Consider the following 144,179-nt stretch of genomic DNA (forward strand, 5'->3'; position numbering starts at 1 on the left):
TTCATCATTCCTTTGCGGTGCTTTCTCTATAGCACCAAATATTATTCAAATTTCTATCTCCTATACTTTGGATATTTAAGTAAGTGTTTTATCTAATTTGGTTGTGCTAGTATCATGGGGAAAGGAGTGAGATAGATTTGGTGCACGGCATTCACAAATCATGGTGCTTTATTTAAGCTATGCTGTGATTTATCCAAGCACACTTTCTGGTATGTGACCTTGTTATGACTTGTTTCCTCTCACACAGTTAGCACTAACAAATAATTTTAAGTATTTTGTTACATTATTTGAGGGAGATGACAGGCGGTGTGTGTGTGCTTCATGGCCTTATTCAATTAAGCACTCTTATCACTAAATCCTCCTTTAGTTCTTAGAGTTCATAAGAATTTTCCTATAGAGAGCATATTCTTAAAATAGAAAATGTAGCCCATTTCTTTCCATCCCAGAGGTTACACCTTGACCTAATACTTCTATGGATAATGATAATGCTTACTTTTATTCCTTTCTAGGGTTTGTTGAAGAGGATGTTATATGTGGGTATATATATAGTAATATACACATTATATATTAATGTTTAACATATGCATTATATATTTAATATATTTAAATATATTTAACATATTTACATGTGTGTATTGTATTATTAATATATAATTAAATAATGCATAATATATAATATTATATATAAATATAGACTTCCTTGGTGGCTCAGATGGTAAAGAATCTGCCTGCAATGCAGGAGACCCAGTTCAATCCCTAGGTCGGGAAGATCCCCTGGAAAAGAGAAGGGAATGGCAACCCACTCCAGTATTCTTGCCTGGAAATCCCATGGACAGAAGAGCCTACAGTCCATGGGGTCACAAAGAGCGACTAACATCATCACCATCACATATACATGTATATATATATTATACATATACATAATCTAAAAAGGCACGGAATGCACTGTGCTACCCACATTATGTGGTGAGCATCTGATGCCAACTCAGGGTTGGATTTTTATTGCTTTTAATGAAACTCTTTCATCCTATTTTCAGATTTCTAGTTCCTTTCCCTTTTTGCTGAGAAGCAGATTTTGTGAAACCAAGCCAGGAATTGTGGAAGGGAACACGTGGAGTGTCCATTAGTAAAACCCAGATGATGCCAGGAACACCACTGAGCGGTACTCCCACACGACAACAGACAGACTCCACCTTCTGCCGTTGGATCAAGGGAACTAGGGATGAAGAATGTGATGAACTGCCCCTCAGTGACCCTCCTACTAGTCAGCCAGGTGACTCAGACACAGTTCTGTTCTGGGAATAAAGAAATACTACCCTCACCATTTCCTCCTTACATCTGAATGTGACATCACTGCAACCTCATCTGGCTTCCCAGGTGGTGCTAGTGGTAAAGAATCCACCTGCCAATGCAGAAGACACAGGAGACGTGGGTTTGATCCCTGGGTTGGGAAGATCCCTGAAGGAGGAAATGGCAACACACACCAGTGTTCTTGCCTGGGAAATTCCATGGACAGAGGAGCCTGGCAGGCTATAGCCCATGGGATTGCAAAGAGTCAGACACGACTGAATGAGCACAAGCTGTGCGAGTTTGTACTTGTCCAAGAGTTGGTCTATTTCATCCATGTTCTAATCTATGTAGAATCTTTTTGATGTTTGTGCATTCCCTGTTTCATTCCTAATCTTGATTATTCATGGCTTCTGTCATTTTGTAAGAAGTCTGAATTTCATATTTTCAAAGCCCTGTAGATAGCATAGTTGTGAAAGTGAAGTGAAAATCTGAGTTGCTCAGTCATGTCCAACTCTTTTCAACCCTATGGACTTGTAGCCCACCAGGCTCCTCTGTCCATGTAATTCTCCAGAGAATCTTCCCAACCCAGGTATCAAACCTGGGTCTCTTACCATCTGAGCTCACTTTCACATTTAAAAAAATTTTAAATTTATATTGTAGTTGACCCCACTCCAGTACTCTTGCCTGGAAAATCCCATGGACAGAGGAGGCTGGTAGGCTGCGGTCCATGGGGTCGCTAAGAGTCGGACACGACTGGGCGACTTCACTTTCACTTTTCACTTTCACACATTGGAGAAGGAAATGGCAACCCACTCCAGTGTTCTTGCCTGGAGAATCCCAGGGACGGGGGAGCCTGGTGGGCTGCCGTCTATGGGGTCGCACAGAGTCCGACACGATTGAAGTGACTTAGCAGCAGCAGCAGTTGATTAACAATATTGTTAGTTTCAGGTCTACAGCAAGGTGATTCTGTTGTACATATATATGTTTCTATTCTTTTTCAAATACTTTTGCCATTTAGTTTATTGCAGATTATTGAGCAAAGTTTCCTGTGCTATGCAGTAGGTCCTTGTTGTCTATTCTAAATATAGCAGTGTGTACATGTCCTTGGAAACCCCCAATCTATCCCTCCTGCCCACCATTTCCTCTTGGTAACTAAGTTTCTGTTTTGTAAATAATTTCATTTGTATCCTTTTTTTAAGTTCCCCATATAAGCAATAGTATATGATATTTGTCTTTAACTTGTTTCACTTAGCATGACAATCTAGGTCCATCCATATTGCTGCAGATGGCATTGTTTCATTCTTTTAATGGCTGAGGAGTATTCCCATGTATATTTGTACCACGTCTTCTTTATCCATTCCTCTGTTGATGAATATTTAGGGTGCTTCCATGTCTTGACTATTGTAAACAGTGCTGCAATGAACATAGGGTTGCATGTGTCCTTTTGAATCATGTTTTTCTCTGGGTATTTTCCCAGAAGTGGGATTTCCTGGGTGATATGGTAGCTCTATTTTTAATTTTTTAAGGAATCTCCTTACTGTTCTCCATAGTGGTTGCACCTATTTACATTACTAACAACAGTGTGGGAGGGTTCCCTTTTTCCCACATCCTCTCCATATTTATTATTTGTAGACTTTTTCTTTGTTCCAAACTTTAAATTTTTTATTTTGTATTGGGGTATAGCTGATTAACAGTGTTGTGATAGCTTCAGGCAAACAGCAAAGGGACTCAGCCATACACAGACATGTATCCATTCTTCTGCAAACTCCCCCCAATCCAGGCTGCCACATAACATTAAGCTGAGTTCCCTGTGCTGTACAGTAGATCCTTGTTGGTTATCCATTTTAAATACAGCAACGTGCACATGTCTATCTCAAACTCCCTATCACTTCCCCCTACCCTTCCCTCACAGCGACCATAAATTCCAAGTCTGTGAGTCTTTCTGTTTCGTAAATAAGTTCATTTGTATCATCTCTTTTTAGATTCCAAATATAAGAGATGTCATATAATATTCCTCCTTCTCTACTTACTTCACTCAGTAGGACTCTCTCTAGGTCCATCCATGTTGCTGCAAATAGCATTATTTTAATAGTCCATTGTATATATGTACCACATCTTTATCCATTCCTCTGTTGATGGATGATTAGGCTGCTTCCATGTCTTGGCTAATGTAAACAGTGCTGTAATGAACATTAGGGTGTGTGTATCCTTTCGGATCATGTTTTTATCTGGATATATCCCAGGAGTGGAATTGCAGGGTATGTTAGCTCTATTTTTAGTTTTCTACAGCACCGCCATACTATTCTCCATAGTGGCTGTACCAATTTGCATTCTCATCAACAGTGTAGGAGGGTTCCCTTCTTCTCCAGCATTTGTTTGTGGATTTTTTTTTTTTGATGATAGCACCTCACACCTGCCAGAATGGCTATCTTATTGCAGTTATATTTGCATTTCTCCAGTAATTAGCGATGTCAAACATCTTTTCTTGTGCTTCATGGCCATCTGTATGTCCTCTTTGGAGAAATGTCTCTTTTAGGTTTTCTGCCCATTTTTGAGTGGGTTGTTTTGATGATGTTAAGCATCATGAGCTGTTTGTAAATTCTGGAGACTAGTCTTTTTTCAGTCACATCATTTGAAAATATTTTCTCCCAATCTGTAGACTTTTTCTTTGCTGGGTAAAAGCATTTAAGAAGGTCCCATTTGTTTATTTTTCTAGGAGATGGATCGAAAAAGATGTTGCTGTGATTAATGTCAAGAGTGTTCTGCCTGTATTTTCCTCTAGAAGTTTTATAGTGTTTCGTCTCACATTTAGGTCTTTAATAATTTTGAGCTTATTTTTGTGTATGGAGTTCATATTATTTGCAGACTTTTTCATGACAGCCATTCTGACTGATGTGAGGTGACACATTATAGTTTTTATTCAGATTTCTCTAATAATTAGCAGTGTTGGGCATCTTTTCATGTTCCCCTTAGCCCTAAGTGTGTCTTCTTGGAAAAATGTCTCCTTAGGTCTTCTGCCTTTTTTGATGGGGCTTCTCTGGTGACACAGACAGTAAAGAATTCACCTACAGTGTGGGAGATCTAGGTTCAATCCCTGGGTTGGGAAGATCCCCTGGAGAAAGAAATGGCAACCCACTCCAATATTCTGACCTGGAGAATACCATAGGCAGAGGAGGCTGGTGGCTACAGTCCATGGGGTTGCAAAGAGTTGGACATGACTGAGCAACTTTCAAGTCTTTTGCCTAAATTTTTATTTTTTTGAGCCACATAAGCTGTTTGTACATTTTGGAGATTAATCCTTTGTCAGTTACATCATTTGCAAATAGTTTCTGGCATTCTGTTGGATATCTTTTCGTCTTGTTTATGGTTTCCTTTGCAGTGCAGAGCTTTTGAATTTAATTAGGTTCCATTTATTTAGTTTTGTTCTTATTTCCATTACTCTAGGAGAGGGATCAAAAAAGATACTGTTGCAATTTATGTCAGTGTTCTGCCTATGTTTTCCTCTAAGAGTTTCATCAATACCCAGTGTCACATTTAGATCTTTCGAGTTTTTGTGTTAAGAGTATTCTGGTTTCATTTTTTTACATATAACTGTCCAGTTTTTCCAGCAGCATTTATTGAAGAGACTCTTCATTATATATTCTTGCCTCATTTGTCATAGATTAATTGACTATAGATGCATGGGTTTATTTCTGGGCTTTTTATCCTGTTCCATTGATTTATATTTCTGCTTTTGTGCCAGTACCATACTGTTTTGATTGCTTTGTAGCTTTGTAGTATAGTGTGAAGTCAGAGTGCCTGGTTCCTCCAATTTCATTTTTCTTTCTCAAGATTCTTCTGGCTATTTGGGGTCTTTTGTGTCTCCATACATTGAAAACCACAAAACTGTTACAATTTTTGCTTCAGCCATCAAAGGTAACTCAGAAAACTTGAGAAGAGAAAGAAAACCTATTTCATTTACTCATGTTTTCCCTTTCCATGCTCCTCCTTTCTGATGGCTCAAGGTTCCCTCTTATTGTTTCCTTCTTGTTTAGAGAGCTTTTCTTTAGTCATACTTCTCAGGGAGGTCTGCTGGAGAAAACGTCTGTTTTACTTCTGAGAATGTCTCAATTTCTCCTCCCTTTCTGAAGGGTATTTTCACTAGAATTCTGGAAAGACAGTTCTTTCAGTCCACGAGAAATGTGCCACTCGCTTCCAGGCCCCCTGGTTTCTGAGGAACTTGTTGCTGCTCTGTGTTAATACATCACCACCTGGAGGAAACGAGTCATTTCTCTGGCCCATTTTTAGGTTCTTTTCCTGTGGCTCTAGTTTTGAGTCTTACTGTGAGGTCTTGGTGTGGACTCCTTTGGTTTTATCTTATGCTCATCGGCATTTTGAATCTGAGCCTTTACGTGGCTTTGCCAAAGTCAGGAAACGGTCAGCCCTTTTTCTTGGAATATTTTTTTCAGCTCCCCCTTTGTGTGCCTTGAACGTATTCCATGAAAACCATGGGGAAGAAAGTTGAAGGAATTAATCTCCCAGAAGAATTCTAGATATTAGCAATAAACAAGGTAAGAGAATTCTGGAGCCTGGGCTTTGGGGTTCTCCCAAACACACTACACAGCTGAGCACCATGGAGCTCCATGGCTGCATGCTTTCCTTGGTGACCCTGGGCACCACCAGCAGTTCCCCAAAAATGGTGTATCACTCAGTTCAGGCCAAAATAATGACAACTAAATAGAAGAAGCTAGCCTCAGTCCTCTCCCTCTCACACCGTAACACTCCTACTCTGCACAACAAATACAACAAAACCACAGCTTCCTTGGTGTGAGCCCAGAGATTCTGATTGGAAAAACAGGTCTGATTAAAAGATACATCCCCAGGAGATTCTGAAGGACAGACAAGCCTAGGTCACCCTGGTAAGAATGTAAACGAGCACAGTGCCCCCTGCATCATGCTTTGATCCCTTTGGTGTCCATGTGGGATATGTCACCACCACGCAGCACCAACTGACTCAAAAATGTGTCGCTTTAACTCCCTACATGTTCTTCCATTTGTTATAACAGGAACTTAGAAAAACCTAACACTAAACTTTGAAAGAATTCTTAGTGAAAGTGGAAGTTCTCAGTTCCTACAGCACAGGTCAGTAGTGGCACTTCCTTTTTCCATCTGGTCTATACTCCCAGAGAAGGATACACAATGATGCTAACCTTGGGTATACACAGCAGATAATAGTATGCATAGTTTCAGCCCACATCCATACATCAAGTAACATATTACACCAACCTGGATGTTTACAGAACTTTCTTTAAAATGAAATTCACCATTATTTTTTGTAGCCATTCAATCTTTAAAATTAAATTCTCTGATATTTTTCTTAACATTCAAAGATGCACCATGCAAAGTAGAAAGCCAATTGTTAAAGTGAGATTAAATTTCTTTTTTTTTTTTTTAGCCTTGCAAGAGCAAGGCCTCAAAAAATTGGGTACAAACTCAGAATTGCTCCTCTTAGAAAAATTAGTACAAGGCAGACGATTCATATGGTCTGAAGAGAAACCAGAGTATGAGTTTCAATATTTTATTAAAATAGCATATTTAACCACTGTTAACCAAGAATATTAATTTTGTCCCACCCACCCCAACCCCATATGCAGCACGACACAGTAGTGATTTCAAATATCCTTGATCGTGATAACCAACAGAAACATTTCAAAGTCAAGTTTGCAACTAAAAACTAGACCTTGGAAAAATTCTGCATTAGAAGAAACATCACAAAGCTCTCGAGCAGAATTCTTTTCTCTGCCTGAGAATTAATGCAGTATGCCACGCAGCTGACATTACTGCTTGTCTGTTCTTTCTCCTCTATGCATAGAATAACGTCTCGTTTATAAGTACCCACTTCATAAATAAATCGGCATTTTCACCTCATTTAATGTTCCTTTTTTTCAGCTTCACAAAGAAACCAGTAAATAAAACTGTCGACGACAGTCACGACATAGGCTCTCACAGCAAGATAAAAAACTTGAAAATATGCAGAGACGCATCAACGCTATTTTACATAAAAAGATTTTAAAAAGTGCAAGGCAAAATCTGCAGTTTTTTTTAGGGGAGTTTTTAGGCACATCCATTTCTTAAAGCAAGCTTCAGTATGAATTCCAGTTTTTTTCTTCATGACACCTGTTTTAGTTAGTCTTTCTTTAAAAAAAAAAAAAATACATCCTGTCAAGTGTGAAATAGGGCATCTACGGTCCCAAAAGGCGAGGTTTTCAGTTATGGCGTGTCCGTCCTTTTTTTATCCTTGCCGGCTTTGGTTTGGGGATGTACTGGTTATTTGCCTGGTACTCGAGTTCTTTCCGGAAGTAGTGGATGGCTTTGTTTAACCCTTCCTCCAGCGGGACCTGTTTAAAGAGAGGGTGAGAATGAGGGGCAGCCTCTGCCTGCATGGTGCACTTTAACACCAGGGGCCCCCTTCTCCTCCTCTCAGAAGTCTCCATGGAGGAAGATGCTCAGGAAGGCGGCCAGATAAGATCCACACACCTGACTCTTCCTGGAGACACTCACCCTCTGGACCTTCACCCCTGGGGACCTGACACCCTCTGCTCTATCACTCCCAGGGACTCGAAACCACCTGCACCTTCAACCCCGGGGACTCTTCACCCTCTGCACAGGGACCCGGGACAACGACTGAACAGCCTCATAATGTGGAGGCCACCAGAGCAAACACGGAGCGGAAATCACAGCAGGTGCCCATGCCGTGCAGACACAATGAAGGACAGGAAAGCAGCAGCCCGATGGCAGTCCACCTGGAGAAGCTGGAGGACACTCAGCCCGGGGAACGGGGGACCCTTGCCCCAGGAGGAGGGCAGTCTGCTCAAGGGACCCACCCCCAGGGAGGGGGGCAACCAACCCGGGGGGGACAGATGAACCCACACGTGGGGTTGAACCTCACAAGTGGGGGCAGTGAGCCTGGGAAGAACCCAGGCTCCAAGGAGAGTACCAGTCAGCCCAGGGAGGACTCACAACCCAAGAGGGGGGCAATCAACTGGGGGGACAGGGGATGGGGAGGGAGACTCAGGCCCAGAAAGGAGAGCAGTGAGCCCTGGTAAGACAGTCAGCCTTGGGGAGAAGGGGACCCACACCCCAGGGGGATTCAGTGAACCTGGGGAGATGAGTGGTCCATGTCCCAGGAGGGGGGCAGTCAGCGTGGGAGGACATAGGGACCTTCACCCGAGGAGGGAGGCAGTCAGCCTGGGGGACCCTTACCCCAGGGGGGTAGTCATTCTGGTTGAGGGGGCCCCATGCCCTGGGGAGTGGGAGTCAGCCTCTGGAACCTGGGGACACCAGGTCCAGGGGATAGCATTCCCGCCTTGGGGAGCCACACTGGGAGGCCAAAGGCCTTTAAGAGTGGGGGGAAGGCCGGGAGGTCTGCAGTTTGTAGGCTTTGGCTTCTCACTCGCCCACCCTGCTTGGCCTGAGTGGGGGCCAGTTTGGATGAGGTCACATAGGTAATGGACACCAAGGTTGGCCCTCCTCACCCATGACACCCTGGCTGAATGGACAGCCAGACCCAACAGGGCTACTCAGTTCTAAGCCTGCACTGTTGCCCCCTCAGTACGGCATTCCAAGTGAAGCCAGTGAAGGGAGACCCTCAACGGCAGATGCCCCAAGAGTCCAGGTTACAACCGTAACAGAGAAGAAAGGACGCAGGCCTGGAGAGGAGCGTGCCAGAGCTGCCCCACTCAGCAGTGCCTGTGAGGGATAAACACAGGGAAAGGCCTTCTCCAGCGGGTGGTGACAGCCCCGACCCCCTCTTACCACTGGCTCCCATCCCAGCATCAACTTTGCTTTCTTGATGTCTGGTTTCCTTTTCTGGGGGTCATCCTGGGCTTCAGAAAGAAACTGAATTTCACTCCCACTGCCTGAATTTACGAAAAACAAAAACAGAATCAGGAACCACTGAAGTGTGATTTTTATACGTGAATGTCAAGTCCCACCTGCACAGGAACACAGATGCAGCCGGCGTGATGTGTCCAAGTCCCCTCGCCCTGGCTCCACAGGCCTGAGCCACCCTGAGGTGGGTGAGTGGGCAGGCCCCACGCTGACCACCACTCTCAGCCAACATGGCCATGCGCCCACTGCCCACAACCCAGGCGAGGCATCCTCCAGGTATGAACACCCTACCAGAGCCCCTCGCCTACAGTCAGGCCGCCTAACAAGCAGCATGCAGGGGAGTGAATGTGGGCCAGGCCTGGTCAACACCTTACATGGGCCTGGTCACTGACACAAGAGCCACCCTGAGCCTACACAAAGATGTCCAGCCACCCTGGACAGACCACATGCAGAAAGAAGGACAGAAGCCTGGCCGGTCCAGCTTCCTTGCTGGGCCCACACCCTGCCGGCCAGTAGAATGAAGCCATCCCAGTGACCGTTGGCCAGGCCTGCAGAGGGAGTCCCCACCCCAGAATCTGGAGTGAATAAACAGCTGCTGTCTGAAGCCACTGGTGTTTCGGGCCATGTGTCACACAGCCGTCGTCCTGGGACTTAGACAAACTTCACTTCCACATGAGCATGACCCCAAGGATCTGGTCACATGCAGGCTCTGCTCCGGGACACGTGGGCAGGTCTGTGGGTCAGCATTTCTCACAAGACGGTGATGAAGCTGCTGGTGCCAGGGCCCGGGGTCCAAGGTGAGCCTCCCCACTGGGGAAGGGTGGACAGACCCCCAGGGGAGACACCAGGGAAGAATGTAAACAGAGGCTGCTGAGATTTCTGTCTTAGGAAGACTATCCCCTGTACTATCTGACTATTCCGGCTGGTAGCTGACAGCTCGGTGCCAGGACAGACCACCTCAGACACTGTAGCTGGCTAAAGTGGCGGTCTGGATGGGCCAACCTCTTGCTCATGCAGTCCAGCCAAACCCGTTCCAATCTGGCTGTGTCTGAACCTCTGACTTCTTGATCACCCGTGGGAAGCAGGCACTCCCTGAGCGAGGCTCCTGGGAGCCCCAGGACACCTGTGACAAAGGGCACAGCCCGTGGGCGCCAGCAGCCCACGGATAGCTAGAAACACACAAACTGCTTGTGGCTTAAGAGCACACCCTCTCTGGAGCCACTCCCAGTGTCCACACCACCTATCCCCTCGGCCAGGGCGGCCAGGACTGCACACGGAACCTAAAGCTGCCCACCAGACTCTGTCAGAAGCACACAGACCAGCGTTGCCCTCCTGCTCCCTGAAGCTCTGTGCACGTCATGGCCAGCATGTGGCACCAGACTGCTGTCACCTGTGGAGAACTGCTGACCAAGTCACGTCTCAGGCACCGGGGACAAACGGACGTTCCCGCTACACAAAGACCTGCTGTCACCACAGGGACCCAAGTCAGCCCCTTCCCCTTCATCTTTCCATTACTTAAAGCATCTCAAAACAGTGGGGCGCTCCTGACCCAGTTCTGCTTCCCATCCAGTTCAGTCAGCGAGTGTTAACCATGCACTGTCCAGATGAGGTGTTACTAACCGACAGGCCAGCTTCACTCAGGGAGGCCCCTGTTCTACTCACCAACGAGGTTTTTGATGAGCTGAGCAAATTCTAGGATGGTGTGTTCTTCCGGGTTCCCCTGAGGAGGAGAGGGTCTCTGGTTAGCAGTGTCAACACAACAGGACACCACCACCCACGTCCTCCAGGGTGCTTGCAGGCTCATGAAGTCACCGGACTCCCACCTCCATGAAGGTTCCGCAGGAGGCACAGCACGGCTGGGGGCTACACTATGCCTATTCCCGCCTTGGCCTTGGTTGGGGGCATCTAACGGGGACACGTCCCCTGGCCCAGGTACAGGATGGTGTCCAGGTGCAAAGGTTCTGTAACCGCAGTGTTGCTGGGCAGGAAAGCCTGGTTCTGCCAGCGAGCTCCCCTAGGACATGCGATACCCCGATGGGGCACTACGCTCATCACCTCAGTAGTGAAGACCCCTGAGCTCAGACACAAAGCCTGACAGAAATGAAATGTATTCAGAGATGTGGGCTCTGGGCAGCTGGCAGGAGAGACAGGAACTGGTTGAAGGAGAGCTGACTTCTGGAGGGTTTGAGGAAAACCATTCTCTCCTTCTCTTCCTCCCCTCACACCTTCTAGCAGCTTCAGCCCCTTCCTTTCCCAGTCCTGCTGATCCCATCATGAGAGACCACCACGAAGTCTGGCAACTAAATGTCCTAAGTACTCTTTGTTCTCAATCTCCTAGTTTCCTCTGAATCAAGATGACAGAGGCAGGCAGGGTTGTTGTTGTTTAACTGCTAACTCACGTCTAACTCTTTGCGACCCCTGGACTGCACCCCGCCAGGCTCCTCTGTCCATGGGATTCTGCAGGCAAGAATACTGGAATGGGTTGTCATTTGCTTCTCGAGGGGACCTTCCTGAACCAGGGATTGAACCCTGCATTAGCAGGCAGGTTCTTTACCACTGAGCTACCAGGGAAGCCCAAGGTTTTACCATAAATATACGGAAAGTTTTCTGCCAACAAGAACCAAAGACAACAAGCTGCTCTGCAGAGAAGCATGTCCTCCAGCACGAGGGGCGAAAGGCTGGATGAGACAGCAGGCTAAACTACCTCCCAACCCTGCCAGGAGTGGCTGGAGCTACAGGAAGCCAGACACAAAGCTGCCTCAGGCAGCCCTGGGTAATCCGCAGCCCTGGCAAGGCAGGGAAAACGTCCTAATCCTTCACTTTTTATGTCCCTGAAAAGTGAGCTTTATAAAGACTAACTGCAGGAGGAGAAGGGGACGACAGAGGAGGAGATGGTTGGATGACATCACCAACTCAATGGACGTGAGTTTGAGCAAACTCTGGGAGACAGTGAACAACAGGGAAGCCTGATGTGCACAGCCCATGGGGTAACAGAGTCGGACATGACTAAGCAACTGGACACCAACAAAACTGCACAAGACATGATGGGGAAAAGACATACACACAGCCCCACAACGAGCAGAGGCTTTTCGAGCTCTGAGACCTGGCCTCCAGGTGCTCGGAGTCAGGTTAGTGTCTATTATGCGGTTCATCTATCCGTTGCAGATGCCCTACATCTTGGCAGACTCCTGTTTCATTCTGTTCTGTGATTTTTCCTCTAGTGCTGGTTAAGTGGCAAACAGGCGCATGCGCTAAGCTTGCTGACAGCAAGTGAACCAGGAACCAGACTGCTAAGCAGGCAGTGGGCGGCAGGGATGGACTCACCAGGTTGACGGGGCTGCTGACGTTGCTGTTCATGAGTGCCACAAGGCCATTCACCAGGTCGCTGGAAAAGAGGGGAGGCCGCTCAGGTGCCTGCTGACGCCCACAGGTGTGGTGCATCAGACATGAGCCACCTCCTGGGAGGAGAGATGGGACGTCAGAATAAAATCCTACATGTTAGAGGGCGTGGAGGATGCTCAAGTATTCTAGGAGAAAGGGTGGTGTCAGGGAGCTGCCTTCTGTGCACAAGTGTAGGCAGACGACTGGACAGGATGGGAGCTGAGAAATGGGGCTGAGTTCGCTACATTGTGTATTTCTGAAATTGTTTAACAATTAAAAAGTAAAAGTAGACACATATCCAAAAGAGATGGTGTTTATGCAAGTTTCTGAGGAAAGACGATATTTAACACAAACCCAGGTAGTTGGCCCAGGACGGAAAAGCGGATGGTTTTTTTAAAAAAATAAGCTCCCCTGCAAAAAAAAAAAAAACTCCAGTATGTGAGTCCTATACTGACAATTCAGATAAAGCAGACAACCCTGAGCATTAAAATGAGTTCCCTGGCCCTCCAGGCCTCACCTCCCACCGGAGCCCCTAGCTCCCAGAAGGAACAGTTGGGGTGTCTAGATGCTGCCAATGGACCGTGAGCAACTGGGTCATGATGGTGATGGTGAGGAGGCAAATTTCTGCTTACCAAGGTTTGGTTCTTATTTATAGAACCATTAGAGGGTGGTTCTGTCAAAAAAAGAAACAAAACAAAGTGACTTTGTAAAAATGACACCTCAGTGCTACATAAACACGGGCTAAGGCACTTCCCCCAGCTATGTTTCTGAGGAGGTTGTGGGGGACTCTGCACATGTGGCCCTCTGGAACCTCTCCTTCCTCCTCCATCACAACCAGCAAGGAGCAGGTTACTGTGCTCACCTCCAAAAAAAGACCTTAGTTTTTCCTCTCCTTTTCATTGAGGGGGGAAAAAAATGAGGGGGGTTTGCTACTTAGCAAACACAATTTTCTAGGATCTTGTTTACAACCAATGGGTGTTTTGGGAACATGCCTTGCTCTCGCAGATCAAGCACAAGTGCAGATAAACACTCGCTGACCCAGGATGTTTCCTCTCTCCTAGAAATGAACACAGGCCCCTCCATCACTATGGCGGTAATGACCACATCCCAACTCCCTCTCTGATGACACATGTCTCTGCCTGTTTGGAAAGACATTGAAAGCTGCCGTTCTGTAGCATCCATGAGTTTTTAATACTGAAATGGGGGGGGGGGGTCCCCATACTAAGCTGGAAGGTGATGGAATCATGTAATATCATTCAGTGGAGGTGGAGATGGGGCATGCATCTTTTATGCAACAAACCATCCACTTCTAAGGTCAGAGTTGCATAGATCATACCCATTTAACCTGAAGTTCTTTTAAAGTGTCATTTTGACAAAGCTACTTTTTAAGACAACACTGCATTGCCTCTGTGATGGGGTGAGGATGCAATCTGCCTATGAGAGAACCAGGCACAGACAGGACAAGACATCAGTGCACAGGCCACCCTGAGACCCCAACAATCACCCAGAGACTGCGCCATGCTGCTTCAGGGCAAGCATGGATTTTGGAAATGGGTAACTTAGTTCAGCAACGCAAGGTCCCGACATTGTGCATTTTTATTAGTAACAGTGAAGTAGAAGAGTCTCAGTTTCTATAAACTAGCTTATTTAAAACAGCCTGGCCCTGGTGAGCTGACCATCTTGGCCGAGTCTTGAACAAGGTAGAGTGGAGGCCAGGAAAGCTCGTTCCTCCAAGTTTGGGGAGGTCAGGGGAGCCTCGTGTGTCAGGGCCCAGTGACCCCAGGAGCAAGACCAGCAGACAGCACAGCCCCATGAAGAGACATTCTGCCCAGAGAGTCCCCAGCAACACTCCAGTGACCGCATCAAGGTCTCTCAGGCTGCACGCTGGTGTCTGGTCAGTGAGGGGCACACGGAATGTGCAGGGCAGGCAGCAAGGCGCATCCTGTCCTGGCTGGGATAGAATGCAACCCGTGCATCACATGATGCTTAAAAGACTTTTAACCATCAGCAAAAAAAAAAAAAACACCTGAGAGGCTACTTTAAATGATTTCATATCTGATGCCTTTGAAATAAGAGTGTGTTCTGACTGATGTCTTGTTTACTGCACAGACTCTGGAATATTCCACAAGGTGGTATGGCTGGAGGAGTCTGGGGACCTTAATGAGGCTGTTAGAGGAGATTCAATGTGACTAAGATGCCAAGATCCCTGAGAAGTGTGAAGACGGGCCGGGGGAGTGGGATGGAGATGTGTCACTAAAGCAGGAGGTACCTGATGCAGACACGCCCCTCCCCCCAGCACAGTCCCCATACTGACACAGACCTTGCCCATCCCCTCATGGCTCTGGGGTCAAGTGCCTTGACCTGGAAACAGGCTGCTAGGTTGTGCTCAAATCCCTTCTTAGAATATTTGGGCAACAAAGTGGGCCAGTGACAAGATGGTCTCAGGCACTTTGCCCTCCTGGTCAACATACGAACAGCTGTGAGAAAAAAACACTGCTCATTATCTACATTTACTCACAACTTTCCTCTGGACTAAATGTGAAAATTCACAAACACTTGCAGGAAAAAAAAAAATCTACAGTAGTTACATGTTTAATTTTTTCTTTCTTTTAAGCCAGGCAAAAGTTAGGGTGACTGCCTGGGTCAGGGTGGGGCTGGGGGCCACCTGCCACCACTTCCCCTGACAGCACCCCTGGGGTGGCCACCAGGAGCACCAGGAATTCGCGTTTCCTAGTGGACAAGGTACCAAAACACACAACTAGCGTGTGCCCAGTGATTCAGGACACCACAGAACGATGCAGGATTCACCACCTCCTGGCACGTGGGAGAACAGGCTGGTAGATGTAACTGTTCACACAATAGCTCTTAGAACCTAGACTGCACTGTAAAACTTGTCACCAACCAAACTGGTGACAAGCAGTTTGTCAACCAAACTGGCTGACAAAAAAGTTAGATTTAGGAGGATGACTGAGAAAATGGTAAATATTACCTGTGAGATAATTCAACAAAGTTATTAAAAATGCTTTTAACTGTGTGTAGTTTTGACACCGCATTCCCTGACAATACGACACTCGGCCTTATCTTTCCCTCAATGAGGACGATCTTGTCCACCCAGGAGACCATGTCCATAGGGTCTGATTCCAGCATCTCCAAGTCTGCTGGATGCAGAGGCCAGCACCTCACCAGCCTGACCTGGAGCCCCTGGGTGACCGTCAGGGCCGGTGGGTCTGCCGACCAGACACTAGGTGGCAGCAAGGGACCAGCATGTCTGACCTCTGCTCACAGATCCAAGGCACCCGAGAGGAGCAGAGCGGTCAGTCCCACCCGAGGCTGACCAACTCAGATGGGAGCTGCGGCCAGCCCGGGGTCTTACCTGACATACTGGAAGGCCCTCGTCTGCGATCCGGATCCATACACCTGTGGGGAGACAACAGTGAGGGTGCTGAAACCACACACCGGGACCTCAACCCTGATGCCCTCGGGATCCAGAGGCTGCGGCTCCAGGCCCTGCCAGGTCACGTGGGTGAGGTTCCAGCTCACATGAATGACACCTCAGGGCCCTGCTGCAGGAGGGCCTTCACCAGACCTGCAGCTTCCCCCAGAGGCACCTTGAGGGGCCCTGAGTATGGAGACACCTCCTCAGGGCCCCTCCCTCTGGGAGGGAGACGCCCCAGGGCCAAGAGCACGTAAAGAGAGGTCTTCACAGGTAGACCCTGCGCCCAAGGCACCAGGGTGTCTGTGGCTGGGGAGAGGGTGACCTGACTCCGTCCTCAGTCACAGCTCCCATGAGCTCCCTCCCTCCCTCCCTCCGAGGGCAGCGGGGACGTGGGATTTAGGGCCAGCTCCCCCGGATGGGATGCCCTTACCCTGAGTCCCCTGGACGACATCCCTACACCCGCCTGCTGGCCACGCACCGTGAGCGGCTCCCCCTGCAGCGCCTGCAGGATGAAGTTGCTGACCACCCGGCCATCGTTCATGTGCATTCGGGGACCAAAGGTGTTGAAGATCCTGGCCACGCGCACCTCCACACCCTCCTGCAACAGAGAGAAGTTGAGCCCCATGCCCACAGCCGCAGGATTCACCATTGCCGTGCCTCGTGGCTCCTCCTTCCAGACACCTTGCCCTGCACACATGGGATGTGTGTGCTCTGTAATCAAGCCTTGAGTCTGCAGAGTCACCCCAAACTCACAGGAGCCCCAGATCCCACTGCTAGGAGGCCCTGGCGTGAATACACTGCAGAAACCCAAGAGGCAGTTAATCGGGGCAAGAGGAAATGATGGGTGTACATTTTTTGCCCCAGTAAATAAGTATCTATTTTTCTCAACAAGCATCATGCTACGCATCTCTTTCCCAATCTCTTTCACATAATGTTTTGTGTAAATTGATCACTCAATAGAGATTTAAATGTCAGTGAATGCTTAACAGCTGATTTGAAGGAGGTAAGACAGCACTTTTTCCTGGGGAAGGACCACACTGTACCTACATCCCCTTCTGTTCTGCTGAAAAACTCATCTATTTAGTGAAAAACCAGACCACCTAGCACCTGATACAGGCGATTGGCTCAATGCCTGAGAAGATACACACATAACACTGATCACAGCAATGGGAGTCCCACGTGGTGAGATCGCAGACCTTCACTCTCTTCTGCACGTTGTTTCCAATGTTTCTATTTTCATTACAATAAACATCTATTACTTCTGTAACTGGGGAAAACATACTTTCAAACACGTAATCAGGAAAGTATGTATTTTTTAAACCCCAAAAGCCTTCTGCAACCTATTAATTTCACAGGCTGCTTTGTCAGTGATAACTGTTTCTATCACCTACTCTGAATCAGTGAACTCTTAGCGCAATCCATCATCCATCAGACAACAGACATGTGTCTCCTGGACCGAAGGGCCCCCCACCAGGAGCAGGTGAAGGCTGTGGAGAGTGGGGACCCACACATGCCCCCAAGCCCACAGTGCAGGCCTTGCGGGGGGACATTTCCAGACAGCCGGGACGCACTGCTCACCTGGGCAGACACGAGTTCTGGGGCAGGTGTGCTGACAAGAACCCACAGGTTACTTGGCACTGTTGGCCCATACCCCAGGGTCACAAAAATTGCTGAGCCTGTGTCCACGGGCAACTCCTAGACTGGACACCATGACAGGGATCAGTCTGTTCACTGTCCTCAGGGGGATGCCCACTGTCACCCTGACCACCACGTGACTTCTGCACACAGGCAACATCATCTGCTGGGATCCCCAGTGGGCAGCCCCGGCAGGCAGCACCTGCAGCAGACGCGTTGGGCAGTGAGTGACACCTCCTGAGGGCCACCACCCAAAGGACTCCCAGTGGGTACATTACAGATTTTCGAGAGAGTGTGACTCTCTCAAGACCTATGCGTGGGCCACAGGTCCTGGCATACAGTCAGTGCTCAATAAATGCTGGCTATGCTGCTACTAAATACCCTTAGTTATCATGAGCTCATACCTTAATATGTACACTTATGACATTAAGTTATACTCCTAGTTTTTTTAACAGAAACTGAAAGTTCAACAAAAATGTCCTGTTTGTGTACCATCTTTATTTAGCTTCGTAAAAGCCAAGAAATACGAGCACAAAAGAAGACAGCCTACAGTCTACAAACTTATCACACAATAAAGTGTAGTTATGACCCTCACGCGCTCGAGTTAGTGTTCTCAGGGACCAACATACACGGAGGCTGTTCCTGGGAGACCATTTTAACTTTTGCTGTCAAAATATTCTGGGCTCAAAAATGATACAGGTAGCACTGACATAACTAACCACACTCCCACGTGTAAAACAGACGGCTGGGGGGAAGCCCCCGAGCAGCCCAGGGAGCTTAGCCTGGTGCTCTGTGATGACCTGGAGGGGTGGGGCGGGGCGGTGAGGTGAGAGAGAGGCTCAAGAGGGAGGGGAGATGTGTATACATACGGCCGATTCACGTTACCGTTAGTTACAGCAGAAACTAACACAACATTGTAAAGCAATTATACTCCCGTTTTAAAAAAGGATGACATAGGTATGTCTTTTCTAAAACTGATTAAAATAAATGAATAATAAAGTCAATTGGCCTAGATAAACTTTGAAAGCGATTAGTTCTGCCAAGAAGTATGAAATATGCAGAAAAATGTAAATACCTACATCAGCATAACGTTGTTCTGTGGGTCTTCAACACTTGTAAACGTTAAATATATAAGGAAAAAAAGTCTCTGGTAATTGCACCCCTCCCCCAAAAAGAAACAAAGCGTTCAGGGCCTCCCAGCCCAGCCCTGCGTTCTTGGCACTGGGTACCCAGGCAGGGCCCACCCCACCTTGCACAAAGCCCATGGCCAACTGAGGCTCCAACTGGGCCTCAATCCAAGGCTGCTCCCAGGATGGACACCTGCTAGCCTCTCAGTCTCAGAGATCTCATCTCTCAGTCCGAGAGAGAGAAGCCTCTGTCACAGAGGCCTGCCCAGAAAACACCTGGCCACAGTCATCTACCTACATGTCCCTCCAGTAAAGAGTATGTCAGTGAGGACCCCAGAACTAATCAAGAACAACAGATGGCCTAGCTGGGGCCCCACCTGGACATCTCACTGGTGTCTGCACAGCCTTTAGGCGGACGGGACAGGGCCTGTGAGCAATAGCTCACAGCCCACAGCAGACAGCGGGAAGCCAGGTGGGAACCCAGACCCCCACCCCTCAGCTGGGAATGAGCAAATCCATAACACGGAAAGATCCATGGGCAGGCCGCAGCATGGGATGACTAAGGAGGCAGGGACTCAGAGGGTGAATAACAATCCCTGAAGACGCCCATCTGAAAGCAAAAATGAAGTATACCCACTAGATCACAGAAAGAGAAGTTAAAAAAAAAAAGTGTCCACCCACCCAGAGGCTTTGAGAAAACAGAAGCACTTATTATTAACTGCTGGTGGGCGGTTAGTCATAAAGCTGATCCAGCCACGCCAGGGTCTTCAAAACCCAAGGCTTCATCCCCAGAAATCATTTTTTAAAAATGAGACATGGGAATGGCTGTTGACAGCACTGTTAATTTATGACAGTGGGGAACCAGGGAACCCGTCCCTGGACAGGGTCAACCATGGTCAACTGTACTCAATCCAGCACAGTGACCTGTCTACACTGCCAGCCCCTGATACCTGCTTCATGTAGGCATAGCACATGGTCTCGGCGACTCGCTTCCCTTCGTCATAGCAGGCTCGGGGTCCTATGGGATTCACGTGGCCCCAGTAATCCTCGGTTTGTGGGTGGACTTCAGGGTCTGCAGGAGGGAGGGGGGTGGTGGTGGAAGAGGAAGCGCTTTCAGAACCTCCCTTTGTTCAAGTTCACATATTTCACAGACAATGGATAACGATGATGCAAAAGGGAGTTTGGGAAAGACCAGGATCAGCATCTCACCTGGAGAGACACCTATCAGAGGGGATTTGGGATTTCTGCTAAGGGCGGGGTAGGCTGGACACCCACAGAGAGGCCCTGAATGCCGCAGAGGACCAACAGAAAAGGGGGGGCATAGACACCTGCTCCTCAGCTGGCACCAGTTGGGTGGAAATGCCAGAGGTTCACGACCCAGCTTCACCCCCTCACAAAGCCACTTTGTTACTACAGCAGTGAGGATGCAGGGGACACATCATCTCAAACCCGTCCCCTCTTCAGCATCGGGGGGGCCGGCACACCAGATGGGGGTGCCTGCAGGCACCACTGTTGGAGCAGACCTGGGGACCTCTGAGAATCGCCCCAACATCACTCACAAGCTGACATCAGAGGCGAGATGCTAAGTGAGGGTAGTAGGGGGTCGTGGAAAAGACATCCGGGGCAGGATAGGGACCATCAGGACACCGAGACAGGAACAAGGACACGGCCTCACTGCTTCTGGGACACATGATACAAAGGGCCTCCTTGTACCGCGTGGGGACCTGCCAAGCTCTGCAGAGTCTGGAGATGGGAAGCACCTCTCAATATCCCTTCCTGGAGCTGGTGGGAGGCTGGGCGCTGCCTGGACTTCAGAGTTGTGGGGGTGCTCTGCCTTGCCAGCGGAGGCAAAGAGCAGAGCCGCGTCATCAGAACTGCAGCTTCTATGATTTTTTTCACTTGGTTCCCTTATTTATTTTTTTAAAAGGCATCTCTTCCCACACTGCCCTCTCACTTCCCGGCCGTGACAGCAACGCCTGGAGAAAATCACACTGCATTAGCATCTGGCTTCCGCTGCATCCACTAAGTGGTTCTCCAGCACCCTGCGTCTGCAGGCAGGGCTGGGCAGGAGCCCCTGAGTAGACCGGGCCCTTGGCTCCCTCTGAACGCTCACATCCTCAAGGTTTGGGGCGGGCAGGGCAAAGCAGGCGCCAGGGTTTTCTAGCTCCACCTACTTAAGGCTCTCTCAGAACCTACCCTAAAACAGAGGAGGCAACCAGCACACATTTGTCTCCCCACCATCTGTCTCCTGACCCCTGAGCTTCTGGGATTTGGAGAGCGGAGGGGATGGGGGTGCTGGTTTCACTAAAGAGCAAACCCTCTGGCTAAACCAGTGAAGCCTCCATGATCTGACTCCTGAGGTGCCTCTGGAGCAAAGACACTTCTGTGAATTTTTAAGTGGCCGCTGCTCGTTGGCAAGGTGACATAACCCAGTCCTAGTTAGGGGAGGTCCTTCAGCAGGAGAAAAAGGCTCATCCCATCCAGAGGAGGGAACCCCTTGGCCGCTGCCTGCTGCAGAGAAACAGCCAGGCGGACCTTCTGGAAACGAGTCTAGACTCACTGGTCCTTCTCCCCCTGCTGCTGTGACAGGAGCCAGCTGTCCAGGGGGCTGGAGTGATACCCACTCACCTCCGTACACCTCTGAGGTGGAGGCCAGGAGTAGACGGGCCCCAACTCGCTTTGCCAGCCCTGCGGAAACATGACAGGACACTGTCAGCTTCAAGGAACAAGGAAAACAAGCGTACAGCCAATTTAAGGATTGTTTTGGTATAAATGTTATCTGGCCATCCGGGCACTGTAAGTTATCCACTCTTACTGCATCTACTTTGGAATCTAAATTTAAACTGTAAGAAAAGCACAAATGAACTCCCAGAAACACGGCAGTTAGCTGGACATGTGTGACTGTGAACAGGGCCAAACGCACAGCCTGTGGACTTTATTATAAGGCATGACGTGGGGAATTTTATAAAGATCCCTTTACCTGAACGTGGCAACCAGCACCCCATCAGGTAACTACCCTCACCCTCGCAGGCAGAGAGCAAGGTCCTTCGAACCCTGACACTCTCTCCATTGATGGTCAGCCTTCTCTCCTCTGCTCCCCACATGCCCCAGGCACCTCCAACTGTGCCCAAGACCGTCTCCTGTTCAGGTACCTCTGCCCCACTCCCTCTTTCCTTTGAGGTCCAGCTTCCGCAGTATCTTCTCCAAAGTAACTGGCCATGTCTGTGTCCAGCTCTGACCCCTTCTCAGCAAAAATGGACTAGAGTATTGTCACCTGCCAAGCTCAGGTCAATCTCTAAGACAGCAGCCCCCAACCTTTTGGGCACCAGGGGCCGGTTTAATGGAAGACAATTATTCCAAAGACGCGGCAGGGGTAGGAGGATGGTTTGGGGACAGTTCGAGCACATTACATTTATTGTGCACTTTATTTCTATTATTATTACACTGTGACATATAGTAAAATAATTACACACTTTGCCAGATGCAGCTTAGCTGTCACTTGCCACTCACTGGCAGGGTTCGGACATGAGTCTACAGCTGATTTATTCTGGTCTCTGCAGTCAGACCTCTCTGCCAGTGATACTCTGTAACTGCAGCTGCTCCCCAGCACTAGCATTATCGCCTCAGCTCCACCTGAGATCAACAGGCAGTGGAGTCTTATAAGGGGCTCTCAACCTAGGTTCCTTGCATGTGCAGTTCACAGTGGGGTCTGTGCTCCTATGAGAATCTAATGCTGCCCCTGACCTGATAGGAGGCAGAGCTCAGGCGGAAATGTGAGTGATGGGGAGTGGCTGTAAATACAGATGAAGCTTCACTCGCTGCTCACCTCCTGCTGTGCGGCCCAGTTCCTAACAGGTCATGGACCGGTACCTGGGGCCCCTGCTCTAAGGGCATTTCAGGGCATCAGCTGTGGGAACCTCTCCATCCCCCATGGTCACCAAGTACCCGAGTGTAACCTCATCTGACCTACCCCCTGTCAGTGGACAGGAGGGAGCATCATGTAACAGGTGGGAGGAAGGTCCTCTTTCTAAATATTGTGAGCATGGTAGCTGTTTCTGCACTGCCTCCAGCCCCACGTGGAGGTGGGGTGGGGGGCTGGAGAGAGCTGGGGGCAGGTGCATGCAGTGCTAAGAACAGGGTGTCTCCACCACATGCACCTGATGGTCAGGACACCAGTGCCCTCTGAGTTAGAGAAAGCGTCCTTCACTTCCTGTAGAGCCTGCTGCCCCGAAGGTTTTCTCTAAGAGACCGTGCTCCCCTCCCCGCTGCCCCTTTCTCAAATTGAAATGCAGGGCTGTTTCCCAAACCCAGTTACAAAATCTGCTTTAAATATTCCATAATTAAATCCACTTTTCACTTGACATTTAAAGAAGCGGTTCCTCTCTTCACTTCAAACCTAATCAAAACCCTTGGTCTTTAAACCCATGGGAACGGAAGCGCCTCTGACCTCAACCACCCAGTGCACGTGGTCCACGCTCTGGATTTGTCTGTGGGCTCAAACACGGCCACCCGGGGCGGTGCTCATGCTCACCTTCCACTTCCAGGATGAGGCCTGTGGTCAGTCTGGAGCTTAGTTCCCTCAACCCCACGAGGAGGCTCTCCCATCCCCAACCCTGTGGGCCCAGCCCACACCCCACCTCACATCAGAGCCTACAGTGCCCCTTCCAGCCCCAAGGCACGCATGCCACAAGTAGGGGAAGTGCAGGAGGGGCAGGCGGCCACTTGGAAGGCTTGGGATGTCACTGAGGCAATGCAGACCGATTCCCACAGCGATGGACACCCATGATGAGTTGTGACGGCAAATCCAGTCACCCTGAGAGCATGCATGGGGAAGGGGGGCTGAAGAACAGAACTGACAGGATCCAGTGCCTGGTCCCGACACCCTGACGGCCTGCAGGATGAGGGACTGACTCACCCAGCATGTTTAGTGTTCCGATGGTGTTGGTCTTCAATGTCTTGATGGGATTGTACATGTAGTTGGGAGGCGAGGCAGGAGACGCCAGGTGGTAGATCTGGTCCACTGTGAGGGGTGGTGGGAGGCAAAACACACCTGTTACTTTCAGGGAAAACACTGGAAAATGAGGACCTCCCAGAATTGGACCGCGTGCAAACAGTGCTCATGTATCTTTCACCGAAATTCTACTCATCACCTTTCATTCTTCTTAGAAACTAGTTCACATATATGAGACTGGAAGAACTTTAGACAGAAACAAAGTCTGATCATCCGGAACAAGAGCATGCCGGGGCCCCTCATGTGGCCTGTTCCCCTCTACCTAGAATCGGTCTGATCGCCAAGTGGACTGCTCCCTGAGAAGATCTATCTGGATGAAGTGCTCAGACTGGAAGGCAGACTGAGTTCTCAGACACGGAGAGAAGCATGAATATCAAAATGAGCAATATTTTAAGTTTATAAAAACAAATCTGACACAAAGGGAGGAAAGTGTGGGAGATGAGAGAGCTTTTGCTCTGTTTCTACTTATCCTGCAGTATAAACACCAGATCTAGAGGTGGTTTTAGAGCCATGAATAGCGAAAACGTCTGGATCCCACATGACTCCCCTGGCACAGAGGTAATGCTTTAATATCTGTGCCCTCGACCCCAGAAATGAATGAATAAATAAAAATTGAAAACAACATTCATATGGAAACTCTCAAGAGTGTCCAAATAGCCAAGATAACTTTGAAAAAGTGCAAAGTTGAAGGACTCACATTTTCTGATTTCAAAACACAATACAAAGCTACAGTAACAAAAGGGTGTGTTACTGGTATAAAGACATAGAGACCAAAGGATTGCAGTAGACAGCTCACAAATAAACCCTCTGTGTACAGTCACAAGATCTCTGACAAGGGTGCTGAGCCACACAGTGGAGAAAGGATAGTCTCTTTGACAAATGGTGTTGGGAAAACTGCACATCCACGTGCAAAAGAATGAGACTGGACCCTGATCTTACACCACACACAAAAACCAACTCGAAACAGACTAAGAGCCTAAATACAAGACTTAAAGGAATAAAACTCCCAGAAGAAAACACACGGGGAAAGCTGCATGACACTGAATTTAGGAAAGATTTCTTGAATTTGACACCAAAAGTAAAGGAAACAGAGCAAAAATAGACAAATGAGACTAGGTCAAACATTCTGCCAGGATCAAAAGACACCATCAACAAAGTAAAGACAGCCTACAGAATGGGAGAAAATACTTGCAAATTATATGTGATAAGCTAATATTCAGAATACATAAAGAACTCTTAAAATGAACAACACAAAATCAACCAACTTAAAAGATGCAAACATTGAATATATTGATACATCTCCAAAGATGATACACAAATGGCTAATAAGCGTATGAAAAAATGCTCAATGTCACTTAACAGAAACACGAAAATCAAGACCACACTGAGGTATTGCCTCACATGGATCAGGATGTCTACTACCAAAAACCCCCCCAAAGAGTAACAAAAGCTGTCTTCAAGGATGTGGAGAAACTGGAGCCCTTGTGCACTGCTGGTGGGAAGGCAAACGCTGCAGCCACCATGGTAACAGTGGGGCCTTCCCTCAGAATATTAGAAATGGAATCAACATAGGACGACATTTCACTCCTGGGACTACAGCCAAGGGAATGAAAGAGCAGAGTCTCAAAGAGACACTCGCGCTCGCACGTGCCCAGCAGCATTGCTTACAGTAGCCAAGAGGTGAGAGCCACGCAGGGTCCCCGCACAGACGGCCCAAGAGGCGAGACGCACGCAGGGTCCCTGCACAGACGGCCCAGTGAGCAAAGGACTGCCCCCCCGCCCCTCCTGGGAGGGCTAAGGCACGCTCTGTAACACGAGACCTCACGTGGCCTTAAGCAGTGTCTCCTTCCATAGGGGACACATCCTGCCTGTAACAGTAAGGCCCCAGTGCCCTCACCAGTCACTGACAGTCTCCCAGAAGGAATTACGGGCAGGACAGTGGGGGAAACTTCAGAACAAGCATAAAAAATCAGTCATGAGAGGTGCTAGGAAGACACCATGAAGCATTAATAACCAAGGTGAACTCTCACCACCCAGGAAAAAATGCTCAGAGCCTGCCCACTGCATGGCACACTGCACCCAAACAAGCATGATGTTCAAATCCCTGAGCCGGGGGAGGGCGACCAGCGTAGCAATCCGTCTGTGCTGGCTGCCAGCCACCAAGCGACTCTCCCGCCACACTGTCCCATGAACAAGCCGGCATGCCGTAACGGCAGCTGGGAAAACAGGAGCCTTGAGAAATGAGCCCGAAAGAGCTCAAGTTAAAGCGTGATTAAAACAGTAAAACCAACTTGAGTTCTCCTTTCTCGCATAATTTCCTTAAATAGGTTCAAAGTAGTGTTCTTGGCAGGCTGTGGGCATGTTATTTTTATGCTGGGAGGAAGACGGGCCCAGGGTGGGGTGGCCACAGCACACTGGTCCTCCTGTGAATTCTGAAAACTCAGTCTAACCCCAAATGAATGAATTCGGCACATGTGAGACATAGATACAGAAAGAAAAAAGCACTCAAAACTAACAGCTCTTGAGATAATTCAAAATTACTTCTCAGAATCCATACCAAAAAAAAAAATCAGGTGCTATCTCCTACCAAAGGGGAAATCCACAGAGAGACAGAATATTTACATCTTCCTGCAGTATTTTTCTTTTTACCATGTTTTTTTAACCAAGTTCTCTGCGTGACCTGTGTCAAACCTCTGCCGTGTCATGGCCACTCATGGCCACATGGCACACACAGCCTGACCACTGCTCCCCGACACCAGCATCTGTGGTGGAAAACAGGGCTTAAGAAGATACACAACTTTTCAAAGTGTAAAGACCAAATTTCTCTTGGCATGGAAAATTAAGAGTGGGATTGTGCCTTGACTTCGTATCAAATAATACTGACTTAATGCCAAGGGGAGGCTGCCTGCTTGAGGTCTGGCCCAGCCCCGGATCAGCCACCAGCTGGCATGCCCCCCGCCCCCCACAATGATAAAAGGCGGCACCCAACGTGCTGGCTTCCCTGGAGGAATTCCATGTTACACAGAGGGTCTCTGAGCTCCACAGCCTCTGCGTTCAATGCTTACACTTGCACCATCACTGTAAGTGGGAAAATTTCTAAACTACTGAATATAATTCTACAGAAACATTCTAATCTGAGGGGCACTCTTCAAATGCCCACAGAAACACGGACCCAAAGCTCTCAGCAAATGCCGTTTTCAGTCCCACCTCTTACCATCACCTGGCAGAGTTGCGGGTCTTGGATTCTTCCGCCTGGTACAAGGAACTAACAGAAAGGGCTCAGCACCCAGGGCTAACACCCCACCCGACACACATGTTCAGAGAACTAGCAGTGTCCACCACAAAGACATGCCAACAGTGCCAGGACACAGCAGTGCACATCGGGGTCACTAAGGTCACTACCGTCATCTGCCTGTGGCTCTGGGCCCCTGGATGTCCTCCCAGGGCGCCGTCAGGGCCAGGACCCAGCTCCCCAGCCACCAGGGCCTCTCTGCCTGCTGCCTTCTCTGCAGACACGCTGCCCATGAAGCGGGGGGACAAGCTCTCAGGGAAGCTCTGGGGAGTCACAGGCTACACACATCCCAGGTGATAACAGCAGTGACCTCACATCCGTACCGGGCACTTCCCGAGCCACGTCCACTTCCTGGACGGCCAGGTGCGGCAAACAAGCCCCGCCCCCAGCCACATGGGGTGACGAAGCTGTGCTATGTTCACGCCGTGGGCAGATGCTAACAGCACAGAGTAGGGGGGAGACAAGTCTCTGTAAAAAGACCTGGTGCAGCCGCACAGCAGAACACGACTAAGTGCCAAAAAAATGAAAATAATAATAAACAAAATAATAATGAAGTAGCACTGCGTGAATGATACAGAAAGATCACCAGGATACAAAAAGCAAGGGGGAAAAAATTCAGAGCAACACAAAAAATGCTACTTTCTCTACCGTGGGGAAGAATCATGAATACCTGCTTGTGTTAACTGGGTCACAGAAGGAAACTGCAGATGAGCGAATATTAAGAGCAGTCTCCTGGAGTGAGGTGGCAGGCAGAGGCAAGAGGAAGACTTTTTAAGGAATTTCTTTTTAATTTTTTTTAAAAAAATTGAACCATATAATTTATATTGCCTATTAACCATACATTTAATCTAAAAAGATCACATTTAAAGAAAAACTGATTAGATGTTAATAAGAACAGAGAGAGCATTTTTGGATAAGAGGATTAATTTTCTATTTTCTTTTTTATACTTTTCCAAATGTTCTGTAGCATCTGTGTATTACTTTTATCACTAGGAAAGAATCATCTTTTGAAAGGGGAGAAAAAATTAAGATTCTCTTCTATGTAACTTTTAAAATTTTTGTTTATTTTTAATTATTTCTTGCCTTTTAGTTATTTAATTATTTCTGGTCTTTGCGGATGCTCAGACTTAGCTGCTCTGCAGCATGTGGGAGCTCCCCAGGTCAGGTATCAAACCTGTGTCCCCTGTATAGAAGGCCAGACTCTTAACCCCTTGACCATGACATTCTATCTCTCAGCCCCTGTGACCCTCCCATCTCTGCCGACTCCACTTTACCTATCCGTGTCCTCTGCACATGGATCAGAGGTATTTAAACAGTCATTCTGGTAACTTCATGTCCCTGCTACGTCTGCTCCAGGTCTGATGCTGGCTTTGCCTCTTCAGACCGAGTCTGTACCTTGGACGTGCACCATGCACCAGGAACAGTGGGGATAAACAGGCTGGACACAAGCTGCGCTTGCTGCCCTGCAGCCCTTGGGGTCAGAGGCTAACCCCCTGGGACCTTGGTGTGGTCTCCCTGGTTGTCCCTGGGTTTCCCTAGAGACTCTTCCTTACCTAGGCCTGGGGCCCTGGGATTCCTCTGGTGCACCTGTTGTCCTTGGGGTCTCCACTGAGGGGCGTGGGGAGTGAGGCAGGGGGAGGGGGTCCCAGGATGGGGTCTCCTCGTCGTGAGCCTGGGCTGGGGGCATCCATCCATGTTGGTCAGGCTATGGGGGGAGGTCTCCCCTGAGGAGCCTTCAGGGGAGAACTGGGTTCTCTGGGTGGATTTTTAGGAGGGCTCGTCCCCCCGGCCCCCTCGCTGGAAACCTGTCACTGAGAACCCCCCTCATGGGGCTCCTGGAGGGGAAACTTAACACAAGGGCCCCCGACCCCCAGAGTTGAGGCTGGGACTTACAGCCCGTCCACACTGTCCCAGCCCCGGGGCAGCTCCCACTCACTTCCACCCAGTCGGGGTTCTGTGTCCAGCACCATCTTGGGATCCTAGGGCAGGGCTCTCTGTCCCCTGCAGGAGCGGAAAAGGCTGCCGGCCATCAATCTGCTCATCTCCCAGCTGTGAGGACAGGAGGGGCTACTCCAGGCTCCCAATCGGTCAGATCAGAAACCTAAAGACCACCCGCCCACGAAGATAGTTCCTTCCTTTTCCAACTCATCTTCCGAGGGGCTCCCCCTCCTTTCAGGATCACCGCCCGCTGTCCTGTCCCTAGGGCCCTCTCCTGGAACAGACACCTGCCTGCGTCCAAGGTGACGTCACGTTCCCCAGCCACAGCTCAGCGACCACCGTCCCGACGGCCTGGTGTCCACCCCACAAACCGCACACACCCTCCACTGGGCCTGGCTTTTCAGAAACCTCCCACGTCCTGAATGGGTTGGGGGGTGGGGTAGGGGGGAGAATAATTCACTTTACTGCTTCCAGAGCCAGTCTGCAGGGTAGATTCAACATCAAAAACTTAAACGCTGTGGTGGGTAAAATCCAGAATTCTTTTAAGGCCATAAACAATCTGATTAAGTTATTTCAGTGATTACAATTTCTTCCAAAGCAACAACTTTCTTTCCTAATCCTCTAACCCTGACAATGCAGAGGCCTCTGTCGCAACCCCTGTGACAATAAGGCTTCCTGTTTGACCATTTCATAACTCATCACCACAAGGGGGCCCAGAGGCTACTGCGCCCGCCCAGACTCGAGCCACCCCAGTTATAAGCTCCTCCTCCACATGGACCACCCCGTCCTGAGTCCAGACAAAAGCTACTTTCCCACTGGAAATAGGAAATCAGAATAAACCACAGTGGTCACACTTGAAAATAACAAGATGTGTGCTGAGAAGAAGCTGGTAGACCTCTGTTGGGGAGATGAAGATCAAGTGGTACCCCTGGGACCCTGTAAAAACCCACACAGCATGCCAGCCCAGGAGACAAACAGACCAAAACAGTCTCACAGAATGCTTGCCCACAGAAGAACATTCCTGCCCTGCTGTAAATATCAGATCGACAGCCATGTAACAGGGAATCCAGACCGCTCCCCAATCCAGTCTCCATCACAGAGGCCAGGGTAGTGCCCGAGATGTGGTGAGACTTTCCAAAACCAGACAGGGACTCCACATGATCGAGTCAGCCACCCATCCGGGGGCCCCATCGAGCCCGCCCACCCACCAGGCACCAACCAGCACAGTAGCCCTCGCTCACCTTCAATGTACAGTGGCTCCACCACGTCGTGGTTGATCAGCTCAAAGTTCTCGTGGCCGATCCAGTGCTCCACGTTCCTCTTCCTGCCGGTGAAGAAGTTGTCCACCACGGTCACTTCGTGACCGTCCATCATGAGTTTGTCTGTGAGGTGGGAACCCACAAAGCCTGCGCCCCCAGTTACCTGCGTGGGGACAGGAGAGGAGAGGACGGTGATCACTCTGTACAAGGGATGTGTACCAGTGTAGCCCCTACTGAGCAGGGGAGGGTGTGTGCGGGCAGGGGAGGGTGTGTGTGCGGGCAGAGGGGTGTTTGCGGGCAGGGGAGAGTGTGTGTGTGGGCAGGGGGGTGTGTGCGCGCAGGGGAGAGTGTGTGTGGGGGCAGGGGGGTGTGTGTGGCTAGGTGAGGGTGTGTGCGGGGAGGGGGTTGTGTGTGCGGGCAGGGGAGGGTGTGTGCAGGCAGGCTGTGGACCTGTGGGTCCACAGGTGTGGGTCCTGTGACTCCAGAGCAGGGAGTTGGACCTGTATACGTCTAGGCAGTCTGGAAATCCAAACTGCCACCAGTAAGTGATATGGAAAGTAGCAGTTATGAGTTCAAAGTGCACTCTTCGATGGAGAACCTTTCATTACTAAAAGGTCCTTGTTTTATATGGGTGGGACGCTTAGCATCACTGCTACTGCTAAGTCGATTCAGTCATGTCCGACTCTGTGCAACCCTATAGACGGCAGCCCACCAGGCTCCTCTGTCTGTGGGATTCTCTGGGCAAGAATACTGGAGTGGGTTGCCATTTCCTTCTCCAATGAATGAAACTGAAAAGAGAAAGTGAAGTTGCTCAGTCGTATCCAACTCTTAGGGACCCCGTGGACTGCAGCCCACCAGGCTCCTCTGTCCATGGGATTTTCCAGGCAAGAGTACTGGAGTGGGGTGCCATTGCCTTCTCCGTTAGCATCACTGATGGGATGCTAATTCTTCTAGAATCACTTTTGTAAAAAGTGACCAGAATATGCGTCTATTTGGTGAACTACCAAAAAGAAGGATGTCATGTTTAAACTGGACTCAGAAACCTAATAAAAAGTTAACGCTCTTTCAAGCTGTTCACAAGAACAAAATAAGCAGCAGTAGATACTGTGTGCAGACCAAGGCCCTACGTGAGTAAGTTGCACTCTTTGGTTATGCACTGTCAGAGACCCAGCCAAACAGAAGTGGGGCAGCTTTGAATGACCACTGGAGGCCACAGATCACCAGGAATGCGCTTCTAAAACAGACACCCAGCAAATGGGAAAAGGCAATTATGACTGAAAAAAAAATTTAACTAATAAAAAGACTTGATCCAGATAATGTAAGCAGAGGGGGCTAGATAAAGTGCATTTTGTTTTTGGAGGGTAGGAGCAAAAATAATAAACTGATGGAAAATACATTCTCTACTCATCCTGGTGACCCATCTCACCTTCTCTTCCTCCAAAATTCACATTCCTGTCACCCTCCTGTTTCCAAAGTGAAAGAATTAACAGTAGAGAGAACACACACTTTTTACCTAAGGAGAAATCATCTTAACCTCTAGGTCTGTGGTTGTAAAACATTTACTCTGCATGAAATCCTCTGTTCATAGAAAACCTGATGTGTCTTTCCAGTGTTTATCCCAGGTGTGAGCAAAGTTGCCTGGGGAACAGGGGAGAAGGCTGACTGTGGTGGGGGTGAGGGGCGGGGAACAACACACCAGCCCAAGAAGAACCACCTGCCCACCACCGGAGGATGTGCTCAGATGAAAATACAAATGTGAAGGTTTAGAACATGCACAACCAAGAAGGCCCTCAGTCTCCCATCAGCTGCACCTGTTCTCTGTCGGGAACCCTGTATTCTACTCCCCTTTGCTTCAGGAAGAGAACCGACATCTGGGGGCTGGGGTTTTGGGCCAGGATCCCTGGATCCCTGAGAAAGACAACATCAACCTGTCCTCCTGATTCCATAGTCTGTCCACTTGTCTGGGGTGCGTTTTACCTTCAATGCTCCTACATTTTCATCTATACACCTGCACGGTGATTTGTAAGCACAATTTTCTGGAAAAATTACTAACTTCCAATCTGGCTCACCCCTAGTGCTTGACTCAGGTGAGATTTCATTGTGTCTTACCTCTGTTTAATTGCATTTTCCCACAGTTTCTACATTAGTAAAATTACAACTTTTCAGAAGAAATTTAACCCCTCTTAATGTAACTCTGTATCGATATGCAAACACTTCCTAAAATAAGATGTCCCATGGCATGCCAACTTTATCTCTGCACCTAAAGTAACCAGGTGAGACCTGGGAGCCAGCAGAAAAGCAGGGTGTTAAGTCACACAGGACAGCCGCCAACATCTCACTAGGCTCAGTGGCGAAGAAAAACTGTGTGAAGCACCTTTGTTATTGTTCAGTTGCTAAGTCATGTCTGACTCTTTGCAACCATATAGACTGTGGCCCACCAGACTCCTTTGTGCATGGGATTTCCCAGGTAAGAATACAGTTACAGTTCAGTTGCTCAGTCCCATCTGACTCTTTGCGATCCCATGGATTGAAGCAAGCCAGCAACCCTGTCCATCACCAACTCCAGGAGCCTGCTCAAACTCACATCCATCGGGTCAGGGACGCCATCCAACCATCTCATACTCTGTCATCCCCTTCTCCTCCTGCCTTCAATCTTTCCCAGCATCAAGGTCTTTTCCAGCGAGTCAGTTCTTCACATCAGGTAGCCAAAGTATTGGAGCTTCAGTTTCAGTCCTTCCAATGACTATTTAGGACTGATTTCCTTTAGGACTGACTGGTTTGACTTCCTTGCTGTCCAAGGGACTCTCAAGAGTCTTCTCCAACACCACAGGTCAAAACAATTCTTTGGTGCTCAGCCTTCTTTATGGTCCAGCTCTCACATACATACATGACTACCGGAAAAGCCATAGCTTTGACTAGACGGACCTTTGCTGGTAATGTCTCTGCTTTTTAATGTGCTGTCTAGGTTGGTCATAGCTTTTCTTCCAAGGAGCAAGCGATTTTAATTTCATGGCTTCAGAAGTGGTAAAGAAAACACCTGCCAAAGCAGGAGATATGGGTTCAATCCCTGGATCAGGAAGATCCCCTAGAGAAGGAAGTACCTTAGCATTTCTTAAAATAGATTAAAGATTTTTTCCGGAATAATTCCTTTCTATCTCAAGTACTTAGGTTTATGTAACACAGCTACATGTGTGTGTGCTAGGTTGCTTCAGTCATGTCTGACACTTTGTGACTCCATGGACTGTAGCCTGTCATGCTCCTCTGTCCATGGGATTCTCCAGGCAAGAATACTGTAGTGGGTTGCCATTTTGTTCTCCAGGGGATCTTCCCAACCCAGGGGCTAAGCCCACATCTCTTACATCTCCTGAGCTGGCAGGCAGATTCTTTACCACTAGTGCCACCATGTAACACAGCTGGGTGGTTATAAAATGTTTCTTCATCTCCTCAGGCAAGCATTTCAAATGGAAACAGAATGGGCAGAAGCTTGGCACTCAGACGGCTTCCTCAGGCCTCGCACATGGAACGGATCAGGCCCTGCACAGCTCCACTTGCCTCTGCGGTCCGTGATCTCAGCCCCACACGCTCCTGTGGGAGCCAGCAGGGTCCGGCTCAGGTCAGCACCCAAACTCAGGCCTCACAATTCATCAGCAAAAAGAAAACAAAATCTGTTGGAGCAAATCTCTTCTTTGTGCTGAGGCTTCAACAATTACTGAGAAGGCTTTAAGTTTCAGTGGCCATATGCCAGCCTTGGGCACCAAATGACTGAAATGTGGCTTAACCAATGAGGTGGTGAAGAGTGAAAAACACTAAGCCTATTGACTGTAATTATACGGAAAGTGAAATTAACTCCACAGGGCTCAGCATTGACAGGAAAACCATCCTCCCTGGCAGTGACAGGAACCCACGAGAGGCTATGCAGGGCTCATATATCAGCACAGAGTGTCAGATTTTCTGATCACTCTGACGGGTGGTAGCAGGAAGATTAGGAAAATCAGCTTTTCACTGATGTGTGTGTGGCTAAGTCACTTCTGTTATGTCCGACTCTTTGCGACCCCATGGACTGTAGCCCACCAGGCTCCTCTGTCCATGGGATTCTCCAGGCAAGAATACTGGAGTGGGTCGCCATGCCCTCCTCCAAGGGATCTTCCCCACCCAGGGACTGGACCCTCTTATTGTCTTAGATTGAACATCTCTTATGTCTAACCTGCATTGGCAGGTGAGTTCTTTACCACTAGCACCACCTGGGAAGCCCTCTTCACTGATGTCTCTCCCAAACTGTGCCTAAAGGCTTGCACGTTTTTGATATGATAGAAAATACCCAGAACACAAGTATACACAGGCTTCAGAGTCTGCTTGCAGTGAGATTTATGGAGCCACTTGAACAGGCAGGGACCTTCTGTAACTTCTAAAAAAAAAAAGGAGGTTGTGTGGGGGAAGCAGTTTAACTCTGAGTCACAAGTGTCAACTCTGGTGTCCGGGACACATGGTCCCTCAACAGAGATGTTGGCTATGAACAGACACCCCTGCATCCTAACCTTTCATACATCAAGGTCACAGGTCAATCAGGTGCTCCACATACCTGGTCAAACTAGACAACCACAACTGGTGAAAACTAACTCCAGAACCCAATATTTAAGTCTTTGGATTTTGTCCCAAGGTAAATGGCAGATGAAGAAACCATTATCCAAGAAAATCCACTAAAGTTCAGTCTGGACACAGGAGCCCCAGCCCACTCACTGCCTCACCATCCACCCCCACCCCCCATACCCCCACCCCGCCTCCACCAGTTCAGAGCAGGTGAGAAGGTGAGATTCTCAGGGATGGTCAAAAACAGGGGCTCCCAGTGACAAGATTCGGCATCTCACTGGGGAGGGCAAACCCTGCCTCCAGCATTTCTCATTTCTGGTCCCCTCTGGTCTGGATTGCTGACCCCTGAGCCTGGTGGTCAAGTGCCCCTTTCCCTACCCAGCTCCCACCTGTGCCCTACAGCAGAAGCTCCTCCCCACCCCCACAAAAGGCTGTGGCTCTGGGGCCCTGGTCACCCCTGCTCAGCCCCTATGTGGCCTAGGGGCGAGGCAAGAAGATCAGGGGCTACTCCTCCTGCCCCACTCCCCGCCTGCAAGCTGGGTTCACTCCCTCCTCCAGCTCCAGAGGTTTCCCATCAGGTGGCTCAGAGACTGTTCCCTGGGGACAGAAGGAGTCAATAAAAAAAGAGAACAAAGCTGTCCCTTAAGGAGCTGACTTTATTTGGAATAAAGGGGGAAAAGTTTAAGCGTAAGGGGGACTGGGATGGAGAGCAGCGAGAGGGGCTGGAGCCCCACAAGGACAGCTGGTTCAGCAGGCAGACCCGGGAGAGACCCTGGAGCCCCCAGAGTCAGGACAAACCTCCACAGCTTGGCTCAAAGCGCCAAAGGGGCGAGAATTTAGCTGAGTAGGACCAAGGGACAATTTATTACGTAAGGTCCTGCTGAAAGGACAGACCACAGCACAGGCCAGCCAGAGGAGCCTAACAGTTGCTGTGACCCCGCACAAGGAGAACGGCTCAACAGGGCCATCAGGGAAAGAAACAGTGACAAAGCCCGTGCTGGGACCACCTTCCAGGGTGACCGTGTCCATGCCCGAGGTTGCAGCTCTGATGAGCAGCCACCAGACTCTCACACTCCAGGGGAAACATGGCAGCAACGTAGACCAGCCAGGCCACTGAACAAAGACACCAACAAATCAAAATACAACAGGCCTGGTGGGGAGGGGTGACAGGATCCAGAGCTGCCACAGCTCCTACCCAAAGTGGCCAGTTTTCTACCAAAAATGTCGAGATGCACAAAGAAACAGCCGTGTGGGACTCACGCACAGGACAGCAACCAGACAACACACCTGCCGTGGGACCCAGCCGTCAGATTCAGTGGTCGCCAAGGTAGCCACCACTAGTATACGCAAAGAACTGGAGGGAGCCAGCTGAGGAAGTGGAGAGAGACTAAAGAGAAGAAAGTCGGAAGACAGAAATGGATGGAGATTCTGTCATCAAGTGCAGTAACCAAAGAGGAAAAGGCACCAGAGAGTCAACAATCTGGATCCAGAAGAAGAACAAACATGCAAATGGGAAGCCAGAACCAGAGGTGGTTTATGCAATATGCAGAACAGACAGAACTTGTACGGGAATGTGAGCAGAGCCTGTGACAAACATGAGGTGCCGATGACCACCCCAACATGCAGGTAATGGGAAAATACTAAGGAAAGAATAGCTGAAACTCCCCAAAACTGATGAAACACGGTAACCCACACGTTCAAGAGGTTCCACAAGCTCCAAGCAGGAAAACGTAAACATGGTAGACATGTCACACTAAAAATGACGACAACCAGAGACAAAGCTGAAGTCTGAGAGCAGCTGCGTTGGGCTGAATACTGTCCGGCAAAGTGTACGTCCTGTGAGCCTCAGAATGTGACATGATTTGGAAACGGGGTCACTGCAGGTGTGACTGGTTAAGGTGAGGTCACTGTGGAGCAGGGTGGACCACGAGTCCAGCATGAGACACAGAGAGAGCAACACATGGCGGTGGAGGCCGAGACTGGGGTGAAGCCCCACAGAGCAGGGGGCTCAGGGACTCCTAGCCAAAGTACACGGCAGACGAAGGCCTGGGACAATCCCCCCCAGAGCCACCAGAGAGGACAGCCCTGCCAACAATGTGGGTGTAGACATCCAGCTTCCAGAACTGGGAGTCTCTGCTGGTATAAGTTACAGAGTCGGTGGAATTGTTACTGCGGCCACAGGAAACTGAACAGGAGGCAAAAGAAAATGACCCCCGAAGTGCAGGGAACCCCGTGACTCACTGCTGACATTTCCTAACAAATGACAGAGGAAGCAGCAGAGAGAAACTGCAGCCAAGAATTACAAACACCAAAGATAACTTCTAGAGATAAAAAACAAAAATAAGATAAGAAATGAGTGAATTTATTGCTAGCAGACCGGCCATACAAGAAACACTAAATTCTTCAGGCTTAAGGCAAATGATTCTAGAAGGCAGGGGGAGAACAAAATAATTGAGTAACTAACTGTAAAAGGCAAACAACAATCACATTTTTTTCTTCTGTTCTGAAATGCTTTCAATTTAAAGACCAAACTACTTAGCACAGCATTGTGGACACACTTAAAGCCAAAAAACTATATACTTACTGATTAAAATAAAAATTTTATGTTATATGTATGTTTCAGCACTACAACAAAAAAGAAAAAGGCAGTTGAAAACAATATGTATATAACTGTATTATGTATCCCTATAAAAATGTATTATCCTTAAAAAACGGTGTTATTTATCCTTATAAAATGTAGAAACATATCTGACAACAATAAAACAAAGAAGGCAGGTGAAAGCAAAGTTGTTTGCAGTAAAGAAATGACACCAAAGTTAATTCAAATCCACAGGAACAAAAAAAAGAAAGTGGACTTGGTGATAAAAAGATTAACAAAGAAATGGCAACCCATGCCAGTATTCTTGCCTGGGAAATCCCAGGGACAGAGAGGCCTGGAGGACTCCAGTCCGTGGGATCACAAAGAGTGGGATACAGCTAGCAGCTGAGCAGCTGCGGCACACATGGTCTAAAGGGGTCACTGTCGACTCAAAGGTGCAACGCACTGAAAGTGAGAATCTAAAACACGGTGTCACAGAACTAGCTAGAAAGATGGAGTGGCTGTAATGCTACCAGACAAAACAAAGTTCAAACAAAAAATGTTCACAGACAAAGAGGGGGCCTTTTGTAAGGATAAGAGAGTCAATCTATCAACATTTACACATCTAACAACAGAGATACAAAATATGTAAAGCAAAGCTGAAAGAACTGGAGAGAGAAACAGAGAATTTACCAAGAATAACCGGAAACATCAACATCTCATTCTCAACACTGCACAGAACTGCGCAGCAGAAATAAAGGAAATAAACACTCGAAAAGCACAACAAGCCAGCTGGACCTACCAGATACCCCTGGAACACTCCATTCAACAGCAGTATAATACACAGTTCTTCTAACACATTATTGACCAGGGGATCTTTGTAGAAACCACCTGTGTCAGGTAATTTGTTATATAAGTGAATATTGATACACCTCAGATCAATACCATTTGGGTAACAAAAGACATATTAATACATTTCTGGTCAATAAGTTGTTAAGAGAACAGGAAATATTCTCCAGGACAGACCATATTCTAGGCCACTAAACAAGCCTCAAATTTAAAGGGATTCAAATCATACAAAGCATGTTCTCTGAGTAAACGGGAATGAAGTTAGACCTCAGTGACAAATCTGAGAAATCCGCAAGTGTTTAGGCTAATGGATCAAACAGTAAATTATAAGGTAAATTAGAAAATACTTTGACATGAATGACAAAGAAGAAACAGCACTGCCAAAACTTAAGAGTATGCAGCCAAAGCAGTGAATTCCTAGAAAGATAGAAACTACCAAAACTAACTCAAGAAGGAACAGAAAACTGTGTAGATTTATAACAAGAGACTGAATTAAGCCCAAGTGCAGATGGCTTCTCTGGTGAACTTCACCAAACATTTAAAGAAGAATTACATTTGACCCTCAAACAACTGAACAGTCAGGGGTGCCAAACCACCACACACTGGAAAATCCAAGGTAATTTTACAGTGGGCCATCCACATCTGTGGTTCCACATCTGCAGATTCAACTAACCACAGACCGTGTAGTAAGTACTGTTGTTGTTGTTCAGTCACTAAGTCAAGTCCAACTCTGTGACCCCCACAGACAGCAGCCTGTAGACTGCAGCTTGTAGAAGGAAATGGCAACCCACTCCTGTACAATGGCTACAGTCTTGTATCTGTTGTTTAGTCACTACGTTGTGTCCAACTCTTTTGCAACCCCATGGACTGTAGCCCACCAGGCTCCTCTGTCCATGGGATTTCCCAGGCAAGAATACTGAAGTGGGTTGCCATTTCCTTCTCCAAGGGATCTTCCCAACTCAGGAATCAAACCCACATCTCCTGCATTGGCTGACGGATTCTTTACCCCTGAGTCACCTGTAAATCAAGTACTGTAGTGCATATACACTGAAAAGAAATCCACCAGTGCAGCTCAAACCCATGTTGTTCAAAGGTCAATTTAACATCAAATCTACACAAAGTCTTCCCAAAAAGTAGAAGAGGAAGAAACACTACCCCACTTATCATACAAGGCCATTATACCTCTGACACAAAAACTAGGAAGAGACATCACAAGAAAGGAAAGCTACAGACCAATAGCTCTTATAAACACAGACATAGGAATTATCAAAATACTAGCAAATCAAATCCAGCAAGATATGAAAAAGGATTATACATGGTAATCAGCTGAGATTTATCCTGGGTATGCAAGATGGGTTGCAAAATGAATAAACTAGGAAGAGAAGGGAAATTCCTTAGCCTGATAAAGGCACCTCTAAAAACCCACAGTAACACCATAATCAATGGTGAAAGGCTGAAACCTCTCCCCTGAGATCAGGAACAAGACAAGGAGGTCTGCTCCTCTCACTTCTATTCAGCATCAAGTGTTAGAGATTCCAGCAAGGACAATTCGGCAAGAAAGTGAAATACAATGCATCTATATTTAAAAGGTGGAGGCTAAACCACCCGTATTTACAGGTAACATGACCTGCATGAAAATACTAAGGAATCTACTTAAAACTATTAGAACTTATCAGTGAATTCAGCATGGCTGCAAGACATTAAGAAAATACAAAAATCAACTGTGTTTCTATTTACCAAGAGAATTTCTATTTTGGTTTCTTTAGTCACTAAATTGTGTCTGACTCTTTGTAAACCAATGGACTGTAGCCCACCAGGCTCCTCTGTCCATGGGCTTTCCCATGCAAAAATACTGGAGTGAATTGCCATTTCTTTACCCAGGGGATTTTTCTGACCCAGGAATGGAAACCACGTCCCCTGCATGACAGGTGGATTTTTCACCACTGAGCCACCAGGAAAGCAACAAGAGAATACACAATATAAAAATGAAACTGACAATTCAATTCAGACTAGCATCAAAAAGGATAAGACACTGTAGAATAAATTCAACGAAGGAAGTACAAAACTTATATTCTGAAAACTACAAAAGAAAAAATTAAAAGAAGGTAATGAAGATCTAAATAAATATAAAGACACTCCATGTTCAAGAACTGGAATACCATTAACATGGCTATATGTCCCAAACTGACCTACAGATTCAATTCATCTCTATCAGAATCTCAGCCAGCTTCTTTGTCGAAACTGACAGGCTGATCTAAGAATTCACAAGGAACTGTAAGGGGTCCAGAACAGTCAAAACTATCTTGAAAAAGAAGAACAAAGTTGAAGAACTCACAATTCCCAGTTTTAAAACTTACTACAAAGCTACAATAATCAAGACAGTGTGGTCCTGGCACAAAGACAGACATCAGTCAATGTATAGAATTGAGAGTTCAGAAATAAACATTTGGGTTTATGGTCAGTTCATTTTTTATAAGGGTGGCAAGACAATTTGATGGGCACTGGACCACTGGGCGGTCAGATGCAAAAGGATGGGAGATCCTTATCTAAATCCACATATAAAATGAACACAAAATATCTAAATGTAAGAAATAAACCTATAAAACTCTTAGGAAAAAACATGGCAAAACAGTGACCTTGGATTAGACTATATCTGCTTCAATGTGACACCAAAGCACAAGGAACAAAAGAAAAATTAAACTTCATCAATATTTAAATCTTTTGAGCTTAGAAGAATACCATCAACAAAAGACAACAAACAGAATGGTAAAAAAAAAGATATCTGCATATCGTGTATCTGATAAGAAACTTGTATCTAGGATAAATAACTCTTATAACACAAAAATGAAAAGAAAAAGAACCCAATTTTAAAATGGGCTAAGGGTCTGAAAAGACATTTCTCCATGGAAATAAAAGAAATGGCCAACAGGCCCATTAAAAGATGCTCAACGTCATCAGCCACCGAGAAACTCAAATCAAAACCACAATGAGAGGGACATCCCTAGTGGTGTGGTGGCTAAGACTGCGCTCCCAATGCAGGGGCCCCGGTTTGATTCCTGGGTGGGGAACAGAGAGCCAATATAAATAAATGAAGAGACATTATCTGAAACAGACACACAATTAGACACCACCTGACACCACGAGGAGGGCTACCGATAGAGACATATAATGGCAAATGCTGGCAGGGACAAGGAAAAATCAGACCCTGCAACACACTGAAGTTTGTAATGGGATGTGAAACGCAGTCACTTCAGGAAAAGGTCTGGCAGTTCCTCGGAAGGTTAAACAGAACTGCCAAGTGACTCATAGGATAAATGGATAAAGTGTGGCCTATCCATACAATGAAATATTACTTGTAATAAAAAGATATGAGGTACAGATAAATACTGCAACGTGGGCATGTGCTCAGTCGTGTCTGACTCTGTGGCCCCATGGACTGTAGCCCACCAGGCTCCCCTGTCCATGGGATTTCTGAGACAAGAATACTGGAGTGGGTTGCCATTTCCTTCTCCAGGGGATCTTTGCAATCAACCCAAGGATTGAACCTATGTCTCCTGCATTGGCAGGTGGAGTCTTTAAAACTGAGCCACCTCGGAAGCCCACTGCAACATGAATAAATCTTAAAAACACTAAGTGAAAGCAGTCAGTCACAAAAGGCCAAATTATGCATTATTCCATCTATAGAAGCACCCAGAGTTGACAAATGTCCACAGACAGAAAGTACCCCACGGTTGCCTCGGGGTGGCAGGGCTGGGGGAATGGAGAATGACTGCTCATGGGCTTGGGGTGTCTTTGGGGACAAGAAGTTCTGAAGCCAGTAATGGCTGCACAATTGTGGACATGCTAGAACTACTGAAATATACACCTCAGGGTGTATCACATCTCAACACAGCTGGCACTGGCTCAAACACAAAGCTGCCAGTCTCCTGGGACACACTTTCCTACACGATACCCACACTGGGGCTCTTTCACTGGTGAATTTGTGTTCATGTTTAACAAGGCAACCACTAGCCGAGAAAGCCCCCGGCATATTCATCAAGGTCGTCTGTGAACCTGAAAAGGTTTTTTAAGACCACTGTTCTGGGAACCGTTTCACATTTCTTCAAAAAGTTAAACACAGGGTCACCACACAACCCGGTAAGTCCTCTCCCAAGTGTATATATGCCTAGAGGAACAAGAAAGCTATGTCCACAGAGCCTTATAACTTATGTTCACAGTAACCTCAAAGTAAATGCCCATCAAATGATGTCTGGATAACCAAAACATGACCCAGCCTCACAACAGAATACTATTCAGCCAGAAAAATGGATGGAGACTGGATGTGTCTATAGCATGGATGAACCCCAGAAACATTACTCAGCTTAGGAAAAAGACCACATGTTGCAACATTTGAAATACACAAAACAGGCAAATCCACAGAGACAGAAAGTCATTCCCATGGTTGCTAGGAGCTCGGGGGACAGGGGGATAGGTTGGGAGGTGATTGCTGATTGGCGTGGGGTTTCTCTGGAATCAGGATGTGAACAAACCATAAACCACTGAACTGTACACACTGTACCGGCAACTTTTACAGGTTGCAAATTACACTTCCATTTAAAAAGCAAATTACTTGATACCACAAACATGAATCAGATGTGTAAACTTACCAAAATTCTTTTACGGTCCTTTTCTGATAAAAATTTTACTGGCGGGTATTTCTGGGTGAAGCTGTAGAGCATAAAGAGATTATAAAAGAAAAAGTCAAAACATCTGTGTATTTTCTCTACTTGGCCCCAAAACAAATGCGGATGTGAGAACTGCTACTGTCGACTCCCCCTCCTCTCTAAATGAGCGCTGTAGGAACCAAGCCCTCACTGGCTAACTTGAGTTCAAGATGAACCTGCTTCTTGGCTAGGATCAAACAGGTGTGACAAGAGATGTTATCCCTGGGCAGGGAAAATCGAAGGATGACCCAACCACCGGCAGCCAGAGCTAAACACAAACCAGAGATCACGGCATTGAGATGCTGGGCCCGGGCCGGGGAGGGAGACCCAGCCCAGCGGACTGTGCCACTGAGAGTAAGAGAGGAAGGTGCTGACCACAACTCCCCCTGCCTATCCCCTGACTGGGCAGCTTCACGAATCCAGCCTCCCCTGCCCAGAGGCCCCGGGACAAAGTGACTGGCAATCAGCCCTTCCTACCCACCAGGGCCCATCTGATCCTGTCTTGAGTCTCATCTTAGCTTTCAATGTCTCCCACCCCTATGAAGGCACCACCAGTCCCCCAACCCATACGGATGTCCCAGGACCTGTGCAGCGCAAAGAGCACAGAAAGTATCAAATGAGAATCGATAAACGCAGATCTGAAATATCCCCTTAAAATGACTTGGTCAGAAACAAAAGTGAGTTAAAGAAACGTGGAGAGAACAGCTCTGGAATCATTATTTTAATTGGAGAGATGTTGGGCGGGGGCCCAGCCTCCATCGCCTCCACCTCCCCAGCACACCCAAGATATGGAACACATCTTCTTTGTGCTAGTGGAACTGGACAGAGCAGGACAGGTCCTCGGACAGACACCAGGGCCGGGAGCTGGACATGGAGGGGTGGGGGGACCTCTGACAGGGCACGTGATTTCCCCCACAAGCACTTCCAGACTCTCAAGACGTGAGTTCCCTTTGCAGACACCAAACACAGGCAGGCAGGTGGGAGATGCCCAGGGGGTGGATAATTCCACACTCACAGTTAGTTCTGTGACCCCCACTCTCACCCCTGGAGAAAGACCCCCCAGGTGCTCCAGGCACATGGCAGCTTCCTGCTCCATGAAGCCAAGGGCAACCCACAGGCCACCTGAGCTCTGGCTGCCATGCAAGTGCCTGATGCAGTGGAGTCGGGGAGGACAGCAAAGCAAAGCCCAGCACTGGCCAGGGCACCCTCACACCTGCCCGGCCCCCTTCTCCGAGGACCCCATACCCCTTGCTCCAGTCCCGGTCTGAGCTCCCAGCAGCTTCAGGCACAGCTGACCCGGCTCTGTCCCACCTCCCAGGCCTGCCAGTCTGCGCCTTCTCCAGGTCCTCCTGACGCCTCCCTTCCCTCACCCATTGAGGTTCATCCCCTGCAGCGTTTATAGACAGTGTCACTGGGAGCGGACCAGGGCTGCCCTTGGGACAGAAGGGGCGGGAGGAACAGAGGGTAAGACAGGGGTGGGGGTGGGGTGCCAAATGTGGACACTGAAATCAACGTTCATCCAAGTGATGAGCTTAGAACAGTACCTGAGTGAAAACTTAACATGAAATTAGATACGCTATGTGTACATGGGGCTTCCTTGGTGGCTCAGTGGTAAACAGATTTCAAATCCTGCCAATGAAGGACACACAGAAGACGTGGGTTCGATCCCTGGACTTGGAAGATCCCCTAGAGGAGGAAACAGCAACCCACTCCAGTATTCTTGCCTGAGAATCCCATGGACAGATAAGCCTGGCGGGCTACAGTCCATGGGGTTACGAAGAGTCAGACACAACTGAGCAACAATAATTTACACCAGGCAGAAACAGCAAACATTTTTCTGCAGGAAATATACTTAAAAGAAAACTGCTTCAAAGAGTGTGTGCTAAGCCTCTGGTTTACCAAACACGAAAACACGGCACTGGCTGGGTTTCGTGCCTTGTTTCTCTTCCATGTGTAGCGACTGAGTTTCAGACTCCACATGTGTGACTGCTACTAAACTTTGAAAAAATGATCTCACAGCCCTCATTTCTTGCTTTGAGGACCCAGGGCAGAGCTCCAGGAGCAAAGCAATGGCCCGCCCAGGCCACAGTGACAGAGCTGGGTGACCAAGGCGGCCAGGCCTGGAGTCCCGTGCTGGGTGGGCCGGGCAAGGGCAAGGCATGGGCTTCTTCTAAGCCTGGAGCCCCTTTAAAACTCTGCTCAGGTGCTGGCTCAGCCACGCATCTGTGTATTCAAGCACCTTCTCCTGGGCACCTATTCTAGGTCACGCCCTGTCCTGGGGACACAGTGGCAACATGGCAGACGTGGGAGGCCGCCCACCATAGCCTACGTTTCTGAGTGACAAGCAGTGAGAAGACAGGAGGAGTTGTGAATTCAGTAATAATGGACCGTCCCTCAACCCCAAATCAATCCTGCTGTCATTATTAACCCCATTTCAGACTTGAACCTTCCTGTTTATTAGCACAGCCTCAGTACTTAAGAATTTTTTTTTTTTTTAAATCAAAGGTTTTATTTTTTTGGCCGTGCTGCCCAGCATGTGGGATCTTAGTTCTCCAACCAGGGATCAAACCCATGCCTCCTGCAGCGGAAGCTCAGAGTCTTAACCACCGGACCACCAGGCAAGTTCCTAGAATTTTAATTAGCATTGAAAGTGTTAGTTGCTCCGCCTTTGTTTGACTCTTTACAACCTCACAGACTGTAGCCCACCAGGCTCCTCTGGCCATGGGATTTCCCAGGCAAGAATATTGGAGTGGGTTGCCATTTCCTTCCCCAGGGTACCTTACCGACCCAGGGATTGAACCCAGGTCTTCTGCACTGTAGATGGATTCTTTATCATTTGAGCTACCAGGGAAGTCTTAAGTAGCTTTAATATCTGCTATCTATCCAAAGAATATTTAAAGATGGGGAGATGGAATCAAGCACATAATCAAGTTATTAGGGTGTGTGATCAGGAAGACAGAAAGACTGCAGAGTCACAACACTGTGGACCAACTATACTTCAGTAAAATTTAAAAAAGAAATCAAACTTGCCTGCACATGAGAACGACTTGGGGAAATTTGCAAACCCCCAAAGCCCAGCGTGCATGCCCAGTTACATCATAATTTCAGGGAGTAGGGGCCAGGGGGTCAGTACTCTTTTCTTTAAAAAAAAAAAAAAGGTCCATAGAGTCCACAACGCAGGCTTCTGAGACAGCACTGATCCCTGAGTCTCCCTGTGTAAACTGGCCCTGACCTCTCAAATGTATCCTTTCTTCTCGTGGGCCCAGTGCCCCCACGTAATGAGCTCATGTTCCGTCCGGGGACGTTCTTATGCTGCCATGCAGCAGGATGGCTGCGTGGACATTCCTAACACCAAGTCAGAAAACATGAAACTAGACAGAGCTCTGCCGGTTTCCACCACAAGGTCACATCCACATCTGACTTTCTAACTCCAACAGTAACCTGGTCAGTCAGACGCCACCTGCCTGGCTCAACTACCTGGGGGACAGAGCCCTTCAGGATGAATCAGCAGGGAAGCAGCCCCAAGTCACAGGGGACTCTCATGTTTGACAGGAACGAGTCACCAGAAAATTCGTTAGGATGACGGTCATACGTGTGGTACCGAAAGGAGTCATGCAATTCTCATATTTCAAGAGATCCTGTGTGCAAAGCCACTGCCTTAGAAAAGTTACCCAAATGATTCACTTTCTTTTCAAAAAAATTAATGTGAAAATGATCACTGCTGGGCAGATTTTTTTTCCTCTTTCCGCCAACCTAAAACTTGTGGTGGGTTTCTTCTTAAACTATTTATTTCAAAGCTTCAATTAAAATTGCTCAAACTATGGCAGTCCTGTCAAAGGCAGAATTTCTGGATCCCACCCACTGAAATGTTATAGGCAGTATAACTTTAGCACAAAATGGTGGCAAGAAAGATTAAATCACAAATAACAGGTACACATACCTCTTTTCCAAATCTCTGATTTTCTCCCTTAGTGGTTCAATGATCTGAAACAAAAATAACCAGGATCAGTTCTGAAGCAGAAACACAGTCCTCCAGCACTTCCACCCACTCTTGACGTTCCAGGAGGATGGGACATGACACAAAACGGATTTCCAATTACTTCTACGATCCACCTCCAGCTTGAAATGAAGTCAGAGCCCCCAAGTCACAATTCCAGAGCCAAGATGCTGAACCGCATGCTGGGATCTCTGACTCCAAAGACACCTGAACCCTGAGGAAGTTCACCTTCCAGACCACACGGGCATCGTTCGAGGTGGTGCGGGCTCACAAAAGCAGGTGAATCTCCACCCCTGCCTCTCTTCACATGAGACAGAGAACCGCCAGGAGCTGCCTGTGTGCCACCTGCTGTCAGCCCAGCACACACGTCCACTGTACCCATATGTCAGGGCCGGGGCTGCCCAGAACAACCAGCACGTGGCTCCAAATCCCAGTGAGCGACCCCCCCACCAAATCCGTGTTACAACAGTCTGTCCTCACACACACTGGACTAAAACACAAGCAACTGTTCTAAACAGAAGGTGTGGAGCAGGCCAGACACCCCGGCTCTCGTCGAGGCGCCCCCTCCACCCGTGTGTCCCCGCTGCCCTGTGAGCTCCCAGGGTCCTGGCATCTGAGTCCAGCCGTGTTCCCATCTACACCAGCTCAGGTGAGCTGAGGCGGACCCCTGTCTCCATCCAGGTAAAGATCCTCACTGCCCCTTCTCTTCGGAAGCCTGGGAAGGCTCCCCTGAAAAGTCACATAAAAGCGTGAACCCATCTTGCCTGTGGGGCAGAATTTAACATGTCGCACCATTATAAACGGGCAAAGCTGACGCAGAGGTGCATCCACAGCCTCACAGACAGCAAATCTCCTCTTAAATAAGGTAGTGGATCACGGTTGGCATGATATGGCCACAATAAGGCACCAGCACAGACAAAGGCACTAAGTGGAGAGACAGCAGACAGGTGGGAACAAAACAGAGAGAAGACTCACCTCTTCAATCCTGCTCTCAATTCTCAGCTCCCCGTTTTCCTGGATAGACCTGTTGAGTAGAACACTGCAAGACTGAGATAGACTGAAAGGCTCTGTGACCGCGAGGTCTACTTCTGAACAAATCACCCCAACATGCAGCACCAGTGCAGACCATTGCCTACTCCCAAGCAATCAGCCCAGCCCCACCCCCTGAGGGGAGGCCAGGGGACCAGACAACTGCGGGGTGGGTCTCCAGGGATCACAACCACCTCTGGGGTGTTTCTGCTAAACTAAGATCACATCACTTTCCCGTGATGCCCAATGTGCGATTTTAAATCAGAGGCAGGAAGTGTGTCTACAGGAGCACAAGTTCCTGCTGGGCTGTCCTGGGATTTAAGGCAAAGTGGAATTTTTCCAACTGAAAAGACTGAGCTCCTTTAATGGGACCTGAGCAGCCCTCCAGCCACACACAGAGGCCTCTGTTGGCAGACACACACCAGCCAAGGGGGAGGAGTCGGTCCCCGCGGCCCCACCCGCCCTGCAAACCCCACTGGGCAAGCCGCGCGGGTGGGGCAGAGCTCCCCTCCCCACAGCCCTGCGGCCCCCGGTATCACCACAATGTGACCGCTGTTCTCGACCGTCAAACAAGAAGTAGGAGGTGGAGAGGGCTGTTCTTTAAATGTGAAATCGTACTCATGGCACCAAATCTGGTTTTACAGTGAACGCCTATTACTTTGACTGATCTTTTTTAAGAAGCAACAGTTGACACAGGATTCGACTTTTACAAGGGCCCCTCGTTCTCTGTTGAGCAGCACAAACAATGCCCACCCAGAGTGGAAGGTCCTTGGGCCTCCCCTCCCCTGTGACAGAAGGTGGTCTCAGCATCCACTGGTCTGCTCCTGGGGCGGTGGGCAGTCTCGGTTTCCCTAACAGGCTTAGGAAAGGCACCCCAGCACTCGCTCTAACCACCCAGAAATGCCGTTTACATCTCAGGAGCCTGAAAGGCAGGAAGGCGGGTGCAGACAACACCAAGGAGGCACCACTGCTGCCCAGAGACCCCTCTTCTCATCTGGGCTGACCTGGGGCAGCCTGAACACTAGCTGCACCCTCCGGAGCATCCAGGAGAGAGATGCACACGGGTGTGTGAGCAGTTCCACTTTTACACTGTCCTCAAATTGGCCTGTGCCACCAAGGTATGTGTGTAACTGGTGTGTCATTTCAGCCCAAAAGTAACAGCCAAGTTATTAAAAATCAATTACCTCATGTTAACCAAGTTGCCCCAAACAGCTGTAAGAGAAAGAAAAAGGAAAAGTCAATATTTAAGTTTGCAACATTCAAGGACTCCAACTAGTACAACATTAATTTTTAACCTATATTTTAAAGCACAGTAAGAACACTATAGCTCACGAAGACAGTAAAATGCACTTTTAAAATAATAAGTCCTACTAAACTTAAGTGGGAAGATGATCCTATATATCGCCTAATTTAGAGTAACATTTTGGAACCTGGAGTGCAATGGTGCACGTGCCTTTTGTTTTTTTTTTAAGGTTCTTTTCGGGGGTGGGGGCAGGGGGTATCTGGACCATTTTTAAAGTCTTTATTGAAATTTGAATGTTATAATACTGCTTCTGCTTTGTTTTTTTTGGCCACAAGGCAAAAAAAAAAGCCTAGCTCCCTGACCAGGGATCGAACCCACACCCCCTGCATTGGAAGGCAAAGTCCCAACCACTGGACCACCAGGGAAGTCCCGGGGCAGGCGTTGTGATACCAGTATGTCTAGCCTTTGGGGATGAGCCAGTCACAGAAATCAAAGAACCACGTGAACAAAAGAGATGCCAGGGCTCAGTCCCACTGCTTCCATCAAACGGCAATGAGACCCAGAGAAACTACAGGCGGCCTGACTCTGTGGTCGGCCCTCACTCATCTCCCCTACATCAGCTTCCCCTGCGGGGGTACCTCCTGGGTGACAGACACTTGATTAACTGTGAACCACTTATAATTATTTCACCAGGGGTGATCACTGACACAGGAGACCCTGACACCCACTTGAAGCTCCCGATCAGAGAGTTACTTCACAAAGAAACCTTCACAGAGAATGGTGTGTCCACATCCCAACGCGGGCCCCACGTGGCCGCTCCCCCAATACTCTCACCTTCAGGGACCAGGTGCCCCTAGGTGCCGCGAGAGACAGAGAGCAAACACACACACCCTGGAGTCCAGGGCTGGAGAGTCTGTGAGCTTGGGGCGGGGGGGGGTTGGAGGGGGGGGCGGCGGTGTGTGAGGCAGGTGGCGAGGTGAGGGGTGACCCCAGACACGTTCTCACTGCATCCTCAGGTACACAGCACAGATAACAAATGTTCACTGGATAACTCTCAGGGTCCAAAATCACACCCCCCAGATCACACCCCCCCCCCCAGAGGAAATTCCCATTGTTAACAAAGGGGTGTTGAAAGCATAAAAGCACAGCCCTTGTTCAAACACAAGAAACTATGATAGTAAAAGATAAGCAATAAATAACTAAAAAGTGGCAAGTAAGCAAGAAATGGGAGAATTTTAAAATAGAGCTGAACTATTCACTATTTGGGCTTCCCTGGTGGCTCAGATCTGGTAAAAATCCACCTGCAGTGCGGGAGACCTGGGTTTGATCCCTGAGTAAGGAAGATTCCCCTGGAAGAGGGCACGGCAACCCACTCCAGCATATTCTTGCCTGGAATATTCAATGGACAGAGAAGCCTACAGCCCATGGTGTCACAAAGAGTCAGAGATGACTGAGCGACTGAGCACACAGCATATATTCACTATTCACTAAAAATATATGTTTTTATACTTTTGGACCATGTGACCTTACTTTTGAGTATTATCCTCAGGAAATAATTATACACACAAGAAAGCTATCTTCACAAATGACTGCCTTATTTATAATTTAAAAAATGGTATAAATCAAAGTATCTTACAATTGGAGAACTATCATATAAAGTACGATATCAGTTCATCTCAGTTCATTCACTCGGTCATGTACAACTCTTGTGACCTCATGACTGCAGCACGCCAGGATTCCCTGTCCACCACCAACTCCCGGAGCTTGCTCAGACTCAAGTCCATTGAGTCAGTGATGCCATCCAACCATCTCATTCTCTGTCGTTCCCCTTCTCCTCCCACCTTCAATCTTTCCCAGCATCAAGGTCTTTTCAAATAAGTCAGTTCTTCACATCAGGTGGCCAAAGTATTGGAACTTCAGCTTCAGCATCAGTCCTTCCAAAGAATATCCAGGACTGATTTCATTTAGGACAGTCTGGTTGGATCTCCTTGCAGTCCAAGGGACTCTCAAGAGTCCTCTCCAGCACGACAGTTCAAAAGCATCAATTCTTCGGCACTAAGCTTTCTTTATAGTCCAACTCTCATATTCATACATGACTACTGGAAAAACCACACCTTTGACTAGACAGACCTTTGCTGGCAAAGTAATGTCTCTGCTTTTTAATATGCCATCTAGGTTGGTCTTCCAAGGAGCGTTTTCTAATTTCATGGCTGCAGTCACCATCTGCAGTGATTTTGGAACCCCAAAAAATAAAGTCTGTCACTGTTTCCATTGTTTCCCCATCTATTTGCCATGAAGTGATGGGACCAAATGCCATGATCTTAAGTTTTCTGAATGTGGAGTTTTAAGCCAACTTTTTCATTCTTTTCTTTCACTTTAATCAAGAGGCTCTTTAGTTCTTCTATGCTTTCTGCCATAAGGGTGGTGTCATCTGCATATTGAGGTTATTGATATTTCTCCCAGCAATCTTGATTCCAGCTTGTGCTTTATCCAGTCCAGCATTTCACATGATGTACTCTGCATAGAAGTTAAATAAGCACAGTGACAACATACAGCCTTGATGTACTCCTTTTTCTATTTGGAACCAGTCTGTTGTTCCACGTCCAGTTCTAACTGTTGCTTTTTGACCTGTACACAGATTTCTCAGGAGGCAGGTAAGGTGGTCTGGTATTCCCATCTCTTTCAGAATTTTCCATGGTTTGTGGTGATCCACACAGTCAAAGGCTTTGGCATAGTCAATAAAGCAGAAGTACATGCTTTTCTGGAACTCTCTTGCTTTTTTGATGATCCACCAGATGTTGGCAATTTGATCTCTGGTTCCTCTGCCTTTTCTAAATCCAGCTTGAACATCTGGAAGTTCACAGTTCACATACTGTTAAAGCCTGGCTTGGAGGATTTTGAGCATTACTTTGTTCGCGTGTGAGATGAGTGCAATTGTGCGGTAGTTTGAACATCCTTTGGCATTGCCTTTCTTTGGGATTGGGATGCAAGCTGATCTTTTCCAGTCCTGTGGCCACTGCCGAGTTTTCCAAAGTTGCTAGCATATTGAGTGCAGCACTTTCACAGCATCATCTTTTAGGATTTAAAATAATTCAACTGGAATTCCATCACCTCCACTAGCTTTGTTCATAGTGATGCTTCCTAAGGCCCACTTGACTTTGCATTCCAGGATGTCGGGCTCTAGGTGAGTGATGACACCATTGTGGTTATCTGGGTCATGAAGATCTTTTTTGTATAGTTCTTCTGTGTATTCTTGCCACCTCTTCTTAATATCTTTTGCTTCTGTTAGGTCCATACAATTTCTGTCCCTTATTGTGCTCATCTTTGCATGAAATGTTCCCTTGGTATTTCAGAATGAAATGAAGAGTACGGAATAAAGCAGGACAAAGGCTAACAGAGTTTTGCCAAGAGAATGCACTGGTCATAGCAAACACCCTATTCCAACAACACAAGACAAGACTCTACACATGGACATCACGAGATGGTCAATACTGAAATCAGACTGATTATATTCTTTGTAGCCAAAGATGGAGAAGCTCTATACTGTCAACAAAAACAAGACCAGGAGCTGACTGTGGCTCAGATCATGAACTCCTTATTGCCAAATTGAGCCTGAAATCGAAGAAAGTAGGGAAAATCACTAGACCATTCAGGTATGACCTAAATCAAATCCCTTATGATTATACAGTGGAAGTGACTAATAGATTCAAGTCATTAGATCTGATAGATAGAGTGCCTGAACAACTATGGACAGAGGTTCATGACCCTGTACAGGAGGCAGTGATTAAGACTATCACCAAGAAAAAGAAACGCAAAAAGGCGAAATGGTTGTCTGAGGAGACCTTAGAAATAGCTGAGAATATGATATAGCCATTCATTTAATGAAATCATAAAGTCATTAAGTATGACTATAACTATTATCAAAAAGATAAGAGATAATAAGTGTTGGCAAGGATATAGAGAAAAGGGAACCCTAGTTCACTCACCATGGATGGGAATACAAAGTGGTGTACTATGGAAAATAGTATGGAGGTTCCTCAAAAAATTAAATACAGAACTACCATATGACCCAGTAATTCCAATTCTGGGCATTTATCCAAAGGCAATGAAAACACTAATTCAAAAGGATACATGCACCTCCGTGCTCTTAGCAGCACTATCCAACAGCCAGGACATGGAAGCAACCTAAGTGTTTAAGAAATAAGGGTGGATAAAGAAGATGTGGTGAATATATGCAATGGAATAGGTTTCAGCTGTAACAAGAAGGAAATCCTGACAACTGCAGTAACATGGATGGATCTTCAGGACACCGTAAGTCAGGGAAAGACAAACGTACAATCTCACTTATGTGCGTGCATACTAAGTCGCACAGTCGTGTGCAACTCTTTGCAACCCCGTGGACTGTGGCCTGCCAGGCTCCTCTGTTCCTGGGATTCTCCAGGCAATCATATTGGAGAGGGCTGCCATGCCCTCCTTCAGGGGGTCTCACTTACATGCAGAATCTAAAGACAAACAACAAAAACCCAAGCTCACAGATACAGAGAACAGACTACCAGTTGCCAGGGGTGGAGGTGGGTGAAGTGGGTGAAATGGGTGAATGCAGTTAAAATAAATTCTAGGAACTGACACACACACACTACTGTATTCAAAACAGAAAACTACTAAGGACTTAGGCAGCACAGGGAAGTCTACTCAATACTTTGTAACGACCTGTGTGGGAAGAGAAGGTCAGGGCAGACCTGCTCGCACAGCCTCTGGAAGTGGACCCTCCGGTCCCACTGAGTCCCAGCCATCATCCCAGATAACACCATAAAGAGAACAGACTCTTCACACTCCCACCCCACAGAGCCGTGAGCATGGTGAGCCACTGCTGCTCCGTCCCACCCGGTCCTGAGATCGTCACTTACGCAGCACAACCACCAGAACCAGAGCACGGACGGGAACCTGGCCTTTAATTCCCTGTCGACCCTGGATCTGGGCTACACTCCTCCCAGGGCCCAGCGCCCACGTCGCAGGCCCAGGATGCCCACCTGGGCAGAACACCTGGCTCCAGACTGAAGTTCTGGGGGACCCTGCACCCCAACCCCGCAGGCTGCCTGCCTTGTGTGATCAAAGCATTAAACACACCCAGGACGGTGGTGCCCGGCTCACCCTGTGAGCCCCGACAGCCCCGGCCAGAGAAGCAGACACCCGCCTGCCCTGGATAAACTCCACGGTGGCGCGAAGCACCATCAGTGTAACAAGAGAAGCATCGGAAGAGCTGTTTAAATAGAGCGGAAGGTTCAAATCGAAGATACTCTTCTGCTAAAGTTCTCCAAATACGAAATGAGGTTATCAGAGGACGGAGCCTCCCCCTCAGCTCCCCTGAAAGAATCAGGCGCTCAGGTTCAGACAGCATCCCACACAGGAGAGCGGGGAGCCTTTCTGCTCCTCGACCTGGAGAGAGCTGGCCCCAAACCCCACACCTGTGCCCAGCTGGCCAGGCCTGCGTTCACTCGTGTGGTTACACAAGAGGAAGCTGCCCAGGTGAGAAGGTGACCTGGGGAGCCCAGCAGGCTGCCAGCTGGCATCCTTCACAGGCCACATGTGGGGGCACTGTGGGACCCTGTGCCAGCCCTGCACTATCCCTGCCCCCAGGCTGGCCTCCAGGATGAGCCCCAGAACAGGCTCCCCAGTTCTCTGCTCCGTAGCCCCAGCAGTCCCCACTGGCAGGCCCAAGCTCCAGCGATAAAACACCTTTGAGTGACTCACAGACTTTCCTAAGAAAACCACACTAACATTCCCATGGGAAAATTTTTTTTGCCCCAAGATGTTCCCTTTTTTTTTTTTAAAAAACAAAATGGTTAAAAAATGCAAGAAGCCGTGGGCTTTGTAGATGACATTTGTTCCTTTAAAAAGTCTTCACGTGTAAAAATGTCACTAAGTGAGATGGGAAACCCAGAAGGGAAACCTCCTAGAAGCCATTTCTGCTGTCACATGAGACAGCCGAGTGGGTATAGCTGCTCAGAGAAGGAGCTGGGGAACACAAGGAAGAACTTTCTGGGCTCTGGCATTACTGCAATTCCCACAGCTCGCAGTGAGAGAGCTTGAAGGATGGTCCCTTGAGGTCTGCTGAGGAGCCGAGGGCTTCTGTCCATCCAGGTAGGGGACTGCCTCGCTTGCAAAGTACAGGGTGACCAATAAAACCCCCCAACTGGCCAGTTAGCAAAGAAACCCTAAACCCAACGGTCACTTTGAGGAATCCCACTGGACACCTGGACCCGTTTCTTAAGAACCATGTGGGAAAATAGGAAAACTGTGCTAAGGTCTGTTTCCACTCCCAGAACATAGCTGACTCCCGGAGTATGGGTTGTCCACACTACCGACCAGCCCTCCAGCCCTTTGGACACTAATGACCTGCCCTGAGTGCAGACCCCGTAGGCAAGGGGCCCAGGCCCACAGGACACCCCACTTCAGATGCCTGCTTCCAGGCCCAGGGCCACCTGTGCTTCTGACTAACCAACCACCTCTAAGTCAGGGCACCCACAACCACCTTCTTGGGTTTGATCGTTTGCTAGAAAGGACTCAGAGAAACAGCTTCCTTACAACGACCAGTTCATCGTGAAGGCTATAGCTCAGGAACAGAAGGTCTCAGACAGAACCCGAGCCTCACTTACTGGGAAGCCATCAGATCTCATTGTTGAGGAGTTTCTTTTATTTTCCACAAAGCTCTACCTCCAGCTCCAACCCCTTCCTGGAGGTGGGTGGGTAACGCTGACAGTGAGCTGCTTCCATCCCAGGCCAACCTAGGGACCACGCTGAGTCACCCCCTAGGCAAAAATTCAGAGTGATCATAGGGGGCTTCTTAAGAACAACAGAAGATGCCCCTACAGCTTGGGAAACCCTGAGGGTTCTGGGAGCTCTGTGCCACGAAGGGACCGAGACCACAGACATTTTTCCTCTGTTCCACCCAAGGCGTGAGAAAACAGTTGCAATTCACTTCACAGAGGCCAGCTAACATCCCCAGTAGATGAAGAGTTCTTAAAAAATGAGGGGAAAGGTGACCCAAAGTCCAACAGAAAAGTGGGCAAAAATGGAACAGTTTTCAGAAAAAGAGGTGTTAACAGCCCTTTAATACTTTGCAAAGATGCTCAACATCACTCGTATGAAGAAAGAGGCCCCTTGAAGCAGGAGGGACCATTTCTGCCTGGTATGCCATCCACAAGCTCTGATGATGTGTGTGGCTGGGGGCGGTGGGGGGAACAACAGCTGTTCTGGGACATGGCTGGGGGACAGCGGGCACAAGCTTGCTCACGGTGGTGGTTATTTCTAACAGCAGGGAATCTGAAATAAGGAAAGTGTCCTGCACAGGAGGTCATCAGGAGAGCTCAGGGCACATACACACGAGTGACAGACAGAGCAAAGGTGCGCTCATACACTGATGCCAGAGCTTTCCAGGAAATACAATGCAAGGAAGAAAGAGAACAAAATGGTCCAGGTGGTGCGATACCTTCCGGGAATGATGAATAGCATGTGCTTGTACACACGCGGATGAATGCCTGCATTTGCAAAGAGAAACCTAAGATGCAAAAAACGGACTAGTAACAATGGGAAAGAGGGTGGGGGCCAGCAATTGCAGCAAGACATGTCTGCACAGAACTGTTCATTCAGTTTGACTTTTGAACCATGTAACTGGCTTATACATTTTAACAATTGGAAAGAAGAAAGCAAATCCTAAAATAAACGGAACACAAACAAACAAACAAAAAGGAACATGACTTGTATCAGGCACAGAAAACACATTTCACAGAGCCTTTGCGACACAGTAACGGCACACCCTGAGTGAGACAGAGTCTAAGGACAAAAGGAATGACAGAGGAATTCTGAATTTTCTTGGTACTGGTAACGATGCAGTAATTCTGAAACTGTTTTGCCTGGTGGTACGCATCAAATGAGTTTGGACTGATGTCAGAAACAAGATTTTCACTGTGGGAAGAAGGAACTAGCAAGATGGGAAGGAGGAGGAAGAAGCTTGTCATAACTTAAATTGGGGGTAGCAGCATAAACTCATGGTGGGAAAAAATCTGCACCTGGCTCCATCCACTAAGGGCACCTCAGCCAGTGCAGAGACCCTGAGTTCCAGTCCACACTCTCCAATGAAAGGAAGCATGCACCTTGGAGGAGTGGCTGATTGCAGGTCTGGGCACAGAAAACACAGGTGAGCGCGGAGCATCTGGAGATCAGGGACGTGCTCAAAGATTGGGAGAACCTTTGAGTCCTCAGTGATTTAAAAAAAAACAAGAGCGGTGTAAATTGATGGTGTCCTCAAAACATGTCCACAACCTAATTCCTAGAACCTGGGGATCTAATTTGGAAAAAGGGTCTTAGCAGGTGTAATGAAGCATCTTGAGACCAAAAGATAACCCTAAATTATCCTGTTGGGCCCTCCATCCCCTGTCCTTATAAGGGACAGGGGAGACAGACAGGCAAAAGGGGAGGAGCCCTGGGGCCAGCACAGAAGAGTGAAGCGCCTGCAGCCTGTGGAGGGTGAGGAAGGAGCCTGCCTGGTACACCTGGACATGGGGCATCTGCCAGCTGCAGCCCTGCCCAGTCCCATCTCTGCAGAGGGTAGGATGGAGGGTCTGCAGCAGGTGAGCCCCTGTCAGCTGGAGAGATGACTAGGGTACCACTCAGCCCCACAGCTCTCCCGTGGGGCCCCTGAGATGTCCAGGCAAGCTGGCACTGCCCCTCGGGGATGCTGAGTGATCCACCAGCAAGGGAGGCAGCTGAGGGTCTGGGGCAGTCAGCGGCCCTCCACTCACCTAGGATCCGCTCAAATGCAGCAGATGGCCCAGGGTCCCTCCCAGGAAAAAGGAACCCCCCAAAGGGAAGAGACCCTCCATGGGAAGAAAAGGGAGCAAAGGACCACCAAGCAGAAAACTCTGAAACAAAAACCACATGCTTTAGTTTTTTAAATTAAGAGAAAAAAAAAAACAAGTCTCGAGCAAAAAATAATAGCAAAAACAAATGTTATATATCACTGGAAGAGTTCGGTTATAAAGATGACAAAGTTCCCGAAAACTTGAGCAAAAGTCTAAAATGATAGACGTGAAGAAACAAAATGGATGAGACCTGGCAACCCCACACCTGTGGGAGAATGTTTCAGGGAGGGGGAAGGCCAAAGGGCAGTTCAAGTTTTCAGAACTGCAAAGCAAGGACCCTGGTGGCCAGGGCTTGGAGGTGCCTGGCACATGTCACCAGCATCCGTGGACTGGCAGGTGCCCCTGGCTTCGCCCCCACCACCGCCCACCCCCCCGCCCCAGCACAGAGGCCTCACTCTGGGAGGGGATTTGCGCGTGAGCACTGCGGTCCTGAAGGAGGCCAGTGATCCACCGCAGGGATACTGTTCACAAGGACACACTCTGGGCACAGGGGCCACGAGAGACCCCCAGAGTGAGGAGTGACCAAGCCCAAGCCAAGCTGTGTGGCGGGAGGATGGCACCGGGGCAGAAGGAGCACCTAGGATCTCCCAGGAAAAATCAAGTCGCAGAGAGAGAGCGGGGTACCAGCTAGAGCCTGGACCCAGGAGGGATGGAAACTTGCCTGAGAGGCTTTGAGAGGCCTTTTCTAGAATTCTGCACCACCCGCCTATCACTTAAATGTGAAGACAGAGAAGGCATGGCCAACACCTGCCAATCCTCCTCCCTGACATCAGGTGAGGGAAGTCAGGGGACAGGTGATCTCCAGGCCAACAGAGCCGGACAGCTGAGGCCAGGGGCCTCTCCTCGGGGACATCTTGGGGGAGATGACATGGGTGACAAGCGCTGGAGTCCAGTGAGTTAACAGAGCAGAGTCATCAGCTCCAGGAAGAATAAGAGGTGACGGACGTACAACCCGGCGCATGTGGATTACATTTAGTCTGTAATGCCAAATGCTGCACTTGGTCCTTCAGTCGTGTCTGACTCTTTGCGAACCCGTGGATGTAGCCCGCCAGGCTCCTCTGTCCACAGGATTCTCCAGGCAAGAATACTGGAGTGGGCTGTCATTTCCTCCTCCAACATTTAGTCACATGTGTAAACATGAAATGCTGACCTCCTCAAGATCACACTAAGTCTATGTGGGGGTGAGCATGGGTGGGGGAAAGTAAAGAGAATAGTCACCTTCTAAAAGGGAAAGTCACGAGGTATACAACAGTATCTACAAACGAAAAACTAGGAAACAGGATGCTATGGCACAAACACTAAGATCATCAGTTCAGAGAAGAGAAGCGCCGGCCCCTGGGCAGGGAAGAGATGCCCAGGGACACCAAGCAACCAGGCAAAGGCAATCTGACTTTTTAAACTGTACTCATGTCAAAAACACTACAAGTAATTCCAGCTGAGTCTCTGCCTATGGATTCCCCTAGCAGGTTGTATGACTCTCAGACAATCAGGCCTCTGAGCTCCTCCAACCAGTGACCAGCGCTGACCTGAGGGCTACAAGGACTGGAACCCCATAGGAGAAAACACGTGCAGGCAAAGAACACAGGGCAGCACAAGCTGGCTGTGCTCAGACCCTGGGCCCTGGACTGAAGAGTTACGTGCCAGGAGGGAGGAGGATGGGCCCGCACTGGCTCAAGAGACAGAGGAAGATGGGAGAGAGCCTGAGAGGACATGGGAGAGCCTTTCCAGAAGGGGCTGTGTGTCATCTGGGAGCAGGGACAGTTTTCTCAAACAAGGAGACAAGATTATTATATTAACAAGGAGAGCCAAGACTAGAAATCACCGCTCTTGGACACTGTCAGGAGTCGCCAACTCACTTTTCCTGTAAAGCATCTTGGAGTTACCATCCCATGCCCATTTCTGACACTGCCTGCACACCTATCTTAAACCTCACAGCTAAATTCACCCACACAGTGAGCTGGCACAAGGCCCGCCTGCCCCAGCCCATCAGCCAGGGCAGCCTCATCACCGCTTCATGTTTATGCTTTAACCACACCCACCCTTCTCTGCATTCCTAGAACACGCCCTGCTCTGGATGCCACAGGGCGTTCCACTCTTTGCGACCCCATGGACTAAAGCCTGCCAGGCTCCTCTGTCCATGGGATTCTCCAGGCAAGAATATTGGAGTGGGTTGCCATGGCCTCCTCCAGGAAATCTTCCTGACCCAGGGATGGAAGCCAAGTCTCCAGCACCGGCAGGCGGGTTCTTTACTACTGCCACCTCGGAAGCCCATTAACTCCCACACATGCCTCACTTCTCAGCCTAAGCCTCACTTCCGTGGGAAAACATGCTGGTTGCCCCTGTCAGGAGCCCTCATGCATTCTTTTGCTTCCTTCCTACTAGTTTGCAATTTCACCCTCATTTAGGTGAGAATCTAATTCATGGCCAACTCACCATCTAAGCCAGTGGTTCTCAAGTGGGGGGTCCCCAGAACACACCAACAGCATGTGAGGTGAAACTACTAGCTGGGCCACAGCCCAGACCTACTGAATCAGAAGCTTGAGATGGGAGGCAACAGCCTCTGTTTGGAAAGCCCTCCAGGTCATTCCGATGCACATAGCAGATTGAGAACCACTGCCCAGGCATTCTGCACACCTTGGGGATCCCTGGGACCCAGCACAGGGACAAAGACAAGGGCTTTGCAGACAAAGTAAGGACGGAGGGTTTCCTGATCTGCAGAATGGTGAATGACATTCCACGACCTCTGACCTGCAGAAGCCTCAGAATCAACATGCAGCCTGCCGGCAGACCTGAGTTCCAGTCCCAGGTCCCCAGCCCTCCTGGGCTCAAATTCTTGGTCTTTGTAGCTTCTCACCTGTGTGATCATTTGCCTAATTTCTCTTGGTCTTAACAGACTCACGTCTAGAAAGGGAATAATGATAGGAGCTATTTCCTAGGACTGCTGAGACACTTAAATGAGACAAGGAAACAGACTCACCACGCATGGGGAAACTGGCAGCAAGTTTGAACCCTGTTACTGTAGTCCTAACAGTAATTACACAACTTGAAGCAGTCTTCCCCCTGGGGTCTCCGCTTCCTGATTCAAGACTGGCATACACTTCAGAAGCCATCTTCCTCCTCGGCAAACCACTTGCATCTAACAGCCCCCAGCTGGGCTGCAGACAGGCCAGGTCTCAATGACTGCGCATCTGCCTAGAGCTCAACTGAAGCCACGTCCGGAGGCCCCCTCAACTTGGGAGTCAGACCTCGGTAACGCAACCGGTGAGCAGGTGTTTCGTCTCAGCGTGGATCAGCCTCGTGGCTAGGATTCAAACGAGCTCACACTTGGTCCAATTTTGGTACTTGGGGAAATATTAATAGCATCAAGGAAAACACGTTCCCATCCAATAGGTTTTTTTTTTTTTTTTAAAGGGACGGTTTCCCCTTCTAAGACATAGGGTGTACCACCTGCCAGCAAAGTGTCCCCTTCTGCTCTCTGTCCCGAAGCCTCCGGGAGTGATGACAGGGGAACCACACAAAATGGAGCGGCGCCGAGACCCTCCCCCCGCTCCCCGCGGTGCGCCTCGGCTCTGAGTCGACCCGCACCCTCAGAACACAGGCGCGGGGAACCCCTGGCGCGTGCGGACACCTGGGCTCGGGGACCCCCCCCCCTCTTGGCGCCAGTACCCCTGGAGTGGACAACTGGGCGCGGGGAACCCGTGGGCGCCAGGACCTCCAGGTGCAGACACCTGGGGGCAAAGACACCCCCACCCGGGCGTACAGACACTTGGGCGCCAGGACCCCGGGGCGTCAGACCCGTGGGCTCCAGGACCCTTGGGTTCGGCCGCGGGCCGGCGGAGTCAGGCGACACTGGGCTCCCAGCAGCCAAACGCTCAGTAATTGTCCTGGGAGCAGACAGCCGCGATGGGGGCTCTGCCAGCAGACAGCCCTCGCAGCCCCGCGTCCCGCCCGGCTGCGCCGCACGCTCGGAAGCCGTGGACCGCAGCCCGGTGTGCGGCGGCGGGGCCGAGGGCCGAGGGTCCGCGGTTCGGCTGGCGGCCGCGCGCGGAGCGGGAGGGAGCAGGCCGCGGGCGGGAATGAATGGCCGAAGCACTCACAGGCCACGTAGGCGAGCAGCGCGATGCCCAGCAGTAGCTTCATCCTCCTGCGGCTGACGGCGGACGCTAGGCGAAGAAGCGGCTGGCTCAGCATCCCGGGCCGCGCGCTGCGGCCGCCCGACTCCGAGCGCGGCGGCGGGGGCGGCCCGGAGGCCCCGCCCCGCCCCGCGCGCGCTTCCTGCCGGCGGGGGCCGCGCGCATGCTCCGCGTTCGCCCCGCCCCACCCCGCAGGCGCAGTGCGGCGGCCCCAGCTGGCGGCGCGTGCGCATGCGCGAGCTAAAGCGTGGAAGCCGCGGCGGGCGGTGAGCCTCAGACCTGGGTACCAGCGCACCAGGCGGCCGCCGGGCTGGTTTGTTCTATATTTAGGCAGGTGTTTGGAGTTCTTTACCCGCTCATTCTGAGAGTTACCTGTTCTCCTGGCTTCTTTAGCTGAAACAGCGGCAACGATTAGTCCCTTACATATCACTGATGTCCAGATTCCGTGCGTTTCCCCCTCTGATCGGCTAGGACGTCATTCTTTTAAAAATAAGTCGTTTATTATTATTATTTTTAAAAGTACTGCTAGTGATGTAGAGTGAGGATAGACTAGGAAGGAAAGGACCGCGCTGTCTGCCTGCAGCAAAACGGATGCCTCGTTGCAGGAGAGTGAATGCACTAGCCATAGCTATGAGCCGAGAGCACACGGATGCACGCGCTGTCCTGGCTCATTTCTTCCATAAGCGGGTATTGCATGCCTGCTCCCAGAGAAGAGCTGTGCCCAGGGACGCACAGATGCCGAAGGAGTCCTGAAACCGCGGGGAGCTGGGCCCCTGGCGGGGGGAGACAGATGTGCGCGGACCTTAGCCAAACCAGGACTGGAGCGACCCGGAGGGAGACCCAAAGTGCGGGGGATGCAGGCTGACATTATAGACCTTGCAGGGCGGCCCGCAGCGCCTCTAACCTCTGTGAACGCCGGGTTCTTTTGCTAAACAGTCGAATGCCCTTCTTCAACTTTGTTATAAACCTCCGAGAAAAATAAGCATCACAATTAGCAATAAATCAAAGCAGTAATTGGTTACATCTTTCTAGCTACTCAGCACAAATGCCATGACTCTGTGATTGTAAGACAGCCTTCCCAGTTCCAGGCCTCCCCATTAACCTTGAGAACTGTGGAACAAGAGGAAAATCGTTAAGCCCTTTCCCAGAGGATGATACTCACATCCGAAGCGGCCTCCTGTCAGGACGCCCACTGCCCAACACACTCTCAACCCATTCCAGTATCCAAGAAGCTGCCAGGTGACACTTCCTTTGGAGACAGACAGAGACCCCCCTGGGTGGGCTTCCAGGTGAGCACACCAGCCACGGACAAGTTTCTTTTTGTCCGGGAGTCTTTTTTTCTTGGTGACTCCATAATAATGAATCCATCTGCCAAGCAGAAGACCCCAATTCCGTCCCTGAGTGGGGAAGATCCCCGGGAGAAGGAAATGGCAACCCACTCCAGTGTTCTTGCCTGGGAAATCCCATGGACAGGGGAGCCTGGCAGGCTACAGTCCCTGGGGTCAAAAGAGCACAACACAACTTGGTGGCTAAACAACAACAACAGCAACTTTATTTCCTCATCGTTAACATTTTAAGTTTGGGTTAAACCTCTAATTTTTCAAAAGATGTATCTAGAGCATGTAGTTGCCCTGAGCTCCTCTGATCCTATGATTTCATGATTTTTATTTTACTTTTTTATTTACCATGGTCACTTTATTCTTCTAATTTTTCATTTTATATTGGAGTATAGTTGACTTACAATGCTGTTTTGGTTTCAGGTGTACAGCCAAGATTTAGCTCTACATGTATATCTAGGGCTTCCTGGTGGCTCAGTGGGAAAGAATCCGCTTACAATGCAGGAGACATGGGTTCAATCCCTGGGTCAGGAGGATCTCCTGGAGGAGGAAATGGCAACCCATTCCAGTATTCTTGCCTGGAAAATCCCATAGACAGAGAAGCCTGGCAGGGTACAGTCCATGGGGTCGCAAAGAGTCAGGCACAACTAAGTGACTAAACCACCACCAGACATGTATCTATTCTTTTTCAGATTCTTTTCCCATTTAGGTTATTACAGAGTATTGAATAGAGTTCCCTGTCCTATGCAGTAGGAATTCCATGGTTTTTAGGTAAAAGATGAGCAGCAGAGATATGAGAAAAGATTAACATTTGCCCTAAGGCAAAATCAGATAGAAGCTATAAGTGGATTCCAAGCTTTTTGAGTGTAGGTGGTATTTCACTGATATATATTTATCTGTTCAACCAGGCAAGAAATTGTGAAACACATGTAACCAATGCACAAAAGTCCCTAAATCCAGCTTTCCTACCTGAGCCTCCTTTCCACCACCAGACACTGCTGCCAAGGTCTCCTGCCCCAAGGGATGAAGTGTATGGGAACACCATCAACAATTACATGTAGGTTAGCTGCTGCTGTCGGAGAAGGCAATGGCACCCCACTCCAGTACTCTTGCCTGGAAAATCCCATGGGCGGAGGAGCCTGGTAGGCTGCAGTCCATGGGGTCGCTGAGAGTCAGACAGGACTGAGCGACTTCACTTTCACTTTTCACTTTCATGCATTGGAGAAGGAAATGGCAACTCACTCCAGTGTTCTTGTCTGGAGAATCCCAGGGACGGGGGAGCCTGGTGGGCTGCTGTCTATGGGGTCGCACAGAGTCGGACACGACTGAAGTGACTTAGCAGCAGCAGCAGCCGCTGCTGTCCTTATGACCCCTCAGGGGGTTGTGGGTGGCCCTGACCCTGATTTTCAGCTCAACCAAAGCCAGAATTTGGGAGTAAGCAGCAGTAAGTGCTTGCCCAGCAGAGATGAGAAGACCCCAGGGAAGGAGGAGCCACCTTGGGCTCTTCAGGGAAACTGTGGGTTTGGGCAGGTCACTTCCCTGAGCTTCTCTTCCCTCTTCTGACTGCCCACGCCCTCTGCCCCAGTGAGTTCTGTGCTCAGGTCCCCTTCCTGCCTCAGCCTTGCTATCAGCTACTCCTTTTTTTCAGTGGATACATCAATGAGAATATTTCAACAGTGACTACTTAGTTACAAGGCAGTGTTCTTGACACTTGGGATGAGTAAAAAATGAATCATAACAGGACTCCTGTCCTAGTGTGTTAAAGGCCTAAGAAGAGGGGACTTCCCTGGTGGCTCAGTGGTAAAGGATCTGCCTGCCAAGGTGGGGGCATGCATTTGATTCCTTTTGCAGGAAGATTAAACATGCCTCAGAGCAACTCGGCCCATGAACCACAACTCCTGAGCTGGTGATGCTCAAAATGAGAAGCCTGCACACTGCAACTAGAGAGTAACCCCCACTCACTGCAACCAGAGAAAGTCCGTACAAAGCAAGGAAGATCCAATGCAGCCAAAAAAAAAAAAAAAAAAACTAAGAAGAGTAGGGCTTCCCTGGTGGCTCAGATGGTAAAGAATCTGTCTGCAATGCAGGAGACCCAGGTTTGATCCCTGAGTCAGGAAGAAACCCTGGAGAAGGAAATGGCTACCCACTCTAGTATTCTTGCCTGGGAAATCCATGAACAGAGGAACCTGGCGGGCTACAGCTCATGGCATCACAAAGTCAGACATGACTGAGCAACTAACACTTTTCAAGAAGAGCAGAAAACCTCCGTCTATTCAGTGTCCACCAGGAGCCAGGCAGGGACTGTGATGTGAGACACTCGCATGTGTCACCTCACCAGAGTTCTGTAACAGCCCCAAGAGGCAGGGTTGCTGATGGGATTGTGCTTAATAGACAGAAAACAGGCTCTGAAAGTTGTCAGTGTCCACACAGCTGGAGTGGGAGGGGGGTGGGGGGATGCTTTTGGGGAGGAGAGTGAAGGCGTGCAGAAGCCACCATACTTCATGGTAGAAAGTGGTCAGGACCAGGACAATGCAGATGGATGGCCAAGGCATTCACAAGAAAGAGACATCACTCCCTGGGAGTGCGGTTTGCCCAATTAGATGGCTGAACAGCTTCCTGGCTCCGAAAGCTGAGTGTTCACAACTCTTCCTGTGGGGTGCCCATTCCCATGTGAATGAGCAATTGCTGCAGATCAGGGCTTTTTCTGTTTTTTGACCAGCACACCTCCCCTTCCAGGTGAGAACAGCAAGAGGGAGGCTGTGCAGAGCCAGGGCTACGTGGGCTGAATTTGAAATCACATGTGAGGTTTTTGCTCACACACATTGGGCAGGGGGATGGGGAGGGAGAGGACCCAATAGGACATAGTGGAACCTGTATGGCTAGAGGAGCAGGAAAAAAAGGTGCAGATGATGTTGGATAAGAAAGCCTCCAGCAATGTATCCGAGAGTGCAGAAGCAAGGCCTCCAACCCCTGTGCACTTTATCTACTTTTCTTCCTGCTACTTTTCTTACTAAGCCAATGCCTCCCTGATGGCTCAATGAGTGGTGAAGAACCCGCCTGCCAATGCAGGAGATGCAGGTTCCATCCCTGGATTGGGAAGATCCCCTGGAGTAGGAAATGGCAACCCACTCCAGTCGGTTTTCCACTTACCTGGGAAATCCCATGGACAAAAGGGCCTGGCAGCCTACAGTCCATGGGGTCGCAGAGTCAGACACAACTGAGCAACTAACACTTTTTTTTTTCTTTTTATATCCAAAGGGTTGGTTGTTGCAAACAGATGCAAAGGTTAAGGTAAAAGGAACAGATCTGATAGGGAGTCAGGTGTGTTCTTCCTGTTACAATGTGACAGCTTTTCCCTCTGCACCTCCCTGGTCCACCTGGCTTATGTGCCCCAGAGCATCTGAGCAGAGGGTTTTACTGGCAATCAGCCAAGATCAGGTTGAGAAGTAGATCATGCTGCTGGGACTAGTCATTTTTAAAGTGCTTAATTCTAAACATCTGTAGAACTCGAAGGATCTGCTGAAGGACCTATTGAGCTCTTGTTGCTGAGGAGTGGAGGGGAGAAAAAGATGCTGCCTTTGGGGTCTCCTTAAGGCTCTCCCTCTGCGTCCCTTTGGGAAGCATAAACTGATTTGTGGTAATATGGTCTGGTAATATGGTCTGGTAATACGGTCTCTCCGCTAGAGCCAGGTTTCTGATGAGCAAGTAATAAATTCTGGTTGTTAATGTGCGTGCCAGCTGTAGTGTGAATGCCCAGTGAATACCTACCAACCAATGGACTTGGGGGAAGTGCCAGATACAGGCAAATTACATTTTCAACTTGTTATTTTCTGAAGTTTGCATTGGCTATTAAAGAAGATGATTTCTCTGGGGTGTGTTGAGTAATTAACTTCCCATCAGCGAAGATAAAAAGCAGTCATCAGACATACATCACAATTCACAAAGTCTGCTTTTGACAATTATTATGTGAAGTTGAGAGGCAGATGCCTTGCCTTTTCAACAGCTACCTTATCTACTGTGAATCTGTTCACTATTAGAAGTCCAATTAATTTTTAAGCACTCTAACTACATGGTTATATAGTGATACCAGATGATTTTGAGTGAAAACTCAAAAGCCTTGCAAAAAAATGGCGGGGTTTAATAACCCATCTTTGTTTTTCTCTTTCCCAGGAGAAGAGGCGAAACCTGTTTGAAATGGAAAGGAGATCTCCCTAACTGTTTGGAAAAGATGACCCATTCCCAACTGCTTAATTAGTACCTAAATTGCAAATTAGTATCATATATCACCCTTTACAGGGGAGGACAGCCTGTAAAATATGCTTGGTCAAGTGGGTTTGCATAATATCTACCTCTCTTCATTCCTTTGGCCAAATACCAATGATGTTCTGAGTGGGCTGCTGAAAATGTACCACGGGACGTCACTTTGGCTCACCTAGACGTAAGTTTGCTTTCTAAGTTATAAACACATTTTCAAACAGTAAAGCTGTTGGGAAGTTTACTGTGCATAGTGCAATACTTTCAATACTTCCCTCAGGAGTAGGTAAAAAGAAGACTGTGGTTTTTTTTAATGATCCTCTCAGCATTTTAAAACAAGACAGAGCACTTTGATGAGCCATCAGAGATCACACATCTGTAAGCAGACTGCTTAAAGTGGAAGATAAATGGTCCCCACTTGCCCATGATCGTGCAGGAACTGGCATCAGAATGGCCTTCCTGTTGTGTCCTACTTAACCCATCCTGGTCGCCCTGGGGTGATACAGAGAAAGCAGCCTCCTATCCAGGAAAACCTCCACTCACTGGGCAGGCCCACCTGGGAAAAGCACAAAACCTCAACACGAGGAAATGAATCCTGTAAAGTAGGCATCTGAGAACTGGAGGGGGTCATCCTCAAGTAGAGATTAACCTGGAAGGACCAATCCTATAAGGTTTCTTTAGGAGATGACTTTTGAGTTGGAATTTTCAAAAAAATTACAGGACACAGTCTGACTGAAAGAACAAGGTGGGGGGCGGAGGGGGGGAGAAGAGGCACTTTAACTTTTTTGTTTGGTTGGTTAGTTCTTTTGGCTGAGTGGTGCTGCTTTCAGGATCCCAGTTCCCCAACCACTGTTTGAACCTGGACCCTCGGCAATGAAAGTGTGGGGTCCTAACCACCGGACCACTAGGAAGTTCCATCGAGGGACTTTAGGGATACAGTGCATCCTATTTACGCACACATGTTAAGTTGCTTCAGTTGTGTCTGACTCTTGGCGACCCCATGGACTGTAGCCCGCCAGGCTCCTCTGTCCATGGGATTCTCCAGGCAAGAATACTGGAGTGGGTTGCCATGGCCTCCTCCAGAGAATCTTCCCGACCCAGGGATCGAACCCTCTCGTCTCCAGCATTGACAGGAGGGTTCTATACCACCAGCACCACCTAAGCCCAATACAAAGCTACACAGAGCCGGAATGCAGGCTGGCTTTTATTTGCCTAGGACCTCTGTTAAAGAAAATCTGCAAATAATGTTAGACCTTTAAACCAAATCCTTTGAAACAATTCTGATCAGGAGTCATCCATCAGCTCCCAGGAGGACCCCTTTACTTGTTCTGTCAGCTTCTCTCTCAGTTCTCCTGTGTGGATGTTTGTATCTTGGGGCACGCAGAGGTACCTTGTCTCCTAGTTTTGTTGTAAATGTTTTCTGTGGGTTTCTCATTTTGATGTCTAGTTGTTCTGTGTCTGGGAGCACCACTGATCTTCCCCCACCCTCCCTCCACTTAAGGGATCGGCTCACCACTGCACTGGTACTCCATTTAAGGGAGTAGGTAGGGTTAGGGTTAGTTGTTAACTTGTTACTTATTTTTGCTCCCTCCTCCTGTTCCAGCACAAGTCCCAATAAAGCCTGAATTTCTCATCTGGCCTCAATTTTTATGGATTAAAGGGTCCAAGAACCCACATTGGTAATACTTGCTTTGTACTGAGAAATGTAAGTCCTCCTACTTTGTTCTTCTTTTAAAAGATTATTTTGACTATTCTGGATTCATTGCAATTTTGTAAGAATTTTAGAATCAGTTTATCAATTTCTACAAAGAAGTTGACTGTTGCTGTTCAGTTGCTTAGTCATGTCTGACCCTTTGTGGCCCGGTGGACTGCAGCACGCCAGCCTTCCCTGTCCTTCACTTTCTCCTGGAATTAGCTCTAACTCATGTCCATTGAGTCAGTGATGCCATCCAACCAATAGGAATTGATTTAATCTGTAAATCAGTCTGGGGAATATTGCCATCATAACAGTAAATCTTTAGATCCATGATCATGGGATCCTTCCCCAATTATGTAGATGAAATTATTTGTTTTGTGGTTTTGCAGTTTAAGTTTCTACTTCTTTTGAAAAATTTACTCCTAGGTATTCTTTCTGTTATTCTTTTTGATGTTATTGCAGATGAAAGTGTATTTTAAAATTTTATTTTTGGAGAAGCCAAGATTGTGAGGAATAGGACGGGGAGACCACTTTCTCCCCTACAAATTCATCGAAAGAACAACTGAACGCTGAGCAAACTTCACAAAACAACTTCTGATCGCTAGCTGAGGACATCAGGTGCCCAGAAAAGCAGCCCATTGTCTTCGAAAGGAGGTAGGACAAAATATAAAAGATAAAAAGAGAGACAAAAGAGCTAGGGATGGAGACCCGTCCCGGGAAGGGAGTCTTAATAGAGGAAGTTTCCAAACACCAGGAAACCCTCACACTGGCGGTTCTGGGGGAAGTTGTCGAATCTCGGAGGGCAACCTAACTGGGAGGAAAAATAAATAAAACCCACAGATTACATGCCTAATAGCAACTCCCAGCAGAAAAGTACTCCAGATGCCCGCATCCGCCACCAGCAAGTGGGGGCAGAATGGAGGAGCGGGCAGCATTGCTTAGGGTAAGGACCGGGCCTGAGTGCCCTGAGGACAATCAGAGGGAGCTTTTGTAAGATACCAACTTAAACTGTGGGATAGCAAAAGAGAGAGAGAAAATTAACCGGCCTGAACACACTGCTGGCCGTTCACAGAACAAAGGGACCGAGCAAGTGCAGAGGAGCTAGCCGGCTGCGGACCGGCCCATCCCCACCGGAGGCAGGAGGCAGGGGGGAGGGGAAAGGGGCAAACTCGGCCCCAGAGACGGCATCCCCTACCGCACTGCAAACAGGCCTCCAGTTTCTAACCAGAGACTTCCTGAGATTCTGGAAGGTCGACATCCGCTGGGAGGGTCACAGCTAAACACTAGGCGCACGCACTTGACCGGCGCAGGCGGAAACTGAGACTGGGGCCGCGGAGGGGAGAAGGCGCGCCGCACTCGGGGAGAGCGCGCCCGTCAAGCTCCTGGCTGCCTGAGCTGCTTGGGCCTGGGAAGGCACAAAGCCCAGGCGCAACCGAGTCCGCGCTTTTGTGGAGTGCCCGAAAACTGGAACCGCAGGCAACTCAGGGCCCGCTCCATATAGAGCAGCCGGAACCCGAGCAGCGTAGACGGGGAGAGCACTGCCCCTCCCTCCCCGCAGCGCGACGGAACTAGCTACCTGAACAAGAGACCACCTCCGCCCGCCTGTGTCAGGGCGGAAATTAGGCACTGAAGGGACCGGCAAACAGAAGCCAAATAAACAAAGGGAACCGCTTCAGAAGGGACCGGTGCAACAGATTAAAATCCCTGTAGGCAACAGCGACTACACCGGAAGGGGCCTGTAGATATCGAGAAGTGTAAGCTGGACAAGGAGCTATCTGAAACTGAGCTGAACCCACACTGACCGCAACAGCTCCAGAGAAATTCCTAGATATATTTTTACCTTTTTTTTTTTTCATTAAAAAAATTTTTTTCTTTTCTTTGCTTTTTTATTTTTTCTCTTTTATTTTCTTTTAAAATTCCCTATTACTCCCCCATTACTCCTTAACTTTCATTTTCATATATTTTTACAATTTTTTCAATCAGGAAAAAAAATTTTTTTTCTTGTTTTTTTTTCTTTTCTTTTTCTCTTATTTTCTTTTAAAGTCCTCTATTACTCCTCTACTACACCTTAATTTTCATTTTCATTTCACTATAACCTTGCAAAAAAGAAAAAAAAAGAGAGAGAGAAGCCCTATTTTTAAACCAAACTTCATATATATATTTCTAAAATTTTTTGTGTTTTTGTTTTTAGTATTGTATTTTTAAGAGTCTAACCTCTACTCTAGATTTTTAATCTTTGTTTTTCAGTATGTGATATAAATTCTGGACATTTAAGAATCCAGTATTCAGTTCCCATTTTTATTCAGGAGTGTGTTGATTACTCTCTCCCAATTTTGACTCTCCGCTTTCTACCTCAGAACACCTCTATTTTCTCCTTTCCCCGTCTCTCCCCAATCCAATTCTGTGAATCTTTGTAGGTGTCTGGGCTACGGAGAATACTTTGGGAATAGACAACTGCGTAGATCTGTCTCTCTTCTCTTGAGTCCCCCTTTTTCTCCTCCTGCTCATCTCTATCTCCCTCCTCCCTCTCCTCTTTTTCATGTAACTCTGTGAACCTTCTCTGGCTGTCCCTCATGGTGGAGAATCTTTTCACCATTAACCTAGAAGTTTTATTATCAGTGCTGTATAGTTGGAGAAGTCTTGAGACGACTGGATGAATAAAATTGAAATCCAGAGACAGGAGACTTAAGCCCAAAACCTGAGAACACCAGAAAACTCCTGACTACACGGAACATTAAGTAATAAGAGACCATCCAAAAGCCTCCATACCTACACTGAAACCAACCACCACCCAAGAGCCAATAAGTTTCAGAGCAAGACATACCACACAAATTCTCCAGCAACGCAGGAACATAGCCCTGAACGTCAACATACAAGCTGCCCAAAGTCACACCTAACACATAGACCCATCTCAAAAACTCATTACTGGACACTCCATTGCACTCCAGAGAGAAGAAATCCAGTTCCACGCACCAGAACACTGACGCAAGCTTCCCTAACCAGGAAACCTTGACAAGCCAATCGTCCCACCCACCCACTGGGTGAAACCTCCACAATAAAAAGGAACCACAGACCTCCAGAATACAGAAAGGCCAGTCCAGATACAGCAATCTAAACAAGATGAAAAGGCAGAGAAATACCCAACAGGTAAAGGAACATGAAAAATGCCCACCAAGTCAAACAAAAGAGGAGGAGATAGGGAATCTACCTGAAAAAGAATTTAGAATAATGATAATAAAAATGATCCAAAATCTTGAAAACAAAATGTCTCCAGATAAATAGCCTGGAGACAAAGATTGAGAAGATGCAAGAAATGTTAAATAAGGACCTAGAAGAAATAAAAAAGAGTCAATTAAAAATGAATAATGCAATAAATGAGATCAAAAACACTCTGGAGGGAACCAAGAGTAGAATAACGGAGGCAGAAGATAGGATAAGTGAGGTAGAAGATAAACTGGTGGAAATAAATGAAGCAGAGAGGAAAAAAGAAAAAAGGATCAAAAGAAATGAGGACAACCTCAGCGACCTCTGGGACAATGTGAAATGCCCCAACATTCGAATCATAGGAGTCCCAGAAGAAGAAGACAAAAAGAAAGGCCATGAGAAAATACTCGAGGAGATAATAGCTGAAAACTTCCCTAAAATGGGGAAGGAAATAGCCACCCAAGTCCAAGAAACCCAGAGAGTCCCAAACAGGATAAACCCAAGGCAAAACACCCCAAGACACATATTAATCAAATTAATAAAGATCAAACACAAAGAACAAATATAAAAAGCAGCAAGGGGGAAACAACAAATAACACACAAAGGGATTCCCATAAGGATAACAGCTGATCTATCGATAGAAACCCTCCAGGCCAGAAGGGAATGGCAAGACATAATTAAAGTAATGAAAGAGAATAATCTACAACCTAGATTACTGTACCCAGCAAGGATCTCATTCAGATATGAAGGAGAATTCAAAAGCTTTACAGACAAGCAAAAGCTGAGAGAATTCAACACCACCAAACCAGGTCTTCAACAAATGCTAAAGGGTCTTCTCTAGACAGGAAACACAGAAAGGTTGTGTAAACGTGAACCCAAAACAACAAAGTAAATGGCAACGGGACCATACCTATCAATAATTACCTTAAATGTAAATGGGCTGAATGCCCCAACCAAAAGACAAAGACTGGCTGAATGGGTACAAAAACAAGACCCTTGTATATGCTGTCTACAAGAGACCCACCTCAAAACAAGGGACATATACAGGCTAAAAGTGAAGGGCTGGAAAAAAATATTTCACGCAAATGGAGACCAAAAGAAAGCAGGAGCTGCAATACTCATATCAGATAAAATAGACTTTCAAATAAAGGCTGTGAAAAGAGACAAAGAAGGACACTACATAATGATCAAAGGATCAATCCAAGAAGAAGATATAACAATTATATATGCACCCAACATAGGAGCACCGCAATATGTAAGGCAAACGCTAACGAGTACGAAAGAGGAAATTAATAGTAACACAATAATAGTGGGAGACTTTAATATCCCACTCACAACTATGGATAGATCAACTAAACAGAAAATTAACAAGGAAACACAAACTTTAAATGACACAATGGACCAGCTAGACCTAATTGATATCTATAGGACATTTCACCCCAAAACAATCAACTTCACCTTTTTCTCAAGTGCACACGGAACCTTCTCCAGAATAGATCACATCCTGGGCCATAAATATAGTCTTGGTAAATTCAAAAAAACTGAAATCATTCCAGTCATCTTTTCTGACCACAGTGCAGTAAGATTAGATCTCAATTACAGGAAAAAAATTGTTAAAAATTCAAACATATGGAGGCTCAAATTTTATTTTTGTATTGTCCTGAAAGTTTTCAAAAGTACTTTTTGTTACTGAAAATTTCAAACATATGCAAAAGTTCATCGCCATTAGCTTCATTAATTATCAAGTCACAGCTGATCTGATTTCATTTTTATTCCACCTGCTGTTTCCACCCTGAATTTTAGAACAAATTTCAGACACTAGCATTTCACTTAAAAATATTTCAGAAATTGTCTTCAAAAGGTAAAGGTCTTAAAAAATCACTGCAATATTATTTTTGCATGTCTGCTAAGTCATGTCTGACTCTTTGTGATCCCATGGACTGTAGCCCGCCAGGCTGCTCTGTCCATGGGATTCTCCAGGCAAGAATCTAGAGTGGGGTGCCATGCCCTCCTCCCACCCCAGAGGTTGAACCCACATCTCCTTTGTCTCCTGCATTGACAGGTGGGTTCTTTACTACTAGAGCCAACGGGGAAGCCCCATTATTGTTATGCTTACCATATTAACATGAATCTCTTTATATCGTCATAAATCTAACTTATTTCTCTCTGCTTAAGAAAAGTATTGTGTGATTAAATGTGTTGAAAGAAGCTTTAGAGTTTTTGTCCACTTTTGAAGATGTCTTAGAATTAACCAACAACCAATCAACCAACGCTACTAACAGTGCTCATGCTTAGTTGCTCAGGCATGTCCAACTCTTTTGTGACTCTGGGGGATTGTAGCCCCCCAGACCCTTCTGTCCCTGTGGTTTTTCAGGCAAGAATACTGGAGTGGGTTCCCATTTCCTTCTCCAGAGGATCTTTCCAACCCAGGGATTGAACCAGTGTCTCCCACATTTGCAGTCAGATTCTTTACTGCTGATCCATCAGGTAAGCCCCCTATTAACAGGAGAAAGAATGAAAGAAAACAGTAATGTGATTGATAACATCTATTTCAGCTTGAAACATTTTGTGACAAATTCCATCAGGTTCACTGCCCAAAATATAAAAGAAAGCATGACTGTTAATAAATCGATCTAACCATTTCAAACAAAACTCACATATTTATTGCTGAAGCAGCTTATAATTGTGGAAGCATAAAAGCAAGAAAAATCAATAAAATCAATAAAAACTAATAAAATATGTTCATCTGTTCAAAAAGTAGCTGCTTTTCCAGCTTGCTCTGGGAAGATCCTGGTGACCCAAGCATTGTAAATGTGCCCCACCAGTCATAAGATTCCTTATGGACCCAACGTGGCTGATTTCCTGATTTCATTACCGGCTTTTATTCAAATCCATTGAGGGTGGATTAAAGTTAGCAACTAGTCCTAATATGGCAGAATGGAAATATCGGTTATCATGATGATTTAACTGAGGAACAGAGGTGAGCTTATGAAGGGGGCAAGTCTAGATTTTAATGTGATCTCATGCTTCCATTAAATTTCACTTCTGAGGAGAGGAAGGGACTTCCCTGGTGATCAGCAATAAAGAATCCACCTGCAATGCAGGAGATGTAGGAGGCGTGGATTCAGTGCTTGCATGGGGAAGATCCCCTGGAGGAGGGCATGGCAATGCACTCCAGTATTCTTGCCTGAAGAATCCCATGGACAGAGCAGCCTGGCAGCCTACAGTCATGGGGTCGCAAAGAGTTTTACACAACTAAAGCAACTGAGCATGTGAGGAAACCCGGGGTCATAATTAAGGATTCTAATAAGGGCAGTTGCTATCAAGTAAGACAGTTTGGGATGCAAATAATCCCAGGTCCATTCATGGAAAGCAGCAGACATCAAATGTCCACTGTCCTGTGAGTCCAGAGAAGGGGCAGGAGCAGCACTAACTTTAGGCACCAGGAGCCTTGTCCCCCCTGTGCTGTGCTCAGCCTGGCCACTTCCCACACTGCTTCACCGTGAAGATGGCTGTCTGGGTGCCACATCCAGGTAGGATGCGATCTGCTGAGAGGTGAGATGCTGTCTTGCCTGGCCCCTCGGATGACCGAGGGAAACCTTTCTGAGAGGAACCCACAACCTCCTTCAAGTCCCTCAAGTCTCCTTGGACCACCTGGAATGATTCCCGAAGAGAGAACACCTCAGATCAGTCAAATTCACCCAAGTCTCCGAGCAAAGCTGGGCTCTGCTATGAGACTTCCCTGGTGGTCCACTGGTTAAAGCTCCTGACTTCCAATGTTCAATCCCTGGTTGGGGGACTGAGGTCCCACATGCTGCTCTTATGGCCAATAAACAAATAATTAAAAAAACAACAACAACTGTCTCTGCCATCCTGGGAAGGGGACGTGGCATTACAGGCAGTAAATCTGTCTGCCTCCATGTTCTGCCTCCATGTTCTGGTGTCTACTTCTGTTCTGCCAGAAGTAAGAGATAGCAAAGTGATGCATATGGTAACCTGAGGGTGAGCCCCTGTGCATCTTTCTTGGAGAGAAAATGGCGAATGAGGTGCTTTGCTTTTCTCCATCATAAATCTCTACAAGAGGCATTTATCATCGCCTGTGAGCAGCTGTCAGTGGGCTTTTAATGACTCACTTGAATAGATGCCCATCACTTTGCTAGAATCTATTTCTGTTCAAATGAAAATAAAGAGAGGTTAATTAACAGGAACTGTGGTCACATTTTCAATGGTTGTGTTAAAGGCAATTTCTCCCCAGTGGATGTGCTGTGTGGGGGATTGGATGAACTCCAGGAGTGATCAAGGTGGTAACAGGATTTACAAGGGGCCACACGTTCAGATTCTGACCTTATAGATGTACTTGGTAAAACTGGACAGGTGCCTGGTGGGGTTGTGGGCAGTCACTGGCACTGTCACCCACCCACCTGAGGTCGGGATGCTGCCCTAGCTGTGTGACTCTGGGTTACAGTCAGAGAGTGAGGGTATGCGTGAGGTTTGGGAGGGGAAGACCCCACTCTAGGAGGGCTGCTGGTAGGGCGGGACTGGTCTGTGGGTCTCTCTCCCCGGGTGCCGATGCAGTGGGCACACAGCCCTGTAGGAGCTACCCACTGATGGAGGTAGTAGAATTCCGGTTCTCCCCCTGACACCTGCCTCTGACACCTCCACTAATGTTTTCACCTTTGGCTTCTCTGCCCTTCACTGGCAGCCTCCTGACATGCTCTTCTCCAGCTCTTCCCAGAGTCAGGAAGCCCAGATGATGCTGTGAACACAGAATGCAGAGAGTGGAGACTGTTTCCTCATCAGACCCAGACAAGTCAGGTCCTCTGACATTTCTCTTCCCAAATCCACCTCTACACACACACACACACACACACACACACACACACACACACACACCCCTACATACATAAGCACATATGTGCATACACATGTAAACATATATACACACACATAAACACATTCACACACAAACACTATACACACATCTACGCATGTATGTATACATACATAAACACACAAACACAAAATATATATACACACAGATCTACACAAATATACATACACACATAAACACACAATATACATACAGGTCTATACAAATATACATATACACTTAAACACACACATAAACACAATATACATACACATCTACATATATATACACAGGTAAACATACATAAACACACCATACACATACACATACACATCTATACATCCAGGAAAAGTCTGCTGGCTGATGGGTTGGGATGATATTGAGTCTCTAGATCAATTTGGGAAGAATTTTCATTTGAACGGTACTAAGTCTTCCAGCCCCTGAGCATACTCTGTCTCTTTTTGGAAAGTAGCCTCTGTAGCATTTATGAGTTAAAAGGCAAGTGAGGGCTCTGGCATGTCCACCTTCCTACCCTGTTTTTGTTCAGTGCCGGCAACTCTCAGAACAAATGCTACAACCCAATCCATAATCGTCAGATAGCATAAAGCCATCCTGTCTGGTCTCTCCTTGTAGTTCATTGGTTACACCCCAGCCTTCTCTGTTGGTTAATTCCTGATTTCTCCCTGGTGATGGCATATAACTGCTACTTCACTCGCTATAGGCTTCCTTTTAAGGCTCTGGGCTTCAACTCCTGGCCTCCTCTAGCTTTTCTTTGATCCCATTTAAAATATGTTTCCTGCAGTCCCATTGTTTCCTCCCTGGCTATGTTTGATCTACTGTGCATGGTGGTATATTCTTACTGATGCAGCATCGAAATGTTTGCACCAGCAAGGGTCCTGCTGGGTGACTTCCCTTGGAAAATACTGCCTTTGTTGTTTTTGCTATAAATGAGATCTGTCTGCAGCCACTGGACTCAATTCATTGGGGTTGCACTTTTCCAAGCTGAACATTTCAAAGAAAAGGAAATGGTAGATAACTTAATTAATACTTGTAACAGTCAAATTAATGATAACAGTACTGCTTGTAAACCAGTAAATTGAGTCACTTTGAAAAAACTCTTAATGATTGATTACTCATCTTTCTAAAAACTCCCAACAGTCAAAGATATTATAATGCAAGGGAATTTGTTTACTCTTGAAGTGGAAACCTATAATTTAGTCATCAACAGGTAAAGATTCAGTGTGATAGCATGATTATAACGTGTGTCAATTTGCTTGGCTAATCACTAAGTTTTCCTACAATCAGAATGCATTTTTAAGGGCAAAGCAGTTCATCTTAAAGTTGATTGCTAAGTGTAATCCTTCAGGAATTCTTTTTTTTTAATTTTTAATTTTATTTTTGGCTGTGCTAGGTCTTCACTGCTGTGCAGGCTTTTCTCTAGTTGAGGCGAGAGCGGGCTACTCTAGCTGGTGCGCGGGCTTCTCATTGCGGTGGCTTCTCTTCTTGAAAAGCACGGCTCTAGGCTGGGCAAGCTTCTGTAGCTGCAGGACACAGGCTCAGCTGCTTGGCAGCATGTGGGATCTTCCTGGACCAGGGATCAAACCCCTGTCTCCTGGATTGGCAGATGATTCTTTACCACTGAGCCACCAGAGAAGCCCTCAGTGAATTCTTAACACCTGTGAAGGGGAACAGACTATGCCACCCCAAATATGCCATTTTGGCATATTGATTATTTTGAATTAAAGTTAGTTAAGAAACAACTGATACACTCTGAACCCCTCTATCCCCCTGAACACAGAAGATAAATCTCCTGGGTGAAGGTACCCTCCCTAAACAGGAGGAAGAAGCCTCCTTACTTCCAGAGACCAGGCTTTAAGGGCTGAGAAGGTTGTATGAACAGACCTTGTTACTTTCTCTCTAATTCACCAACCCAGCCCAAACCCTTTTCATCAGGTCAATTCCTCAAAAATGTGCAGTTTCTTTGTCTGAAAAGTATCAAAGCTGCCTGCTTTGGTCACTTCTTTGAATCCCCTATTTTTATGAGATTCCCTGGAGTAAGAAATGGCAACCCACTCCAGTATTCTTGCCTGGAGAATTCCATGGACAGAAGAGCCTGAAGGACTACAGTCCATGGGGGTCACATAAAAGTCAGACATGGCTGAGTGACTGAGCATGCACGTATGGACAAAATTAAATTTATTTTTTGTTCTGTTAGTCTGTCTTCTGTCAATTTCATTATTAGACCAGCCAACGAACCAAGAAGGGAAGAGGGCAAAAAGTTTTCCTTCCCTCTGCCTGTGATTAGGGGATCATGTGTTTCATCCTTGGGTTTCCCTGGTGGCTCAGACTGTAAAGAATCCGCCTGTAATGCAAGAGCTGCGGGAGATGTGGGTTTGATACCTGGATGGGGGAATATTCCCTGGAGGAGGGCATGGCAACCTGCTTCAGTATTCTTGCCTGGAGAATTCCATGAACAGAGGAGCCTGGCATGCTACAGTCCATGGGGTCGCAAGGAGTCAGACACGACTGAAGTGACTTAGTACACCTATGCTTCATCCTTAAAGTCTTGGGTAGTGAAGCAAGTGTTTTCATTTGAAAGGTGGTTGGTTTTCCCTGGAAAGGACGTCAGAGCAGCTGCTCCTGGACAGGTGTTTGGTGAGAGGCAGGGGGAGGGTGCGGGGACAGCAGGGGAGGCTGAGGGGGAGGGCAAGTCATGTGGATCTGCTGTTATCTCGAGTTTCTGCTGAGGTGCTGGGTCAGCCCCAGTGGAACGACAGTGTTCTTGGTGACATTTGACAACAGCCAGCTTTTGGGGCATTTAGTTTTTGACCCTTCAGGGTGGCTGATCAAGGACACTGGTTCTGGAGACATCTTCCTCTGGCAGAGTCAGGAGGGGTCAGCTGGCATCTGTGAGCAGACACCAGAGATGCTGCTGGGTCCTCTACAGAGCCCAGGATATCCCCACTCCCATCCCAACACAACAGAGAATTTCTGATCCTGATGCTGGGAACTGAGTTGGATGCAGTGCATTTTGCTTCCTTGGAGGCTGCACGGGCTGCTCAGGTCCATGCTGTCCAGCCTCCCAGAAGCCAGTGATGACAGCACAGCAGCTGGTGTGTGGAAACGGCAGTTCCCACTGGGCTCTGCTTTGCTCCTCCACGCGGCCCCACCGGGGCATCCTTACTGGGCTGTGTTCCAGTCTCCAGAAAACCAGGTCAGAAAGCTAAATGCTTTAGGCTTGTTTGCTTCTGATGAGTTCTGAAAGGTCAAATATGTACGTATACATGTATTATTTTAATAAAATATGTAAGATTAATTTGCATATTAAACTTTAAATAAATAAATATATGTAAATATTGTATACAAATATAAGTGTATATTTAAGCTGATTTAAAGTCAAGGAAGTATTTCCTTTGGGAGTTTTAAAAAATTTCCTGTCCTTTTTTCCTTCTTTTTCTGTTTAAACAAGTTTCTCAGTGTCTGCCATTGTCCATTGTGTTATAGATAAAAGAAAGCAGGCTGGGACATTGGGAAGTCTTTTTCACAGTAGAGAAACTCTTCACTGGGATAAGCCTCCAAAGGGAGTAATAGCCGGAGAAATGAGCAAACTGGGGACATAGAGAAACCCCGCCCCCACCCACCCCCCGCCAGCTCCTCGCTTGTTTGGAGGAAGATATGAAGAGGGGCAGACCCACCGCCAGGGAGCAGCCCATCAAGGCTGGGCTGTGGGACACAGAGCTAGGTCTCTCATTGACTTTGAACAGGTTGGCTGGCTACTAACCTCTTCTGTCTGCTGCCTTCAAAACCCTGCATCAGAGACGTGAAAATCGATAAGAAAACATTTGCAAAGCACTTTGGGCTCCTCGGAGGACGTCTAAAGGCAGAAGCTGTACCATTATCTGCATGAGGGTCGGCACAGCCATAAACCGGAGGGATGGACTGAGCCAGGCGCTCTGTGCTGACCTCATCTTTTTCAGAGCTTATTAGCAGCTCATATGGGTCCATATGGAGCACTTGTCATGCAGCTCATATTACCAGCCTGATGCTTTGTCTGGGCCCCTCTTTGTGAGGCTCCAACAGAAAAGACAGGCAAATAAATTTTTTAAAGGCAAGGCATGAGCCTCCAGTAAATGCCAGGCAAATTTTCAGCTTGATACATTTTGCTCAGGGTTCAGGGTTTGTTCAGGGTTTGTTTCGTCTTAGCATAGATGTCACTGGTGGTAAAAAGGCATCAGAATACAAAAGGCAGATATAAACCTAGAATGGTACAGTTTGCCTCAGAAATAATTTAACATCTAATCTTATTTGACAATGTATTAGTTATTAGGAATTTATGAAACACTTTCTTTTGTATAGAAGGAATCAAAACAGGCTGTAAGATTCAAAACATACGTTAAACCCAAAAAAGACAAGAAAAGTACACGGAGATAGAATAGAGAGGTGCTGATCACATGGAGGAGTGTTAGAGTGAGGAAGGCATTGATTGTTTGCAATCCAGGGATGGTGCTGGGGGAAGTCTCCTTGAATAAAAATGATTTCTTTGTGGCAAAGAAACATACTTGCAGATGCCTCAAAGGGACACTGGGGCTTTGGTCAGAACAGCAGCAGCAGAGTAACTGCTAACTGGCAGGAGCCCGGCCGGAGGTCAGTCGAGGGCAGATGCTGGTCTAGATGGCTTTTGTGGGGCTGAGGATCACCCAGGTGTCTCAGCTAGCTGCTTCAGGAGTTATGTGAGCCAAGAAAGTCAAGGGAGATCACTGCAAATCACTGTCTTCCTCAAGAAACTGGGGGTATTCAGACAAAACTATTATTTTAAAAGACACATGCACCCCTATGTTCATAGCCAAGACATGGAAGTAACCTAAGTGTCCACTGACAGATGAATGGATAAAGAAGATGTGGCACATATATCCAATGGGATATTACTCAGCCATAAAAGCAATAAAATAATTCCATTTGCTGGAACACAGATGGACCTAGAGATGATCATACTAAGAAAATGTATGTATATTTGTATTATCATACTAAGAGAAAAGCAAATATATAATATTACTTATATGTGGAATCCAAAAAAAAATGATACAAATGAACTTATCTTCAAAACAGAAACAGATTCACAGACACAGAGAACAGATCTGTGGTTGCCAAGGGAGAGGGGCATGGGGGGATAGAGTGGGAGTTGGGATTAGCAGATCCAAACTATTATATATATTAATAGAATGGTCCCACTGCATAACTCAGGGAACTATTATTATCCTGTGATAAGCCATAATAGGGAAGAATATGAAAAAGAATATATACGTATAGCTGAATCACTTTGCTGTACAACAGAAGTTAATACAACATTGTAAATCAACTAAACTTCAGTAAAATTAAAAAAAAAGAAACTGTGGGTATTTATCAAGAAATGGGCATGGACTGATTACTAATCCATCAACAGAGACTGTGACCATAGGCAGTGTGTGTGTGTAGGGGGGTGAAGTTTCCTTCCAGACTGGAAGTTACTTACTCTCATCATTGGATGCAATTCTGTTATTTCTTTTTTCTTTTTCTGTCAGGAAACCTATTGCATGTCAAATCTCTGATCTTTCATCACTAAATTAAGCATTTCTTACTTTTATAGACAAAGTGACTTGAAAGTTAATATATACTGAACTCACAGTCACCAGTAGTGGACTTCAGGGTCTGAGTTCCAGCCTCAGGGCATCAAGGTTGGTGCATAAATTCTGAGTGTGCTATGTAAACTTGATATTTGAATGACAGCTTGGCTGGAAATACAATGATTAGCTTGGGTGTGTCAGACAATAAAAAGGGGTAGCAGGATTTCATGTTTTACTTTGTATCTAAGAAACTCAATGTAGTTCAAGTCTGAGAAGACTTTATAAGTCACAAGATTTTCAGTCTCATTCTTGAAAACAGGGATGGACAGTCACTATAATGAATTAACGAAATGTTGAATCAGACATTTTTAATCTCTGTTCCATAAAAATCTTTTTTTGGTTGATATAGAGATCAATCAAGAGAACTATCATAAGAAGAGAATTGAAAAATTATGTTGTTATTCGATCCAGAAATTCCAATCCTGCTTTTATACCCTGGAGAAATGTTCACACATGTGCTAACAGAAGTGTATGGAAGAATGTTTATTTCGACACTGTTTATGAGAGCTTAACACGCGGAAATGACCTAAGTGGCCATCAGCAGGAGAATAAATAACTGTGGTTCATTCATATTGTGTGATGCTATACATCAGTGAAAATAACAAACGAAGGACAGAAGCAGCATAGATAAGTCCCAATTATGTGTTGAAGTAAGAAGAAAAGTTACAGAAGAAGACATGAAGTACACCATTCATGTCAAAGACTAAAAGCATGCAGAAGGATAATCTCCATTGTTGACCGACACACAGGAAAGTGCCGCAGGGTGAGAACATTCTGTTATAAACACCAGATCCCAGGGAGCATGAGTGGGAGCTGCAAGGGGCCGGGGCAGGAGGCGAAGGCAGCACGGATGGTCCAGATCCCACCGTGTTTGTGATGTTTTATTACATAAACTCAGGGTGCAGGTTTATTCTTTTGGTCCTTTGTGTTTGTATATTGTGTAGAATAGAGATATTTAATATTAACTAAAGAAAGCTGTGTTGTTAAGAAAAATTTAACCTCTGATGATTGAAGTTGACCTCAGTGTTTTTGCTGAATCTGGCAGCTCAACAGTTCACAGGAACTGCGTCACACCCAGTGGTTTTCCACCTCCTCCTCACATTTCTCCAGTGCCTTCCACTCCCTTCCTTGCTCCTCCCCAGCCTGCGGTGATCTGAAGATTTACATGTATATCCTGTCTTGTCTATCTATCTATTTATCTATCATCTCTACATCGTCGATCCATCCATCCTTCACCTGTCTAGATATCTGTCTATATTGAATGGTAAAAAATAAAATTCAACTAAGTGTTAGTGATCTTATTGGCTTTATTCAACTATTCATGTGTCAGGCAGCATTCCATCAGCAGACAGAGAGGAGCCCCAGGAGCTGGATAGAATGAAGGACTTTATGGGTGAATGGGGGTGGGGAGAAGGAGGTTATGTTGGACAACACGGGTTGGTTATTAAGGTCACTTTTCTGTGATGGACAGAAGGGGTCTGCCAGGCAGGTGACCTCACCAGCGCTGGTCAGACGATGCCTGATGAACCAGCTTCAGATTCTATTTCTGGGAGAGTGGAAATAGTAGTGAAGTCTCAGTTTGATGATGTGGGGCTTAGGTAAGTTACCCCATTTATGAGAAATGTTGCTTTCCTTTACTGATTTCAGGTTCTCTTACATCCCTCTAGTTGTTGGCACTGGTTCTAAAATGCTGTACACGCTGAACTTGGGAGAAGCTCCCCGGATGGGGTGGGGGAGGGAAGTGTGAGCCCAGGAGAGTCCCCAAGGGGCTGAGCGCCAGTCACACCAGCTGCCCAGCGACTTCTGAGCAGGAGAAGCTGCCAGGCGCCCTGTGAGCTTCTCTGGTTGCCAAGCGAGTCACTGACCGGTCTTTTATGCTGATTTTCTTGGAAGACCTCAAACACTGTGCACTGTTCCAGCCTCACTCATCACCGCTTCCCTTAACTGCTGGGAGCTCGCCATCCATCTGACATCACTCACTGGATGCCTGGAGTGGGATAGAGTGGGACCTGGGGATCTGGGAGGAAAAGAAATCCTGCACATTGCACAAGTGTGCTGTTTTCAGGGTTTGTCCAGAGGGGAGCAACTCACGTTAAACCCTGCGGTCTCTTTAAGCCATTATTAAAGGCAGTTATCTGGGGGAGTGACTCTGCTGCTATTTTGAGAAGACTGAACAAGATATTGCTTTTCCCTGTATCTGAACCTATGATGCCATCGGGGTGATTCAGTGACTCTGCAGTTTAGGACACTTTGCAGACTTTGAAGATGGGGTTAGCAGGTTAGGGTGTGGTTGTTGCTAGATGAAAAGCAAGAAGGGTCAAATGGTAACTTTAATGTAGGGCTTCTCAAACTGCCTTCCCCTAGAGCATATGAGCAAAGGTGATATAGGGATATAATCCATGCTGGGGGAGATGGTCTGGGAACAACTGAGATTTCCCTGAGACCAGACTGAGAACTGGGTCCCGCCCCTGCCTCCACCACCTCACCTCACCTGGTGTGTGCTCTGACAGCTGCCCACAGCTGGAGTGGAGCCAGCTGGGTTACAGGAAACTCAGAGTTTCTAGAATATTTCACCTCAAAAAATCTTGCTCTGAAATTTGATTGGCAGTGACTTAGGGACAGCTGGCATCTTTGCACTATTAATTATTTCCACTAAAGAAATAGGTGTGTGTTTTCATTCATTCAGGCTCTCAGTGTCATTCACTAGAGTTCTGCTATGTCCATTTTAGATGTTTAAGTCTGTTGATGGGCAGACAATGGAGACGGCCAGACCACTCTTGCTCCCTCCCTCGTAGCTCATTTCCTGCAGAGAGTAAGAGGCTGAGAGCCACGTTTTCATGCTCCGGTCACCAGGGTTCTGCAGGAAGCAACCACACTTTAGGTGTGAGTCACACCTCCCAGACCACCATGTGCTATTCAGGACAGCCCTCTGATGAAAAGCAGCAGAAAATAGCAGCATCAATAGCTGAATTCTCCAAAGGTGACCCCCTAACAAGATAACTCTTACAGTGGGATTCGGGATGCCTATGTTTTGTTTTTTCGCGTGCAGGTGAGTTTAAGTTTTGTCATGTGCATTTAGGGCTGTGATTACTCCCTGGTTTTGGACACACTGAGATCTCTGCATCTGACTCAGTCAGATGGCAGCTCCACGTCCATCTCTGATGAAAATGAGAACATTTTGCCTTTGGCCTTCCTCACGCATGTTGCCCGCTGTGTGCAGATCACCAGAGTCAGGTAAAATGCGACACTCTGAAACGTACCAAATGTTGCTTCATCTTAAATACTGAGCTCCTTTTATTCTAGGGTCTCTATTTCTATTCAGTAATAAAATAATACTAATAACATAAAACTTCCACAGTATGATATTCTGACCCCATTCTTCCAGAAGAATTTTAAACATATCCATTCTGGGTCCCTCGGACTGATTCAATATGAAAGAGTCTCTGTGGGGTATTATTGCCAGATTCAGCCAATAAAATGCAAGACATGTCTTTCCTGGTGGTCCAGTGGTTAGGACTAGGTGTGTTTGCTGCCAGCAGCGCTAGTTCAATCCCTGATTGGGGAATTAAGATCCTGCAAACCTCTCAATGTGGCCAAAAAAAAAGAAGAATGGAACATACCTACAGTTAAAAAAAGGAAAAGGAAAAGAAAAAGAAAAAACACTGTTTACCTGAAATTTCAATTGAACTGAGCTATCTGTGTTTCATCCGGCAACACTTCTTTGGGGTAACAGGAAGTAAATGTTCAATTCATCAGACCTTTGCCTTCTTACCTTTGGGGGACATCTGGGTATTGGGGAGCCCTAAATTATATCTGTGAGGCCCATAGGACTGTTGCTGGACGGTGAGCAAATTGGAATTTTAATAACACTGGAGAAAAATTTAGCTTCTTAAACAGAAGTGTTTTTGTTGTTGTTGTTTTTGTATCAGGAAAGAAAGAATATTTCCTTATCAAATTTAGTATACTTCACCCTCAATGGAGAAGTCATGCTAAGCAGGAAAGTCCATCTCTATGTTCCAGTTTCTGCAGAATAAACAAGAAGAACTCTGGCTTCCTGTTTCTATGCTGCATAAGCAAGGCTGGGGACCATCAATGTCACTTGAGCTCTAAATTCTGTGACTTTCTGACCATTTGCTGTAAAATGGATATCTGAATTCTTAAGGAGAATGCCTTTAAAATTAGAACAGTACACTTTTAGTTGTAACTAAATGTTTTAACATTTAAATATAAACGTGCTTAACTACATAGACCCATCTGTTGTAGGAAAAAACTCTTTACCAAACATTTTCTTTTCAAGATAACAATGCTCTTCTCTTTTGATATCTGTTTTAGTTTTTTTTCTGCAAAACAACCCACCCCAATGCTGAGTGGATTCAAACAACACACAACATGTATTTTGCTCATGAATCTGCAGTTTGAGAAGGGACTGGGGCGGCGTGGCATGTTCTGACTCCTTTCCACTTAGCAGCTGGGCAGTGTGGTGGCTGAGACCCCAGCTGGGGCTGCTGGAGCTCAGGCCCTCTCCCTGTGGCCTAAGGCTCTCAGGGTGAGCGGGGTGGGCAGGCAGGAGGAAGCCCTATTGCTTTTCATGACCTAATCTCTGAAATCCTGTGGGGTCATTTTGGCCACCTCTTAATCATCATAAAATGAGCAGTGGCTCAGAGGGTAAAGAATCTCCCTGAAATGCAGGAGACCTAGGTTTGATCCCTGGATCTGGATGATCCCCTGGAAAAGGGAATGGCAACCCACTCCAGTATTCTTGCCTGGAGAATTCCATGGACAGAGGAGCCTGGTGGGCTACAGTCCATGGGGTCGCAAAAGAGTCAGACACCACTGAGTGATTAACACGCTCCTTTTTGGTAACCAAGATTTTGTTTTCTAAGTCCCCACGGATATGTCTAGTCTTCAGAAAGTGATAAACAGTTCATGAACACTTTCATTTGGAATCATGTAACATTTATATTAAATACAGTTTGACTCATTGATTTCTTGCATACCTTACACTTTATGTTATTATACTCTACACTCTACTAAGAGGTTTTTATTATTTTGGCGTCAAGACATTTAAATTCTGGAAGTGTTGCTATCGAGTACATCACACATGTGTCAATGCTGTCTGCTTAGGCAGCCCATTCAGAGATGCTCAAATAGCAAAGTCAGAGGCAGATACTCAAGGTTTGTTTAGGGTCCTACCGTTGTGAGATGTTGGCCCACTGCTGCCCTCTGCTGCTCCTTGAGGAAACTGCACCCACTTTTTTTTTTTTTTTTTTCTGATGACAAAGATGGCAAATATTGTCCTTTGCCCACCAGTCTTTCCTGTCCTTTTCTGCTAATAAGACCCCAATTTTGTAGTGAGCAGGACAAATGGAGGTGTTATTGACATTTGTAGAGGAAAGTAAAAGTTATTTCCTTTGCAAAATTTCTCTGAAAATTGCCTGAATGGGGACTGTATCTTAGAAGGCAGCAAATCAACAAAATGCATGATTACTACTGCTACTGTTTTTACATTGACCTTTAAAAAATTAATTTTATTATTTATTTATTTTGGCTGCACTGGGTGTTTGTTGCTGTGTGGGCTTTTTTCTGGTTGTGGCGAGCGGGCGCTAGTCTTTAGTTGTGGTGCTCCGGCTTCTCGCTGAAGTGGCTTCTCATGTGGAGCACAGGCTCTAGGGGAGTGTCCATCCGTGAAGTTTATCAATGAGGGGCTCAGATTTTAGCACTTTGACCTCAGGTCTCCTAGGTTTATTTATTCTCCTGCTGTCCCTTCAAGAAAAGAAAATGTGTTTGGGTCTTCAAAACTGTATGGACTGCACACATCTCTTACTTCCCAGCGGTTGTCTAGCCCTGGTAGGAACCACAGTTCCCAGCAAGAAACATGAGTTAATTCAATGCAACCACAATTGATTGTGTCTCTTCCATGATGGGCACCATCGCAGGCCCTGGAGGTAGGAAGATGGATAAATAGGATAGCTTTCCTCAACAAGCTCATAGATGGACGTGAGGGGCGGGTCATAGACATTTGACAATAAAAATATCTTAGTTGCAAAGAAAGAGCTCATGTCAGTGCTGGTCTTGCCAGATTCTTTCAGCATGTCCCCTCTCTTCTGCAGATTCTGCTCTAGATGGAGCTCCGGGTGGTGGGGCAGGATGTGGCACCGGACAGCTCGGGCAGAGACCTGCATCCAGCATCTCCAGGCGAGCCGGGTGCTGAGGGATCCCTATGCACCCCAGTGTCTGTGTCCGGGACCAGGGGGGGCCTTGGTCCTCCTCTGGAGGGAGCAGAGAGAAGGCAGGACAACCCTGGGGGGAGGGCGGGCTCTGGTGGGGCAGGCTGAGCTGGAGGGGGGGTGCCCTGGGGTGTCTGCAGGGCTGTGTGAGGTGCTGAGGGGTTGGGTTCAGGCACAGGAAGGCCCCAAACCTGGAAAGGAAACTTTCTCCCAAACAGAGATCCCCCCAGGGAAAACTGCCAGCAGACTCTCTTTAGAGGGAGGAGGGGTCATGGTGACAAAGGAGGAAGAAGGGCAGCCTGAAGTGGGGGGAGGGACACAGAGTGCGAAAAGCATCGGCCCCTCCGTCTCTGCAAATCACAGAAGCAGGAGAGACTGGCTCCTTGTTCCTGCCAAAACGCGCGGAGGCTCTCTGCTAAGATAACAACAATGACAGTAATACTACAAGAAACCAAGATGAATCATGGTTAAACCTCCCCAACGTTGTTGTAAGAAACGGACAGTAGGAGGGAAAAACCATCATTTCAGAGGCCACAAAACCTCCTCCTCGGCAGCTGTACGTGCAGATGTTTAGGGACAAAGCAACTCTGCGAAGCCAGTGTTTTGTGTCCAGGGAATCCGGGAGAGACAGTGGCCGAGCTGTGGCACTCAGATGGATCCTTTCCGGAGGAGGGGTGAGGCTGGGTGATGGGCACAGGTTTTCACCCTGACTGGTACATTCTGGCCACTCCCCAGCCCTGCTCCTCCCCGCTCCACAGGTGGGCACAGGCATCATCCTCAACCCTCTTTTCCTGGGTCCATGCTGTTTGTTTGTTTATGCTCAACCTCCTGCATCGGCAGGCAGGTTCTTTACCACTAGCGCCTTCTGGGAAGCCCCTGTGTCATTTGCAAAGGAGAAAAAAATCATCAGTTGTACATCAGATGCATTGTTGGAAGCTTTCTAATTTTCTTATGGAAAGGATCCATCAGTGGAGAAGCTGAAATGGTGGAGGACTTTTTATTGGCAGCAAATGAGAGACTGGAATAACTGGCTCTGGATTTATGGACATATTATAAATGGTACAACAATAAACATAGTCAAGCAATGGGTTTTGAAGCAGCAGGGCCTGTGAAACCAAAAGAAATGAGATGGATATTTTTAATCTCAAGCTGATTATGTCATAAACTGTGTTTAGAGATGCTCTATGATCGAACTTCAGAAGGCAAACAATCAGAGAAATGACTCTTGTACCTTCAAAGGTGGGTGAGAGACCGACTCAGATTGGACCACACAACAAAAATTCATCCAGTTACACACGCTGTTGGCCAATTTAGACGTTTAAATATTGTCAGCTCGATGGGGACATGAATGTTGGGGCAGATCTGAAATCAGACTAAATCAGGAAAGTGAAATGTCTGCAGAAACCACAAACTAAGTTGTCAATGGTCTTTTTTCTTCATTCTGCACGTCATGTCCAGGGTTTCCTGTCAGCTTAGATGTGTGAAAACTCCCAGGCAGCCAGCAAAATAAAAAAGGCACCCCCTCATGTCCCAGGGGTCACCTCCTGACCAGTGCCCAGGGTCAAAGCCCTTGCTGATGGGCACAACTGGCCGGGGTGGCTCCCAGAGAACACCTTCCCGTCTTCACCTCGGGGCCCGGTGAACTTGGTGACCCGGGCTCAGAACTGCCCTGGAGGATGTCTGCTGCCCCATGAGCAGAGAGGAACTGTGTAAACAGACCTGACTGGCTGTTCCTAAGACTGAATAGCTGCTCCCCAGGAGCCAGGGGAGGCTGGGCAGTGGGCTGTGTCTCCCGGAGCACCGGCCCCAGGGACCACATCTACAGGCTGTATCACGGTCTGCTGGCTGCCTCCCACCTGCATGCACGGAGGATGCTGATGGTGCCAGAGGCCCCTTAGGTGTGGTCCTCCGCAGCTGTTTTGTCAGCTTCTATTGCAAGCACCTGGGGTTCTCCACTGAGCAGTTTCCTTGCCAGGCCTGGCTTGCGCAGAACATTCCAGAAGCACCCAGGAGACGACACCAGCAGGAGCAGCCTTCAGCCATGCTGATGAGAACTGAGGCTGAAATGTTGGATCCCCGGCCCCTCAGGAGGAAGGAGGCTGTCCCCCTGGGCTGGTAGGAGCGCACCCAGGAGTCCATTGACGGGCCTGCTCTTGAGCACACATTCTATGGACTCCTTCAAATGGGCTTCATTTTCAGACCTGTTTATAGATTTTCACATAAAAATTCACAAGTCAGAAAATTTCTTTTGTCCAGTCATATATTCATTTACCTTTCTCTGTCTGACTTACTTCACTCAGTATGGTGATCTCTAGGTCCATCCATGTCGCTGCAAATGGCATTATCTCATCCTTACTCTGCTGAGCATACAGGTTATATTTAAACATAAATACTTGTAATCCTAGTTCCTGATTCCCCCAAATAACCAGCTTTTCCAGGACCCCCCACCCCTCTTCCGCTGCTCATCTGAGGCTGATGTTGTCCTTTCAGCTCTCCCATCACCTCAGGGACTTCCCGCCCCCTTCTCTCTGCTGTTCACCTTGTGGATTCTGACCCGCTGGGTGTTGTTACTTAAACCTGAGGAGCAAGGCTGGCAGAAACTCACTGCCCTGCTCCAGGGCCACGATGGGGGAGGGAGGAAAGAATGGAACAGAACCGAGATTTTCAAGGCCAATGTTCACCCCTCCCGAGTTGGCTGCTGAACTCATGCTTTCCAGCTTCTGTCAACACTTCACTCCAGGGAGGGAACGTTTTGGATCTTTGTCTAATTTCCTTGGTGAGTGGCCTGGAGGTTGTCGTTGGATCTTTGTCTAATTTCCTTGGTGAGTGGCCTGGAGGTTGTCGTCATCACCAGGGCTCTTTAGATCTCTGCACTGATTTATGTCAACAAAGCTGCTGGGTCTTTTCTATTTTGTTTTGCATCCTCCCTCCCCCCCCCCCCCCCAAATGTTCTCTGTTCTGCAACTTTTAACAAAGTTTGCTTATTTATTTGTCTGTGCTGGTCTTGCTTGCTGCTTGGGCTTCTCTCTGGTTGCCATGAAAGGGGGCTGCACTCTAGCTGTGGTGTGCGGATTTCTTATTGCAGTGACTTTTCTTGTGAAGCAGGGGCTCTAGAGCACGCGAGCTGCAGTAACTGTGGCACATGGGCTTATTTGCTCTGAGGCATGTGGGATCTTCCTGGACGGGGACGGAACTGGTGTCCCCTGCAATGCAGGCTGGATTCTTAACCACTGGATCACCAGGGAAGCCCAGTTTCAACTGCAGCTTCAACCTCAGTCCTGGGTCCCGTGACAGAGGTCCTGGCCTTTTCAGATGCTTCACCTTGGCCACCTTCAGGTCGACCTGCTCGGGGCACCTGGTCCTGTCTGCTGCGTGTCTGCCGGCTGTGGGCTGTGGACTCCTGCAGCGTCTCTTCACCCCCTACCCCCTGCCCCACCTGTTCTATCAAGTGGAACCACCCATTCACAATCCTCCCCGCCAGCAGAAGCCAGGCCTTCTGTTCCTTCCACTTCCCTAACGAGATGAGAGACTCAAGTGACATATTTGCTGGCGAGACAGGCTGGCAGGGTTTCTTTTTAGCTGTTCCTGCCTGTCAATCTGCCCCACTCCCAACTCACATCTGTGCACTCATCTTATCCAATTCTCCTTTCCCACATTTTACATGAAGCGTGTGTGAAAGACAGAGACAAAGACAGAGAGACACAGAGAGAGCAAGTTCCCTCACCACCTCATTTCAGAACCATAGCATCCACGCTTCAGGATAACGCTGGGCTGCTTGTTCATCTCTTATGTTTCCACTCCCTGACTCCTGGCCTGCTTGGCCCTCTCTCTCATCACTGCTTTCCTTCCCTTTTCATCTCGAAGTGTGTTTTTTAGGCCGTCCCTCTGGGTGAACAGGAAGAGCGGAGGGTCCAGCACTGTAGGTGCGGCCCCTGGTCCTCTGTTCCTCCTGCCCAGAACAGCTGGAAGGAGACCTTATGGGCCTTAGCCTGGGTGGTCCCAAGGGGCCTGTGGACACCACACAGGCTGTGCGGTCCTGGGACCCAGCTGGGCCAGCCACAGTGGAGCAGCTTTGGCGTCACCCCACAAAAGATTGGGGTGCCCACTGAACTGAAAATGTTAGTCACTCAGTCATGTCCCACTCTCTGTGACCCCAGGGACTGTAGCCCGCCAGGCTCCTCAGTCCATGGGACGCTCCAGGCAGGAATACTGGAGTGGGTTGCCGTTTCCTCCTCCAAGGGAACTTCCCAACCCAGGGATTGAACCCGGTCTCCGTCATGGCAGGCGGATTCTTTACTAATGGAGCCACCAACGAAGCCCAGGGATGCCCGTTGGGTTGGTGCAAACCCCCTAATCAAACAGACCACAGCTCCCTCTCTGAACTTGAAAGTGCGTTGTGACCTGGGTTTGCAGGTATTGAGCGAATGGGCCAGCTGTGTGCAATGAGGAGACCCCCCTCTCACCCTGGCCCGCTGCACCCACGCCTACGAGGAGGGCGCGGAACTCCTCATTTGCACCCGCGCACCTGCTCCGGGCCCGGACAGAGAAAGACGCGGGTGGTGCTGCCACCTGGCGTCCACATGAGGTAAGACAGCCAAATTCAACCACCGAGATCTGAGAGTTGGCTTCCCTTCTTGCTCATCACTCACCTTGTAATCTGCACTGGCCTGGCAGGAACTGCAGGAGAAGATCAGGATCTCAGAGTACCTCTGTCCTCAGCCCTCTGGTTGATATTTATTCACACCTCTGCCCTGCGTGTGACCTTCCCCTTCCATAAATCCTCTAAATGCAAATAGGGAATAAATATTCTTGTCTTATGTCTATTAAACTGTGACCTTTGGAGACCCATCAAATCAATGACTATAAAGGGATGAATTTCTCTGTGAAATAGAATTTAAGAAGGATAATTGCTGGGTCATTGGTTATGTGCATTTAAAATGCCGGCTTTTTTCTCCCCCCCCCCCCCCCCGAAACTAATGCCTGTGATGGCAATGTTTATTTTGGCTGACCCAAAATTAGTTATTTCACTAGCACTTCACAGGTTATTATATTCAATAGTAACACCTGACACACCAGATTCTTTACCATTTGAGCCACCAGGGATGTCTCAGTTGAGGCTCAGGTGACTCAGATGGGGTTAAATGTTTCTACTTTGCAATCTAATTTTCTAATTTTCTCTTCACAGATATCTCCTAGAATATCACATGCATGCTTTAAAGCGTCAAGCACCTCTGAAGCATCTCTGAAGTTTCCTCTTTTCTGTAGCTAAAGGTTTTTAAGTCTAGTAAATTAAACTTCAGGAAATAAAGTGAACGCTAAGTTAATAAGCTGGCACTTTGTCCACAGAAATGGCTGGAGGCTTTTTTGGTTCCAACATACTTGCTTTATTTCCTGATTTGTCATGCAATTTGGCCAGGTTTAGGAGCAGATGGAATTTAAACTGAGGATGAAAGAGGAAGGACATGATGCTCTCACATAAAACAAGAGCATTTACTTGTCATTCCACTGTTAAGTATTGATTGTTTTAGATTTTTAATTTACCTTTTAGTGTTTGAGTCAATTAAATATACTAGAGGATGTCATTTAATATAGCTCATGAGCCACTGCCTTTAAGGGAGTTATTGGTAGCTGAGAGAGGGGGGCATTGTGAGGGGGACAGAGTAGAGGCTTCTGGGCATATGCATGCATGCATATGTGTGCACATGTGCATGTGTGCATGCAGTGTGTATATGTGTGCACTAGGTGCACATACATGTAACAGAATGTGTATGTGTGTATTCATGCGTTCACACATGTGATGCCCATATGCATGTAACATGAGTGCATATGTGTGCATATATGTAATGTAAACATGTGTTTGTGACATATGTGTATAACGCATGCTTGTATGAATATGTGTATATATGTGATGCTTTTGTGTGATGGACATTTAAACTGTTTCAGGTTTTTACTGTTACGCTGTTGTCCTGAACTCGCCATCATCTGCCTCTTTGTACCCGTGTCGGAGGACTGTTAGAAGTGGGATCCTGGGATGTAAGGTTGTGAGCCTGAATGGAGGTGAATATGTTTATTTCATTTATGGGCAGTTTGGCTTCCTCTTCTGCGTCACCTCATCTTTTGGCCCATTATTCTCTGAAGATTTCTACTATTTTTCCATATTAACATCTGGGAATTTCTTATGTTTTCTGTACCCAAATCTTTTCTCAGGAATGTGCATTACAAAATAGTCTTTCAATCTGTGCCTTACCCTTCAGTCTGTTTTGGTGTCTTTCTTTGAACAGATGTTTTTAATTTCAGTGTCCTTAGACTTATAAATATCTTCCTTTATGGTTTATTCTTTTTGGCTTTGTTGTTTGAGACAAGTCATTTCACTTTGATTTCCTCTCTATTTCAAGTATCATGGCTGGTAGGAGAGCGAGTGGACCAGAACATGAATTTATTACTCCATCTAGACCCTCTAAATAACTTTTAAAGAGACTTATGAGGGTCCAAAAGGACATAGGGTAGTGGCTAAGGTCAAGTGAAGGTCATCCCTGTGCTATGCTCAGATACTCAGTTGTGTCTGACTCTGTAATCCCATGGACTATAGCCTGCCAGATTCCTCTGTCCATGGGATTTCCCAGGCAAGAATACTGGAGTGGGTTGCTATTTCCTCCTCCAGCGGCTCTTCCTGACCCAGGGATCGAATCTTTATCTCCTACGTTTCTTGCATTGATGGAGACAGATTCTTTACCAGTAGCACCCCCAGTCATCCCAGTTTGCTTTAAAATACAAGAAGCAGAAGCACTCAAAAGCAGTGGAAAGGCTCTCAGAGAAGTAGGAGGTGGTTAATTTAAAGCCGGTGGATGTGTCTGATTAAAGAGGGTGAATTGCAGCAGAGACAGTTATTATATATACCCACACATGATCGTCCTGTAGAGGACGAGGCCCTGGAGACTGGCTGATGGGGTGGATGGCCAGGGGGGTCACTGCTCGCGGCGGGAAGACGGACAGCATCCTCGCTGTCAGCTCAGGGGGACGAAGCCGGGGTGCGTGAGGTGCTGCTCTGCTCCTGTGTGAGGGGTCGGGGGATGCCGCTGCCCTGCCTCAGCGACGGAAGTATGGACGCATCACTGCTGAGTGTGAGAGGCACGGGAGCAGGAGAAGGTGAGTCATTCTCCTCCTTTTAGAGAAGGCGGAGCAGCCGTGTACGCTGAGGCAGGTGGGAGCAGAAGCCGCTGGGAGGAAGCCAGTAGGGTGGTCGGTAGGTCTCCCCTCGGATCCCATCCCCTGCATGGCAGCCTGCGGGCTTGGTACCGGCTGCCTCCCAGCCCCTACCTAGGAGGAAGCTGAACCTGAAATCCCAGCAGCTGCCAGGCCTGCAGATGCTGCTGTCTTGGGGTCCCTTCGGGGGGCAGGGGTGCCCTTGGGCTATCACCTGGTGGGGGGCCACTTGGAGCCCAAGCCACCTGGTTACTCTGCAGAGAGCTGGCATCACCTGTTGGGCCTTGCCCCATGGAATAAATACTGTACTTGGTCATCTGGTTACTGTTCAGACGGGACTTGGTCACCTTTCCAGTTTTAAAAGGAAAAATTAAAAGACTATTTTTAAGAGTGGTTTTAAGTTTATGGAAAATCGGGCAGAAAGTAGAGCTGTTTCCCACAGGTACGGTGCACAGTCCCTCAGGGGTCCCGGTTAACACCTGGCACAGGTGCACTGCATTTGTTAAAGTGGATGGCCCAGCACTGACACGTTATTAACGGAAGGCCGTAGTTTCCATCGGGGTTCACTCTTTGTGTTGTACATTCTATAGATTTGTGACAAGTGCATAATGTCATGGATTGACCATTATAGTATCATACAGCCTCCGCCCCATTGGAATGATTCCTAAGTTTTATTTAATTTATTAAAAAATCTGTGGTTTCAGTCTCATTTAGTTCAAAATGTATTTGAATTTCTGTTGAAATTCTTCTGTTATTTAGGAGTGTGTTGTTTAATTTCCAAATATTTGGGGATTTTCATTCTGTTATTGACTTTTAGTTTCATTATGGTCCGAGAGCACACTTTGTATGATATATATTCTTTTAAATCTGTTAAGGTAGGTTTTATGGCCCAGAATGTGGTATGTATTGGTGAATGTCCCATGTGAACTTGAGAAGAATGTTTATGATGCTGTTGTTGGATGAGGTATTTTATAAATGTCAGTTTGGCCCATTTATGTATGGTGCCATGCAGATCCTTCCTCATTTTCTGTCTGCTAGCAGGGAGTTAAATTCTCTGGCCTATAACAGTGGATTCACCTGTTTCTTCTTGCAGTTCTAGCCTCATGGATTTGGGCACTTTCTTTTGGATACACACATATTAAATATTGTCAAAGGCTTCCCTAGTGGCTCAGATGGTAAAGAATCTGCCTGCAATGCAGGAGACCTGGGTTTGATCCCTGGGTCAGAAAGATCCCCTGGAGAAGGGAATGGCAACATACTCCAGTATTCTTGCCTGGAAAATTCCATGGATAGAGGAACCTGATGGGCTACAGTCCAAGGGATGGTAAAGAGTCAGACACAAACAAAGGCGCCATGATTGGCTTCAAACAAAACCTTGTGCACATCAGGACCCAGAGACCCCACAGAGACTGAGGCAGATCTGTGTTTGAGTCTCCTGTGGAGGTATGGATCAGCAGTGGCCTGACACAGAGGCAGGGGCTCTGGGTGCAGCTACCTGGGTCACACAGCCTGTGGCATAAGCCCTCTTGGATGAGGTTGTTATTAACCCCACCACAGAGTCACTGAGCAGACGGCACAAACTGCAGAATAATTATACCAAAGAAATTCTCGCACTGTTAAGAAAATTCTAGGACCCACAACAGATTTCCCAACTTGGGGATCTGGCAAAGGGACTAAAAACTCCCAGAGAATTTGACTTTGGAGGCCAGTGGGATTTGGTTACAGAACTTATAGAACTTACACAGGACTGGGGAAACAGACACTTGGAGGGCACAGAAAAGCCTTGTGTGCACCAGGTCCCAGGAGAAAGGAGCAGTGATCCCATAAGAGACTGACTCAGACTTGCCTGTGAGTGTCCAGGAGTCTCTGGCAGAGGTGTGGGTTGGTGGTGGCCTGCTGCAGGGTTGGGGGCACTGAGCGTGGCAGTGCATACCGGACCTTTTGAAGGAGGTCACCATTATCTTCATTACTCCACCATAGTTTGGCCTCAGGTCAAACAACAGGGAGGGAACAGAGCCCTGCCCATCAACAGAAAATTGGATTAAAGATTTACTGAGCATGGCTCCACCCATCAGAACAAGATCCAGTTTCCCCCACAGTCAGTCTTTCCCATCAGGAAGCTTCCACAAGCCTCTTATCCTTATCTGTCACTGGGTGGACAGAATGAAAACCAAAATCACAGAAGACTAATCAAACTGATCACATGGATCACAGCCTTGTCTACTCAGTGAAACTATGAGCCATGCCATGTACGGCCAGCCAAGACGGATGGGTCATGGTGGAGAGTTCTGACAAAATGTGGTCCACTGGAGAAGCGAATGGCAAACCACTTCAGTATTCTTGCCTTGAGGACCCCTTGAACAGTATGAAAAGGCAAAAAGATAGGATACTGAAAGATGATCTCTCCAGGCCAGTAGGTGCCCAACATACTACTGCAGAAGAGTGGAGAAATAAATCCAAAAAGAATGAAGGGACGGAGCCAAAGTGAAAACAACACCCAGTTATGGATGTGACTAGTGATGGAAGTAAAGTCCAATGCTATGGAGAGCCATATTGCATAGGAACCTGGAATGTTATGTCCATAAATCAAGGTAAATTAGAAGTGGTCAAACAGGAGATGGCAAGAGTGAACATGGACATTTTAGGAATCAGTGAACTAAAATGGATTGGAATGGGCAAATTTAATTCAGATGACCATTATGTCTACTACTGTGGGCAAGAATCCCTTAGTAGAAATGGAGTAGCCCTCATAGTCAACAAGAGTCTAAAATGTAGTACTTGGGTGCAGTCTCAAAAATAACAGAATGATCTCTGCTTGTGTCCAAGGCAAACCATTCAATATCATAGTTATCCAAGTCTATGCCCCAACCACTAATGCTGAAGAAGCTGAAGTTGAACAGTTCTCTGAAAACCTACAAGACCTTTTAGAACTAACACCCAAAAAAGATGTCCTTTTCATTATAGGGGACCACAATGCAAAAGTAGGAAGGCAAGAGTTACCTGGAGTAACAGGCAAATTCGGCCTTGGAGTACGGAATGAAGCAGGGCAAAGGCTAAGAGTTTTGCCAAAAGAACACATTGGTCATAGCAAACACCTTCTTCTGACAGCACAAGAGAAGACTCTACACATGGACATCACCAGATTGATTAAATATAATCAGATTGATTATATTCTTTGCAGCCAAAGATGGAGAAGCTCTACACAGTCAGCAAAAACAAGACTGGGAGCTGACTGTGGCTCAGATCATGAACTCCTTATTGCCGAATTCAGACTTAAATTGAAGAAAGTAGGGAAAACCACTAGATCATTCAGGTATGACCTAAATCAAATCCCTTACAATTATACAGTAGAAGCGACAAATAGACCAAAGGATTAGATCTGATAGACAGAGTGCCTGAAGAACTATAGATGGAGGTTTGTACATTGTACAGGAGGCAGTGATCAAAACCATCCCCGCCAAAAGAAATGCAGAATGGCAAAATGGTTGTCTGAGGAGGCCTTACAAATAGCTGAGAAAAGAAGAGAAGCTAAAGGCAAAGGAGAAAATGAAAGATACACCCATTTGAATGCAGAGTTCCGAAGAATAGCAAGGAGAGATAAGAAAGCCTTCCTCAGCAATCAATGCAAAGAAATAGAGGAAAACAATAGAATGGGAAAGACTAGAGATCTCTTCAAGAAAATTAGAGATACCAAGGGAACATTTCATGCAAAGATGGGCTCAATAAAGGACAGAAATGGTATGGACCTAACAGAAGCAGAAGATATTAAGAAGAGGTGGCAAGATTACACAGAAGAACTATACAAAAAAGATCTTCATGACCCAGATAACCATGATGGTATGATCACTCACCCAGAGCCAGACATCCTGGAAGGTGAAGTCAAGTGGGCCTTCGGAAGCATCACTCTGAACAAAGCTAGTGGAGGTGATAGAATTCCAGTTGAGCTATTTCAAATCCTAAAAGATAATGCTGTGAAAGTATTCCACTCAATATGCCAGCAAATTTGGAAAACTCAGTAGTGGCCACAGGACTGGAAAAGGTCAGTTTTCATTCCAATCTCAAAGAAGGGCAATGCCAAAGAATGTTCAAACTACTGCACAATTGCACTCATCTCACACACTAGCAAAGTAATGCTCAAAATTCCCCAGGACAGGCTTCAACAGTATGTGAACTATGAACTTCCAGATGTTTGAGCTGGATTTAGAAAAGGCAGAGGAACCAGAGATCAAACCAACATCCCTTGGATCATAGAAAAAGCAAGAAAATTCCAGAAAAACATGTACTTCTGTTTTATTGACCATGCCAAAGCCTTTGACTGTGTGGATCACAACAAACTGGAAAATTCTGAAAGAGATGGGAATACCAGACCACCTCAACTGCCTCCTGAGAAATCTGTATGCAGGTCAGGAAGCAACAGTTAGAACTGGACATGGAACAACAGACTGGTTCCAAATTGGGAAAGGAGTACATCAAGGCTGTGTATTGTCACCCTGCTTATTTAACTTATATGCAGAGTACATCATGTGAAATGCTGGGCTGGATGAAGCACAAGCTGGAATCAAGATTGCTGGGAGAAATATCAGTAACCTTAGATATGCAGATGACACCACCCTTATGGCAGAAAGTGAAGAGGAACTAAAGATCTTCTTGATGAAAGTGAAAGAAGAGAGTGAAAAAGCTGGCTTAAAACTCAACATTCAAACAACAAAGATCATGGCATCCGGTCCCATCACCTCATGGCAAATAGATAGATGGGGAAACAATGGAAACAGAGACAGACTTTATTTTCTTGGACTCCAGAATCACTGCAGATGGTGACTGCATCCATGAAATTAAAAGACGCTTGCTCCTTGGAAGAAAAGCTATGACCAACATAGACAGCATATTAAAAAGCAAAGATATTACTTTGCCAACAAAGGTCGTCTAATCAAAGCTATGGTTTTCCCAGTAGTCATGTATGGATGTGAGAGTTGGACTATAAAGAAAGCTGAGCACCAAAGAATTGATGCTTTTGAACTTTGGTGTTGGAGAAGATTCTTGAGGGTCCCTTGTACTGCAAGGAGATCAAGCCAGTCAATCCTAAAGGAAATCTGTCCTGAATATTCTGTGAAAGGACAGATGGTGAAGCTGAAGCTCCAATACTTTGGCCACCTGAGGTGAACTGACTCATTGGAAAAGACTGTGACACTGGGAAAGATTAAAGGCAGGAGGAGGAGAGTAAGACAGAGGATGAGGTGATTGGATGGCATCACCGACTCAATGGACATGAGTTTGAGCAAGCTCTGTGAGTTGGTGATGGACAGGGAGGCCTGGTGTGCTGTAGTCTGTAGGGTCACAAAGAGTTAGACACGACTGAGTGATTGAACTGAACTGAAATACTGTCATGTCTTCTGGAAGAATTGACCCCTTTTGCCATTGTAATCCCTCTGTCTAAGCTAATAATTTTCTTTCTTTGCTTTGAGGTCCACTCTGTCTTAAACTGAATTACCCACTCCTCTTTCAAAGTGTTATTGTAGCTAGTTTTTCTCTGTTCCTTTCCTTTTTTTTGGGCAGGGGAGTGGGGTTAGAAATTGTTTTATTTGGGAAAAGTGCCTCTTACAAAAGGGTAGCTGCAAAATACAAAGACCTCTGTAGCAATTACTGTTTTTTTTTTTCTTAACATGCAAAGAATGAGTGATATCTGAGGCATCAGAGCAGTAGATGAACACAGCCGGGGCACCTCCAAGTTATTTTCGGGAAAGAGAGCAACAAAACGCAAAGCTAAAATTTCTGACTGAGGGATTCTTCTAACAATTTAACATTAGCTTATCATGTGGATTAGCACCCTCTGTTTCCCCTTTTAGTGGAAAAGCCTGACTACTATACTGCCAACCAACGACTCCACTACAGGAAACACCTTAGAACATAGATTTGAATCACACTGTCTAGCAGAAAAGCTTGGGGATGGAATGAGGCAAATATCCACAAAAAAGGAACACAAAAACCTGAAAAGAAACCCTCAAATAAGGACAAAGGTTTGTCAAAAAGTGCCTGGACTGGGAAGTCTTGGAGATCATACAACATTAAACACAACTGTGGACCCAAGCCCTAGGTTGTATTAATACATGGGATAACCAGATAGTTTTGCACTTCTATGGCTAAGCCCATTTCTCTGTTTATACAGACAGAGTTAGCTCTGCTCTATTAACAGCTACCAATAAACTGCTTTGTCTTTTAAGATCTATTTGCCCCATGAGGCAGAAACCACTAAACCGAGATTTTTCGCTAAGGCTACAAGCACTGTTCCTATGCAGGAATGGGAAGCTTGTCACGCAGTCACACTCGCACATCCCAAGTCCATCAGCCTTGGGAGTCAGTTTCCAACTCTGCATTATTTTCTTCCACTCCTATCTTTTATACGTGTTCTTTTACAATTTTTCTATCACTCTAGACACGGTAAAAATCTCAAATACATTCACACCTGGTTCTGGTTACCCAGTAGTATTACTTGTGTGCAATGAAACAAGAGACCAAAATCACAGGATGAGTGCACGGTGGTGGGGGTGGGGGATGGAAGACAGGACAGGGACCAGGTAGAGAATACAGATGTGCAAGTTTCATCAGAAACCAAGTATCCACCTCCCAAGTTTAGAGCAGAAGGCGGCTCTTTGCTACAGTTCAGATCCTTCACCCATCACCCCGATTCCTGGACCCCCAAAGCAGGGGGGTCCTCAACAAGTCCTCTAGAGTCCTATAAATCTAGAAACACTCCCCTCGAACTGTGTGGATCTGATGGAAAACATGATGGGACAAACCTACACTAACTGTCTAGACCCTTGAATTCATGTTACAAAAAAACTAACTTTCAGATTTATTTTTGTAACTTTTTTAAACAGAGAAAACAATATACTCCTTGGGGAAAGGTGAGGAGTTGAGAAGACAGGCCCTGGGTAAAAATGACTACTGCAGCGCCTGGAGTTGAGAGGCCTGCCTAGGAGAGCGGCCCGGGCACGGCCACCACCCTGGAGGCCCACTGCCATCTGAGGCTCGGCAGACGGGTTCATGCACCCCGCTGAGCTGCTACAGATCCAAGTCATAAAAATCTTCCAGCTCAATGTGAAACAAGTCCTGCTCCTCTTCAGAATCTGTCAGGTCGTCATCCCCACCTGCAGCTAAAAGCATGAGCAACATCTTGCCTAGCTCAAAGGTGACAACCTCCTCTTCGTTGTCAAAAGGGTTGCCGTTCTCTCGTTCCTCGATGAGCTCCCAGAAGTGGTTCCTTTGTTGGGCCCGGTATCTGCTTGCTGTTCCCACTTTCTGTCTCTGTGACTCCTCTCTACGGCCATCAGGGCACACAAGCTTGTAAAGACAGTTCCCTCCAAATGGGCAGCCCCCATGGCCTTCATCAAAATACCTGCCCGCCTTGTGGCTCATTGCCTCCATGTATTTCTGAGTGAGTTTCTGCTTCTCTTCTTTCTCCTCCACCCAGTACTCACTTGAAATGACAAAGTTAGATGTGATCCAGCATTCTGGGCAGGACTTTACGATCTTGCTCTCAAATTGCTTAGCACTCCTCCACTTGCAAATACACTTGAGACAGTAGGTGTGGTTGCTGTTGGAGAGGATCCCAATACAGCACTCGCTGGGGTTGGCTTTCTTGTAGACTACCTCCATGCAGATGCCACACACCATGTCCTTGCTGCGCTGCACCACGAACAAGAGCTCCATATCCTTCTCATTGCAGGCCTCGATGCAGGATTTTATATGCTGTGACCTCTGGGCAGCATCCACGGAACGGTGGACCTGCAGCTCACACATATCACACACATCTCCATGCAGGTACACACAGTTCTCCCCATAGTTGCAATCCCCCACCACAGCATAGGGCGAGAGCTGCTTCTTGGTCTCCACTGCACTTTGCTCCTTCTCCAAGTCTTCTTTGGTCACTGAGCCCTGCAGGGGGGCTTCAGTGGAGGAAGGGGCAGTCCGGCCACAGTAGGGCTGCCCTGGAACAAACTTGATGGTGTTCACTCAGTCTTCTGAACCAGCTCCAACAGTTGCAAAATTTGAATTTCTTGACTCAGCCTTGCCCATATTCATTTCAACAGTTGGTCCAACAGCTGAGAGACTCCAGGAAGCAGCAAGGGATGACTTTGCAGTTAGATCTGCTTCTTCCTGTTTCAGTGGCTTGCTATGTTTATATCTGGAGTGGTCTCTGTAAAGACAGTACCCTCCCTGAAAATGAGGGCACAGTATACCATATGGACTGTTAGAGAGGGCGTGTGGGTAGTGACAGTTATCTCCTTCCTTACAAACCCCATGCATGAAATACCATCTGGGTTTTTGGTTTCTTTGTCATGCCTTTTGTCTTTCAGTCTTCACAATGATATCCCTCCTTGCCAACCCATCTCTACATCTGCAGGTGACCTGCTTAGTCCAGCCGTAGTCACTGCCTATTCCTTTAATCCAGCTGCGTTTTCATACTCAGTATTGCAGTTTTAGAATTTAACTGTATACTCACCTTTACCAGTGGGTTTTCCATTTTCATGTTTTCATGTTAGTAATTAGCATATGTACTGTAGCTTGAAGAACTCTTTCAACACTTCTTGTGAAGCAGGACCAGGGGTGATGAACTCCCTCAGCTTTTGTTTGTCTGGGAAAGTCTTTCCTTCTCCTTTTTTCTGAAGTACACATTTTCTGGGTAAAGTATTCTTGGTTGGACCTTATTCCCTTTCTGCATTCTGAGTGTGTTATTTTGCCGTCTCCAGATTGCAGAGTTTCAGCTGAGAAATCTAACTGGAGCCTTATCACATTTCCCTTACATATGAGGAATTTTTCTTTTGCTGCTTCTAAAATTCTTTCTTTGATTTTTATTAATTCTCTCTTCCCCCTGCCATGCATGTTCAGTCGTGTCTGACTCTTTGTGACTCCATGAACTATAGCCCACAAGGCTCCTCTGTCCATGGGATTTCCCAGACGAGAATACTAGAGTGGGTTGCCATTTCCTTCTCCAAGGGATCTTCGCAACCCAGGGATTGAACCTGAGTCTCCTGCATTGGCAGGTGGATTCTTTACCTCTGAGCCATCTGGGAATCCAGTGCTATCTTGGAATAGATTGTTTTGGGGAACTATGAATTTCATGAACTTTGATGTCCAAATCTCTCCACAGCTTTGGAAAGTTCTCAAGAATTAATATTTTAAATAAACTTCCTCTCTTCTCTTTCTGGGACTTCAGTAACTGTAGATTGTTTCTTTTAATTGTCTCCCATGGTTCATGTATACTTTCTTCCCCCTCTGTCCATTCTTTTACTTCCTTTGTTTTCTTTTGAATGGATAACTTCCAGTGACCTGTTTTTGACTTCTCAAGGTCTTTTTCTTCTACTCGATCAAGTCTGCTGTTTCTCCTTACGGCAATTTTCACTTTATTCCCTATAGTTTCCAAGCTCCAGAATTTCTGTTTACTTTTTTTTTGTAATTTCTATCTTTCAGTTAAGTTTCTCATTTTGTATGTGTATCAATTCCTTGATTTTGGACTGTCTTTCTGTGTTTTCTTGTAGCACACTGAGCTTTCTTAAAACAACTATTTTGAATTTATCTGGCAAATCACAGATCTCTGTTTCCTTAGGATTGTGTTTCTTTGATGGCGTCAAGTTTCCTTGTTTCTCCATGCTCCCTGAAGTCTTGCATTGCTGTCTTTGCATTTGAAGAGTCACCTCCTCCAGTCTTAACTCACTGGCTTCAGAAGACTAGCACCTTCCATCAGTTTCGCTCAGGATTCTGAGATTTCTCAGTCTTTTCTATGGATATCCTTGCTTCACACTTCTTGTTTCCTTTTGGAGGGAATTCTTAGAATTGTATTCTTTGGGCTTTCCAGGTGACACAATGGTAAAGAACCTGCCTGCCAGTGCAGGAGACCTGGGTTCAATCTCTGGGTGGGGAAGATCCCTTGGAGAAGGAAATGGCAACCCAACCCAAGATTCTTGGCTGGGAAATCCCATGGACAAAGGAACCTGGTGGGCTACAGTCCATGGAGTTGCAAAGAGTCAGACATAACTGAACGATTTAGCACACATGTATCTTTAGATCTTGCAAAACTGAACTTCACGCTTCCCCTCTGTTGGTGCCAACTGCTCAGGTATGTGTGTTTTCTCCCAACCTTGCAGAGTCTGACTGGCTTTCTACATGTGCTCACCAGCCATCTGCAGAGGCTCATGCTTTCCTCCCCTGGAGGCACGCCCAGGGAACCAGCCGCAGGATGTGGCACGTGGAGGTGCTTGTGGACCAGCGGGAGTGGGTGGAGGTTGCAGGCAGGGTGTCCCTCGTGGCTCATGGGAGTCTTCCTTTTGGAGGTGATGAGGTGAAGAGAAGGGTCAGCTCCCCTCTGGTGCTCTCTGAGAGCTCTGGCTGCTGTCCTCCCAACCGCTCCTCACCCCCATCATGCCGCACACTGCGGTGTTCTGCAAGGGACGTGGACGAAACAGGTCTCTCTGGCCGCACCGTGCACTGACCTGGAAGAAAGGCATTCACTCATCTCCTCTCCCTTTTCCCCTGAGAAAGATCGTGGACCTCAGTCCTGGCCCCTCCTTGGGGAGGGGTGACTTGGTAAAGTGGTACTGTTCCTCTTACTAGTGTGCCCAAGGCACTCAATGTTTGTGCCAATGGCATGCTGGAACCCTTCTGCTGGACTCCCACAAAGGTTCTCTCGCTGGTGGGTAATTATTAAAATTGGTGTTCAACACTTTTATATTTAAAATGGATAACCAACAAAGACCTACTGTATAGTGCATGGAATTCTGCTCAATGTTATGTGGCAGTCTGGAGGGGAGGGGAGTTTGGGGGAGAGTGGATACATACACATGTATGGCTAGTCCTCTTGAAACTATCACAGCATTGTTAATCGGCTATACCCCAATACAAAATAAAAAGTGTTTTTTTGTTTTTTTTTTTTTCCAGTTGGTATTCTTTGGGGAAAAGATTTTTAGAAAATACCCATTCTACCATTTTGATGATGTCTGTCTCCCATACCTGCTCAGTCATTTCTAATATTCCCCTTAGGATAAAGAACGATAAGATGAGCCCTGTTGTGTCTAGAGCCTTTCCCTACATCCAGGATTATTTCTCTAGATTATTTCTTCAAACAGAAATGACTCACTGCAGAGGAAGAGCAGTTCTAAGTGTACCGAGACATCCTGCCAAACCATCCTCCTGAAAAGTTCTGCCAATTTCCAGTTCTGCCACCATGAGACAATCCTGTTTCTTTAATTTCCCTCCTTATCACTGAGAATTACCTGAAAACATCTGCTAATTTTATGGGTAGTTTCCTGTGTTTTCTGATTTCAAGTTTGCTCATAGTGTCCCACTTGTCCTCAAATACAAGAGGGACATGGATCTATACAGCACGGAAAAAAAGTACTTCTCACTTTGCTTTTGTTCAGTGATTGTTAACATAAAAAATTCAAAACACACATTGTGTTCCTTTCCCTGTGATGTATATAATTATTTGTACGTGTGAGTGCGTGCTAAGTCACTTCAGTCGTGTCCGACTCTGTGTGACCCCATGGACTGTAGCCTGCCAGGCTCCTCTGTCCACAGGATTCTCCAGGGGAGAATACTGGAGTGAGTTGCTGTCCTCCAGGGGATCTTCTGAGCCAGGGATCAAACACAAGTCTCTTATGTCTCTTGCATTGGCAGCAAGGTTCTTTACCACTAGCGCCACTTGGGAAGCCCAAAATTATTTGCATACCCATTTTCAAGTCAAAATCACTAGCTGGTTATCTCAAAAATGAACCAGTGTTCAATCAGACATCATTAGTATTCATACCAGAATGACCATGATCTTCATCATGAAACATCGAGATGCCCAACCTGCAGGAAGAGTTGGAACAGAGACAATAACTCTAGCACAGCAGTTTCAAAGTCCCATAAAAGCACCCATTTCTCTTCCTGCGCACCTGCTTTTACTGGTGCTTTCAAATTGAAAGGCGTTTATAGCAAGCCCCTGAGCAGTGTGGGCCAGATGTATGAGACAGTCATTGCCTCAGCCTCTGGCTTGCCTATAAGAATTGTAGGTGACAAATGCCATTTACCGTCTGCCATGGAGGGAATAAGGGCAGCTCCTGTCTTTTGTGCGTCTCCGAGTTGTTCCTTTGCTCCCATACTTTGGCACTGATATCTACACAAACACGACAAGATACATGATCTGGGGAGACAGGCTCCAATAAGGATGAGCATATGTTAATGGTTTTAGCCCAAATAGTGTTTTTTGTCTTCTGTCTTGGAAATGGTCTCTGTTCAGCCTTGCCACCAGTCTCTGGGGGTAGACGGTGCCTTGGAGGAGACAGAGTTGAGCCCAGGAGAGCCTGCTGGTTTGTAGTTGGACTTAAACCCAGGATTCTCTTTAAACCCAGGGTTTGGGGAACATATGTAAATCCGTGGCTGATTCATGTCAATGTATGGCAAAAACCACTACAATATTGTAAAGTAATTAGCCTCCAACTAATAAAAATAAATTAAAAAAAATAATAAATAAACCCACGGTTCCCCCCTTGTGACCCCAGGAAGTCTGTTTCATTTCTCGTCTGAGATCCAGGGGCAGCACCTTATTTCTGCTGCTCTTTCCTTGATGGCTGGGGTGGTGCTGTGCCTTCAGTATTTACACCTCCATCCAAAGGACCCATTTTACCCACTCAGTGGCACAGTCCAAGGATGGGGATGAAGTGGGTGTGGAGCTTTTCATCTCGTGGGGCTGCATATATTTGACCGGTAAAAATGATGTGATTTTGCAATTCATCTTAAAAAAAACACCACTATATGATGATTTTTTAAAAAATTCTTAATTTTTGCAGCACTGCATAGTAGGTGGGAACTTAGCTCCCCGGCCAGGGATCAAACCTGCACCCTGTGCATTAGAAGCACAGAGTCTTAACCACTGGACTGCCAGGAAAGTCCCTGCAATTCGTCTTTGTATGAGAGAGCAACCTTAGTCAGCATCAGTTGGAAAGCTAGTCGGGCAGGCATCTCTGTTGCCAGGCTTCAGATCTGGTTTCATTCGGCTCTGCTTTTAGGTGTGTAGCATCTCTGAGCACATGGCCAGCTGTGCTCACTGTGGCCCGAGAGGCTCTGGCTGGCATCGTGGGCACCTGGATCTTATTGTGGGCAGATGGAGATGGCCTCTTTAAGAAAGAAAACAACAGAAATTAGTGATAGGAAAAGTCCAGACTGTGTCATAACAGAGGCTGGTCCTGGCTCCACGTTAACTTGCTTTTTGTTCTGAGCAGCCTTCTTAAATGCACTCAAGATTCTCTCAAGGTCTGTCTTCTTATCTGAACAACAGGGATAAGAAGTCTGATATATTGTAAAGTTTTTCTGTATCAAATGAGATAATAAGTGGGAAATGTGTGTGTGCTCAGTTGTGTCCAACTCTTTGCAACCCCATGGACTATAGCCTGCCAGGCTCCTCTGTCCATGGGATATCCCAGGCAAGAATAGTGGAGTGGGTTGCCATTTCCTTCTCCAAGGCAACTTCCTGACCCAAGTATCGAACCTGCATCTCTTATGTCTCCTGCATTGGCAGGCAGATTCTTTACCATTGAGCCACATGGGAAGCCCAATTAGTGGAATATGCTTAGTAAAATCAAATCTGTGTGCAAGCTGGTGTGTGGATATCTGCTTCCCTAAATCTTATATCCTCTTGCCTCTGCCCTGAGACTCCTCACTCCCCTTCCCCAGGTGCACTATGGAGTTCCTTCAGAAATGTTAGGCAACAAGTTCTAAATCTTGACCACATAAAAATAAAAATTTACAAGGCTGGGAAGAGAAAACAAAAAGAATTATAAGGTGCTAATGGCATCATGTTTCATAACAGGGAGTAATTCCATACTCTCTAGAATGGAAATGTCAGGGAGTTTGTAATTTCCTTGGTTCTGTCTCGTGGAAACAAAAATTTGAAACGATGGACCAGCATTACAGCCCTTGGACAGACCAGCGTTACAGCTTTCAGATGGACCAGTGTTACAGCTCTGTGTTACAGATCAGTTTTATTTAGAAAGTAAAGGAAAATATATTCTCGAGGCGTGAGGGCATGCTGACCCGAAAGATGCAAAGAGAAGAGAGGCTCCAGGCCTAATTTTGGCTCCTCTTTTTATATTTTTTTCTCCTCCCCCTGGGCCTACCCTATGTAAATTGGGCTAGCCAGGAGTGCTGTTTGTTTTTCCTGAGGTCCTCACTCCGGTCCTCGGACCTTCGTTTGTTCAACTTTCGCAGGCTTTTCCCTTCCTTGCCTTTTAGCCACCGCCATTCTGGACTCCTTTTCTAACTACCTAACAGAAAAAAAAAAAAGAATGAAAAGAAATGTTAGCTGAAGGTGATTCTCTCTGGAAGGCCTCTTAGAGGAGTGACCTCCCCGGGGTAAACACTGCAGGTGTGCAATACAATATTCTTCTTCCTGTAGTGTGAGTGTCTGAATCGTGGTAACTCACACCCTTAACTGCTTGCATCTCTGACACAGGAGGAGAGAATTACCTTTGCACTAGTCTCCCCTTCTGGGAGGAAATTGTTGTTTTGTGGTTGGCTAGAATTTGTGGTTGGCTAGAATTAGGCAGCAAACTAGGAACGGAGAAGGCAATGGCACCCCACTCCAGTACTCTTGTCTGGAAAATCCCATGGACGGAGGAGCCTGGTAGGCTGCAGTCCATGGGGTCGCGAAGAGTCAGACATGACTGAGTGACTTCACTTTCACTTTTCACTTTCATGCATTGGAGAAGGAAATGTCAACCCACTCTGGTGTTCTTGCCTGGAGAATCCCAGGGACGGCGGAGCCTGGTGGGCTGCCGTCTATGTGGTCGCACAGAGTTGGACATGACTTAGCAGCAGCAGAATTAGGCAGAAGAAAAGAAGACATTAGTAGCCTGCATGGCAAGCCATAAAATGGGACTTAGCCCCTCAGTCTATTGTGAAATTGGGAGACCAATAAAACAGGGAGCAGAGATGGTAATGGCATGACTGGCGGATGTAATAGCCTGAGAGCAGAAATTGTGAGAGTGTCTCCTAATTCAGGACTCAGACTGTACCTGGAATCATGTTCTCTTTAGGCCTACCTGGTTCAAGGACTTCCCTGGTGGCTCAGATGGTAAAGAATCTGCCCGCAATGTGGGATACCTGGGTTGAAAAAGATTCCATTGGAGAAGGGAATGCCTACCTATTCCAGTATTCTTGCCTGGGAAATCTCATGGACAGAGGAAGGAGCCTGGTGGGCTACAGTCCATAGGGCCATAGAAGAGTTGGGCATCACTGAGCAACTAATGCATACGCATGGTTCAAAGTCAAGTTTTCAAGCTAGGTTTGAAGTTGAATCCAGTTTCTGTACCGCAATACAGATTTATTTCTTGAAGACAGAGTTTTGGGTGAAGTCGAAAAGAATAACTTTATTGCTTTGCCAGGCAAAGGGGGCCACAGCTGGCTAAAGCCCTGCAAAACTGTGTCTTGCCCTGGATGGGTAGTGAGGAGTGTTATAGTCAAGGTTCAGAGCGGGTGGTCAGCTCTGGACATTCTTCTAATTGGCGGGTGGTGAGGTAAGTGAGAGTCAGCATCATCAACCTTCTGGTTCCAACAGGTCTGCGTTCTCCATGCCTGTGGGCATGGACAGTTAACTTCTCCCACTGGGTGGGGGTTTCAGTGTCTGCAGAGCAACTCTCAGGTACTGTGGGTGTCCCTTGAGGGGGAACCAGGACCTGCCCCAAGGCTGCTCTATAGTTTCCTGACTGCTCCTCCCTTGTCTCTGCATCCCTTCCCTTCTCTGATTAGCAACTGTTTGAACCAGCTCTTTGAAAATCAGGGAAGGTCCTGGAGGCTGAATGCAGCCTATTTCCTGTAATCAAGAAAGCAGGGCCGGTGGGGGGGCTGGTGGGGGGGAAGGGAACTGAGAAAGACTTTTGTGTCCACAGGGTCCTACACAGCTCAAGGTTTTAAAATAAACAAAGCAAGAATGACCCTGGAGTGGACACAAGTTCATTCCTTCCAGCTGTCCTCTCAATGGCGCTTGAACTTCCTTTTAAAGAATTTTAAAATTTTGATCCAATTTTAAGCTTGCAGGAAAGGGTTTCTGCATATCCTTTAACCCCACTCCCCTTAACGTGAACATCTTGCCTACTGTTAAAACAATTATGAAAACTAAGACATCAGTGTTAGCATAATACAATTAACAAAATAAAGACTTGATTCAAATCTCATCCATTTTGACTCAGTAACTGATCTTGGCAAAAAAAGGACGAAAGCTGAGTGGATGTACACCCCTGAGACAGGGTCAATGGCCCAAGCCCACCAAGGCTGAAGGTGTGGGTTTGCCTGCTGAAAAAGACCCTGATGTTGGAAAAGACTGAGGGCAGGAGGAGAAGTGGGCGGAGAAGGGGTCAACAGAAGATGAGATGGTTGGATGGTATCACCAACTCAATGGACTTGAGTTTGAGCAAACTCCGGGAGATAGTGACGGACAGAGGAGCCTGGCATGCTGCAGTCCATGGAGTCGCAAAGAGTTGGACACGACTAAGCGACTGACAGCAACAAAGTCTTGCTGGAACTGAGTGTCCTCATCCATAGAAGTATAAATGGGCGAGCTGTCCTCCAAGGCTCTCCTAAGCTCCACAATGTTACTGTTTCATATTCTACTCTGTGAACATAGGCAGCTTGGACTATTTTTGGAGGGAGCGTGGGCAGGAAGTCTATTTGGGAGGCAATAAGTACATTTTGAAATTTGCAAACCTATCAGCAAAAATGCCATTTGTCGCCTGCAAAGACTTACTGGTTGATTCAGTCTGGCCTACACCTTGATGCTGTAAGTGGCATTACCGTTTGCTGATTTACTCCTATTTATTTATGTGTATGTGTATTTATTAGATTCTCCCAGTGAAGATAGGATTTAAGGTGGAATTTCTGCCAGCCTTCAACTTCCTGGTCTTGTCATAATTTTTATCCGGAGCACTAGGTGGCGATGTTGTATTTAAAAAAATTTTTTTTTTTTTTTTTTTTTAAGAGGCAATCAGTGATGGGTGAGGTACTAGTTAGGAATAATAATTAAGTTTTCAATTTTAGCTCATTTTGGAATCATATTTCCTTATCATTTGAAATGCAACAAGAACTCTTAATTCTTAGGAGTTGGTGTTTGTTGTTCTTCAAGACAACAATCCCAATATGGAAGTAAATGAAATTAAAATCTATCCAAAGGTGAGACAGGAATTTGAATTTTCCCTTAAAAGGGAATTGAGAATTTATGCTGACAGTATTTTGTGAATCAACAGAGAGGTTCTTATTCTCATGGAAGTGTGTGCCAAACCTAGGATTAGCCGTTTGTTTGTCTGTTTTGTAGTATATCTGTTTTCAGTGGAAAAAAAATATAAAGGCAATTCTAAGAAGCAAAGATGATTTTGGGTCATGATAGCCTTACGATTTGGGAGAAAGAAGGACATAAATCAATCTGAGAGATAGCTCTTTGCAAAGAGAACAATTACCCAGGGCACTGCTTACTAGAAAGATGGTGAGTGCCAGAAAGAAAGAGAATTACATGAGACCAAGAGTATGATGAGATGGCAGAGGATGAGATAGTTGAATGGCATCACTGACTCAATGGACATGAGTTTGAACAAATTCCGGGAGATGGCGGAGGACAGAGGAGCCTGGCAGGCTGTGGTCCATGGGGTTGCAGAGAGTCGGACATGACCGAGCGACTGAACACCAACAACAAAGAGTATGATGAGTATACACGGATACAGGCTCTCAAAACTGTTAATTTAGAGAAGTCATTTGTGAGCCCACGATCTGAGACTGGTTTTCTACAAGCTCTGTTGTGTTGACACTGGGCAGATGGAAGGAGGGTGGATGAGGTGGTGCTAATCTTTTTTGCTCTGTCATTTAAGTCAGGAGTCCTCAGTTACTGTTAAGCACCCAGCAGCCAGAGTTGTGGAAGGACATTGCCCTCAGTCAGTTCAGTCCCTCAGTCTTGTCTGACTCTTTGTGACCTCATGGACTGGAGAATTTTGAACTTTACATGACATGAGTGCAGTTGTGCAGTAGTTAAAACAGTAGAGTTTGGGAGGATGTTTATGGTGCACCATGCTGGCTTCAAAGCTAGGGCCAGCAAGGAGATCTAACCAGTCCATCCTAAAGGAAATCAGTCCTAAATATTCATTGGAAGGGCTGATGCTGAAGCTGAAACTCCAATACTTTGGCCACCTGATTTGAAGAACTGACTCATTTGAAAAGACCTTGATGCTGGGAAAGATTGAAGGCAGGAGGAGAAGGGGATGACAGAGGATGAGACGGTTTGATGGCATCACCGACTCAATGGACATGAGTTTGAGTAAACTCCGGGAGTTGGTGATGGACAGGGAGGTCTGGCATGCTGCAGTCCATGGGGTCGCAAAGAGCTGGACACAACTGAGCGACTGAACTGAAACTGAACTGAACCAGGCCTTCAGTGTTTAGATTTATCTAAACACTAAAAGGGAGTTCCCATCTCTTAGGTTTGCTGTGAGAACTCAGTAAATGAGAATTAAAAAAAAAGTAAAGTACAGCACTTGGGACGTAGTAATGACTATTGTTGTTCTGCTTTTTTCCTAAAGGTTGATCAAAAATGACGATAAGTTCACCTAACTTGAGTGACTGGGTGAGTGAGGTTTAGATGTCAAAAGCCAACTCAGAGCCTAAAAATGATCACAACAGTGTTTTAATGAATGTTTATATGTTTCCCTATTTCTTATTGCAAATTCAAAAGTTGTTTTACATTCAAAATGAGTCCTTGTCCTTTAAAAACCCAAGTAAATCTTTCCTCCACAAATAAAGAGCAAAACAAACCAATGAAAACCTCCAGTGTATGAAGTGCCAATGTGTGACTCTATAAGTGACTTAATCCTATAATAAGGGTTTCTAAAACTGCTCTTAGATGTTCAGACATTCTCAAGAGAAAGAATATGAGTGTAAATGTGAAAATTTGGTTTTTATTTGATTTCCCAGACTTATTTAATTTTTAGATGTAAGTCCGCTGCTGCTGCTAAGTCACTTCAGTCGTATCCGACTCTGTGTGACCCCTTAGACGGCAGCCCACCAGGCTCCGCTGTCCCCTGGGATTCTCCAGGCAAGAGTACTGGAGTGGGTTGCCCTTGCCTTCTCTGAGATGTAAGTCTAGGTGAGCATAAATCATTTCCATTTACTTTGATTGAGTAAAGCACAGGCTCTAGAGTGCAGGGGCTTCAGTAACTGTGGCAGCTGGGCCTCGGTGGTTGAAGCTCCTGGGCTATGGAGCACAGGCTCCGTAGTTGTGGCACATGGGCTTACCTGCCCCCCTCCCTCCCTTTGCCCCGTCCTCTGGCATGTGGGATCTCCCCATACTAGGGATTGAACTGGTGTCCCTGCATTGCAAGGTAGATCCTTAACCACTGGACTACCGGAGAAGGCCCCTCTTTGCTCTTTTTAGCAGTGTGTCCACAAGATATGAAAGCTCATAGCTTTTAAAGGCTTTTTAAAGGCTATTTTAGAAGGCTTCAATAATCTTTCTAAGAAAATTGCACGATGAAGCAGTGTGTGCTACTAATGTTACATGATTGCTCTAACATAATGTGAGCTGTCACTCTGATGAGCCTGTTAGAAATAATTGGTGTTTTACTGCATATCAAACCAGAGAGACGTGTTTTTAAAAACCAGCATTTTCAGTAGAGGATGTGTTATGTTGCAGGCCCTGGAGACAGGCTGGTGGGTGAAAAGAGGCAGTTGCTGACTTCATGGAACCAGTAGTCTCAGGGCAAAGTCACCCATGACTCTGATAATAACCTCAGTCAGCGTGGAGTTGCAGTGGACTCCGTGCTGTGATGAAGGAGAGCCTGGTCTCCGGAAGCAGAAGGTGGAGAGGGGTTGGGTAGCAGGTCAAGAAGGGCCAGTGTGTGCTGTATTCAAAGTGGGTCACCAACAAGGACCTACTGTATAGCGCAGAGAACTCTACTCACTGTTATGTGCCAGCCTGGATGGGAGGGGGCTCTGAAGGAGAATGGATCCGTGTGTATGGGTGTATGTATGGATGTGTATGTATTTGCTGTCCACTTGAAACTGCCACAACAGTGTTAATGGGCTATACCTCAATACAAAATAAAAAGTTAAAAAAAAAGAAGGGCCAGTGTGGCTGGGGGAATGGGGTGTGGCTGGAAGGTAGAGTTGGGGAGTGGACTTGGGGGCAAGTCCTGCTAGGACTGGAGTTGCTTCGTTGCTAAGTTGTGTCCGACTCTTTGTGACCCCACAGACTGTTAGCTCACTAGGCTCCTTGGTCCATGGGATTTCCCAGACAAGAATACTGGAGTGGGTTGCCATTTCCTCCTCCAGGGGATCTTCCCAACCCAGGGATCGAAACCCGTGTCTCCTGCAGTGGCAGACTCTTTACCACTGAGTCACCAGGGAAGCCCTAGGACTGGAGACCTTTATCATAAAGTAGTGAGAAGCATTACTTTAATTGGAAGTATGTCATGATTGGTTTTTCTTTTCTCTTTTTTTAAAAATCACTCTAGCTGCAGGATGGAGACTGGATTGGGGAAAATCATATTTTTGTTCTTATTTCCATTATTTAAGAGATCTTTTTATATTTATATTTAAGAGATCTTTTAAATAATGGAAATAAGAATAATAAAATGTCATTCCCCAAACAGCCCTTGGTCACATGAAACAGAGACCCTGCCTATAATATCCTGGGTGTAAGACTGGATTCATAACAGGTTGAGTGTTTGGAACCCAACATGAAAATTCTAAAAGCAGTGTCCTGAAGGTGGAGCAAAGTCTGAGTTGGGTCAAGTGATGTAAAACCAAAAATTCAGGGTTTTGATGAAAAGCGGAAACCAGATTGGGCACTAAGGCAAGAAATTCAATGACGGAGGACACGTAAGCCGCAGAAGGGGAAGCCTGGAGGGTCCGAGAGGCGAGCATGTTCCCTGTGGCTGTCCCTGGACACAGCGGGGCAGGTTCCCTTCCTCAGACGACCTCTCTTTCAGGAAGGGTGGGAATCAGAGGCTCCTTGAGTTTGAGTAATAAGCCCTCTTACTTGGGTCTTGTAAATTTCCAGTATGGAATATGAATTTCCCAAACCACCATCTCAGCATCTTCCCCACTGTGCCCATGCAGGATTGGCTGTGGTGTCACCAGGCTTCCAGCATCTTTGTCTGAGAATCTCCAGATTTCCCCCTGGGACAGGCTGCCGGGGTGCGTGTGGGAATAGGGGGTCCCAGCGGGTTGGGAGAGGAAGCAGTTGGGGAGACAGATCGGGTGCCCATGGAAGCAACAGTGGACTGCAGAGACCAGAGAATGGGTGACCTCACCGCCCCAGGGCTGTCTGTTTCAAAGTTAAATAAACCATTCGAGACTGGGTTTCCCCACACTATTGTTCAAACTCACCTGCTTCCAGTGGTGGGGACTTTCTTCTTCTGTACTGTTCTGCCTCTCTGGTCAGCCAGGCCTTGCCCTCTGCATATTTTGAGGGGGACACTTAATGTCCTGGGCCATAAGCGTGGGGCTGTCCTCCCAAGCAGGCCTCCCCACATACAGGAGGCATCGTGCCCACCGCAGGGGAGGTGTTCGAGGCACAAACCATGCAATTCTGTGACACACAGGTCACAGCGACTCAGCTGGGGGGCTTCTGACGGCACTCGGGGAAACTGGGCAGCATGTCTGGTGACCTGCTGGTTGACCCACAGGGCATGTTGCCCCCCGGGCCTCCCTCCTCTGTGATGGGCAGGACCCACAAGTCTGCATCTGAGTGGGGAGTGCGTACAGCTGGGGCCTGATCATTGTGGGTTCCTTCTGCTCCCTGAGAGGTGGGGGTTCTGTGTCCTTTCAGTGCTGCAACCCCATTCCTGCTCCCCACTACCCCAGGATCTGTCCTCCCATTTCAGTGCCTGACAGCTTCCTCCATTGACCCCACCCCCTCCCTTCCCCCAACCCGCCACTGCAGCCCACACCTGTCTTCCTGGGAAAGGAGCTCTCATCTCTCTCTCTGCCACGTTTCACTTTATGGCTCATGGTCTCTGCTCCTGGCAGGCTTTTCCCCTTTGAACATTTTCAGTCATTTTGATCATCATGCCCTTTATCCTATGATCAAGGTTCACATCTGGAAGTTAAAAATAGTCAGGACCCATGGAAAAGAAAAAATACAGAAATTAATCCTCCAGGAGGTTACCTCTGGATAGGTTATCACTAGATGCCTGGCTCTCTTGCCCTCCTGGTGAGTTCTCAAGGGGTTGGCCCTTTTTTCTTTTTTAATTTATTTACTTTTAATTGAAGGATAATTGCTTTAGGATATTGTGTTGGTTTCTGCCATACATCAACATGAACCAGTCACGGGTATATCCATGTCCCGTCCATCCTGAACCCCCCTCCCACGTCCCCCCTCATCCCACCCCTCTAGGTTGTCACAGAGCCCGGTTTGAGGCCTCTGCGTCTCACAGAAAATTCCCACTGGCTACATACATACGATGGTGTACACGTTTCCATGCTACTCTCTCAGTTCGTCCCGCCTTCTCCTTATCTTCTGCTCTGCGTTTGCCCAGCTCCTGACCCTGTGTCCGGCCCAAGATACCAAGTAAACATTCATGGGATAAATAAACAGACCTTTCCAATTTTGTGGGCATTGTTTTATATCAATTAGGATCGTGTTCAGCTGCAGGGAGCTGAATCATTACCACAGAGGCTTCACCAGACAAGGAGGCAACCCTGGAAGGAGCAGCACGCGGGAGTCACCAGGCAGCCTGGTGTTTCGCTCCTCGGCTCTTTGCGTGAGGCTTTTGCAGTCATGGTTGCACGATGGTTGTGCCACCTGCAGGCCGGATAAAGAGAAGGTCCAGGGGTAAAGTCAGATGAGTCTGGACCTTCTCATCGGGAAATAAGTCACTTTCTCAGAAGCTTCACTAGTGTCTCAGTAACCAGCTATACAACGTGGTGTCCTTTTTTTCAGGGAGCAGAAATCAAGTTATTTTATTTAGTCCCAGCACATTGTCCCCTGGGTTCCTTTGGCTTCTGCTGCAGTTGTAAAGGGTATCTTCATGGTGACACATTATATTATATTTAGTACCTAGGTTTTCAATTTATATAAAAAATAATGTCTTTATGTTATTTACTAACAAAGAAGAATTTTATAAGCATAATGCCTAGCATGGTGGTTTTGAGAAGCATTTTGGAGAAGACCTTCAAGTTCCTTTCCTTAAAATAGGAGCCTGGAAAGAGTTCCAATGAAAGTACTAAAGGCTGCAGCTCAACCCAGACACTCATTTCTCTCAGTCTTCACAGAGGCTGGATGTCCAGAATCAAGCATTGGCAGGCTTGGCTTTTCTTGAGGCCTCTCTCCTTGGCTGTGGATGGTCACCTTCTGTGTCCTCACATGGCCTTTCCTCTGCACACACAGTCCAGGTATGTCTCAGAAGTGCATCCAAATTCTCTCTTCTTCTAAGGACACCTATTAGGTTGGATTAGGGTCCACCCTAACGCCTCACTTTAACTCGATCACCTCTTTGAAGTCTCTGTGTCCATGCTGAGGTCCTGGGGACAGGATGGCAACAGGTGAATTTTTAAAAATAACTTTATTATCTGTGGCTACACTGAAGTGTTCGCTGCAGCATGGGGTGTCTCTAGCCGGGGCCCCGGGGCTGCTCTCTGTCTGCGGTGCACGGGCTTCTCATGGCAGTGGCTTCTCTCGTTGCACGCACCCACCCTCCTCCCCACCTGCCCCTCTGTCTCTTCGAAGCCCTGTTGGCTGCCTGGTTTGTATCCTTCTCTTTTTCCTCGAGGAGCTGCTGCTCATTCACTAATACCTACCCAACCATGTGTGTGTTAGTCACTCAGTCACGTCTGACTCTTTGCGACCCCAGAGACTGTAGCCCGCCAGTCTCCTCTGTCCATGTGAGTTTCCAGGCAAGAATACCGGAGTGGGTTGCCATTCTCTTCTCCAGAGGATCTTCCTGACCTAGGGATCGAACTGCAGTCTCCTGCATTGCAGGCAGATTCTTTCCCATCTGAGCTACCAGAGAAGCCCTGACTATAGGTACCTTTTAAAATTAATGTCTGTTTTAAAAAAATAAGATCTCAGATGAATTGCCTGCATATTTGAACCCCCATTTTCCTCATCCTCATTCCTGATCCCCCACTTCTGTGTGAGCCTTCTGTTTCACAGGTGCTCAGAGTGTGTCTGCTTGCTTCTTTAAGCTCAAGTTCTGCGCCAGCTGAGATGCTGTGTTGCATCAGTGTCCCCTCTGTGGGTATTCTGTCTTTGTCCAGCAGTGCCTTGGCTCCACTTGTCTATGGAAGCTAGGGGTGGGCACTCTTGGTGGACAGATGAGGGTGCTCACGGCACAACCCCCGCCCCTCCCTGCCCCGTGGGGCTTCCTCAGCACTCTCTCCCCACACGGCGAACTCATCCAAAAGTCAGTGAGTCAGAGGACATGTCTGTATTATTATTCCTGTTGATGCCCCATCTGGGTCACTGTTCACATTGACTCTGACCTTGGTTTGGAAATTCACAAAGTGCTTCCCTGGCCTTTTGACCCTTGTTGCTGTTTCTCACAAAGCTAGAGATTTGTTCTTTGTTCCTCTCTGGAGACACAGACTTGTGACTTTTCCTCCTGCAGAGCCCACCAGGCCCCTCTCCTCCCACCTGCTGGCCACCCCCATGCCCTGGTCTCCAGTCAGAGAGTGAGTACCACTCAGCTGCACCTGCTGGGAGTCAAGGTGGCTTCTATTAAAATCATGTTCCAGTCCTTAAATGAAACATCATTTTGGGGAGGCTTGGGCAGTGGAGTGTAATGTTGGTGTGTCATTCTGATTAGAAAACTTTCCACTGATGGAAATATTCCTCCTGTAGACCTCAACCCCACAGAGTGATATGGTGCTGGCTGTCATGTTCAGTTCAGTTCAGTTCAGTTGCTCAGTCATGTCCAACTCTTTTCAACCCCATGGACTGCAGCATGCCAGGCTTCCCTGTCCATCACCAACTCCTAGAGCCTGCTCAAACTCATGTCCATCGAGTTGGTGATGCCATCCAACCATCTCATCCTCCATTGTCCCCTTCTCCTGCCTCAATCTTTCCCAGCATCAGAGTCTTTTCAAATGAGTCAGTTCTTCGCATTGGGTGGCCAAAGTATTGGAGCTTCAGCTTCAGCATCAGTCCTTCCAATGAATATTCAGGACTGATTTCCTTTAGGATTGACTGGTTTGATCATGCAGTCCAAGGGACTCTCAAGAGTCTTCTCTAGCACACAGTTCAAAACCATCAATTTTTCAGTGCTCAGCTTTCATGTTATGAAATCTTAACCCAAAAGGGCAAAGCAGATATTTCTGGTTGTTCAGACTTTGTTGTTGTTGTTGAGTCTCTTAGTCATGTCTGACTCTTTGTGACCCCATGGACTGCAGTATGCCAGGCCTCCCTCTCCTTCACTGTCTCCTGGAGTTTGCTCAAACTTATGTCCACTGGGTTGATAATACTATCCAACCATCTTGTCCAAACTTAATAACACACTAAATGAGTTGCAACCATGTATATAGAGAAAATAAGAGTGAATGGAAATGCATTATGCTATTATAAGAGTTTCATGGAAACTTAAGATTTTATCTAAAATTCATATGAAAAGTGGACTTATAATGAGACTGTGTAGAGGGAAGAGTTGCCGAATGACCAAAAAAATAGATGAACCATCAGAAAGCTCTCCATGGTGGCACCATCTCCAGCGGTGGCTTGGTCATTAACTGACTTGCACCTGTGTGCGCAGGCACAATGTGTCCCAGGCACAGCTCAGACTTGGTCTCACGGGCTGTGGCACTGCCCCGGGTGGCGCTGAAGGCTGAGATCCAGAGAATGGCTCATTCTGAAGCCAGGTGTCCTGTCCTGTTGAGCAGGGAGTCTGAGCCTGCAGGTGAGGCTGGGATGGGGTGCTAACTGGGGACACCCTGGGACTGGGATGGAGGTGGTGACAGCTGTCTGGATCCAGTGATATCTGGAGTGCTGAACGGCTCCCAGCATGATTTCTGCTACAGGAAGGATGCCAAGAAAACTGCCACCAGGATTCAGAGCTCTCCAGGGGGCCTGTCAGGCAGATTGATGATCCCTGGGCTTGGTCCTGCTGTCACTATTTCCAGGAAAGTGCAGGAAAAGCATTCTTTTGTTGCTTAAAAAGGTGGCCTCGGCTATTGGAATGTTTCCATATCACAGACCTTCAGCAGCTAAATATTGTCCTGCTGTGTGCATGCTGGTGCTCATGGATGCAAACGACCTGACCTTATTTTAGCAACTGAAATGCAGGTTAAATCCCCTCTGACAGAACTTGGTTTTCCTGCTGCGTGGGTGCCTGGGAAATTTAATTGAATCTCGTCAATGCTTGCATTCTGTTAAAGGGAGAGATGCGTTTTCAGTGGGAAGGCAGAGAGTCCCATGTGGTTGGGAACTGGGAGACAGCCTGTTAGCCTGAAATGAACCCCACACCAGGAGTTCAGCAATCTAGTCCTCACTCTGTCTTGTTAGTTATTCCTGCAAATCTCTGCGGGTCATTTAAACTCTCAAATATTTTACGTCAAGATTTGATCAACAGGAAAAGGACTAGATTGACCAGCTGATTTAGAGAGACCCCAGCACATTGGAATTGACCCTTCAAGGGTGAAATGAGAGAAGAGTTATTACCTTTGTCATCAGATGCATAGTCACAAAATGTATTAAATACAAAAGCATTTGAAAAATCATGTGATAAGTAGAAGAATTCAGTAATGTCCAGCACTGAAGTTATAACTAGGGGAGAAATTAGATACTTCTAACCACCCCCCACCTTATTAATTAGTGCATGTCACAATCATTGCCCCAGTTGTTTATTCATTTATAAGATATTTTCAAGTTCATACTCTGGGAGGCGCTAGGGAAGTACAGGAATTAGGACATGGTCCTCTTCCCCAAAGGTGTCATGGGAGGTGGGTCTTGGAGAAAGAATGTGAAGTACAGGGTAAAGCAACTCATTGACATGCAGGGAACCAGGGGCTGCGACGGGGTGTATCCCCGGAGGACCCCTGGCTGTGCAAGATGGTGATCTTGGTGACTATTTTCCACCCATATCCTGAAAATGCAAGATGGGGAGGTTGCAAGATGTTAATATCTGTTCCTAACTTGCTGGCTTTTCAGAAGCTAAACTCTGTCTTAATACATGGCAGATGTTCATGTGGATGTAACATAGTCACTGTTTTGGGGGAAATGATGGAGAGGAGCATGAGTTTTGCAGTAGATGTGAGTCCAGATTCTGACTCCTCCTGAATCTGCAACCTTCATCTAATGATGTCACTGTATTTCTATCCCCTTGTTTATAAAAACAAAGCATATCTGCATGGCTGCTGAGATAAAGAAACAGAATGATGTGAAAGTATCTCAGTTTCAGGCCATCTGTGAGTGTTCTCATTGTGTTTGCTTCTGTCTGCAACTGTTTCTTTCATTTGCTGAGCTCTCCCATCAACCCTGAATATTCAATGGAAGGATTGGTGCTGAAGTTGAAGCTCCAATACTTTGGCCACTTGATGCGAAGAACCAACTCACTGGAAAAGACCCTGATGCTGGGAAAGATTGAAGGCAAGAGGAGAAGGAGCCAACAGAGGATGAAATAGTTAGATGGAATCACCGACTCAATGGAAATGAGTTTGAGCAAACTCCTGGAGATAGTGGAGGACATGGAAGCCTGCTGTGCTGCAGTCCATGGGGTCTCAAAGAGTTGGACACGACTGAGTGAACAATAACAGCAACCCATCGTACAAGTGAGAAGAGGCCCCCTCTGGTCTCTGGTACAGTGGAGTCCCCTTGTTGTCTGAGATGCAGTTTGTCCTGTTGAGAAGTTCCCACTTCTACAGCAGTGGGGCAGCCGCCTATTGTAAGTCTCCCTGGGCAGTGTGGGGACAGCTGCTTCTCTCTGCTCCTCCCTCTCCTACCACACCTCCTTCCCCTCTGAACTTGGTCACTATCTCCCCAGGAGGCTCAGTAGGTGCCAGGCAGCATATCTTCTGCTTCATGGGCTCTGCTTCTGTGACACCTGGGCAGCCAGTGCAATGCCTGCCTTATCTTCTGCCCTCTTTCTCTGCATTGGCTTACCTTGTTTTGTTTTTCTTTTTGTGGTTTTTGTTTAATTGCTAAGTTTTATCTGACTCTTTGTTACCCCATGCACTGTAGCCCACCAGGCTCCTCTGTCCATGGGATTCTCTAGGCAAGAACACTGGAGTGGGTTGCCATTTCCTTGTCCAGGGGATCTTCCCCACACAGGGAGCAAACCTGCATCTCTTTTGTCTCCTGCATTGGCAGGCAGGTTCTTTACCAGCTGTGCTACCTGGGAAGCCCATAAGAATACTGGAGCGGGTTGTCATTCCCTTCTCCAGGGGGATCGTCCTGACAGAGGGAGCAAACACTCATCTCCTTCATCGGCACATGGGTTCTTTACCAATGAGCCACCTGGGAAGCCCCACACCTCATTTTTACTCACAGAAAAATGGCATCTCCTCCTTGGAAGTCCTCCTTTTGGGGGGCTTTGTTGCATGGTGGACTTGGTTCAAGGGATTTATAACTCTTTACCTTAGCACATCATTTTTCTTCCCAGTGCTACTTGCAACAGAGTTGCCAGGTCAATCAGTCCCTGAAGTCCACACTACTTTAGTCCCTGATGCTCCTGTCACTGTTTACTTCAGCTTTCTTTTATGGCCCCAATCATTGCTCTCAAATGAGGTTTGACCTCTTTCCGGAAGGCTCCTTAACTCCCATGTGAACTGGTGAAAACACAGACGCCTGGGACAGCTTTGTTTAACTGCACTCATGGACGTGACTTTACTTGGTGTCAAGTTGGGAAAGGCAGAGATGCTTTGAGATTTAAAACAAAATAGAATATTCCTTTGAAAAAGTGCTTTTGACTTTCCGTCAAGTTGATGGGTTGAACAGAGCAAATCTTCTTCTATTCCAAACACAAAGAATTTCTGGGTGAAATATGTTTAAATATGTTCAAAGGCTCAAGAATCAAAGGTGGAAACCCTGGCGGTGAGCTGAGCCCTGGATAACAGCCTTAGATTCAGGACTTTTAATACTGTGTGGGGTTGGAAAACGGAATCTGCAGGGTTCACACTAAGCTGAGAGCAGAACCTGAGCCCCCAGGGGAAACCAGGACCTGGGAGATGGCTGCCGGACCCTGAGTAGGGACTGTCTGCCTACCGGCAGACTGCCCTTCTCTCTGACCACCCTTGGTCAGTTATGGCTGTAAACAGAATCATCTCTGAGCAGGTTGTCAGGCCTCTGGAATACCTAGTGATGGAATTCAGAGATACCCTCCCCCAGAGATTCAGCACTAGACCCACAATAGGGCTTGGGCAAAAGCCATCAATAAACTGCTACCCAGCGAAGTCTCCAAGACTCAGAGGAAGCACACTCATGGAGAACCTGTGATGTGAAGTGGGGTCGAACAGAAGACTGACAGTATTTGATAGTTTGTTTCATGAAAATTGGTCTGTAACCCCTGTCCACTGGCTCCAAATTAGAGAATGCATGTCCAAGGGAAAAGCCATGGTAGGATGATATGAGTGCAACTTAAATAAGTATATTTAAAAACAAAGAGATAAAGTAGAAATTAGTGAGTGTCATGTAAGAATAAAAGAGGTTATGAAATTAAACAAGTAGATATGAAAAATAACCTACCATGCAGTAATTTTATGGGGATGTAAACTGGTGTAGCCACTATGGAGAACAGTGTGAAGGTTCCTGAAAAACTGAAAATAGAGTTGCCATATGATCCAGCAATCCCACTCCTGAGCACATATCCAGAGAAAGCTCTAATTTGAAAGGATACATACACCCTGTTTTCAAAACAGCACTATTTACAATAGCCAAGATAGGAAAGCAACCTGTGTCCATTGACAGATGAATGGATTAAGAAGATACACAATAGAATACTACTCAGTCATAAAAAGAATGAAATAATGCCATTTGCAGCAACATGGATGGATGTAGAGATTATCATACTAAGTGAAGCAAGTCAAAGATAAATATTATACAATATCACTTATATGTGGAATCTATGAACTTATCTACAAAACAGAAACAGTCTCATAGACGTAGAGAACAAGCTTGTGATTATCAAAGGGGAAGGGGGAGGGATAAATTATGAACTTGGGATTAACAGATATAAATTCCCAGGTGGTGCTAGTGATAAAGAATACACCTGCCAATACAGGAGATACAGGAGACCCAGGTTCGATCCCTGGGTTGGGAAGATCCCCTGGAGAAGGAAATGGCAACCCTCTCCAGGATTCTTACCTGGGAAATCCCATGGACAGATGGGCCTGGTGGGCTACAGTCCACGGTGTTGTAGAGAATCAGACATGACTGAGCACATATGAATAAATAAATAAATAAGTAAAATAGATAACCAACAAGGCCCTACTGCATAGCACAAGGAACTGTATTCAATACCTTGTAATAATCTTTAATAGAAAAGAATCTGAACAAGAAAAAATATATATGCATATATATTTGAATCATTTTGGTGTAAATGTGAAATATTGCATGTCAACTATATTTCAATTAAAACTTAAAAAAAAAGTCAGATGGGTTAAGTGATACATTAAACAAAACTATAGGAAGAGTCAGTGAAATGGAACACAAATTAAATCTTTCAGAAATCAGCACAAATAAATAATGAGGCAAAAATGGAAAAGGTAGGAGATAAGAAAGACAACATGAGAGGGTCCAGTATAGGCTAACTGGAGTTGTATGAAGTTGTGGAGAGGATGGTATGGATGAGATGTCTCCAGAAGTGAAGGAATCATAGGTTGAAAAGTTAGAATAGAATAAATGTATTTTTACATAGATGGAAGGTTGTGCTGGAATTGCAATGTGTAAAGAGAAAATCTACTCCCCTCCACCACCAGAAAGATACCAGAGTACCAATAAAAGAACAGCAGTATAATTACTGTAGCCTTTTCATCAGGAATAAGAGAAGACAGAGGACAACAGGGCAAAGTCTTTACAGTCCAAGAAAAATATTGTGAACTTAGAACTTTCGCCTAGATGCATAAGTTTTTAAGAATGAAGGCAAATAAAAGACATTTCGGTATACAAAGACTGAATGTGAAGGTTGTAAATGTTACTAAAGACTCTTTCAAAAAGACACATTAAGTGTACATAATAGTGTACTCAAGCAAGAATCATGAATTCATAAGGAAGGAGTGGATTCAAGAAATAAGGTGAGAGAATGCAGCACATGGTAGTGTATTTAAATACATATTCATTGCGAAATAAAATAATAGTGATGACAACAGAGTGAAACAATTTGAACGCATGTGAGTTCACAAATCATGTAGAAACAAGTAACAGAATCTGAGTTATATGAATTGGTGATTAGGAGGGTGGAAAGTTTGGAGGGAAATTATTACTAATTTTTGTCCTGTTTGGGAAGACAAGAGAGATTATCTATCAATCGATCTATCTATTATTTTCTCTTATCTTTATTATTTTCTTCCTTCTGCTGACTTTGAGCTTTGTTTATTCTCTTTCTAATTCTTTTAGGTGGTAGGTTTCATTCTTTGAGATTTTTCTTGTTTTGTAAGGAAAGTCTGTATCAACTTCTGTCTTAGAATTGCATTTGTCACATTCTGTAGATTTTGGAAAGTTGTGTTTCCATTCTCATTTACCTTGTATTTTCTGATTTCCTCTTTGATTTCATTACTTATCCACTTTGTTTTTTAGTAGCATGTTGTATATTTTCCACATGTTCATTCTTTTCCTGTTTTTCTTTTCATGGTTGACTTCTAGCTTTATACTTTTGTAGTAAAAACAAAAGAAGATAATTTCTATCTTCTTAAATTTATTAAGGGTTATTTCATGGTCTAGTATGTGATCAATCCTGGAGGGCATTCTGTCTGTGCTTGGAAAGAATGTGCTTTTGCTGTTTTTGGATTTAATGTTCTGTAGACATATATTATCCAACTGTTCTATTGTGTCATTTAAGGCCACTATTGCCTTACTGACTTTCTATTTGGATGATCTATGATTTCAGTGGGGTATTAAAGTCCCCTAGTGTTATTGTCTTATTGTCAAGTTTTCTATTTATGTCTGTTAGTATTTGCTTTATGTATTTAGGCGTTCCTCTATGGGGTGTATATGTGTTAATGAGTAGTGAGTGTAATATCCTTGTATTATATTGATCTCTTTCTCCTTATGTAATGCTCTTCTTTGTCTTTCTTTATGGCCTTTGTTTTAAAGCCCATTTTGTCTGAAATGAGTATTGTTACTCCTGCTTTCTTATTGTTTCCATTTGCATGAAATATCTTTTTCCATCCTCTCACTTTCAGTCTTTGTGCCTCTTTAGCTCTGAAGTCAGCCTTTGGCAGGCAGCATTAATAACTATTAATGCATTATTATTAATAATTATCACATGTCTTTATAATGTACAGAATGCAATCGTATATCTGTATAGTGTATCCATTTTCTTGAGGACTTTTATATGAGTTGGGAGGAATGTATCTTCATTGTGTACATAAAGAATTTGGAGCTACAGATACAATAATGTAATATAAATCCGTTCCTTGGCTGGTACATTTTGAACATGGTTTGTAAATTTCTTGTTTAAGATTTAACATGTATTTTTCCACAACAAAAATGTTAGAAAAGCTGTTGGGTTCCCAAGCTAACTCAAAGGCGCTAATTAAATTGTTAAGTTTTAGGGACTAAAGACTCTTTAAACCAGACTAGAATGGACTATAGAACTGAAAGTACTAATAAACTGAATTACCATTCACAACAGTGTTTTAAATTACTGCGGGTACCAGAAATTCATTTCTACTGACACATCTTCCTTCTTATTGGTCCCTGATGAAACTCAGAGAAAATCCTTTAGGGGTGGATTTTCTTACTTTGAAAGGAAATAGCAAGACATTCTCAGTGTGGCAGAGGGCTGGAACTCTGGCCGCAGGGCTAAGAAAGAAGTACATCTCACTGTCCACGTGGTAATTTCTCATAACAGGAGTGACCAAGTGGAATAAAGCTGTTGTGAGAATGGTGAAATAGGAAACACCAAAAGAATTAAAAAGCAGTGAAGTGGCTTAAAATATGAAGTATGAGCAGTAAAAGATATGGAGGGAGTATCTGGAAGCAACCACTCATTTCCTTATGCAGTGGTAGAAATTGAAATAGAAAAGCTGCTGTAACACAGAGTAATAAGAGCTCGGCTGGTAAAGAATCTGCTTGCAGTGCAGGAGACCCCAGTTGGATTCCTGGGCTGGGAAGATCCGCTGGAGCAGGTTGTGTGCCCCAGAGTTTCCTAGTCTATTCAACAGAATATCATAATCGCATCACCATTTCTACTTTAGAATGCACAACTTGTAGAGTCATTAAATCTTATTAAATCAGTTTAAGACTCTCGGGAGTTGTAATTGTCAGTTTTTATGCACTGTGTAAAGTCTTATTAAACCATAGGCTTCTATAATTGTATTTGAGATGCTTTCTTCCAGAGCACACACAAATAATTACCAATACCAAGGTGCTCAGAGACTCCACTTCTTCTGTTTAGGTCTTATAGGACCAAACATATGGCTGATTTAACCCTCCAGCGAAGTAATGAAGTGAATTAATTTCTGGGTGATTAGCAACTTTTTATGGTGACTATACTGGCTTAATAATACAAGAAGCCATATGTCTATGAGTTTTTGCATGGTTATAGATTAAGAAAACAGGGGAAAGCAAATGCTTTGTTATGAGACCAGAATGTTGAGTTTATATTATCTTCATTCTACTCCAAGAAAGAGACTGGCGTTTGAATAACTCAGCTAATCAGCTTAGGTAATAAATGTTGTGAGTATTTATCTTGCATCTCATTCTTCCCAAACAGAAGTAAACAGCAACACTGCACCATATTATAATTGTCCACAAGAGCATGAGAATCTGATAAAAATGAAAATGAATTACTGAATTGAATAACAACATAATTTTCTATTTTCTGCTGACAGGTGGGGAAGACTGTGAGGTAAATTTTCTCTCAAGTTTCTAGAATTGTAAATGTTTTATTGACTCTAGACAAAGCCTGTTGTTACAGACCTTCTTTCCTTCTGCTGTGCTGGCTACATGTTTATTTACTGCCATGTTTTGCTGTGTGTATATTTCTTGTTTAATCTCATGAGCAGATGGGGAGTTGATTATAATTTAGTAATCTCTAAGATCTTGAAATGGCAACCCACTCCAGTATCCTTGCCTGGAAAATCTCATGGACAGAAGAGCCTGGTGGGCTGCAGTCCATGGGGTCGCAAAGAGTCAGGCACGACTGGGTGACTAACACTTACACTTAAGATCTTGAAACAGAATGGAGTCGCTGGCATTATATCTTTTCTTGCTTCTTTTTTCTTTTAAATTGAGGTATAATTGATGTATAATGTTATGTAGGTTTAAAGTACAATGCACTGGTTTCATTAAATTATATACTGCAATATGATTGTCCTCTTAGTGTGCGCTGACACCTCTGTGGGATCATGTAACTGTTAATTCTTTGTTGTGGTGAGAACAGTTAATATCTAGACTTTTAGCAACTCTGAATCTATAATACAGTGTTGTTGCCTGTAGTCACTATGCTGTGTGTTAGCTCTTGGGGGCTTACTTTCAAGAAACTTGCAACTAATAGATAATCAAGTCCCATTTGTTTATCAAATACTACCTCTAGTTTTCTTTATATATACATATATTCTTTCTCTTAAACATTCTTATTTTGACATTTTTTGTGAGATAGACACTTGAAAGGAAACAGTAATTTAGTCAATGCTAACTACAGAATCTGCCTTCTGTTAACCTAAGAATTTTCTTAGAATCTCTTCTGTATTTGAGTTCCTTTCTTATTTAATGGGGCTGTAATTGTGCTTAAGCTTTAGAGGAAGCACATTCTTCTGGTATGGATGGAAGAGTGTGTGTTTGTGTCAGGGCTGTGTCTCTAACTGGGGCATTGAACTGTGTGTGTCCTGTCTCACCCATGATGAAAGATTTATTTTTTATCTGTTAAATTGCCACCACATTTCTTTGTGACATATTGAATGTTTTATATATATTTTGGGTAAAATTTAAACTGTGGCCTGGGTTAGAATTAGACATACATTTTGGTGGTGGTAGGAACGCATACAATCAGGTCACGAAATATCTCCAGCCACCCACCTCACACCATGGGCTTTTTACTAGTCCCCATACCCAGTGACCCCTCTAGAGTTACCACTATCCTGAATTTCAAGGCTGTCTTTCCTTGCTTTTGCTTTTTTGAAAAAAAAATTATGTATTTATTCCTTTTATTTTTGGCTGTGCAGGGTCTTCGTTGTTGCATGGGCTTTCTGTAATAGCTGCAGGCAGGGGCTACTCTTTATTGTGGTGTGCGGGCTTCTCACTGTGGTGACTTCTCTTGTTGTGGAGCATGGGCTCTGGGGCACACGAGCTTCAGAAGTTGTGGCTTTCAGGCTGTTGAACACAGGCTCAGTATTGTGGCTCACGAGTTTAGCTGCTCCACAGCATGTGGGGATCTTCCTGGCCGAGGGATCAAACCCAAGTCTCCCGCATCGACAGGCGGATTCTTTACCACTGAGCCATCAGGGAAGTCCTTGCTTTTGCTTTTAACTGGATGAGCTATATATAAACCTTAAACAGTTTATTCTGGAATTTTCTATAAGCAGACTCATGCTAGATGTATCTTGTGTATCTTGCTCCTTTTAATTGAAGTTTTATTTGCAAGTTTCATCTGTTATTGCATACTTGTATTGCATATAGCTGTGGCTCATTACTTGCACTATTAGATAGAGTCCCATTCTGTGCCTTACTGTGACTCAGTGGTCCTTTTGTGGGTGGGCATGGCCTTGTTTCCAGCTTTTGGCCTTTGTGAGCCTTGCGGCTGTGGATATGCCTGCTTAGCACTGGCCCTGGCTCCTCTCAGGTTGAAGAGTTGACTCCTGTGCATGCATGCTCAGTCAGTTGTGTCCAACTCTTTGTGACCCCGTGGGCTGTAGCCTGCCAGGCTCCTCTATCCATGGGATTTCTCAGGCAAGAATATTGGAGTGGGTTGCCATTTCTTTCTCCAGGGAATTTTCCTGACCCAGGGATAGAACTCACATCTCTTGTGTCTCCTGCACTGTGGGCGAGTTCTTTACCATTTGGGCCACAAGGGGAAGCCCTTGGTTCCAGTGACAACCATGATTTTGATCAATTACCTTTGATTTCCCTCAGTTTTACCTCCAGTGTCTGCATCTCTAAAATAATATCTCACTACATTTTAAATATATTTTAACTCTACCAGTTATGTGATACTGTGTGTTTACCTCTACTGCTTTCGTTTTCCTCTCACCTTTATGTTTGGAGGTTCATCTCCCGTGTGTGCAGCTGTAGTTGGTTTCTTTTCACTGAAATAAACTCTTCTGTGCAGATCCCATTTTTGTGACTATATCACAATTTTATTCTCCTGTCCAGGGGCATCTGAGTTATTTGCAGTGTAATTTTACAAATAATTTTACTATGAACACTCTTGTACTTGAAAACTTTGGCACCCAGGCATGGGTCCGTCACCATATAACTAAGAGTGTAACAGTTTCATATAATGATCTGCTTTGCACTTTCCTGGTAGCTCAGAAGGTAAAGAGTCTGCCTGCAATGCAGGAGACCCAGGTTCAGTCCCTGGGTTGGGAAGATTTCCTGGAGAAGGGAATGGCAACCCACTCCAGTATTCTTGCCTGGAGAATTCCATGGACAGAGGAACCTGGCGGGCTACAGTCCACGAGATTGAAAAGAGTTGGACACGACTGAGCAACTAACACTCTGGCATCAGCAGAGGGTGAGTGTTTTCATTCCTAATATCCTTGCTAATCCAGGTAGGAATAAAGTTGTATGTTATGTGGTTTTAATTTCTATTTCCTGACTGTTAATAAAGTCAAGCATCTTTTTATATACTTTACTGATGGATCCTTTACTGTGAAGTGCCTGTGGATGGATTTTTTTCCCATTTTTTCTATTGAATTTCTTCTTTCTTTACTGATATTTAGAAGTTCTTTTTATTTTTATTGGAGTATAGTTGCTTTACAATGTTGTGTTAGTTTATGCTGAACAACAAAGTGAATCAGCCACATGCATATATGTGTCCCCTCCCATTTGGGCCTCCCTACATCCCACCCACCCCATCTCACCCTGTAGGTCATCACAGAGCATCCAGCTGAGCTCCCTCTGCTCTATAGCAGCTTCCCACTAGCTATCTCTTCTACACATGATAATGTATATATGTCATATATGTCAATGCTACTCTCTCAGTTCATCCCACCCTCCCCTTCCCCCTCAACTCCATGTTACATGTCAGTTCTCTTTGTCTGCATCTCTATTTCCGTCCTGAAAATAGGTTCATCTGTATAAGAACATTATACAATATTGTCTTCTAAAATTTGACACATTTGCTTTACATGGTTAATCTTTGCTCCACATGGAACTGATTTTTCTAATTGCTGTGAGATTTGAACCCAGTTTTATTTTTTGTCACGTCTTAGAACCATACCCACTCTCCTAATTGATTCTTTTTCTCCAGTGACCTGCCTTTTATTTCTCTAGTTTCTAGATCCTGGCAAGTTTGTTTCCGTTGTCTGTTATGTGGTGCTGATCCATTGTTCTGTCTCTAGGCTGACATGACACTGCTTTAACTACCACTTTAATAAATCTTGATGTTTGGCAAGTTCTCTGCTCTTATTCTGTCTTTTGGTCTGAGGGAGGATACAGCATATTTTGCAGCTTATTACAACTGCTAGGATTCACCTGAGGAATTACATGCAGACCGCTGTGTGTCGTATCGTTCAGTGTGGACACACCTGACAGCAATTTGGGGTGAGTGGTACTGACTTGTACTGACGTGACCTCCTGAGAGGATGGTGCTCTGTGATCCGCCAGCCTCCAGCATTGCCCCGTCCATGTGGCAGGCAAGATCTTAGTTCCCTGACTAGGGATTGAACCTGTGTCTCCTGCAGGGGAAGCTTGGGGTCTTAACCACCAGGCACCAGCAAAGTCCCAAAACTAAGGTTTAAAAAAAGTAAACCAGTCATAGAAAAGTAAAACAATGAGGCCTCAAAGCACACAGTTTACACGCTCTCGGGTCTGGGCTGTCCCGCATTGAGTGTGTGTCAGTTTTCCTGCAGTTCAAAGAGCTTGTGTGAAACTGTTGAGCTTATTATTACGATAAATAATTGTTTATTATTTTGCATTTGAGTTTGTATTTATAAAAAAAAGCAATAATTGAGTTTTACTACCTTTTTTCATATTAATACATTAATAAGGATAACCACTCTCAAAATAATTAATAGGTTGAAATTGCTCACATTAATGGGAGCTATCAAGTGTTCTGAGTAATTAACTGTCATACACACACACATATATGTATACAGTAATTCTGCTTGCAATGCAAGTCACCACTATCTGACAATTTAATTTTGCACTTCAATCTTTTAAAAGTGTGACCACTTAAAATTGCTGTTTATTAAATAACAAATTAGAAAAAAACACATAAAATGTGTCATATGATATGTCATATGTGTTTTATGATTACTTATTGACTATATAAAAGGCAGAGGAACCAGAGATCAAATCGCCAACATCCATTGGGTCATTGAAAAAAAGAGAGTTCTAGAAAAACATCTACTTCTGCTTTATTGACTTTGCCAAAGCCTTTGACTGTGTGGATCACAACAAACTGTGGAAAATTCTTAAAGAGATGGGAATACTAGACCACCTGACCTACCTCTTGAGAAACCTGTATGCAGGTCAGGAAGCAACAGTTAGAACTGGACATGGAACAACAGACTAGTTCCAAATAGGGAAAGGAGTACGTCAAGGCTGTATATTGTCACCCTGCTTATTTAACTTCTATGCAGAGTACATCATGAGAAACACTGGGCTGGAAGAAGCACAAGCTGGAATCAAGATTGCCAGGAGAAATATCATTTACCTCAGATATGCAGATGACACCACCCTTGTGGCAGAAGGCGAAGAACTAAAGAGTCTCTCGATGAAAGTGAAAGAGGAGAGTGAAAAAGCTGACTTAAAACTCAACATTCAGAAAACTAATATCATGGCATCTGGTCCCACCACTTCATGGCAAATATTTGGGGAAGCAGTAGAAACAGTGTCAGACTTTATTTTGGGGGACTCCAAAATCACTGCAGATGGTGACTGCAGCCATGAAATTAAAAGACGATTACTCCTTGGAAGGAAAGTTATGACCAACCTAGACAGCATATTAAAAAGCAGAGACATTACTTTGCCAACAAAGGTTGTCTAGTCAAGGCTATGGTTTTTCTAGTAGTCATGTATGGATGTGAGAGTTGGACTACAAAGAAAGTTGAGTGCCGAAGAATTGATGCTTTTGAACTGTGGTGTTGGAGAAGACTCTAGAGAGTCCCTTGGACTGCAAGGAGATCCAACCAGTTCATCCTAAAGGAAATCAGTCCTGAATATTCATTGGAAGGACTGATGTTGAACCTGAAACTCCAATACTTTGGCCACCTGATTTGAATAACTGACTCATTTGAAAAGACCCTGATGTTGGGAAAGATTGAAGGTGGGAGGAGAAAAGGAAGACAGAGGATGAGATGGTTGAATGGCATCACAGACTCAATGGACATGAGTTTGAGTAAATTCCAGGAGTTGGTGATGGACAGGGAAGCCTGGAGTGCTGCAGTCCATGGGGTTGCAAAGAGTCAGACATGACTGAGCAACTGAACTGAACTGATTTTAGGGAATTTACTAGAACAAAGTTTCCCAGAACCAAATAGAGCAAAGAGCTTGTACCCACATGCATTAAATATATTTTGTGCAACTTTTCTAACTTCTTTCAGTTTAGTAAATAATTGTTGAGGACACACTCATGGACTTTGTCTGGATCTCTGCTCAGAAAGCTTTTTTAAGGAGGCTCCACACCAGTGATATTTAATAAAATTTCCCGTGATGATGAACATCCTTCTCGTCTGTGATGTCCAACACAGTAGTTACATGTTGCTAGAGAAACTTGAAATGTGACCTGCTATGACTCAGATACTGGATTTAAAATTTTTATTTAATTTTAATTAATCTATACTTAGTTTTTGAAAGTTTTACATGACCACGGCTGCCATACTGGTAGCAAAGGGTCCGGCACAACTGAGCAGAAGAAATAAAAACAAAAACCCAAAAACGCAAAGGCATTTCTGGTCAATTTAGGCTAACTGGAACAGCTGAGAAAGACATTTAAAACTCTCTGCCATTTCATTCTGCCTGACATCGCAGTTCAAAGTGGCTCAGTGAAGTGGGCCGACAGACCTGGTGCCTGAGATGAAAGCACCTGAATAAAAGACCAACATTTACATGCATTACAGCTCTCATGCCCAGATATCAAAGCAAATTAGAGACACTTATGGAATCATTTCATGGCAATGGGGAATGAAGATGATGGGTTTTGACTACAGAGGAACATCAAGAAGCTACCATTTATATACAGGTTTGCAAATGCAGGGTGATTTCTGTTGGCAGTGACTCCTACCTGTTTGTGCTTTTATTCACAGTGTTTCAACATGAGCTTTGCAAATTGCATCTGTATGACCTTAGGCAAGAGCATCTGGGGCCATGGTGAGGGTTTTTGAAACTTTTATTTTTGATTTTTCAACTATATACAAAAGTGCCCTAGCTTCCTAAGCAGAATACTGTGACCTCACAAAAAATAAGCAATAATCCTTCAAAAATCACTTTATATCCAGTCTGTTTTCACATTTCCCTAATTGGATTTTTAAATTTTGTTTAAATCAGAATCCAAATGAGATTCCTGTATTGATTTCTTGAGTTTCTTTTATTTTTCCCTATATTAATTTTTTATAATTTTTTCTTGGATGTGGACCATTTTTAAAGTCTTTTTATTGAATTTGTTACAATATTTCTTGTGTTTTATGTCTTGGGTTTTTGGCCCTGAGGCATGTGTGATCTTGGCTCCCTGACCAATTATCAAACCATACTGCCTGCATTGGAAGGTGAAATCTTAACCACTGGACCACTAGAGAAGTCCCCCTTACTTCTTCTGTTGAAGAAACTGAGTAATTTGTAGGGCTTGCAACAGTCTGGATTTCATATATCTCAACCTGATGGAATTTTTAACACATTCCTCTGTTCACTGTAGCTCTTATAAATTGGTGAAAAAAAAAGTGAAGTCACATAGTCGTGTCCGACTCTTTTGCGACCTCATGGGCTATAGCCTACCAGGCTCCTCCGTCCTCGGAATTCTTTAGGCAAGAGTACTGGAGTGGGTTGCCATTTCCTTCTCTATAAATTGGTAGATAGAACTAAATGTTCAATCAGATTCAGACTTGATTTTTTTTTTTCTTTCTTTTCTTTCTCTGTTTTATGGACTGTTGTAGTTGCATAGTCGCTCTGTTGTGTCTGACTCTTTGCGACCCCATGGACTGCAGCAAGCCAGACTTCCCTATCCTTCACCATCTCCTGGAGTTTTTTGGACTAGACCACTTTTATCTATCAAGAAGCTTCTTTTATTGGTGATGTTTATCAGCCATTGGTGATCTATGTTTAGATTTATTCATTCCTTAATTCATTAGTATTGCAAAAAGTGTTCTAATTCAATCATACTTCATTCACTTAAAGCTGGGAAAATTCAAGAAAGAAACTTTCCCTCATTAACTACTGAGTTATTCTGGTGCAAAAGTTTTACTGGAACTGTTGTTGTTCAGTCCCTAAGTTGTGTCTGACTCTTTGTGACTCCATGGACTGCAGCACTCCAGGCTTCCCTGTCCTTCACCATCTCCACCTCCCAGAGTTTGTTCAAACTCATGTCCGTGGAGTTGGTAATGCCATCCAGCCATCTCATCCTCTGAGCTGGCTCCCTAACACATAGCCAAGGTTGCTTCATGAGCTAAGGTCTTCTCCTTTTTTAAACATATTATAAATGTCTAGATATTTAATATTTCAATCCATTGCAGTCGATAATGTTTATTGATGTTTAAATCATTTTGTTTTCAACCAGCAGAAGCCTATTCAAGTTAGTTCCTGAGTTCATTTGACAAGATCCTGGTGGTCTTGACAGTTTCCTTGTTTCTGGTGGGTTAAGTTGTTCCAGGTTTATCTTTTACTTTGGAACCATCCATTTCTCAAGGAGCCCTACTTAATTTGAAGGCTGTAGTCTGAGATATCATACTCCTAGCGTAGTCTTTGTTTCTAGGCCTTTTCAGTGTATAGAACTAGGAAATATTTTTTGGTGGGGACTATAGTCAATTTGTCTTTGTTTTTTAAATTGGAGGATAATTGCTTTACAACGTTGTGTTGGTTTCTCTTATACAGTTATGGGAATCAGTCATAACTATACTATCCCTCTTGAGCCTTCCTCCCATCTCTGTATTTTTTTAAAAGATAAGTCATGAGTTTACCCTCATATTTCCAACTCACACTGTGCCCTGCTGGGCTTTTCCTCTCTCATTAATCTTGCTTCCTTCAACTGTGCTGAAAATCTCAGCTCACAACCCAAATGCTTATCTGATTTATCTTTCAAAACACAGGACAAGACTGCCACTACCACCATCATAAAAATGTTTTTAGAGTTTTTTAGGCTTTTCCTTTTTGTCCTTTAGGAATATCCTTCTAAGGATGTATAGTTAAATTTTTGTGTTTTAAAGCTTAGTGTGATTCCTCTTTGAGTCATTATGCTGCCAACTAGATACATGGGTTTATTTGTTTTATTTGCTTTTGATTTTTAGGGATGGCTTTTGAAAATAGATTTAAATTTATTTAGTAAATAATATAAAATAATGACATCATTCCAAAGTCAAATATATTTTAAAAATCCAGCTGATATCTGTCAATTCTACCTTATTTTTTCTCTCTGTCAATAGATAATCTTGGGTGGGTGATAAGCTTCAAAAAGTCAATAAAGAGTAGTTATGAATTCACTTTTTAAGCAAAGCATTCTACCAGGTTTTACCAAGTGACCCCTTAACATGGTTTAGAATCACTTCATTTGAAAATAAAATGTAGAAGCTAATGGCAGGTCATCAAAGAATGGTATTTTTTTGGGATACTTTCTGTTTTCTTTTTAAAGTAATTTGTGCTAGTTTTAAAATCTGGAAATTAAAATCAATAAAGAAGAAAATAAAGATCATTCATAATTTCATCACTTAGAAATTGCCAGTGCTAAAATTTAGCTTATTTTCTTCTAGCCTTCTTTTCTCTCCAACTGATTTTTTTTTAATTGATTGGAATTGCAAATTGCATTATAATTTTGTATTTTGCTTTTTTATTTGGGTTTGAAATTACATCTTGAGCAATTATCCATGTCTTTTTACATTTGTCTTTTAAATATAAATATATATATATAATTTTTTATGTGGGCCATTTTTTTCAGTCTTTACTGAATTTTGTTATAATAGTGCTTCTGTTTTTTGTTTTGTTGAGTGTGTTGCATGACATGTGAGGTCTTAGTTCCCAGACGAGGCATTGAACCCACACCTTTTAAACTGGAAAGTGAAATCTTAACCACTGGACCCCCAGAGAAGTCCCTAAATTTGTTTTTAAAGACAGCAAAGTAGTCTATTATTTCCATTAATCTATTCAACACATATTTATGGAACTACTTCTGCATAACAGGCACTAAGAAACCAGCAGGAAATGAAACAAAGCAACCCTGGACCTCATGGAGCTTACATGTCACACACACGCATATAGACACACAGAGACACACACTTCACTCAGTCTACCCTGAGGTTTGCCTACTTAAATTGTATGTAATTACCTGCTGTTATAAATATTGTTCTGATAAGCTTCCCAACACATATATCTTTGTACCTGTCAGGATCGGTCCTGGAAATGGAATTATATGTATAAAGCATCAAGATATAGGTATTGGTTTCTAATATGCTCTACCTAAAAATCTGTCAAATATCTGATGGTGAATCTCTAAGATACTTCTGTCTCTGCTGGTCTCCTGTGTATGCGAGGGTTGATGACCTGACTCCTCTAATCCTTTTCTCTGTGGTCCAGACTCTTCTGTGCAGGGAAGGAGATTCAGAAGGGGAGGGACTTGACTTCAATTTTGGGAAAACCAGTGGAATTGTAGTTATTGTCAAGGTGCTAGCAGAAGAGTAAGGAGAAAGATGGTTGAGTGCAGGACCTCCAGCTGGTGATCAGGCTGATGAGATGCAGGCCCTGGACTTTACATGTCTGTCTTCATTAAGCCTTTTATGTGAGAAAAAAAATTGCTTAATTGTTGTGGATTTTAATAAATAAATGATGTTAAGATGTGCATTTTGTTTCTTCTATTAAATCTGTTTATAAAGAATGAATATGTACTTGCTTCTATCTATGAGTGTCCTTCCCTGGTGGCTCAGATGGTAAAGAAAGTGAAAGTGAAAGTCATTCAGTCGTGTCCAACTCTTTGCAACCCATGGACTATTCAGTCCATGGAATTCTCCAGGCCAGAATACTGGAGTGGGTAATCTTTCCCTTCTCCAGGGGATCTTCCCAACCCAGAGATCAAACCCAGGTCTCCTGCATTGCAGGTGGATTCTTTACCAGCTAAGCTACCAGGGAAGCCCATTCCCTAAGGAGCCACTGGGAATGTGTGGGCATTTTTTGTTACCTTGATGGTTTGGGGCACATACACATATGAAGTTGACTGGGGCCAGGGATACTGGGTGGGGGTGGGGCCAGGGAGCTGAATGTTACAGAGTTTGCATCCATAGTTTCTTAAAAAGGAAAAAGCATGGTAAAGAATTTGCCTGCAATTCAGGAGACTTGGGTTCGATCCCTGGGTCAAGAAGATCCCCTGGAGAAGGAAATGGCTACCCACTCCAGTATTCTTCCTGGAAAATTTCATGGACAGAGGAGCCTGAGGGCTACCATCCATGGGGTTGCAAAGAGTCAGATATGACTGAGTGACTAACACTTTCACTTTCACATGTGTAAGAAAGAAGAAACACAAGAACTACAAACAAGCAAGAAATCCAAGACAAAGATGGTACTGTTCCCTCAAACAGGAAGGAGTAGCTGACATGTGATCACCTGCAAACAGGTGACTCTACATTCAAAACGACAAATTCTTTCAGCATCTGAGGAAGAGAGTCCTCCTTCAAATAAGAAAGAACCCTCTCTGTGGTCCTCAGTCCAGTTCAGTTCACTTCAGTCTCTCAGTCATGTCTGACTTTTTGCGACCCCATGGACTGCAGCACTCCAGGCTTCCCTGTCCATCACCAACTCCTGGAGCTTGCTCAAACTTATGTCTATTGAGTTGGTGATGCCATCCAACATCCAACCATCTCATCCTCTGTCGTCCCCTTCTCCTCCCGCCTTCAGTTTTTTCCAATGAGTCAGTTCTTCGAATCAGGTGGCCAAAGTATTGGAGTTTCAGCTTCAACATCAGTCCTTCCAATGAATATTCAGGTCTGATTTCCTTTAGGATGAAATGGTTGGATCTCCTTGCAGTCCAAGGGACTCTCTAGAGTCTTCTCCAACACCGCAGTTCAAAAGCATCAGTTCTCTGTGGTCCTGCTAACAGTAATGAAATACTGATGAGAAATACATTTTTTTTTTTTTTTTTTTAGTAATTTGTGCAGACTATGGATAGTGGTGGGTTTCCCAAGTGGCTCAGTGGTAAAGAATCCGACTATCAGTGCAGAAGATGAAGGAGACTTGGGCTTGATCCTTGGGTTGGGAAGATCCCCTGGAGGAGGAAATAGCAACCCACTCCAGTATTCTTGCCTGGAGAATCCCATGGACATAGGAACCTGGCAGACTACAATCCAGGGGGTCAAAAAGATTCAGACTTTACTGAATACCCACACCCACACCCACACCCACCCACCCACCTACCCCCCCCCCCACCCCCACCCCCACACACACACACATAGAGATAGCAATGTGTCCTAAAGACTGGACTCTGGACTGTGTAAGACAGGCCAAGAAATATTTTAGAAGTAGAGTAGTAAGAGGTACAAACCTCCAGCTATAAATTCAGTATATCACGAGGGTGTAATGCACACATAGGGAACACGGTCAATAATGTGATAACGACTTTGTATGGTAGTGGGTAGTAACTGGTCTTATTGCCATGATCATTTCATAATGTTTGAAAGTATAAAATCACCACGTCAGCCATCTGAAACTAATATAATAATTTTTAAAAGAATAAAAAAGGGACTTCTCTGCCATTCCAGTGGTTAAGACTTCACCTTTCAAGGCAGAGGGTGTGGGGTTGATCACTGGTTGGGGAGCTAAGAGCCCACATGCCTCGGGGCCAAAAACCAAAAACATAAAAACAGAAACAATATTGTGACAAATTCAATAAAGACTTTAAAAATTATCCACATCAGAAAAAAAATTTAAATATAAATAAATAAATAAAGCACCTTTGTGTTAGCTTCCTATGGCTGCTGTAACGAACTCAGTACACACTTGGTGTGAAGCAGCAGACACAGGTCCTCTGCGGCGCTCTTGACCAGGAGCCTGAAATCTGGGTGTAGGTGGGGCCTTGCTCCCTCTGAGGGTGCCTGGGAAGACTCTAGACCCACTTCTGGAGGCTCCATGTGACCCTTGGCCATGGCCGCATCACTCCGGTCTTTGCCTCTGTGGTCACACTGCCTCCTCCTCTTCTTTGTGTCAAGTATCTTCTGAGTGATGCTTGTTCTCGAATTTAGCTCCCCCGCCCCTTTCCCCCCAAATAATCCAGGATGGTCCCTTCATTTCAAGATCCTTAACTGAAAGGGGTCTGAAACACCACCTTTCCAAATAAGGTCCAGCTCTCAGATTACAGGAGAGGAGTGTGAACATACCTTTTGGGGGCCACTGATCCACCTACTGCAAGGAGGAATGTGGCTAGTATTGATAAAAAAGCAAAACAAAAAACAAAAAACACCTAAAACCTAGAGAGTAAGTCTAGGATTGAAAGGTCCCATTGACTAGCCCCTCCTCATGATTCTGCTCTCCGAGAGGTGTAAACTTTCATTTACAAAAGATGAGTAGGTTCGGAGATAAGTTGTACAGTATTGTGCCCGTCGTCATCAGTTCTGTACTGTATACTTGGCATTTTGTCACGAAGGTAACGCATGAATGCATGTGTGCTCAGTTGTTCAGTTGTATCGACACTTTCTCGAACCCACAGACTGTAGTCTGTCAGGCTCCTCTGTCCATGGGATTCTCCAGGCAAGAATACTAGAGTGGTATGCTATTTCCTACTCCAGAGGATCTTCCCTGACCCAGGGATCAAACCCACATCTCTTGAGTCTCCTATGTTGAAGGTAGAGTCTTTACCACTGAGCCATTGGGGAAGACTGTCACGAAGATAGAGCTTATGTTAAATATCCTTACCACACACCAAAAGGCCTACTGAAATTTAATTATGCAAAGGTCACACAGGCTGATTATTTGCAGCTTTTCTGGGGCAAGAAGCTGTGTCTGGTGCCCA

The 144,179-nt window shown here is 46.1% G+C and overlaps 1 protein-coding gene, 1 non-coding gene and 1 pseudogene across 4 annotated transcripts; all 3 read right to left on the reverse strand.

The window, feature by feature from the left end:
• Positions 1–6,722: 6,722 nt before the first annotated feature.
• Positions 6,723–6,834, reverse strand: LOC133065765 (U5 spliceosomal RNA). Its single transcript, XR_009695013.1, has one exon. It is a non-coding gene; the product is annotated as a U5 spliceosomal RNA (small nuclear RNA).
• Positions 6,835–7,458: 624 nt separating this feature from the next.
• Positions 7,459–62,381, reverse strand: UXS1 (UDP-glucuronate decarboxylase 1). 3 transcript variants are annotated; one of them, XM_061155338.1, is made up of 15 exons: positions 62,243–62,381; positions 49,166–49,193; positions 47,928–47,976; positions 46,896–46,939; positions 42,899–42,959; positions 30,221–30,401; positions 23,654–23,758; positions 21,367–21,426; positions 19,689–19,810; positions 16,455–16,574; positions 15,914–15,957; positions 12,484–12,544; positions 10,822–10,879; positions 9,085–9,188; positions 7,459–7,667 (listed from the first exon to the last, which is right to left on the reverse strand). In XM_061155338.1, the coding sequence occupies exons 1-15, from the start codon at positions 62,334–62,336 to the stop codon at positions 7,536–7,538; spliced, it is 1,263 nt and encodes a 420-aa protein (XP_061011321.1). In that variant the 5' UTR covers positions 62,337–62,381; the 3' UTR covers positions 7,459–7,535. The 3 variants fall into 3 exon arrangements, with proteins under 3 accessions (XP_061011321.1, XP_061011320.1, XP_061011322.1); XM_061155337.1 differs by having other exon boundaries at positions 47,928–47,991; XM_061155339.1 differs by lacking the exon at positions 21,367–21,426 and having other exon boundaries at positions 47,928–47,991.
• A 41,407-nt stretch (positions 62,382–103,788) lies between these two features.
• LOC133065560 (E3 ubiquitin-protein ligase makorin-1-like) lies at positions 103,789–105,033 on the reverse strand (annotated as a pseudogene).
• Between the last annotated feature and the right edge of the window lie 39,146 nt (positions 105,034–144,179).

The sequence above is a fragment of the Dama dama genome, chromosome 11, assembly GCF_033118175.1.
Source record: "Dama dama isolate Ldn47 chromosome 11, ASM3311817v1, whole genome shotgun sequence".
NCBI classification, from domain to species: Eukaryota; Metazoa; Chordata; class Mammalia; order Artiodactyla; family Cervidae; genus Dama; species Dama dama.

Bases quoted from the DNA above. Each gene is read 5' to 3' on its own strand.
- UXS1 (XM_061155337.1), bottom strand. From the start codon at position 62,336: ATGCTGAGCCAGCCGCTTCTTCGCCTAGCGTCCGCCGTCAGCCGCAGG. The intron at 19,811-21,366 runs GTGAGTGGGTAT...TCCCTCCTGCAG, and splicing joins CACCTCAGAGGTGTACGGAG to ACCCTGAAGTCCACCCACAA. The intron at 12,545-15,913 runs GTAAGACCCCGG...CCTCTTTTCCAG, and splicing joins AGGGCCTTCCAGTATGTCAG to CGACCTGGTGAATGGCCTTG.